The 144179-nt window shown below is 34.5% G+C and overlaps 1 protein-coding gene across 1 annotated transcript; it reads right to left on the bottom strand.

The window, feature by feature from the left end:
* Positions 1–32979: 32979 nt before the first annotated feature.
* Positions 32980–33519, bottom strand: LOC145676786 (protein GVQW3-like). The gene has a single exon (XM_081747578.1). The coding sequence runs from the start codon at positions 33517–33519 to the stop codon at positions 32980–32982; it is 540 nt and encodes a 179-aa protein (XP_081603704.1).
* Positions 33520–144179: the final 110660 nt, after the last annotated feature.

Genomic DNA, 144179 nt, shown 5'->3' with positions numbered 1-144179 from the left:
AATGAAGTAGGTTACTACATGGTAATATCGTGTTTTTGTACCAGGGTTGGCTGGTTTAAACCAAAAAACGAAAAATGTTCCTAAAAGTGTAAGTGTTTGTAAAATCTTGATGAACACACGTTTGTGGGTTATCACGTTTCACTCCCGTATATTATTCGTATTATATTCAGACCTAAATTCCCCATTCATTACTCAAAAAGATTATACTGCATAAGCAACTTTATATTTATATATATATATATATATAAGTTTATAAATGTTTGTTTTGTGATTTTTTTGTAGTTGTTATTATTGTTTTTATTTAATTGCAATCAAAGAAAAATTCTAAATATTGTTTCGTTTTAATGTTTACTATTGATAAAATACATCGAAATGCCATACTTTTTGTGTGGGGGGAGGGGGGTCAGACCCCACGAGAGACATTTAGTGAAATGAGAAGTCTCTTTGGTATTTATTTATGTATAAATGAGTCTGAGCCAAAGTGGACTCAAATAATTCGTATCTTTATTCACTTTTCTTACTAATATGCAAATTAAGTCGTTGTATTTCTTTAATTTGGACCAATAAAAGTTGTTGTTAACTAACTCGAACTAAATTAGTTCTTCTGTACTCCGTAGTACTTTGAAATTGTCCATATGTAATTCTGTATAATGCTTTCACTTGTGCAACTGTTTATCTTTTTGTCCTTCTGAAATGACTCTTGACAGTTATATTAAGAAGCATGTAAAGATCAGTACAACGTATTTTTATCAGGATTCCTTCGTGAGTGAGTCGGCTGACGTATCGCATTTGTGGCCAATTAGTCCTGGTTCCGAGTTCAAATGGAGGACAATTTCTCTCGGATGTAACTCGAGAAACGATTTTTATTCCGCTTTAAGCTTATGTGATCCCTTCCAGCATAACCCGGTAGTTGCATAATAACATCAAGGCGAAACAAACTTATTTCTGTCCATATATGATATGAATATATAGAGCAAATTATTTAAACCAAAAGAACCTGGTTTAAACCAAAAAAACGTTTTTTTTTGTTTTTTCAATAAAAACCATGGTTTTTGCCAACCCTGATTTGTACTTCTTGCTTATTATGGGGAGCAGGGAGGGGACAAAGTTAGCCTATTTTTGGAGTTTCAGTTTTTTGACGTAAATTACATTTATTTTTACAACAAACATCAATAGCTCAGTCCTTAATTAAGCTAGAAAGGTGATTTGGTACCAAAGTATTTTTGAGAGATAAAGCTTTCCGTCACTTGCATTTTATGTATATACGGGGTACGTATGTACGGCCGAGAGAGGGAGGATGATTTTTTTTTTTCATCAATTTTTTTTCATCAGGTTTTGGCGGGTATTCTTCCCCTCTGTGTGGTACATCCATAAAAATTGGTATGTGAAGCAATGAAGTAGTTCCCTACATGATAGTAACCTGTATGTGTACTTGTTGTTTATAGAGGAAGAGGGGGTCAAATTTGGTTAATTTACATTTATTTTCGGGACGGTCCCGTATAACACAAGATATATTTCACTGAAGTGGTCTAGAAGCATAATTCTTGTTCGTATACATGATGTGTGCAGCAAAAATGATTTGCATATGGACGTGGTACTATAGTGGGGGAGGGGAGAGAATGTCTAATTCAATGAATGTTTTTCTGCGCATATTTTTTTAAAAAATATTTCCTACATAAAACGAATTCATTACGCAATGGCAGCAATGGCTACCATTTCTTATATTATTGTCACAAGTATGTGGCCTACACATTAGCATCATTTTGTCAGCGCAGGTAACTGCAAGGGTTGCCAGGGCCCCGCAAAGTCAATATTTTCATATTTTTAATGATTTTTTATGTCTGTTCTTTTTCTACGAATACGGCGGGAATTTGACGCATATTATCTCGTTGGAAGTTGTGGTCTATAAGCTTTTCAATGGTGTATATCTCATGAAATGTTCAAATACTTCACTTGAACTTCTGTTGGTTTAGTTATAAGCACACTGATGTGCAGAATTTCGTTCAGTAATTGCTGTTATAATAAGAATATAACTCTGCTTGTAATTTACTCCATGCACAAACCCTGCGGAGGATGGGTTGTTTGTTAGAAAATTAAATTAGCTTCTTCAATCTGATATTTTAGTTGTTTTAAACATGTCCAACCAGCATCGAAAAAAAAACACGTTTAAAACAATTTGTTTAAAACGTTTAAAACAAACTGAATAAAACAACAGCCCTCGTTTTAAACATGTTTTAAACACTTGTTTTAAACATTTTGTTTTAAACATATCAACCCTGTATATTATACGGTAAACAATTACGGTCACATTTAATGACCAATTACCGTCAATTCTGGCTGCCAACCGATTACCCTAAAATTTATAGTATTACTGTAACATTTATGGTTATAGGCCACAAAAAGGCCGTATGTATGCCCTATTACCATAACTTTAATACTAATACCGTAAATTTTAGGGTACTCGGTTGGCAGCCAGAATTGATGGTGATCGATCAATAAATGTGATCGTAATTATTATAGTGCAGTACATTTTATTGTTCACAAAATTGTTAACGTGTTCCGTGAGTCTCAAACATAAATCAATATCCAAGAGGCCTACAATTATTTGAACTTCCGTGAACACAAAAAAATCTAATCAACGAAGTCCTATAATAAAATAATAATTGGTAAAATATTGACCTAATATTACAACACTATTTTTTTATGTTGTTCTTGCATCATCTGACAACGTTTTGCCACACTGTATTTACAAATTACTTGCTGAACATAAACTGTGACGCCTATGCAACGACTTTGCGAATATATCAATAATTTTATCTTCTTCAAGTGCGGCTAACGCTGATGTTCTATCCTAACCAGACTTACAACTAAGATATGATTTGAACCTTTTATGCACGCTCAAAGAACACTCATAAGAAGCTGATGACACCGGTAGCGTCAAGGCTATTTCCACCAAATTCGTAGTTGGAGGAAAATTAGCTTGGGCAGAGCAACATGCAGGTCCGAGATTTTTGTAATTTCTTTCTCCTTCATAAGAGATTCTATATATTTTTTTATAACAATGAATTCATGTTCAGGAAAATCTATTTCGAATTGTGTAGCAGACCCTTCCGTTGACTCCTTCATCAAGACAGTTCTGATTTAGGATGACACGCTTGAATGCCACGAATTACATATATATTTTCCTTACAGAATCGTCTGTTAAACTCGTTCGCAATGTTGTCAACCACTGGATATAGGAGTTATGTACGAAAATTCTCTTCAGTATAACCCTGTGTTCTTTCTTTTCTTCCGAATGCTACCCGAAACCAGAAAATCTTTTATACTACTATTATCTCGTTTTTCTCTGCTCTTTGGTTGATTAAAACATTCTACACAATTTTGTTTGACAAACTCCTATGCTTCAGTGTAGAGACGCAATGAATGTTCCTCTGTTCTAAGTTCTTTTATGGCTTCAACAACCGAACAAATAAGTAGCTGGGCGTTTGCTACGGTAATATCTTATCCTTGTAGAAAATTATTCAGGCCACTAGTAAAATCACACAATCAAGCATGAAACAGTTGCAAATGATTTCAGTTTGTTCGCAATACTCTCAGCTTCAGTAGTCTTCTTAGCGTCCTTTCCCTCTAATGCAAAGATTATAGCTCCATCATTCTTTTTCATAGCATTCACTGAATGAACATGTGAAGCGCAACGAATGTCTGAAAGACCAGGTATACTGGACTGCTCCAAACCTAACGCTGTCTGAGCCTGCTGTATTTTTCTATGAGGTTTTACGACGGAGAAATAATTATGTAAAGTCTACAATAAATCAAAAAAGGTATTTGCTTTTTCGAAGGAACACACTTCTACAATAAAATTAACTGATGTGCATTGCAATGGATATACAGTGCGATTGGATGAGACTACCGAAATTACTTTTGCACACCACCTATGTGGCCTCTCATAACGCTTCGCCCATCGTAAGCTTGCCCAATGCATTTTGAGTCCTTATTAACACCTACCGGTACAGAAGCCAAAGTTTCGATATGTATTCAGCATTTACCTCACGAAGTTTAACAAATTTCAAAAAGTGCTCTATCGGTTTAGGGTTTTTCACATATCTCACACAAACGCTAAGTTGTTCAGAAACATTAACATCTCATGTTTCACAGCCATAACACTGAATTTTCCAGCGGCACTTACAATGACATTGATGATTTCCTCACCGCAGCACAAGATAACTTCATTTTGAATTTCTGGGGATAAATCAGTGATATTCCCTGGCGCTGTATAATTCTTTAAAAAAAGTCAAAACGTCGTAACAACTCGAATGTTTGTAAGAAATTCCCTTTATTTAAACTGCTGTCATATTCATAGTTGCCTCGGAAAGCCAATCCCTATCGACCCAAATGTATCACAATCACCACTACACGCTTTAAGCACTCTCGATTGGTAGTTTTTCTTCTCTAGATGCGTGATTTTGCAGATTCAGGACATCTCCAGTTTCTTTGGACCTCTGAAAGCAGTCATTCACATAAATATTTTGCTGTGAGATGCTAGCAACTTCCTTATCAATACTGTCCGAATGAATATTTTCCTAAGCAACAACACGCACCTTATCAGTTTCGCTGCAGGTACTCACCAATTGCTTATCACTTTTTACGTGTGAAATAAAATATCCAAATTTTATAAATCTCTCTATATTTAACTTAATTTCAAGAATACATGTAGCCCTATAGCAAACTTAACACTGCGCATTCCACGTTCAGTAAGAAAATAGATTCCTTCCCGTTCAGCCACAGTTGCCAGCGCCAGCACAGGTAGGATATAAATAGTTTACATATTCTATCCTCCTCTGTTTTGCCAGAATAGCTGTTAAATATAATAAAAATAAGGAAGTAAATCTACACTCAATAACTTTTCGTAAAACAGTTGAGTTGAGTTGATTTTAGTTTAGCGTCCCTTTCAGCAGCGAGGTTATATGAGACGTGAAAATACTGATTAACATGTAATCCGAACCACATGAGCTCCCGCCGGGAATCGAACCCATGTCTCCCACGCCAAAGGCGCGTACGCTTATCGTAAAACAATTAAAATATAAGATACTATGTTGGAAAACTCAGCAATATGGGAGAGGTATTCTCCTAGCCTTTGAGTCGAATCGACTTATTTTTTTTTCTTAGTTGGTTATAGAAAGTGCATTCGTATAGCTTTTTAGCCTTAGTACTTCAAGGCGACTATAAGGCTGTAATCACTCTAAGGGCTGGAAGAATCTCGCGATCTTAACGAAGTGACGGTGTAGGGGTCATTCCGCTCACTTTTAACGTTTAAGAAATACCTATAAATGGATTTTTAAAAAATTCTTTTCTTAGAAGTATGAATAATTTTTTTTACTATGGATATTTTTTTCATTTATTGTCGGATAAAAACAATTTGTAACATATAATTTTAAATACATATTTGGGGAGCCAAGCCATGATTTGAGGAGGCCGATGCCCCCCCCCCCTTAGCTACGTCCCTGCAGCCGTGTAAAGGTTGATTTCCATTCAATCTTTCGTTGCGTGCTTTGCTTGAAAATTTATCTTGTCTTAAAAGTAAGTTGTTTTATTCTATTGCCACTTAAAAACAAGATTTTAAAATTAAAAAAAATCAAAATAACAAGATTTTTAATGATGTGTCGGAAGGAGTCAAGTGACCTTGACAAATCGAAGATATCGCAGTGCAAAGTGTTTCCTTATTTTGGCAACAGATGGGGTTGTTGCTGAAATGCCGTCAAAGCAAATGGCACCCCTCCTTTTCCTTCGTTTTCCCCTGCATGTGGTCAAAGTTGGACAGCGCAGGAGGGGGATGGTTACGGCTGTAAATGGGGCAGAAAAGTGAAATTCTTTTCTTTTGGCTAAGAGAAAAGAAGGAACAGAACTGAAGAAAAAAAAAAGAAATAAGAGGGACCAACATGATATCAGTAATCAGCTCCGTGTCTAGAGAGCCACTGAAATATCTACAACGGTCACAAACATACCATAGAGAACTAAAGCACTTGTCGCCTGTCTCTTTCTCAAAGGATTCTACCTATGGTAAATAACGCGGGAATAGTGCAGGAAGAGTCTGATATAAAATGAAGAACCATGCAAATATTAAAAAAAAAAAAAACGGGAGAGTCGATATTCTAATTTATTTTGGGCCTTCGTGGTTAAAAAAAAAAAAAACTTGGAATTGAAAGGCAGAAAACCCAGACAAAGATCTGAAATGTATTGGCAATGTGACTCTTTTTTAGTGGAATCCATTTCTTTATTTTCTTTTCAAAATATGATCACCAGATTTACCCTCTGTCTCGCCTTCACATTCGAATGGTCCTGGGATCGATACCAATAGCTGACCATCCTGAATTTTTCCTATTACAACAGGAAAGGGGCGCAATGTTACATTTAGCCTTGGGTACCGGCTTAGAAGGACAGGAGGGAGCATATGCTCTGCTTGGTATTGGTTTTTATTTGGGAAAATAGACCACTTCATTAACAATAGAATTAAAAGATGTGTCACATTCTTCAGGAAGGTACACTCATGTCCAAAATTATTGTCGCATGTCTATAAATATGTTGTTGTAGGAATATAATTTGATAACGAATTCACCCGGTATTTCTTATAATGTTAGTATGTGTACAATCGGCAGAGACATGTATGCAAGTTTCATGTCAAAAGAGGAGTAAATAAGAACAATAAAACGAAAATAAAACTTCCGTGACCATTTAGCAACATTATGATTTACTCATTCTAATTTTCGTATTTATAAATATTTTCCTGTGAAATTTACCATATATACATTTCCCGATTATACACATAGTATCAGTATTAAAAGTACCCAGCAAATTCAGTATTACATTATATTCTTACATGGAGACAGTTATAGATATGCGACAATCATTTTGGAGATGAGTGTACAAGGACGTAACAGGTGTTTGTTTCAAACATTGAATAAGTGTTCGTATACATTGAACTTATTTCCTGACGTCACAGAACTAAGAACTGTCACAGAGCGACGTAAGTCCGGCGACAATACAATATTTCATTTTTACTTTCATACTTTGCAATATATCTATTTATTTTAAAAGCAAATTTTAATATGTTTTTATTTTCAACTATTTTATCCTAAAATAAATACTAACCTTTAACCAGCCCTTATATCCCTGGTTGCATATCACTTTAGGATTTGGAAAATGTGTCCAACGAATAAAAAAAATGATAAAACACCTTTTAAAGACATTCTTTTGTTAATCAATTCGCACTAAAAAGTTAAAAATAATCTTATTTATGCAAGCCTAAATAAAAAGAATGGGGTGCGTCATTTTAAGAATTTATAAAGTAACTGTATGTAAGCCTATATTAGAGCGCATCCCATTTTTTTTTTTTTTTTAAGTCATGCATAACCAAAATTGTTTTCTACTTTTAAGTGCGACTTGATTAATGAAAGAATGTCTTTAAAATGTTTATTAGTATGTTTTTCTATTATTATTGTTAATGTTTGCATCCTTGGCATAGGATGTTTATTTTGTAAGGTACCGTATGGTGCGTTTCTATACTACTAGGGTATATAAAAATTTAGTTTCCTATGCGATACATTAAACAGCACTTTTTTTAAAAAAAATAAATAAATAAAAATTACTACCGAATATAGAGTATTTCTCCGCTAATAAGAGGGAGACAGATTGAGGATACCAAACACCCCTACCATTGATTGAGAAATATTTCGGTGTCGACACTGATGAACAACATCTACATTTGAATTTGAATGTTTTATGGGCTTTAGGCAATTGATTCAGACCAGGATACATGGGGGACAGAATGTTGGAAGCAAGTAGTCCAGTCCCTAGTTTGAATGCCTGGAATGAGTAAGGACTCTTCCCTCCTTGGTAAAACCTGCCGGAATCTGAAGCAATATCAAAGAAACTGCTTCGAAAAGAGAGGGAGCAAACATGCATAAATAGATAGTCAGAGTCGGATTTAGGTTTCGTGGGGCCCCAAGCTGTTTAAAGTAATGGGGTCCTTTATGTGTCCAGATGAACATAGGCACCCTACATACAGAAATGAACAAACTAGAGATAATTTAGGAAGCAGACTAGCAGAAGGAGCCCCATTAATTACATGAACGTAGGCTACACAGCAGGAAGCATTGTTGCTACGTATATATACATTTTATTTTATTTTTTAATTTTCTTATATTTTAGAAATGTATATCCAGTTTTTCTTTAGATTTTTGGGCCCCAAGAGAGCAGGGCCCTAAGCTATAGCTTGTTTAGCTTATACGTAAATCCGGCACTGTAAACAGTATACACATACAGGCGCAGATCCAAAGGTGGCTATAGAGGCTATAGCCCCCTCCCCCCTTGACGTTCAGGTATACACTGGATAAAATGGGCTTCAATCCTGTTTACTCTGGATAAAGAGACAAACTATGGTTTAGCTCCTCCCTTGATCATATCCTGGATCCGCCACTATATATATTTAGCAACATATATAATGTTTGTGTTTAGTATATTGTATGATGGAAGCTGATGAAAGAGCTTTATATTATTCTTGATTTTTGACAGGTAAACAAAGAATATTTCGGGGATTAATCTACTCGATTATTATAATAAGATTATAATAATGTATTTTATTTTTTCTCTTGTATGTATATTCTCAGTCCTGCAGGAAGCTTTCATTTCTTTCTTGGAATAGATAAACGAAGACTTTGGTTCGGCTTCTCCTTCACAAATCTCTGTCGAAAGGTTGACTTTATCGCTACCAACACAAATTACTTCTTCTCATAGAAACCATCTACAAATACACTGTACTGCTGAAACAGAAACCATCAACTAAAGAGGTCATAAATTTTGCCATTCCTCGTGTTTGAAGTTCCCGTTCTTCACAACGACTTCCTTCCTCCCGCCCCTGTTAAGAAGTTCAAAGTAGGTTTTCAAAAGGACTGGCTCCCGCTGAGAAGGAAAGTGGGATGAGGAATGACTATAGTGCCATCTAGCAGTTAGACGGCCAAGTACGTGAACACGAAAAAAATCTGATTTCTGATTTCTGTAGATTCAATAATGAAGGATATAATTTCTCATCGATTGTGTAATGAATGTCATTGGAAACAGCGAAAAAATAGTACAGTAGCGCACAAATACAAAGATAGTACTCCATTCTCAAAAAAGTCCGAAGTTTTTAGCTCTTTTCCTTACTGTAAAAAAACAGAAGACTTTTCCCTCTAATTTTGATCATTTTCTTATGGGAATTTGGATTATAATTATCTGTATTTATAAGAAGAAAATATCACGCACAGCGTTCAAATTGCACCTTTAAAATGAGATGCATCATATTGAGTGAGCTATTGAGACATTTTTGCGAAAGAACGAAATGAAACCATGATTTGCCTAAAAAATGGTTGAGATCCCATGTTAAATTGAACACCAATCTTCCGGCCGCTGTGGCGCACTCCTTCTCCCTCTTAAGGTCCTCCAGCAGTTTGTAGCAAATATCTTTTCTTTAGCCAGAACGGGAATTCGCGTTCTGCCTAATCTTTGGAGACGAGAAATTCTGTCCAGGGAGAGATTTCTTCAAGAGAATTTTTCTTTGGTAATTGTAACAGATTCTGTAAGAAGAATAACTATTTCTTTAAGTTTTATCATAAATTTTAGATGTTATTCTACTTGTTCTTCTCGGAAAAAATACTAAATACAGTTCTGTTATTAGCAGTGTTATTCACATCTATTTCAGTAAATATGAATGTGATTAAGGAAAGAAAAAAAAAAGCTATCTACAGAGAAATGGAAAATTGATTTACAGTTGCAAGAGAGCCGTTTGGCATTGTAGTTGAAGATAAAACAAACTTACTTCGGTTTAGTATCAAGTCATTTCACAACAAAATTTTATTCAGTTTTCCAGTAGTTCACCTCCAACATGCTAAGGCTCGCAGTCAGGGGCGGCTTTAGGATTTTAATTTTGGGTAGGCCGGCTCCCTCGCGTGTGGATACATATGCACATTTGATTGATTAATGACAATGGGAAATTACTTTTACAGTAGTGGTTGATGCTGTTTATTAAATAATTATTTACCATTAATATAAAAAATGGAAAGTAAGCCTATATTTACTCTTTATTGTATCTTTTAGTGTTTATATATATTTTTTTAATTTTTTGGATAGGCCCGTGCCTACCCGGCCTACCTGCTAAAACCGCCACTGCTCACAGTACGTAAAAGGCGCCACACTTCACATCCTCAAGACATGTTTGGCCATATATTAAGAAAAAAGTGCAAAAGGGCGCGTAAGATGGCCTTTTGATTTGATTAAAACTATAGCACAAAAATCATACAAGTATTTCAATATTCATATTGATATTTTGTATTGTTGCTATTTAAATTGACAATATAAATATGAAAATAGAAGTATCATCATCATCATAGATATTCTGTCTTTATTGGCAGGTCACTTGCCGCAGCTGAGAAGCTTCTATGCTCCACGGTCCTCCGCTAACCTTTTCGTCTTCGCGTATGATATTTCTGTTTTAATAAAAAAGAAGTATATATGATACTATTTCATATAGAATTATCTATATAAGACAAATCAGCTGATAAGGTGATACCGAAAAAGGAGTAGTGATTCAGAACACTAACATTCTTTCTTAAGAGTTGCCTTATGCATCCTCTTGCATTGTTTACTTAATATATGGCCAAACATATCTTGAAGATGTGAACTTTGGCACCTTTTACGTATTGCGACACTTAGCATAGAGATGAACTAACTGAAAAAGTGAATAAAATCTTGATGGAAATAATTTGATATTATACCGAATTAAGTTTATGTTCGTTTCAGTTACAATGTCAAACGGCTTTCTTGCAACTGAGTCAATCAATTTTCCATTTGGCCGCAGGTATTTTTCTTTTTTTAAAAAAATCACATTCATCTTTACCAAAGTAGATGTGAATAACACTGCTGTTAAAGAACTGTATCCTGGTCATTTTTCCGAGAAGAGCAACAAGGATAACGTCTAAAATTTATGATGAAACTTGAAACTTTATGAAACTTGTTATTATTCTTACAGCCTCTATTAGAATTATTAAACAGATTATTACGAATGCAGAACAAAATTCAAGAGGACAAATCCCAAGGAAAATTCAGACAAAACGGACTAAATTCAAGCGACAGAATCATACGAGCAGATTAATGAAAGAATGATTATTTTTTTCTTCAACTGTTATGCATCTAAAATGTTATCTGAAATTCTTTACTTTACAGAAATAACATTTAAAAAAATGCTGAAAATCTAATAAAAAGACATAAGACTTTTATAGTAAGTATATATTTCACATTTTGATCTTTGATAAAAAAAAAAAAAAAAGGATCAGTATTTCAGAATTAAAATAAATATTTATACAATACTCAAAATAAAATGCTAGCACACAAGAACGACATTTTTAAAACTAAGTAGCATCACAGTTACTTTTCGGAATTAAAATCAATGGTCTTACTGTAATATGCTAAACGTATTTTAAATGTATTAAAAGTATAATAAATAGGAATACTCAGAACTTCCAATATGGGTATGTGTGAAAGTACTAATTAAAGCTAATCTGTCCTTTTATTATAACATTTTTACGTTTTACTGTTTTCAGCATTTTAAAAGAAAGAAAAAGTTATTTCAGCTGAAAAAATACAGATAACATTTTCGAATATATGACAATTGAAGGGACCAAATAATCATATAGGGTGTGTCCTTGTACATCCAATATATACTCATGTAATTTTGTCCCTTGAATTTTGTCCTCGTCAGAATTTTTCATGGATTTTGAACGCTTGGCTTTAGTTCCCATTTTACCACAGCCATTTTATACATGAGTTACGATCTGCATTCAAACACGCAAGCTTTTCAGTGCTGCATTTCTCTAAAAATTTCCTCCTCGCATAGAATTCCCTGTCTCCAAAGATTAGGCGGAACGGGAATTTCCGTCTGCCTAAAGGTAAGACAATTTAAAATATTTTCTACAAAGTCCTAGAGGGCTTTAGGCAGAACGAGAATGAATCTTTTTAATATTGCACCCCCTAGTTGTGGGAGTGTAAGGAATTCATTTTCGGGGGGTGTCCGAAAATTTTAGGAGGGTACTGGGGGTGTTAGGGGGGTGTAGATAAATCACTGTACTAAACTATTAAAATGTGGTTCACCGGTACTAGAAAATACATAATTTTCTTTACAAATATCGCTAATTCAAACTACGTACTGATACCGGTACCATCATTATAATATCAATATTTGTAGACTGTGCAGTTTTGTGTAGGAAGTGAAATGTATAAATACTGAAGGGAAAACATTGCACAGAAACTTTTTTCGTATGTTAAATATACTTTTTTTGTATGTTGTGCAAATTGACCCCACCAATGGGGTTACTTTGCACAAAAGTTTATATTTCAATAACTATTGTCATAGTGAATGTTTACTAATGAACTTGCACTAATGTTTTCTTTATACAGTATATCTAGCTGTTGTATGTTTAAAATACGATGTTTTAAATCATTACGATTTTCTTTAAAATTGCTTAAATCTTGTGCAAAGTATATAGCTTAACATGGGATCCGAGTCACGCAAGTTCCTATCTGGAACCGAACTCAGTTCTCCCACATCAAAGGCGGTAACGCTATCCATTTAGCCACAAAAGAGAGAATGCGAACAAAGCGTGATTTTTATTACGGGAACACCGCAGTGTTTGCGAGCAACAGATTGCAGAGTCCTTTGTTACGCAGACAATTTTATACATTCTGACCTCTATCGGCAACTTGCGTTACTATATGGGAGTTGGTAGTTCCATGCTACTCTGCAAGATGGAGCTAATGTGAAAGACAATTCCAAGCAAGCGCTCGAGTTGAAAAACCTGTTTTGTGGAGGCTTTGAAAGCGAAGGTTGAAGCTAGGCTGGTCGCAGACTTGCCATTGCTTGCCTGAGGCTATCCACGTTCCGAGTGGTCGGCTGAGCTTCAAAACGTGGTTCGTCAAGGAGAGTTATGTAGTGGGAGGGGGGAGAAAGGAACATCAAGGTGCAAGACTTGCTGACTGAACGTCTTGCTTTTTAGTTCTATTGAGAGAAACAGTGCGGTCAGGTGGCGGGATTGTCTGTTTTTCGTTTTATTCGTACTAAAACATACTGTCCTCTTCCTAAAATATGATCCAGATTCTGTGTGTAATTGACAAAAGATCTGTGTTATCGTGATGTCATTTTTAAGTGTCCAGTGAAATAGTTTTTGTTGTCTGTTTTGTTGTGTTATTTATTTGTGTTGTCGTTGTGAACCACGTGAATTTATTATTTGATGCCTCCCACTGTTTTGTTGAAAAAGTGTAGTTTTTCATTTTATTTATTTATTTATTAATATACACGTTTAAAGCGAAAAATATATTACTTGTGAAACTGGTGATTTCGATGATAAATAACTTTTCGTCTCTGTAACTTTAGCCATTTCGGAAGTAGCCAACGTGCTTGGTGATGCGAGGACGTTCACCTTCGACATGATCGGAATGCTTGTCTCATACAGGTGAGTAGTCTTAACCTCTTTATATACATATATATACATAGTGGCGGATTCAGGATATGATCAAGGGAGGGGTTAAACCATAGTTTGCCGCTTTATCCAGTGTAAAACAGGATTGAAGTCCATTTTATCCAGTGTATACCTGAGGGTTAAGGGGGGGCTATAGCCCCCCTTGGATACGCCCTTGTATATATATATATATATATTAAAAAACAATACACCAAACCTGACGATAAGAAAGTGTTCCAACTCCTGTTATGTTCTCAAAAAATGTGAATAGCCGAAAAAAATATGACAGTGCCATGTAAGGTATAAAGTGTAAAGTTTCAGAAGTACGGATCAGATAAATAATATTAAACGGGATGCTTTTTAGACCAGCGACAAACTTCTGGAACCGGTAGCCCTCTTTTCCTAAGTAAATACTGCGATGGTACCGAATGAATTAAGATAATTCCCATTCTTCTCTATTTCTTAGTACACAGACAGAAAGATGATTATTTCCCCGAGGAGCATGCATTCTGTCATAGAAAGATTTTACCGAATCAGTTTTCATAGTTAAAATAGAAAATATTGGTAAATTGAGCAACAACATTAAAGATAAAATGAAAAATTTTGTTTAATATCCCACGATTATGATCTTTAGACTAAAGGAGACGGATGATTAATAAAAGTGAATGATTGTGATTTTTTGTGCTTTCTCATTGGGAATTGAACCCACGACCAAGTGTACCAAGGGCGCACGTGCTAATCTCTAAACTAACGGCCAGGGAAAACATTAACTCTTTCCAAGCGAAATTAGTTTCTTTTTCTGTTTTAAAAGAATGAAATTAATATTTTTATTTTTTAAAAACATGATATTTCTTGTTAGTTGGCCAATTTTAACAAAGAAGGTGAAGTTACTACATTTGAGAATGATATATTCGAGTTGACTTGAGTATACGTTCGTCATACGCTCTGGAAGGGTTGATTTTTGATTTAAAAGTTCTGCTGTGTATAGACCCGTGGTGGAACAGTGATAGTCGTCTCAATTCTTGACAGCGGTGGGAGCTCATGTGATTCGGATTCCACGTTAATCAGTAGGTCCACGTCTTATATAGCCTCGCTGCTGAAAGGGACGCTAAACTAAAATCAATCAATCAAATCAATTTTTGACAGTTTTTTTCTCTTGCTCTTTCGAGGAGGGAATACGAACCCCTCGGAAATATGCGGCTGTCCAACACAAAGCAATGTTTCAGCACATCATTATAGACATTACTTAAGACCGTATAGTTTACTGAATGGTAATAGTCTCCCCTATTTTTTTTTCTGAAGGAAAAACTAAAATAGGAGCTTCCAAATTTGAACCCTAGTCGAGTGGTCGAACCTATGGACTCTCCTCCAATATTTTTCCTATCCTTTACGCCTAAAATATTCAATTACAATATGCTCAACTTAGATTTCAGTTACATTCTGCTTGCAGGGCTAACGGACGATTGATTAAGGACGCAATTATTTAATACTTTGTCAAATAATGATGCGAGTGAAATTACGAATGTTCCGGAGGAAACTTACTTCGGAGGTATTTTAATTACCAATCTGGGGCTGAGGGGTGCCAACTACTGACAGTAAAAACTTAATTCGTAATTACAAATATTGCAATGTTTTCACAAAGAAGCGTAAATTTAATGCCGTACAACTACAAAGCAACTATTGAGAAAAACTGGTTCCATTAAGAGCAAAACTAGTAAATAATAATAATAATAATAATAATAATAATAATAATAATAATAATAATAGTAATAATAATAATAAAAATACAGCACTAAGGCATTAATGACACATCGCCTTGGTGTATTTTGTTTGTACATGATATTGTCTTATGTAATACCAACAAGAAAACTTACGAGAGAAATTGAAACTTTAGACAAAGAACTAAAAATCAGTGGAAAAAACGGAATAGGCCTATATCAACTTTGGAGGAGGTGAAGAGAAAACTGTGCAGGTAAAACGACAGAATATAAAGAAAATAAATACATGTAAATATCTAAGTTCCACTACGACTAAGAATAGTAATTTAAATGCGGAAATAGAGTACAGAATTAAGGTGGGATGGATGAACTGGAAGATCTCAGATATTTTTTGCAATAAAAGAATAACTGTGAGGATGAATATGAAAGAGAGAATCTACAAGATAGCAGTAAGACCCACAACGGTATACGGAGTAGAAATTTGGGGAATGAAGGCGCAAGGGAAGAAACTGGACGTGGCCAAAATGAAAATGTTGAGATGGGTGTGTGCTGTTATTTTGCTAAATAAGATCAAAAACAAAATAATAAAAGGCAGCATTAAAGGAACTGAGATACCGAAGAAAGTACAAGAGACACAGGGTTGCTATATCTCCCGGAATCTTCGGGTACGCATTGGAATCAACATCTGCGTGCCGAAAATAAATTTCGGGACACACAAATGTTCCAGTTTTCGTCGAACAAGATTTTTTTTTTTTAATTCTTAAAAGAATTCTTTTCATTTATGGATATAGCAGGTCAAAGCACAAAGGTGCTGAACACAAACTGATAAATCCATAACAAATATTCTAATCTCGTAGATATTTTTCTCTGAATCCAGAGATTGGAGCCGATATTTAAACTTTGTTAAAATACTTACGTCAATTATCCGCTCTTCTGGGTTAAAATAAGAATTTAAATCGATAGAAACAAAGAAATATAATGAAAAAGAAAATAAGTAATCTGTATAAATAAAAATTAAATATTACTATTGTGGACTGAATTTGGATTTAAACGGCATCGAAAGTGTCACTGTTCATCTCAGCGACACCTAAAACTATAGATTCAACACTAACATTGGTCATTTTCGATCGTTTACATATGTATACAGGGTGTTTCAAAACAACACCGACAACGTTTGGGAGGTGATTCCTGACGCCAAGATAAAACGAAAAGTATGGACCAACCTGGGTCCATAAATGCTTCCTTTCGGAGTTATAGGGCACCGAAAACACGAAAAAATGAAATTTAAAGGTCCATAGCTCAGAAATGGAGGAACTAGTATGTGCCCTATACAACTATCCATGTTTCAGAATCCTGCGGTGCTTCCGCAACAATTTTTATAGAGGTAGTTGTTGAATACTTCAAATTATGTGTCCGTAGTCAAACCCCATCCATAAAAATTGATGCTTGAGTACATTTGTGCACCCAGGTTGGTCTATACTTTTCGTCTTATCTTGGCGTCGGGAATCGCCTCCCAAACGTTGTCGGTGTTGTTTTGGAACACCCTATATTTATCTATCTATCTTTCTTTCTTCCCTCTCCCCCTCCCCTAACTTGTACTGTCAAAGTGAAATGATAAAATCCATCCTAGACCCGAATCTCATCTTTGTTGAGAATTTGATCGAGATCGGTCGGGTGGTTCAAGAGTTAAGTCACAAACATAGTCGCTTTCATTTTTATTTATATAGAATAGGTAGATTGTCTTCCATTAATTTTTCCTTTAGTGTTTCCGCATGAGTTATATGGAAAAGCGGGTGTCAAAAAATAGTGTTAAAGATTTTACATCGTTATTCTGACTTTATTTGACCTCAAAAGACATTGCGTGGAGATGACTTGTAGCTAAATCATCGCTGGCAGATGTTTTAAACCATTCGATTCGTATTAATGTATTAGAAGATGGCCAGTATGTTAAGCAGTGTAACTCATCGAAAGCGTAATAGAAGTCAAGAGGTTGATAGGTCCTGCGGAATTCCAGTTTAAATGATTTGTGAATGCAGGATAAATGGGAACAACTTTTAAAGACATTTCATGAAGGAATCGATATTTCAGTTCTTCCTTCTGTAGTAGAATTCGCCTTGCTCTTCCCGGAACCAACGCCTCCGTGGAGCGTATGTTTCCAATTATAAATTCGTTATGGTTAGACGAAAGGAAAAAAACGGACATCGACACCATTGAAGAATGTGTGACGGTGACGACCCATTTTATCGGTTGGTCATTTGTATAGTTTCATCAGAAAATACTTAAAGACAAGAAATTACTTCGAAATGTATAGATTGTTTTTCATAAGTGTTCTAAACCAATGAGATTGAATACTGGTTTATTTTTCTTTAACCCTTTCCGGATCCTGGCTTTTTGGGCTATTTTTTAGACTTACAGTCAAGCAGGTACTGTATCGTCACTATTTATCCTAGGATCATGGTTCATACCTCATTCTCTTCAGAATAGAACTGGCTTTCAAATGGTACCACTTGCATGCTCATACCATATACCAGAAGCGGGAAAAAATGTCAAAGTGAAAATTTCGGAGGGAAAATTTTTTTCTCGAACTTTGGCCCCCCCTGGACCCCCCCTGTGTTATCGTAGCCATCTAAAAAAATCTGAGAAATAGTACTTGGTATACTGAATGTGTGTGCCAAATTTCAAGTTTCTATCTTGAATAGTAAGGGCGGGAGAATTTTTATCAAAAATTCCCACAATGCCCCAAATTACCATAAAACACTATGATCTCAGGGGAAAAAAAATCCTGAGACATCCCTAATTACCCTAGGACTATAATTCGCCAATCATTCTCTTCAGAATAGAACTGTCTTTCAGGCGGTACCATTCACATGTCTCCATCATGTATCTAAGGCGGGAAATTCCTGAAAAAAGGGATTTTTTGGGGCTAAATTTCCCTTTTTTCAAATTTTAGCCCCTCTGGACCCCCCTTGTTTTAACGCAGAAATCTGAAAAAAAAAATCTGTTAAATACTGCTCGGTGGACTGAATGTTTGTGCATAATTTCAATCTTCTAGGTGCAAAAATAAGCCCGCCAAAAAAATCAGAAAATTCCCCCATGTTACCCTATACAGAAGTATATTTTGAAAAAAATCACTGAGACGTCCCTAATTTCCTAGAATAATAATTTGACCGTCATTCTCTTCAGAATAGAACTGCCTTTCACGTGTCTTCATCATGTATGTAAGGCGGGAAAATCGCGACAAACAGGATTTTTTTGTCTAAAAATCCCTTTTTTCAATTTTCCCCCCCTCTGGACCCCCCTGTTTTATTGCAGAGATCTGAAAAAAATCTGAGAAATACTACTAGGTGGGCTGAATGTTTGTGCACAATTTCAATCTTCTAGGTGCAAAAGTAAGCCCGCCAAAAAAAATATACCCACCATGTCCCATTTTTCCCTATATAGAAGTATATTTTTCAAAAAATCCCTGAGACGTCCCTAATTACCCTAGAATAATAATTCGACCGTCATTCTCTTCAGAATGGAACTGCCTTTCAGACGGTATGACTCACGTGTCCCCATCATGTATGTAAGGCGGGAAAATGACGAAAAACGGGATTTTGGGGGTTAAAAATCCCTTTTTTACCCCTTTGCCCCTCTGGTTCCCCCTGTTTTAGCGGATAGGTGCTGACTGCCACAGCCAATTATTGGTGCTGACTGCCACCACTATGGCTGATTGCAAATATGAAGGTGCTGACTGCCACGACGGCGTGCTGACTGCCACGAGCCTGGGAGAAACTGGATTTGGAAAGAGAGGAATTAATCCCTCATACTAAATTTATGATTATTAATTAATTTAGTAGAGAATAATTAGGGATTAATTTAGTAATCATCACAGCAAATCTATGTGGCATCCTATAAGTTACAAAGTTGCTCACTAAGTGGAACGACATACACTTGGATGTTTATAAAGGGATTGTCCTTTGTGTTATATGTACAATTTGCACATTTCATTGTTTATATTAATTGTTTTATTGTATTATTTAATGGATATGATGGTCTGAAGCCAGCTGACAAGGGAAGTTTGGGAGAAGCACTCGCATGCAGAAAAATAAGCATGTCATTTGAAGGACCAATTGAATCGGTGAGTTGAAAAAGGTACACATTCCAAAAGTATAAACTTTCGGAAAACTAAGAAAAACTGTTTTGTGAGAAAACTAATTGTTCTACCAAAACATTTACTATTGTCAATTTGTGTCATTTAGTGTAGCAAACCTATTGCACATGGTACCTGTACATAATTTTTTAATATGTACCATATAATTGTGTAAAAATGTTTAGGAATATGTTCCTTTTTCAACTCAATGTTTTTAAATGCACAATACTTTATCCCAATTAGTGGATTGTGTTAAACAGGTTTCAGAAATAAGTGAGTAATATTATTCAATCTTTATATAAAGGCAAACAAATGTATTTCATAACTGTTAGCTACATATATTGACAAAAATAACAATGTTTTCCTAAAAACAATGGTCATTGTTGAATTTTTCAGAGTAGACAATCGTCAATCATCTTGATCTAGCGGATAAGCAGCTGAAAAACAAAAGCCTTGATCGAAAACCATTATAAAAACATGTTCCCTTTCAGTTTGGCCATCATTAGTAATTTTTTTATGTGATTAAAACACACCGAGCTGCGAAAAAGTGCTGAGATAATAATATTAAAACGATTTATTTTACTTTGCCATTGCAAATCAGTCTCTTTTTTGTTACATACACGGTCCAATGTCATAACCTACCATAAAACATGTCTGTTATAAAGATAGTAATACTTAGGTTAGATTGTATTATTAAGTTTCGTGTTATATTCAGACTGTAGTTAGAATAGATAAGTTCAGGTAAAATTAAAATAGTCTAAACTAATTCACAAAATAGAAAATACTGAATATAAAATTTACATGTTTTTCATTGTCATTAAGCGTGTTTGATTTTATTTTGATCTTTAGGTCTTCACAGGTACTGTAGACACCGACCTGAGGTCTGCCAAATCGGTGACCAAAGTTTTTCTTGAAATATTCCAAATAAAACTCATACTTAATTACATTCTTCAAGTCAGGAAATTTTTCTATGAAAAGTTCATGCATTTTTGCCACATTATGCTGAGCATCGAGATATATGACTGATGTAGACGTATAATGTGCAATATATTTATGAAATTAACCAATATGTTCATGTATTTTAACTAGATGTGAGGCTGGAATAGCATTAGAACGGTATTCGTGTTTACCTCTCATGTCAATAGGAAATTTCCAAGAAGCCAAAATCTTTGTCAACCTAATAACAACTTTGTGTGACACCGCATGAAGGCTTATGTACGCATTACGACATATTTCAACTCTGCTTGTCCCTTTCATGGCAAATTATTTGAATGAGAACTCGTATTGCTTTGGGTTTTGATTTGATGGTCTGAGCCTTGCAATCTCATGCCTCTCAATTAGGCTCACTAATAATATGTCCTGCTTGTACTTAGGTCTGCCATTATATAGGGATTTAATCATGTTCTCCTTTTCCTCAATAGAGAAAATATCCATGCATTTTCTCACAGCTTGGGCCGGTTTTTTTTGGCTGGAACAAGAACGCCTGCTGAAGTTACAAACTCCTCACCTCGACGCCTTGCTAACTTTTCCATCTTCCGTACACGTTTTTCTCTGTTAAGTCTACCTTTTTAAGGCTTGGTTCACCACTGTCACTGTCTGTTTCGGACATTGTTACTAGGTTAAAGCAAAGAAACACTAATTAACTTCACTACACTACTTTTCGCTATGATCTTCACTTTCCACTCCAAACATAACCAACATGACCTTAAACAACAGCTCACCTGTTAAGTCATAACACATAACTGAGCACTAGAGCTGTGGCGAGTGCAGCCGACACTAGCACGGCTGTGAGTTGAAGAAGGGACATATTCCTGGAATATGTTCCTTTTTCAACTCAATCGCATCTACATATTTTTGGCAAGCTCATTTGCAATAGTGAAATATGTTTCTTTTCTTGCTCTATGGATGTAGATACGTCCAAAGAAAAAAATGGCTATCTCAGTTTAATTTGTGATATTTTTGGAATATGTACCTTTTTCAACTCACCCATTCAATTCATGCTGATTACAACAGGTAATAAAACTCTTGTACGTTGAGAACTGTTCGAGATATTCAGCTTAGAAGTTTATATGAGTAAATGAGTGATGATTGTTTCAGTTTGCGTTCTACAAGGCAGGTTACGAACAAATTATAGGCCTATAACTTTTGAATCACTTGTCGAATTTGCTTTTTGCTTTGGTTCTGCGAACTGTTCCCTTGACGGATGCAACGCAATTGCACATATAAAATGTTCATGGTGCAAGGCAGTCTTTTGCCCGCGTCATTTGTTCATAAAACAGAACAACAGTGATCAATTTTCATCTCTAACCTATGATTATTGTGAACAATATAATGGCTACTTGTATCTAACAAACCAATTAGTTATTGCGAAACACTTTTTTTTTTCTGTTACTTCCGATAGCTTTCAATTCGTATGTCAATATTCGTTACTAATTATGTTGTACTTAACGCGTATAAATGCGTATATCCTCATTTTCTCATATAAACTTGTATGAAGTTGAATATCTCGAACCGTTCTCAACCGTACAGGAATTTTATTAGCTTGTTGTAATCAGCATGAATTGGGACTTTAAATGGCATGCTTAGTATCTCTCCAGCCGAGTGCTTTATCCTGAACTTCCCTTGTGAGGGACAGCCAGCAGTGCTTTTTTGATGGAACTTTCAAGAGCTGCTAGTAACAATTTGCGCAGCTGTACACAGTTCATGCTGACATAGGGGGTTCAAGTGAGAATACATAAATCGTACCAATTTTGTACGCACTGCTCCCTGACAAATCTGAAGTACACTCATGTCCAAAATTATTGTCGCATATCTATAACTGTCTTCTTGTAAGAATATAATTTGATAATTTTGCAGAGTACTTTTAATACTGATATGTGTATAATCAGGAAATAATATATTTGTGGTAAATTTCATAGGGAAACAATTATAAATGCGAAAATCATAATGAGTAAAATAAAATGTAACTAATGGACAAGAATTTTTTTTTTTTTGTTTTATTGTTCTTATTTACTGCTCTTTTGGCATGAAATTTACCACATACTTGTCTTTGCCGATTATATACATACTAACATTATAAGAAATATCGGGCGAATTCGTTATCAAATTATATTACTAGAACATCATATTTATAGTCATGCGACAATAATTTTGGACATGAGTGTACATACAGAGACCTGTTTACCTTTGTTAGGTGTTGGTCTGAACAACACGATCCTAAGGTTCATCTAGTTTCTTTCATGCTTCTTGGCGTCCGGTAATGTTACTTCTAGCAACTTTCTCTCAGGCTCGTGGCAGTCAGCACGCCATCGTGGCAGTCAGCACCTTGATATTGGCAATCAGTGCCAATCGTGGCAATCAGCACCAATAATTGGCTGTGGCAGTCAGCACCCGTGGCAGTCAGCACCCCACCGTTTTAGCACTGACATCGGAACAAAAAATCTGGTAAATACTACTCGGTGGACTGAATGTTTGTGCAAAATTTCAATCTTCTACGTAGAAAAATAAGCCCGCCAAAAAATATTGAACATAGGCTTAGAAAATGAGAAAAGAAATTTTTGACTTATGACGTCATCACCTCCTATGTCTGGACTTGGAAAATAAAAAAAAACCGGACGAAAAAGCTCAAACAGAAGAGAAATAACGCAATGTACCATGAAAAACGCGTATGGTACAAAATTGTACCATAGGATCTCCAAATGGTAAGCCATGCAACTGCGAATATACAACGAAATGGTAATGAATGATTTTATTAACAATCACTGTATAATAATAGGAAATCCAGGACAAGGTTAGTAACTTTCTTGAAAGAAACGCTCCAAAACAAAAAGAGAATAATCTCAGAATTATACCCTTAAAATGAGCGAATCTGCAGAATCATTTACTTAGAATTAATTATGAAAGTGTATTGCCACGTAGAACACCAAAGTGGTGCGAAACTTGGAAACTTGAGTAGTTTGTACATTCCATGACGGTTTGTATCAACACAACGCAAAATTTTCGATTTAGTTTGCATACTCGCCATAGCACTTTTAATAACGTTTTTCTTTTCTTTTTTTGCGGTGCGTTGCTATACGCAGAATTTTGCGAAGGCTGATACGGAATGATCCCCTAGACAAGATTTTCGCACGTCTTAAGTTCTTGGAATTAGCTTCGTTCTGTTTTGCATAAGTCGATGCCTGGGTTCACTAGGGCAAACTTCTACTTTCCTGGAGCTAAACAAGTCATTAACATTACTTAGCTTCCACAGAATCGAAGCTAAAATCCTTCATAAAGGGTTGATAGAAGTAGTTTCTTGAGCTCCATTTGATTTATGTCTGTAGCATCTTTTAAATTTTCCAAGTAGGATCTACCTAGTAGTACAACAATCATCTTGCTAGCAACATTGATGCGATCAAACATATTTACATAATCTTCAATCAGAAAGTCATTGTATGAAATTTTACGAACTAAGGTAAGTATTAGAGATAAAGAAGGGAAGTAACTTTTAAACATGACTTATATGATATAAATTCTTAAAATTTCTTCGGTACTTTGGAAGTTTAAAACTTTTTATTTATTTTTTAAAAGTGTTATTTATTTTCTCGTAAAATACATGGAATGAAATCACAAACTTATTTCATACTTTCTGAAGCTATGTTGATTATCTTGTGATCTGCGAACAGTGTTTTACTTATCTTCATCTATTTGCACACTACAAACATAGTCTTTAAAATTCGAATAAAATAACAAAGCATTTGTGTGAGATTATTTATAATGTTAAGAGAGAGCGTTTATGGTCAAATTTGCAATCGAGTTATTTTAAGCTAAACCTCTTTTCTTCCTCTTCGTAATAATGTTAATTCGTTATCTCTCAGCACATAGTAGGGCAGACTCCCTATTATGTATTGTTAAAATTCCATGTTTTTTCTTTTTCTTTTTTAAAGAGTTTAGGAATTATTGGTACACCGAAGGCTCGACAAACCCTTGTAGTTCGAATCCTAACTTAAGCTATAGGTTCTTGTCTCAAATAGCCTCGGTGCTCAAAAGGGATTTTAAATTCAATATCAACTTAAAAATAAATAAATAAACGAAATAGTCGTACTCTTAATCTTCAAGCTACAGTATTTCTTGGATCTTAACATTAGCCAAATTTGTAATTTCCAATTGATGCTTTTATTATTTTAACGTATTAAAGTCTAATTACTGTGTTTTGGTTTACGCCAAATATTTTTATTACAATTGTACACACACACACACACACACACACACACATACATATATATATATATATATATATATATATATATATATATATATATATATATATATATATATATATATATATATATATATATATATGATATACGTATAGACGTACGGGAGTGATTCAAAAAGTAAGATAAAGTCTCTCATGGGCTGTTTTTTATTTCGAAGATAAAGTTAATAGGATTGGCTGTAGCAGGAGCTGATACACATTAATTTTCAACATAATCGCGATACTTGAATAAAAGTTTGTTTCAATGGTACACCAAGTCATCGAAGAAATCGGTATAAGATCTTTGGACACAATCATGGCACGGCTTGCTGAATTTCCGGATCGATTGTGAATTACTAACGGGTAACGTTCATAAGACCTTTCAAAAGACCTAAAAATATGAGCACTAGACCTAAATTTTAGGTGTAGGATTGCCAACTGGCCGGTTTTTCACCGGCCTGGCCGGAAATATTGCTGTTATTTTGATTAAAGCCGGTGACCGGTACAAACTTCTTACCAGTCCCTTTATGACCGGTTTTTCAAATTTATATCTAATTCGAAGAAATCTAATCTATTTTGAAGTATAGATTTTAAAAGTAACTTTCAGTCTGTAAATTCAAAACTGTCACCTTTGATAATCTATCAACGATTAATATCTTTTGTTCATATATACTTCTTACCAGTCCCTTTATGACCGGTTTTTCAAATTTATATCTAATTCGAAGAAATCTAATCTAGTTTGAAGTATAGATTTTAGAAGTAACTTTCAGTCTGTAAATCCAAAACTGTCACTTTTCATATCTATCAACGATTAATATACTTTGTTCATCAGTTCAAATAATTTTAGAGATATGACAGGGACGGTATCAGGGAAAATTTAAAATTTTCTCATAAGGAGTTTTATACTTTATTGAGAGTGAAAAAAGACTTCTCAAAGCAATTTCTTGTAGTTGAAGTATAAGTTTAAAGAATAAATGTCAGTTTCCAAATCCAAAATTGTCACGTAAATATTAATATACTTTTGTCCATTTGTTTTGATAATTTTAAAGAATTGGCAATTACTGGTAAATACAATAGAATGATCAATGCCGATTTCCGTTTCTCACTTCGCCACCACCACACGAAACTGCGATGATGCATTAGCTAGTTGACATTGTTTACGAACGTAGCTAATTCCAAAGGTAACAGCTATACTTGTAATACTAAAATTATTATTATCATCATCATCATCTGTTCTGCAGTTATAGCTTTGACTCACTTGCCTAACAAAGCTTTGCTTCACATCATTAGGGGCAGGGACGCCATCTTTGTTAGAACTGTCGTTAGCACTTGCAGTTATGCCATTCGGTACTACTCACTACATGAATCAAAACTTGGTCTATTTTGCTACAAAATAACGCCAAAACCAGCTTTGCAAACAGTCTGAATAAATGTATATGAATCTACAAATTTGTAAAGTCATTTTCGAAGGACCCTGTACACTTATTATCTATCTAGCACTTAGAGGAGAAACGTTCTGTAACGATACCAACGTTTATTGTACTTTATTTGTTAACTTGACGAGTGTTTTTCTTATTTTGTATCAGCGACAATACCAAATTGACACATTTGAAAATAATGTACGTATCTGTTTTCGTGTTGGTATCATAATTATAAAGTCTGACTAGGAACATCTTATATTCTTTCTTCCAATTTATTTCCTTGAGAAAGACTCATTTAAATTCGACAGTACCCTTAGTCGTTTTTGAGTGCATTAGGAAACAAAGAAAATAGTTCTGATAACATATTGTGATGAAACGTGAATGTTAAATAGCAGGGATTAAAAAAAAAAAATGCAAAGATGTTTAAGGCGCCGTCTTTTCCGTAATTTGTTACTGTCCACGTGAAGACTATCTTTAGTATTCTATTGAAACGTTAAATGTGACAGCACTTCCGCAATCCAGGGGTAATCTTAATTTTTATGACTGACTAAGAGCATTGACAGTAACATTTGAACTTTACCAACTTGAAGATACACGCTTCTGCCTTGCACAATTTAGTCCTAACGTTTACTGATGCATCTTTTTGTCTTATAAAATTCTTTTTTATATTTTTTTTTTCAAAATAAAATGTAATTAAATCTTTAACTTCGCACGATTATGTTATTGATTAATGAGAATGAATTATATATATATATATATATATATATATATATATATATATATATATATATATATATATATATATATATATATATATATATATATATATATATATGTGTGTGTGTGTGTGTGTGTGTGTAAAAACTTGTATAATCCATTATTTTTGTATCATTTTGTAGGCTCTTTTCACTTATTCAGTAGTCTTGCTGTTAGTACCATAAATATATTGTAAATATACTCTCCTATCCTCATTCGGGATAAGTCTCCACGCTTTCACGACAACATGTATAGGAGGTAATACAGTCAGTACCATGCTTCGACTATGTATCCTCAGGCACCCATTAGAACAAGAATAGAACGAGAAATCAAGCCCAGATCCTTAACCCTTCGGACTGTTCAGGTGTTAGATAAACGCCTTATTGACTACGCTACCGAGACACATTTATCATGTCATGGATATTAATTTATCAGACTCTGCTAGATCTCTGTGTTGTAAACATATCTTTGGAATAGGTACAGCGCATGATGTAATACTATATATAATTCACCGCTAGTGACTATGCGTAGACTTTTTCTTATTAATTTTAATACCTAGACAGTGTTTTTTGTTTTTGCAAGTCAATTTTTGGAAGAAATACTTTTCTTTAATATTTATACTTTTTTCGCGTAATCAACAAATTAGCAGCACAAATAACCTCATCAATTTGACAAAATAACATGTGAGCTCAAATAAACTTGCCTTTGCATTGCAGTGTTAGTGCATTGCTCTTGCTTTAAAGTTCACCTATTGTCTGTCTTTTGAAAATACACGATAACTACAGATATTGTCAACTTTTTGAAAAGTAGGCTTATTCAACATTAGAAACAAATCATGAATCTAAATGTATTTTGAAACCATCCTTTGCAAATATATACAGTATATAACTTTAAAGTTTGACAGATTGTTTAGTCATGTGTAGGATTGTGATTTGAAGTGTTCTTATTCTGAACTAAGTTCGATGGTACACACTTTCATTTTTATAATTTGGATGTTTATTTATCTGTTTACACTATTTGTATTCAACCAAACCTACATGCTAAGGAAGGGACAATTTTGAAATTGCCTATTGAAACTGAAGAAAATCTTAAGTTAATATAGCCTACCATAGAATTCGAATCCGGAATCTCATTAATGCTAGACGGAAATCCTAACAGTTCATTTCCACTGGGTTTTATATCTCTCCTCATACGTTTCAGATTATTATATTCTAATATATACAACCTATAATCTAATCAAGAAAATTGTTGTAGAAACACAGAACTTGTCACTTATCTATCTGCTTTAAACACTTCTTTGACCTTCCATGGAGATATCTAATCTCTTGTCTCCAACCTTGCGTAATTTTAATTATATTTGTAAAACAAGTGATACTGACAGAAGCAAAAATGCAAAGAGAAGGCTGGAGGGAATACTGAGTTTTTCATTCGTCGTTCCTTTTTTGTTCGTTTTTTCTTCTTTTTCTAGTCGTAGAAATTATTCAATCATACATATATGTAAGAGAGTACACTAGAACTGTTTGTCAGTTTCTTTTTTCACCTCAACTCCCTGTGATGATAATTTCATCGATGTTTATAATGGACATAAAGATATAGAAATGTTTCATATTGTGCAGTAGTAGTCTATGATTGTACAATTAGGAGGGGCGGTCAGCCTGCCCTGACCCTAACGTAGAAACTGTAGTACTAGGTTCTTTTATTTATATATTTATTTAATTTTTTAAAATAATTCTCTGCAACACCAATGAACTTCTCCATTGGCGCTCCAATGCCTGGATGCTTTGCAAATAATAATAATAATAAGGCAAAACATCTTTTGACTGGTCATTTAACCAGGAGCCTACAGCCACTATCCCTCGAAATCAGAAAAAAAAATCTGCGAACACAAATCGTTCTTCAAATGTTTTAACAAATGGAAGTCACTGGGGACTAGATCTGGGGAATATGGGTTGAAGAATCAATTCAAACGATTTCATCTGCGATAGATGCCTTCGCAGTGAGTCAGGTAAAGGCAAGTGCATTGTCCCAGTGCAAGAGCACACCGCAGGTCTATATCCCAACTTATTATTTTTTTTCTTTTTTGATGCCTAAATGTAATTTCTTGATTGGGTCATTGTAGTAGGTGCCAGTGATGCTATAACATTTTTGTAAATATCTACAAGAATATCCTTGCAGTCTCTGATAACAACTTACCAGACCTCTCCACTTCATGTTTTGTGTTTTAGTTACTCGCTCAAAGTGATGGACCTAAATTTCATCCATAGTTACAAACCTGGCAAGGAAATCGTCTGTGTCAGCATGAAACTTACCGTGGAGTTTGCGAAGAATTTCACATTCTTCAGAAGCGACTTCCTATAGTACATTCAGTTCAATAGTTTTCTACCACTGAACCCGGCAATGCACTATGGAATGTGGAATTGAGACAGTGTGGTATAACCAAGACCGAGCAATGTACTTGTAGAAAATACACTAAAACTTCAATGGGTCGTTCTCTCCAAGCAATATATATATATATATATATATATATACACTATGTGATCAAAAGTATCCGTACACCCCAAAAAACATACGTTTTTCATATTAGGTGCATTATGCTGCCACCTACTGCCAGGTATTCATTATCAGCGACCTCAGTAGTCACTAGACATCGAGAGAAAGCAGAATGTGGCGGTCTGCGGAACTCACTCACTTTGAACGTGGTCAGGTGGTTGGGTATCACTTATGTCAGAAGTCTGTACGCGAGATTTCCACACACCTAAACATCCCTAGATCCACTGTATCTGATGTGATAGTGTAGTGGAAACGTGAAGGGACACGTACAGCACAAGAGCGTACAGGCCGACCTCGTCTTTTGACTGACAGAGACCGCCGACAGTTGAAGAGGGTCGTAAAGTGTAATAGGCAGACATTTCCAGACCATCACACAGGAATTCCAAACTGCATCGTCCACTCCAAGTACTATGACAGTTAGGCGTGAGGTGAGAAAACTTGGATTTCATGGTCGAGCGACTGCTCATAAGCCACAGATCACGCAGGTAAATGCCAAGCGACGCCTCGCTTGGTGTAAGGAGCGTAAACATTGGACGATTGAACAGTGGAAAAACGTTGTATGGAGTGACGAATCACGGTACACAATGTGGCGATCCGATGGCAGGGTGTGGGTATGGCGAATGCCCAGTGAACTTAATCTGTCAGCGTGTGTAGTGCCAACAGTAAAATTCGGAGGTGGTGGTGTTATGGTGTGGTCGTGTTTTTCTTGGAGGGGGCTTGAACCCTTTGTTGTTTTGCGTGGCACTCTCACAGCGCAGCCCTTCATTGATGTTTTAAGCACCTTCTTGCTTCCCACTGTTGAAGAGCAATTCGAGGATAGCGATTTCATTTTTCAACAGATCAAGCACCTGTTCATACTGGACGGCCTGTGGCGGAGTGGTTACACGACCTTAACATTCCTGTAATGTACTGGCCTGCCCAGAGACCTGACTTGAATCCTATAGAACACCTTTGGGATGTTTCGGAACGCCGACTTCGTGCCAGGCCTCACCGACCTACATCGATACCTCTCCTCAGTTTAGCACTCCGTGAAGAATTGGCTACCATTCCCAAGAAACCTTCCAGCACCTGATTGAAAGTATGCCTGCGAGAGTGGAAGCTGCCATCAAGGCTAAGGGTGGGCCAACACCATATTGAATTCCAGCAGTACCGATGGAAAGCACCACGAACTTGTTATTTTCAGCCAGGTGTCCGGATACTTTTGATCACATAGTATATATATATATATATATATATATATATATATATATATATATAGTGTCCATAAAGTCCTTTCCCACCCCTAAAACTCGGAAACGGTGAAATATATGTCAAAACGAGAAAACACGTATTTCATCATTTCAAAAGTATCACGTATTGAGGAAACAAAGTTGCCCCAGGGTTCCTCGGAGGATCCCAGGCGGGATCCAACTCAAAATTTTCAAGTGGCATGGAGGTCATGTGTAGTATATTGTTTGAAATCTATTTTCAAAAGAAAGACGATGGAATAAGTTTCGATGTCCTGTAGTAAACGGCGGCAGCTCATAATGTTGATACAGTTTGCATTGAAAAGTCTTTGGTCACTCCTAGAAATCTGAAATGGATCAACAGATATCAAAACAAAAACACGTATTTCATCATTTCAAAAGTACCATGTATTGAGGGAAACAAAGTTGCTCCAGGGTCCCTCGGAGTGCTCCAGACGGGGTCCAGCTCAAAATTTTCAAATGTCAAGGGGGTCAAGTATCGTTTGAAAGCTATTGTTAAAAGAAGGAAGATGGAACAGGTCTTATGTTTCAATACCAACCCTGCGTGCAATGGCAGGGGGATTAAAATGTTAACACGGCCTTCATCGAAAAGTCCATGTCACTTCCAATGATCCGAAACGGTAAAACATAAGATGTCAAAACGCTAAAAGGAGTGTTTCCTTATTTGTAAAGTACAGCTTTTCGATGTACAAATATTTGTCCCAGAATCCCTGCAGGTTCCCAGGTGGGGCCAACTTAAAATTTGCGAATAGAAAAAGGGTCAAGTACAGGGCGCCGATTTTTCTGTAAATTTAGGGGGGCCCATTCAGATGCAGAAGGCATATATATGAGGATTTTAAGACAAATTACATTCACATTATGCCAAATATTGTATATTCATAAATACAATGCGGGGTCCACATGAGGTTTGGGGGGGGGTTGAGCCCCCTTGCCCCCCAGGATCGGCGCCCTTGGTCAAGCACCATATTGTTTGAAAGTTATTGGTAAAAGAATGAAGATGATAGAAGTTCGGAACGGCTATGCAAACCGTGTCCGAAAGAACAGGGATTGGGTGAAATGAGAGATATGTAAAAAGTCACATCTATTGAAAGTTTTGATTAACTGGATTCCATGTCTGCAATACTAATTGAGACAATACTATTTCAAGTAGAAGTGTGCCTCCTACTACTTCTGATGTTATTACTAATATTCCTATTATAATTAGTAGCACTATTATTGAGCTGAGCGAAGCGAAGCTCTTATACTCGGGTTAGCCGTTTGGTTGTCCGCAAACTCCTCCTAGACCGTTTGGCCGATCTCAACCAAACTTAGCACGTTGATAGAGTATGTCGTGCTGAGCGACAACATAGGTCGAAATAAAAAATCCGATGTACCATCGAGGAATAATCACCGAAAAACGCTTCCTCCTAGACCGTTTGGCCGATCTCAACCAAACTTAGCACGCTGATAGAGTATGTCGTGCTGAGTGACAACATAGGTCGAAATCAAAAATCCGATGTACCATCGAGGAATAATCACCGAAAAACGCTTCCTCCTAGACCGTTTGGCCGATCTCAACCAAACTTAGCACGCTGATAGAGTATGTCGTGCTGAGTGACAACATGGGTCGAAATCAAAAATCCGATGTACCATCGAGGAATAATCACCGAAAAACGCTTCCTGATTACGTAGTTTAAGCTCGCTCAGCTCATTTCATTGCAATCGGGTATATCCATTGCATTCGTAGTTGAGCTGAGCGAAGCGAAGCTCTTATACTTGGGTTAGCCGTTTGGTTGTCCGCGAACTCCTCCTAGACCGTTTGGCCGATCTCAACCAAACTTAGCACGCTGATAGAGTATGTCGTGCTGAGTGACAACATAGGTCGAAATTAAAAATCCGATGTACCATCGAGGAATAATCACCGAAAAACGCTTCCTCCTAGACCGTTTGGCCGATCTCAACCAAACTTAGCACGCTGATAGAGTATGTCGTGCTGAGTGAGAACATAGGTCGAAATCAAAAATCCGATGTACCATCGAGGAATAATCACCGAAAAACGCTTCCTCCTAGACCGTTTGGCCGATCTCAACCAAACTTAGCACGCTGATAGAGTATGTCGTGCTGAGTGACAACATAGGTCGAAATCAAAAATCCGATGTACCATCGAGGAATAATCACCGAAAAACGCTTCCTCCTAGACCGTTTGGCCGATCTCAACCAAACTTAGCACGCTGATAGAGTATGTCGTGCTGAGTGAGAACATACGAGGGGGGACCCAAAAAAAACGGGAAATTCGTCGTAACTTCTTTATTTCTCAATATTTTTACACCAAATTTTCATCACCTTCAAAGTATTGTCCATGGACCGAAACGCATTTCTGCAAACGATCCTTCCATTGTTCAAAACAGTTTTGAAAATGACTTATCGGGATCTTCTTTATGACCTCCAGCGATTTTTGTTTTACCTCCTCCACAGTGGCAAAACCTCCTCCACTGGCTTGATTGCTGCTTTGATTCGGGGTCATAGCTATAGCACCACGATTTATCATCAGTAATCACCTTGGCAAAAAAGTCAGGGTCCTCTTTGAGCTGATTTTGAAGTTCAACACATGCCTCAAGTCGACGCTTCTTTTGCTCGTCTGTGAGAAGGCGAGGGACAAATTTGGCTGCAACCCTTCTCATGTGCAAATCTTCTGATAAAATCCTCTGAATTGAACTCCACGATATTTCAGACATCTCACAGAGTTGATTAATGGTTCGGCGACGGTCTTCACGAACGAGGGCATTGATTTTTTCGACGTTTTCGTCAGTTTTTGCCGTTGAGGGGCGTTCTGAACGGGGTTGGTCTTCAATTGACAGTTCTCCATTTTTAAAACGAGCAAACCACTCGTATACTCTGGTTTTACTTAGGGCAGCATCTCCATAAGCAGTCTTCAGCATTACAGTAGTTTCCGCGGCCGATTTCCCCAACAGGAAACCAAATTTCACAGCCGCATCGATAATCTGCCATCACGTTTTCGCCGAGCTGGAAAAAGTTGGTTTACTAAACAAACTCTCAAGAGCGAACCGATGCACTCACAGCGACACAACTTCGCACACTGACGCAGGTGGCGTGATCGTAACGGACAATTGGTACAACAATGGGTTCCCCCACTCTCCCTCTCCACTGCAGCACAATTCCCGTTTTTTTTTGGGTCCCCCCTCGTAGGTCGAAATCAAAAATCTGATGTACCATCGAGGAATAATCACCGAAAAACGCTTCCTCCTAGACCGTTTGGACGATCTCAACCAAACTTAGCACGCTGATAGAGTATGTCGTGCTGAGTGACAACATAGGTCGAAATCAAAAATCCGATGTACCATCGAGGAATAATCACCGAAAAACGCTTCCTCCTAGACCGTTTGGCCGATCTCAACCAAACTTAGCACGCTGATAGAGTATGTCGTGCTGAGTGACAACATGGGTCGAAATCAAAAATCCGATGTACCATCGAGGAATAATCACCGAAAAACGCTTCCTGATTACGTAGTTTAAGCTCGCTCAGCTCATTTCATTGCAATCGGGTATATACATTGCATTCCTAGTTAGTATTACTATAATTTGCTTTACAAGGCTGTGTTAACATTTTCAGTCCCCCGCCATTTCACATAGGGTTAGTATACCCACAAGACTTGTTTCATCTACCTTCTTTTAACAATTGCTTTCAAACGGCCATTTACAACTTTTGCGTTGGTTCCCGTCTGGGACCCTATAAGGCACCGTGGGGCAATTTTGTTTTCCTCAATACGTGGTACTTTTGAAATAATGAAATACGTGTTTTCTCGTTTTGACATATATTTCACCATTTCCTGGGTTAGGGGTGGCAAAGAACTTTATGGACTATGTGTGTGTGTGTGTGTGTGTTTGTGTGTATTTCATTTGCATGACCTTAATAATTATGGCTTGTACGTACAATGCCATAGGAGAAGTCACAGATATCGGTGATGTAACGGGTAGTGGCTCGAAGATTCTGCAACAGAATGTATTACACTTTGTTGATGTTATCGGTCGCCGTGACAGTTCTTGGTGTTCTATATGCACGTTCATCTCCCTGCTATACTTGAACTCACGACACCATCTCTTCACCATACTATATAATGGAAAAACATCCTATAGTACCTCTATCAAGTCCTCGTGAATTTTCGATACCGGCCGCTCCTTCACAAAATATTATTTTGATGACTATTCTCGCCTTAATCTTTTCCATTCTGGAACGTTTTACAACTTCACTCAATTAAACCCTTCTAAAACAAACAAAACAAAACAAAAAAAAAAGAAAGAAAGAAAGAAAGAAAAGAAAAAAAGAAAAGAGATTATTTATACTTGAAATTACCCATGCAGGTATACAAAGATCACTAAATAATAATATTTAAAAAAAAATCATTCATAAAATACTAAATTCTACCTTAAGATCGGAGCAACCTGGTGGCCCGTTGTTGATTGAAGCTTAGCGTTCGTTTTCCGCACTGAGGTCATATGAGATATGGGACTGCAGTTTAAGGTGGAAATCAGGTCTGAAATGCATTGAATGCTTGCCTACCGTATATTAAACCTGGGACCCCCTTGCACTAAAGGCACACGAGCTAGGTATTAGACTAGGAGGGAGAACAATGAGACAATTATGATTCTAGTTCCAGCATTTTTTCGAACTTTCGGATGATCTTAAGATTAAAGAAAGCCTGGAATAAAAATAAATATACGATTGCGATTGTGAGGTTTTGACAGAGTTAGGAGTGGAACTACAGGAAATGTATGTGTGTGTTAGACAGAGAGAGGCTGGGGAGAAGAGAGGTCGTAAAACGGATGTTGCATTCTATTACTTTGTTTTTCAAATAGACGATTGCCTCTCTTTCTCAATATTGGAGTCTTTCGCATGTTACAGATAAATTTGATTATAAATCTTCCTTTTTCATTTATATTTTCTTTTGTACTTGTATTTGCTTCTATTGACCGATCATCTCCTACTTGTTTAAGACCAGTTAGCGGCAGTCCTTTATCGTTATCTTGATTTTCCTGATCGCTTATTGTAACACAGAGTCTAAATAAACACTGTTATCAAATCTGAGCATTTTTAATCCTTTTCATATAGAAAACTGCCAAAACAGTTATGAAATTTAAAAACAAAAGTTGTGTGCTCTGTGGGCATAATTAGTTAAAAAAAAAAAAAAAAAAAAAACAGTTTTGTTCTGAATTCCAAATTTTGTCCGATGCATTTTTATGCTCTATGTCAGCGTTTCCCAACCTTTTTCAACTTGCGGCACACTTCAGGGTAACTTGAATTCTCGCGGCACACATATTATTATTATTATTATTTGAAAATATAAAATACTGTAGTATTTTTTTCTGATTACTGACATCCTTCTCACAGAGAAGAAAGCTAGACCACTGTTTTTCCCCGTGGTAAATCATTATGCTTATTTTTCATTTTAATTTAAAAATAGAAAACAATTACAATCAGATATAGGGCTCAAGTTGTTAAAAATACACTTTTTTTTTTTTCGAAAACTGTATCCAACCTTTCATTAAGAAGGAGGATCACTAAATAACGAACGAACAAACGAATCTCTTTTACTTTTAAAACACAAATATAGGTAATTCGTATGCATGTTTACTTTGCCGGAAGGATTGAATAATATTTTAAAATTTCAAGTTACGAAATAGTCTGCAACAATAAAGAAGCAATAATGGTCATAACAATGATAACAAATACTTTTTTTCAAAATTAGAAATGTACAGAAAAATGTTCTACAGAAAAGTAACACAGTATGAAACTTTAAATTTTAGATTCATAGTAGTAATTTGAAATACAAACATACCTTTTTCTGTATGTCTTGCAATTTGATTGCTATAGAATTAATAATTTTGTTCCGATTTCCTCGCGGCACACCAGCGACCCATTCGCGGCACACCACTGTGCCGCGGCACACCGGTTGGGAAACGCTGCTCTATGTGAAGAATTACTTTTATTCTTTTTCTAGCTCGAAGTCCCACGATTGTGCATCGAAGCCAAGGGAGACAATGGCGATGAAATTGGTGATAATGGTGGAATGACAAAAGTGGGGAACCCCGAGAAAACTCACACACGCAGTGTTTGTCCATTACAAAGACTGGGTGGGAGCTGGGATAGAACCAGAGACCCTACGCGCTAGAGGTGAGCGCAGTGCCACTGATTCAGAGCGGCCTCAGCAGAATTACATAAGGATAAGGCGTTTGCGATTTTTTTTTTTTCCGGGAGGATTAGTCTCTGCTTCCATATTTTTGTTTCAGACTATTTCAATAGCGTAAGAAATACATGAGTGCCCAAGCGATAATGCACGCTAACTAATTTCAGTGTAGTTTAGTTTGTTCGCTTGCATTTCATTACACACTTACCTCATATCCAACAACATGTGAGTATATGTAACTTAAGCGGATATCGAAATAGTTACTACACGTATTTATCTGAGTCATATAATGTTTATCAATGAATGGAAGTTATATTCAAATATTTGAATATTTGTTTTATACAGGGTGGGCCATTTATCTCGAGACACCCTCGTAACTTTTAAACTAATGGACAAAAGATTGAAATTTTGTACCATGATATATCGGCAGAGGGATAGTGTTTAGCATACACTGCGATAGCTCAAGGTTAACAGTGTTCGTTATCCAATATAAAGTTGAATTTTTTAAATGGCACTACGTCAAATCAATACGTATTTCAAGTTCACGTATACCTGTATGTAAAACGAAAACATGTAATACTAGACTTCTTATGCAGTGCTGCAAACTAAGGACACTACAATATCACAAACATCAAAAAGCAACCAAATATTAGAGGGTTCTACAATAGTAATAACGTAAGTGAAAAGGACAGGGTAATGCACACCCAAAGTATCTTGATATTAAATATTACGGTCATCATATGACGTATTTCGAACAACTAGAAACAAAGTTACAAGGAATTGAAAATTTGATTTTTTTTCAAAGGACTCATTTTGATAGTGTTTAGATAATGCCTCATCGAATTATGTACATGGTTTTCAATATACATAAGATCATAACACCGTTTACAGCAATTTGATATCTCAAACCATTCGGAAGATAACGAAAGTATGGTAAAATTTGATATATTGCTTAAAATGGCGTATTTGTAGGAACTTTTAAAAAAATGATTTACTGTAATTTGCTTCCATAATATTATAACAATAGAGGTGTAATTACAATAAGTTCTCGAAATTACACAATTTTAAGCAGTGTTGCAAACTTTAACAGTATTTTACCATATCTCCAGGACAGTTTGAGCTATTAAATTGTAAACGACATTGAGATCTCTACATGTATCGAGAAGAACTATACAATTGAGTAAGGCACTTATTTAAACAGTTTCTCGAAATAAATACTTTTGAAAAAAGTCAAATTTTCAGTCTCTTCCAATTTAATTCGTATTCACTCGAGATCTGTTATATCATGATCATAGTATTAGCCGCTAAGGTACTTTGAATATTTATGATACTGTAGCGTCCTTAATTTGGAACACTCCATGTTTGGTGTTGTATGCTTTTATTTTACATGTATGTTTGAAATATTAATAACCTGACGCTGGTTGGCAACACTGTTCACCTTGTGATATCATCGAGTATGCCGAACAATGTCTCTGCTGATATTTGCATGGTGCAAAATTTCAGTGGTTTTTGTCCATTAGTTTAGAAGTTACAAAGGCGTATCAAGATAAATGTTCCACCCTTCTTTACAGTTCATTAGTATTTCACAAAAGAGAGCATTATTTTAGCTGCTTCTGCACATAATTTTTGCAACATCATATTACAATAGGGAGATAATGAGTTACCTATGTACAATCGTTTTCAAAACAATCTTGACCACCCGTCTTCCTTTAGAAGGCAATATTTTGTCAACCGTGCGTAAGAAATTATAATACTTTGGCTCTTGATAACTATACCAAAGAAAATTCAAATTTTGCTGATGTAATTCTAACTGTTGGTAAGCGTGTAACACATTTCAAAGAGAGGTGAGTGGACAGAATTTTTTAACAGGACTGTACATTTTCTATTGTGTAATAAATAATTTAATATTACTTATAAAATTAACATTTTACATTTAAAAGAATCTGACATTAGAAGTGATGTATTGTTACCATGGGTATGTTGCTCTGAAAGCAAACAGAAATGTCCTGGAATTTAGAAAATTCCATTTGATGGGAAAATAATGAAATGTAATAAATGAAATGTTATTTTTTATTAATAGTAGATTTTGTATCATGCGTAGGTTTTCTTTTGCGACTATCTTTTCATTTTAGAGCACTCTTTTCCTTCGTGGTTTCAGTCGTGATTTTTTAAAGGCAATTTTATCTTGAACAGTTTTTATTGGTGATATTGTTGCTTTTAATAACTTTACTGTTTGGTATTAGGTGCACAGATTTTTCGGTGTTCACGCAGCACCGTGAGGTCAATTAGGGAGCTACCTAAATAAGATGAACCGAAGTCTGATCAAGACAAGTAGGCTATTTAAAAACGAAGATAGAAGTTTCGATATACTTACCACACATATCCGCTTAAGCTTCCGGGGTTTCATGTCAGGATTAGAAATAGTTATGGTTGACGAAAGGCTTCGTGACTATACCACACTCGGCACTTTTCTGTGTTATTTCTTGTTCCATTAAGATTTGGAGAGGAACTTATCAGGTTGTCCAGAAAGTATTGAACCTTTGAAGGTCAAAATAGAGAATACTAAATACATAATTGAAAATAACATTATGAAACCATTTTGTTCGATGCTTTGGCGTTTGTCCGGCAACATTGTAATTTCGTTAGTGTAGATCTTTCTGGTTTCTAGTCAAAAAATTGTAACATGTAGTTTCCACAAGTCTTTCTTTTCTTTCTTTCTTCCTTTTTTTTTTTTTTTTTTTTTAACAAAATACAATTCAGGAAATTCTGAAGAGACCGAAACAAACGATAGTCTCACGGTGCTTGATCCGTGTTATACGGTGAAAACAAAATTTTCCAGCCACGTTTTCTCAATTTCTGACGGGTCGGTAGAGATATACGCGGCCTGGTGTTGTGAGCGTGATATATGATATCCTGTCTGTTGAACAGTTCGGGCCGTTTTCTTTTGAATTGGTAGTGCACTCGCGCTAATTGTCGACAATACAGGTCAAAGTCTTTTCTTTTACCCGGCGGTAGCAGTTCGTAATGCACAATGCCCTTTCAGTCTCACAAACATACTGCATAACCTTCCTAGGCATTAGTGCGAGCTTTGCCATAGACTGCGAAGCTTCTCCTCGCTTCGACCACCATCATTTTCCTACCTTGCTGGGGTAGGTTATCCATTTCCCATCACTCGCGCACAATCGCTTCAGAAATTGGCCGAGTTTGTTACGTTTCAGTAGAGATTCGTAGATAGAAATTCGATCGAGTAAACGTTTTTTCGGTAAGGCCATGTGACACTCGAACGCTGAGCATGTTTTGTAGACAGGTTTATTAAAATGGTTTCACACTGTTTGGTGATGGATGTTTAGGTCATTAGCCATGACTAGTTACATGCAGTGGCGTTATTCTAATTCTTTGACAACCGGTTATGTATATATATATATATATATATATATATATATATATATATATATATATATATATATATATATAGCTAGATAGCTAGAGGAAGAGAGAGTAGATGGACAGATATAACTCTCTTAGAAAACAAACCATGGAATATAAACAAAAGCAAAATTTTTACTAAATACCACACGTGACAAGTAGAGAAATACACAGCATCCCAATACAAGGATGTGACGAAATTAGGTAGCAGTGAGAATATCTTGGAAACGAACTATCCAAGACAGATGGCTGTCAACAATTGTTGACAATATTATGTATGCGTTTCAGATATAAATAACCCTCATCATTACACTCATAGGATCCCAGTTCTCATTCTTAATATCCGACCATCTGAGATTAAGAACTAAACGCTTATGCCTTGTTCTGAAAGATCATATGTTTAATCCTGTAGGTGTAAGAAATAGAATTAAAAAAAAAAAGAAAGAAAGAAAGAAAGAAAAAAAAGAAAGAAAAAGAAGAAGATAAACTAAACTTTACTGCTCCTGATAATAACTGGGTAAAATTTGCTGTTATGTCTGGGTATAACAAACGGTTCTGAAAACTCGAAATATTTTAACAACCACTTCTAGCGAACCGGTGCGAACCGGTTGAATAGCATCACTGGTTACATGCAAATCTTGATCGACTTTTGGGGGCGCGGTGGCTCAGTGGTAGAGCGTTCACCTCCGGTGCTTGGGGTCCCTGGTTCGATCCCAGCTCGCGCCGTGTGAACTTTGTGCTGGACAAACACCGTGCTCGTGGGCTTTCTCGGGGTTCTCCCGTTTCCTCCCACTTTCTTCATTCCACCATTTCACTCATCTCTCATCATCACCGTCTCCTTTAGCCTAACCGGCATAACCGTGGGACGTAAAACTTAAAGATTTCATTTCATTTCATTTTGATCGACTTTTGCCATCCATTTTTGCTTGATTGGTCGACCGCTGCGAGCATCTTGATCATCGAAATTTCCAGAACGAAACTCTGAACCTTCTTTTGACTATTGCTTTTGATAACATATTTTGCTCGTAAACAGCACAAAATTTTTCATAAGCCTGCTCAGCATTTCTGCCTTTATCGAAATAAAATTGTAAAATGTAGCGCAGTTTTCCTCGGCGCTACATTTTACTTACAATATCTTGACAGCGTAACACATTTTAGGTGATACTTTTTGCACATCCGTCACCTGTTGAATATAATTAGCCCTGGCCCCCTATGACTCATATGCCCTGAGATTTGGAACATTAACACCATTTTGCAGAAAAGGCTCACTGCTTTTTAGCCTAGCTGATATTTGGCTTTAACCAACATCTTGTATTCGACTTGACATTGCGTTAACATATCGTAAAATCCCGGACTTAAAGATTCTTTATACTGCATTACTTTTTTTTTTTTTTAATTGTACGATAAATAGAACAGAATACGAGTATCGTACCCTAAATATGTGATATACAGATTCGTTTACATATTTTGCTCTGCGATGAGATTGAATTTCTGAAGACAACAATTTTGTTAAATATAATACTTAACATAATATTTGGCCTTTTCAATTCATTAGCTTTCAGAATGATAGTAATTTCTTATGGATGGATATGTTAAACGAATTAGGAATTACGGTTTCATTTTTTAAAAACATGGATATAAGGGAAAAATATATCTAGAGATATCTAGGGATATGAATTTAAAAAAAAATACCTACAAAATTGTGGAAGAAGGAATTGATTCTCAGTTTGCTCATGTATTATATTTTTCTCTGGTCATTTGTGAAAATGGCATAATGCATCAATGTGCACGTGGGAAATGTCAATACCAAATTCTCCCAGAGACAAACTACGAAATATTCCTGTGATATGTAGCGGAAACATTGGCTCATGTTATAAGCTCCATTTGGTTCAGTGGTTTTTCCTTCATGCTACTCTTTAAAAAAAAATGAAAGTAAAAGACAAATGAACGAGAAAGAACGCCCATATTGATTTTTTAAAGATACGATTATATGATATGTTTATGATGTTCATTCAAATATGACCAGAACATTCGCGTGGTAGTCGTACTTGTATATAAAATGGTTAATGAGAAAAAAAACTAACAGAAGTTGTTTAAGCACGTTTTTTAAAAATATAGATGTAGAAATTCTAATTTTAGCTGAAATAAACTGCAAAATATTTCTTATTTTTCGTAAGTGAGTGGATTAATCAGAACGTTTGACTAAGTGCCTACTGAAAATTATTTCGCGTTTCTTTCTTTTTGTCGTCTGTTGATAAGTTGTTCCGCCTTTCAATCACAGTTGGGAAAAGTAGCCATTAACTATTTTACTAAATATGTTTGCACTTTTTACTAGTGAGTTATCTTGTACAGTTGTGTCGCCTGAAATTTAGTCGCGGAAAGAAGATTAAACTAAAAATGTGTCTGTATTTAGTGAAAACATCTTTCAGAATTTTATATGATTCAATTTTAAACTGCTACTACTAGTACAACTACCATAACTATTTACAATAATAATAATCATCATCGAATAATTTTAAAACGTTACAATCTCCTCTGCACTGAGAAAAATGATTGGGTTGAAACTTGACCATGCGGTGTGGTTAAAAAAATTTAAACCAAATTGGGTTTTTCTAGGAACGATGGCTGGTCACTTGCAACCCAACTGCATTAACCGTTGGGGGTCATTCCACGTCAGTTCATCCAGGCCATGTCACCCACCGACTCGGAATTTGATGATATTTGGTACACTTGGTCTACAACCACCAAAACTAACTTGTGCAAAATTTCAGAGTTCTCGCTCAACCCGTTCCTATGTTATGGTCCATCAAAATTTGGACATGGTAGACAAAACTTTCTACTTGCAACTGCCGGAAATGGTGCATCGAGGTTTAAAATTTTCCTAGTAACATGCTGATATGAATCCTTTGAGGCAACAGACCTATCCATTCCGATGCAGAATTGTCTGTAGATTTCAAATCTGTAGTCAGATTTGGCATAGCATCAACCTAAAGTGCACTTTGGTACAAAAAACTTGTAAAAGTATGCTTGAAAAACGAGTCTCAACTAGAAGTACAAAAATGGCTCTATTTCAAAAAGTACCAAATTCACAGATATAAATCCTTGATATTCTGAAAGAGGATGAAATTTCCTATAAAATGAAGTGAAAATCGTTTTGGGTATTTGACTTACTGCTAAAGAAGAAATAAAAATGCGGTTTTATACAATGTGCAGGTAATTGTAATATTTTCTAGCACTCAAACACTCACATAGGCCTATACATTTCATTTTTTGGCAACAGTTTTCCATTTCTGTTCAATTAATAATTTACATTTATTACTCAGTTGGTATTGCCTACCAGTACGAGTAAATGGAATCTTAATAACAGATAAAATGTGCTGTACTGGGACTCAACATGTGTCAGCTCTGCTAGGCCAATAAAAGGATGCTGCAGGCCCAGCCGGGTGCATGAATTTTATATTTAAACCCGCATTGTCAGCATCTACTACTACTAATCCGATATACCACTTATTATCATAGATGCATGCTACAAAGCAATTAACTTTGATGTCCTGGCAAGCCAACTTTTCCAACTGATCATATTCTGGTGCAAAGTTAAACTCTAAATCTGGTGTTTCATCTGTACTCAATCGTCTTGCTGTTATAACTATATTTGACAGTGGTACAAACTTCTGAAAACCTCTTGTGCCTGCTACAGTCTGAGCAATCTGGAAACTATTAGCTAACACACTTCTTACATTGTTAATCTCAGCTTCAGGTAGATAAAAAAATGTAATTTTCGACAACTGACGCTTGCAAAAGTCATACATTTGTTTTGGATTTGTTATCTGGTTTTGAAATGGCCTCTGCAGATTTGCCTTTGTAACACATCGTTTCACACTGCCACCAATCCCATCGCAAGGTGACTTGCCATGAATGGTGACAAAGAAAGACCAACAAGCAGATATGCCAAAGTCTTGGAGATGATGGCACAGATTTAAAAAGCTCTTACAGTTTTTATACTGTGCAGCACACCCGTCTGTTACATATTCGACCCTTTTAATATGTGGATATTTACTCTTTAAGAACGACATGGTTTCAGATTGGACTTTATACACAAAAGGCACGTCATGATGTAAGACATCAGATAAAAAACAGATTTCTCAGTTAAACGGTTAGTTTCAATAAAATAAAGTACAACAGGGTGTAAGGAACTTGACACATGACTCCAATGGTAAGTCTATATCTCATTTTGCAATATAAAGCCATAATTCTCTGCAAAGTCCATCAATATAATAGCTTCATCATGAGAGAGTTTTTTTTTTTTTTTATTTTTTTTTATTACCTTCCTTTAGGTAAGTTGCCTGCCTCTTAGCAATGAAAGAATGAGGTATTAATCCTTGGAGCTTCTGAACAAAATGATCAATGAGTTCTGGAATTGGTAGCGTTCTTTCTACTAACTGACTCCGATCGACATTGACCCACTCTGCAAAGCTCACCTGCTCGTCATCCCAGTACTCGATTTTGTTTTGGAGAAATTCTGTTATTTTACTGCTATCCTGGGGACATTTCACACACACTCCTAACATACAATTTCTATTACTTTTATCACACACCATCAGTGAAATTGCATGATCAAGATCTTCCTTTTTTAAACTAATGGCATGCAACAATAAATCTACATTTTGATGAGTAGTACACACACAGACACTGGGTGTACCTGTTGAACCTGCAACAACACACCATTTAGGCCTTAATAAGCAGAATTTGGAAAACCCAGTTTTAATGTCAGAATGTTTTTCTTTAAAAGCAACGTAAAGCTCACTTAGATTGCACAATATTAGTCGTTTTTGCGTGTGGAGATTTCTTTTAACACTCACAAAATCTTTTCTTCCAGGAAGTATCCGACTAAATTCATCTTGATAGAAATTTTGAACTAAAGTTACAGCTTCTTCAGGTAGTCTTTTCACTAATCTGTGTTCTGGTAAGGAGCATATACCCTTGGTTTTACATAATGCCCTAGCCTGCCTAACCATGTATTCACTAATATTAAAAACATCAGACACTTTTTTGCGGGACCATGACTCTGGAGCAATACTGAAAATTTGAAGTTTTTCACGTCTATTTGCTATTGCTATCTTCTGCTTCATTAACAAAACTAAGCGATCCAGGTCTGCTGCTTTTTCTTTTACTTCATTTGCACTGGTTCTTAAGTCCGAATCACTGATGTCTGACAACAAGTGTTCTGTGTCATCAAGCTGTAAACTGCGTTTCATTGTTAACTTCGTTGCTTCGTGCATCACTTTGATTTTTTTACGCCCAACTGCTACACGCTGATGTGCAGGAACAGCATGCAGTTTTAAAGGTGAAAGACCTAAATGTGTTAAACTTGCATCAAGCTTTGCTTTTTCTTCTTCCACTGCAGCTTCTCTTGTATCCGGATCAAATTTGAATTCGCTGTCTGAACTTTTGTGTGGAGATGCTGACTCTAGCGTGTCTGAAGACGATTTCCCTTGTTTGATAGTAGCGATTTCTTTCTCCACTCTTTTGCGGCAGTTGGAGCACATTTTCTGACCTGGGATAACGATAATGTCCAGATGTTTCCTGACGGTTTTAGCAAGTTCCAGCGTCACTGTTCGCAAATCACGTCGCACTATTTTCTTGTGCCTTGTAAAAGGATCACATTTCTTGTGAGCTAGTCCATAGTGATGGAAATACCACTGTTTATGATAAAAACAAATAGTCAGGTTCTCATTTGTACCTTGTAATTTAGACCACAAAATAAGTTCAATTTCACTCTCTGCGAAAGTTTGATTATTAACTGGCAGAATTTCCTTCGTAAAACCATACGTAGTCTGGTGGCATTTTGAGTCTGGATGTGCACAACCTATGCTGCAAGAAGGTAGATCAGTCTCATTAACTTCAGATGAACCTTCACCTTCCATTTCAATCCTAAAATGAAATCAGAAAATAAGTAATTAATTAGTTACTTTATACATTCATTAATTAATTTATAAATGTTAGTAATTACAAATCGCAATATTGCAGATTATGCAGCCATGGATACTATTCTGTAATTCAAAATGTGTCACAAACTATAAAACTTTTGCTTTTCAAATTCTCTCCTTTGTTGTTCCACACTCTTTGTTCACCCAGGGTATTTCTAATTGCTGCCACATAGTAACAGCCATGTCAACTAAAAGAGGCAGGGGGAAATTTCGACAATTCTTTTCATTCATTTTGACATTTTTGAATGTAGTGCATCACATGCTCAAATACCCAACACGATTTTCACACCGTTGTATAGGAAATTTCATCCTCTTTCAGAATATCAAGGATTTATATCTGTGAATATGGTACTTTTTGAAATAGAGCCATTTTTGTACTTCTAGTTGAGGTTCATTTTTCAAGTATACCTTTTACTAGTTTTTTTTGTACAAAAGTGCACTTTAGGTTGATGTTATGTCCAATCTGATCACAGATTTGAAATCTACAGACAATTCTGCATCAGAATGGATAGGTCTGTTGCCTCAAAGAATTCATATCAGCATGTTATGAGGGAAATTTTAAACCTCGATGCACCATTTTCGGCTGTCGCGAGTAGAATTTTGTGCCTACCACGTCCAAATTTTGATGGACCATAACATGGGAACGGGTTGAGCGAGAACTCTGAAATTTTGCACAAGTTAGTTTTGGTGGTTGTAGACCAAGTGTACCAAATATCATTAAAATCTGAGTCGGTGGGTGACATTTCGGTTTTTCGCTGGATGAACTGACGTGGAATGACCCTTGGGTCAACAGAATGACTATATGTCACCGTAGAGTATTTTAAACCAACACCTGAGTCATACCTGGTTAACGGAAAGTGTCATGATACCTGAAACATATAGTCTAATCGAAGCTGATTTAAGTGGACTATTAAGTACTACAAAAATTACAACACATGTTTGTTATTTACTGTCTATTCAGTCGAAATTATACAGAGTTATATCTTGACAGAGTACGATTACAATAGCAACGTTAGCTCCGGTCCAAACGGAAGGCTGCGGAGGAAGAAAGTAGCGCCAAAAAGAAAAAAAATCATTGCATCGAAACCACAATGCATGAATAGCAGTGCTGTAATCTTTTTCACTAATGTTATTCTTATGTCCTAGCATATAAGAATAACAGATGGCGCCACCGTTACTGTGTAACTATTGTCAGACTGTTCACAAGTTTAAAAAGCGATTATTTTGACCAATTACAAGAAACTTAGAACGCTATTTGTAGCTTTGCACAAATGTCAAATATACTGCGAAAAGCTTTGAAATGACTACTTACTGGCTATGAGAAATGAAAATATTCACAGCCAGTACGTAATTATTTCTGATATACTCGGAAGGCGATATCGTTGGTGTTGAATAAAATTCCAAGTAACACGATAAAGTGGTAATCATTTTATATTGTGTAGTGTTGGGTCACCTTTGTAACCAACGCATGGTTTGTTAAATCCCGTAACGGTTAATGTGATATTTACTCTTTTAACTCATTATTTCGTCATGTTTTAACTCAACCATGGTCAATTTTATCTCATCGGTGGGTTATTTACACTCCCCTTCTCCAAGCGACCCCACACTGTGGTCATTTCTTACCCCATGTTTATTTACTTTTAACTACACGTTTGGTCAAACGCATTATCGGGTTAATGGAATTTACACTTTGTTGGGTCATATTGTACACCAAGTTGGGTTAAATGTATTAACCGGTTAAGCGATTTTAAACCAATTGAGTCGTTGGGTTGGACTCCTATATTTAACTACACGTTGGGTTGAATTTATTTCAACCCAATTTAACTAAACGCTTTGACCCTATTTGGGTCGGAGCAGTTTTAGCCACGTGGTTGGGTTAAAATATGCACCAATAGGGTCAATTTCAACCCAATCATTTTTCTCAGTGTGCTATTCAGGCTAGTGGCTTGCGCATGAATCTTCTATGCACGGAGTTTCGGATTCGATCCTTATGAGATAGCCTTAAAATTTGAACGCATTACACTGGCTCGGATTCTACCTTAAAGTGTAGGTTCATGTATCCTATAGCCTCGTGCTGAAAAGAGACGCTGAACTCCAAGCTACCAACCGTCTTCTGCTATTCAGGTGATAAGTATAATGACTTGAATCCTTATAATTAATTGAGTCTCTGGTAGACAATTGGTATTCATAGATTTTCTTGACGTTCTCTCGTTTCTTCCTACACTTTTATTTTCGCAATTCTTCCACAGTCATTCCTATCTTGTTATTATCCGCCTTATTTAGCTTAAAGGGTGTGATTTCATTTCAACTAAATATTTCATTTCAACTCTTAAATAAACTACGCTTTTCTGAGGACAAAACATTTAGAAAGTATGTAGAAATAAATGTACCTTAATATTGTCAATTCAGAAGTTTTTGTTCTCTAAATCTGAATAGTTTTATTCACATAGCATCTATATTAGCACTTTCGAAAGGTCTTGTTTGAACGTACAGTATGTAGTTCGATAAACTATTTCGCAGCCTATGAAGAAGCTTCAAATCTGCATGGGGAGATGCCAAAATAAAGTCCAAATAGTGCCACTTTTTGTGGACTCTTTAATTATTATTTATTTATTTATTTATTTCAAAAGACTTTAACATGAAACCTCTTTAACTTAAAAGAAATCTTAACATGAAACACAAAATATCATACTCGTCGATTGGTTATTTTCTGTGTCAGTGCTTCGGTGTTCTGTTTCTTCTTCAGTCCAACGAACTAAGAAAAAAGAAGCAAAGACAATGAAACAAGTACCGGTATAGGAGAAACTTCAACTCGTTTCGACGCCCACTAAAGCATGACGCATAAGTATGAAGTTGGAGAAACATTTTATGGGAGTAAATAGCAAGGCAAGAGACTGCAAAATCATGGGCTATTATAAAGAGTTATGACGTAAGAAATGGCATAATTTTTTTGTAAGGAATTGACTAACCTGTCCTTCAGCAGGGAATTTTCCTTTTCATTGTAGCTGATTTTCGTTTTTGGTTTTTATTTGTTTCACTGCAAGCAGCCAGTAGTATTTAACCGTATTATTTTCTTTTTCAATTGAATTCTCTGTGAAGTTATGCATTCTTCTCTTTTCCTTATATTAAATCCCATATGTTCACTAATATTAAGATCAAATACATGTATCAGGTTAGAAGAATATATATACTTAAAAGTTCGATCATAATGTGTTTGAAAACTAAATCCCTTTCTATTACGTTATCTAAAAATCAACATGTTACCGTTATTGTCCTAGAACTGCTCATAGTTAAAGATTTAAACAGAAACTACTTTAATTTAGAAGTTTATTATGAGTTTAACTATGAACATTTATTCTATACAGAATAAATAAAAGCTGTAACCCTCAATAATAATAATAAATAATAATAATAATAATAATAATAATAATAATAATAATAATAATAATAATAATAATAATAATGATAATTCCACCAAAATGATATGTGAACGTATCTTAAAATGCCCTGGCACCAACACTTGAGATGCTGGTAGACTTCCCTCGCTAGAAAAGTTCCTTCCACCAATGTGTATAACTAGGAGATAGGCTTCGGTACATTTTTGTTGATCTAATAGGAAAAGAATGTCCTCTTCTAGATAGAGGAAGGTCAGTACTGTTACCTTTGAAGGTAATGCCAGTTTACTGAGTACAACGAAGTTAGAGATTCAGTTTAGACATACGACAAATGTAAAATAAAAAGAAGTGTTAAGATTTTTTTTACTAAATACGAAAATTTTGCCAAAATATTATGAGATGTGAACATTTAGAACATGCTATTTTGATTCGACACCTATAAAACGTTAAGACACCTGTTCCACTGCATACGAGACATATAATAAGAAATTTCATTTTTTTTTTTTTTTAACCAGTCTCTAATTATTAGAATTCAAAAATATTCTGCCGTAGATTTCCACGTTGTAGCATTGCAAATGTTCTCTATATCTTTCACTTCGAGGTAAAAAAAAAAAAAAAACCGAAACAGCGTTCAAGGGCTATACTGTATGCTTTATGATTTTAATTTGAGAACTAACACTAATGAAACAGAATAAAAAACATGTAAAGCAAACATGTAGAGAAGTGATAAATGAACAGACTGTACAAGTTACGTAACATATTTTAGGACCACAAGTCATTGAGATTGAGGCATTCAAATCGGCTAATGATATCGATAATGGCTGATGTGAGACATTGGGAGAAACGTTCAATTGTAGTGCACAGGATTCTTTTGGCTCTCTCTCTTTTCATACTAAATCTGGAAATTTCTTTTTCTCTTGTGTGTGAAAACATTGTGCTGAAAGATAACTACAAGTTTTTTAAAGTTTACATCACCGAGCACAATATGCACCGAGGCAGGCTAAGGAAAACAGTGATAATGAAATGATTGATAATAATGGAATGAACGAAGTGTGGGGAGACAAGAGTGCTTAGAGAAAGTCCACGCACATGTTATTTGCCCACCATAAAGCCCACTTGGCGGGAGCTGGAATCGAACTAGGGACTTCCCGAACCAGAAGTGAAGCGCCCTACCAGTGAGCCACCGTGGCTCAACTACTTCTGTACAGTCTATCAGAACATAAATTCGGGAGAATCCAGAAATGAAAAGGTACAGGGTTTTCTTATGAGGAATCGTCGAGCCTGTAAAACATGTGTAGAATATAAAAAGTACCGACTACAAGCAGTGCTACGTTACATCTTTCTTGTGTGGTCTGTATTCAAAATCACTGCATTACTTTTCAATATGGGAAAAATATAAAGTTATTTTTGAAATAGTCAAGACATGGTATTTTAAATAAGAAACCAAACACATGAATATTTGATCGCGAGTAGTGGACACTAATCCACTAGAAATTTTGCAGTAATGCTGTGTAGAGTTTTTTGCTGCTTTCGGGTCGTCAGGTCAGACAGAGTCTGAGAAGCATGATGCAGACTCAGATAAAAATCGTGACCCGTACCATTACTGTCGGAGGGCGGTGACACACTCAATATTACTTTGAATCTATTTCAAACAGATACTAGCATTTTTATTGACTGTAAACTTAGTTTAGATCCAATTTGCAAATCCTCACCGAACACAAAATGCGTAAAGTGATGTTTAACGTGTCTTTAGCGTATGAGCAGCAAAGAGAGAGACAGTTTGGTTTATTTCCGCTCTCATACATGAGATGTTTGTTTCAGAATATATGTTCAAAATATGTGAACTAAATATGCATCTTCTTAAGGAAAGAAATAAAACTAAAAGAAATGTAATTTTTTAAAATCTCATTGTTACCCACTCTCATACATTTTAAATAGATTATATCATGATGAAAGACAAGTTAATTCTCATAACCTTGTGAGGTTTGATAGCTTATTTTGAACATTTTGTACATTATACATTGTCGTAACTTAGATGGGTATTAAAAGTTCAATCCAGAGTGACAAGGAAAAGTTTTATATTAAGGCTACAGATCATCTTCCTGCTCTGATTGTTGTTGATTCTTATATTAGAACTTAGGACTAAATTTAGTATGGAACATCTGTAAAATTAGATTATGTGAAATTATAATACTGTTGAGTTTTATATTACAGTTGAATTTTTAATCTTTATCATCCTTAAAAAAAAAAAAAATACTGAAATAGTTTTGGCAGTTCGTAACAAGAAGATAATTTAAAAAATTAGAACATTTTTGGCTTTAGTAGTTAAATATGGATAATAATACGGGTGGCTGATTTGCTGGGTCACGCGTCCAATGTTTTCTTCGTTCTGTGTAGGTTTACAGGATTTTTGTTAACAATGTTTTTGTAGTTGTTTCCGAACCTGGCGTCACTGAACGCTCTCTGCACTGTTTCACAGTCTTTTTTTTTTTCTTAAGTGTTAGAAACATTTTAACTCTGGGTCTGTGTGTCTTGTTTTCCAGCAAATTACTTTGTTCTCAGTCTGTAAACCTGTTAAGGACGAAACATATTTGATATTTCAATGATTTTAGTTTTTCATAGATATACGCAACTTAAATATTGTCGCCATTTTTAATGGAAACCATTAGTGTTAAGTAAGTTAGAATTAACGAAAATATACGTACATTTTGAAGTAACGTAATTGAAGTTTCTCTTCGAGGTTAATAGGGAACAAGAGTAGATGCAGCTAGCATAGATATCTTCATGAACCCTTTCCTTTTTATTAATACTAGGTGAATGTGCGCTGTGTACACAGTATATCATTCTTGAACATGAACCTTTTTTCTAGTTCCCCACTATATCTGTACATATTCTTTTAGAAACCCAAATGAAGAGCGGGAGGACCCACAAAGGGAATAAATTGCTATAGATAAGCATACAAAAGTAGTAGCATTTTAAAATATAGATCTTAGAGTGCTATTGCGGCGAACTTGGAGAAGTAATTGGATGATGTCAAATGGATTTTCTTTTTTTCTTGTAAGTCCATCCAAGTACGCTTGATTGCGGCTCTACAGGCCTTTGAAGTTGCCAAAGTGCAACAAGTTTTGCCATTCAGTTTAAATTAATGCTCCATCGTTGTCCTCAACCTGCTATACTTAGCTCTTGTACTGGTTGCCTAATACAAGGCTGTCGACCCATAAAACATTGTACACGAAGCTTTTTCTATTTCCTTTCTTTCATTTACGTTTTCTTTTCTTTCTTTCTTTCTTTTTTTTTTTAAATCAATGAGATCTAGTAAATCTACCCAAAATTTTTAATCAGCCAGTGAAAACGGTACGTTTCTAGAGTGTATGATTTCCGAGATCTCGTTGCCGAAAAAAAAAAAAAAAAAATTGGCCACAAACATTATAAATTAGCATTTTCATATATAGGATAATATACAGTATTGCAGATTTAGTATGTTCAACAATCTTCCATCGATGCAGCTGCTTTAACGTATCTACCATTTACAGTGAACTATTGTGCTGTCTCTTCCAAAAAGTTTAATAGGCCCGAGATACAGGCCTATAATGAAAAATACTCATGCCCAAGATTAAATTCAAACTATTAATCATGCTATCTATATCCACTCCTGTCCACACGTGCAGTGGCTAATACCCACTCTTTCTGTATGCATAGTTGTAGGTTCTATCCAGATATCAATCCTCCTTGTTTTGAGTAAAATCTCAAGTAATAGTTCGAATCTCATTTTGTGGATAACCAAAATCCCGTCCCCGTGGGCCCAGCATATAGTACGATATAGGAACCATTAGTGTTAATTAGATTATAGTTAATGAAACGATTAATGTCATACAAGACAAGCGTAACTTTTTTGTTGAAGTCGCATCTCCTCTCGATTCTTGAAGAATTCTTTCTTGTCTCGTTTTGTAGATTTGTGTAAAAAAATTATGCCTTTTTTTTTCAAGTTTCATTTACAAGTTATCAGAATACTGCCACGTCACGCGAGGTCCACGAAGGGTGTGATATGATAACATTTAAATTAGGGATGACTAATTTCGGAATTTTTACACTCCGGAATCCTGAAAGTAAAATCGGAAATATTCCGGAATTTGGAAAATTTTTGGAATTCGAAAAAAATCCGGAATTGAGAGGATTCCGATTGAGGAAAATTTTGGCTCTTCCTAATTTAAATGATATTTATTTCTGGAGTATATTGTGTAGTGACTTGCGTATCTTTCAACGTTGGTAAATGCTCTTCATTGTGTTCATACAATCACTTTATAGCTTTTATACTATGAATTGTGTAAGATGTAACCCAAAAACAGTGTTTGAAATCTAAGAGACTTAGGTGAACTAGTGTCGCCCATGCGACTCCAGATTTCTCATTTCGTGTAGAATTTGAAAATGTACTTTTCATTTCGTTGTTGAGAGAAGCCAAGTTACATCATACTAAACACTGTACCTTTTCGGAAGGTAATAAAATTAGTTTCCATGAGGTAAGTGGTAGAGTCAAGGATAATTCACAACCTACGAAATTAAATTCTTTGTCTGATTTGAGGCGTGGCATTGTATACATATTAGATCTCATCTATAGAATCAAAATTCTTTGTGTGTGTGTGTGTATGTAAGTGTGTCTGTATGTGTATTAAATTTAGGAAGAAAATAAAGTCATCAGTGTAGATATGTAGATGTTTCCAAATCGTCAATTTGACGCCGTTTGCAGAAACTGTGTGTGAATTCAAAAAACACTGGTTCATTAGAAGCATCACAAACAATGATTTAATTTATTTGTTTTATAAAAAGTTGATAAGAAGTTTATAAAAAGTTACTTTTGTAAGTTTTATATAAAGAAAAAACGCCTTCGGCAATAATTAAATGGCATGTAGCGGTACCTCCAGGCTCATTTCTGCATTCCTTCTCGTGCAGTCAGTCGCCATGGCTGGTTCTTTTCATTCCCAGTATTTAGAAGTCATATCCGGAGGCATTTATGTTCTTCCTTAGGTGTTAGATGAGAGAAGTCCTTTTCTATGTGAGGTCATGGCCATACATCCTGTTAACTAATAACTGAGCCTTGCAGCAATTAAGGTAACTACAAATGCAAAGAGACAGAGAGAAGAAACGGAAATAATTGGTTTAAAAAATCTTTATACTAAAACAGGTTGTTGTAATGGAGTTTACGCTGTCTACATCATAAAAGTAGTTCAAGACCGCATGACGTGGCAACGATCTTACGTGTAAGTGATGGAGAATAGGAATGTATCTTATGTTTATGTACCAGTATGTATCAAACACGAACCACTTAGGTACTTCCGTCTACCTTTCCAGCTACGTACAGCTAGTTTTCACTTTTCTTCAGTTTCAACGCCGTAAGTTAACTAAGGAAAAAACCGGATTAAGAAAGTGTTTGGTATGTCTTCTTTGCATCCCTGAGGAGTATATGAAGAATGTTTCAATATTAGCTTCATCTATTATAACATAAATATCGCATGCTAAATAATTTTATTCGATTCGTGGCGATTGAAACTTAAGCTTGTGTACTAAGCTGAAAATAATTGCTTTGTTTCTTTGGAAACTTCATCAACGATTGAGATAACTTCACAAGGGGTTGTTTTCATTTTTATTCCGTATTTATGCCCAGTTTCCTGATATTAAGCCTTCAATATCTCGAGTAGGGGTTCGGATCTCACGGTCAGCTCTTACCGCTGATCTAATGGCTAGTATGCGCACTTTTGGTGCGCGGGGTTTCGGATTCGATTTCCATTGGGAGACCTTCGTTGAACACATGGCGCTTTAGACTCAGTTTAAACTGTAGGTCCACTCATATAACCTTGGTGCTCAAAAGAGACGCTAAACTACAATCAACCAATCATATTCCACTTTCAGCCGTGGTACCGGTGTGTATAAACTTTGTTCTAAAAACAGACCTTAAACTCTAGTCAAGCAATTAATTATTTAACAGTAGCCGAAACAACGCATTACACAGGTCTGGGGTAAGAGGAGTTATTTTGGATTAACCTGTATTCATGTGTTTAATTAAAGAATGAACATAAAATAATTATTGGCAATTGATGAATCTGCATTGTTTTGTTGCCCACAATTTAAAAAGAAAACATAATAAAAAATTATATGTGTATATAATTTTGTGAACTTGAATAGCTCATACCTCGAGGGCAAGTGCAAGAGAAAGTGCCAAGAAAAGCTTGTACCTTGTGTCCAAAATTTTTGTCGTATGTTTCTAGAAATACAAATAAAAATATGTCGCTTTTTTATGATAAAAATGTCACATGTCTCCTTGGAAATATGCAGAAAAAATACACATTCCCAATAGAATTCAGTAAAAATATAAGAAATAAGCGAGTTATAATTTAAAAAAAAGAAAGAAATCTTCCAAACTTTCATCGCTAAATTCAAGGTTCCAGTTTCGTAAACATGGCAAACGCGCAGCGAAATTTACAAAGAGAAAGGGAATTTTATGCTTCATTAGAAATGCAACGTAAATCTCGCATATAATGTTAGTTACTATACATATGGTACAGCTCTAACAATCATAAGTACACATAAACAAACGACTAAATAGAAATAAGTAACAAAATATGCGAAGCGAACAGGCATTTTGTGTTAGTGATTTCCTTGTACACGTCTATCAAGTTAGTGAATCGTATGCTTCGTACGTATTTTACTTTTTCCACGATCATCAGTTCAAATCCCATAGTATACAGTCTTTTTTTTTATTTTTTAAAGTTTTATTCTGTCAATTCGTTAAACAACAATGTTTTGTTTTAATGATGTTCCTTAGTATTACCCTTCGTTCTAGTTTATTTGAATATTTGTTAATTTTTTATTGATTTTTTTTTTTTTTTTTTTTTTTTTTTTTTGGAAATTTGTTGTCTTTTCCTGCATGTTTCTAAGAAGATGTGACATTTTCATCATAAGAAAGAGTGTTATTTCTATTTATGTAATTTCTAAAGACAAACGACAAAAATTTTGGACACAAGTGTATATATGTTTTCTTCTCCATTGAGCCAATATGGCCTAGGATCGAATTTGAGTTGTAATCATCAAAACTCTTCGTTTCACCTCTTAATGGGAGAAGGTGAACAGGAAGTGTCTGTTTCTAATTTAAGAGCTCTGTCGCGTCTCGTCTCGTGGTCTTGAAAATATAACAATATTGTAAGCAACATCAGTGTATTTTAAACTGATGATATATAATTTAACGAAAACAATGCAGTTCTGAGCTACTCCGTGACTTGTGTCACACTTTTTTTTTTTTTTAATTCGATACTAGTGGGGTAAGTTGTGCCTTGATACATTGCAAATGCCTGGTAACCTTCTAAATTTGCTGATTGAGTAGAAATCTTGTTTGCAGTTGAATTAATATATCGGTAAGAATTACCCAGGGATGAATTCAAGAACAAGTCCGGGAAAATATTTACTCTGCATTTATTAAGTGTGCTGAAGCAAAGATAATTACAGGAAAAAAATCCCCTGTCCCTATGTTGATATTTCCATCGAGTGAAAATGTCTAAATTTTTCACTGCTCGTGACAACCTTAAGTACCTCCTCATAGCAGAATGGCTACCGCACGATTTTTTATTGCTCATAATTACGGGTTCGATTTATGGGGGTGCTTTGCACGGATACAAACAAGTAGTTGCGGATACCACTTTAGACAGTAGGTCCCGTTTTATATGCTGAAAAGTTTTTTTTTTAATTCAAATCATTCGATCAACTGATGTATCAAGTGTAGTCAGTGTTTGTGTCTGATGAAGAGGACGTTAGGTCCTTGAAACTGTAACCCATTGTAAGTATAGTTTTTAATATATTTCATTCTGCTCTGGTCAGAACTGTGTTTTATTTGTTACTCTACTTATCCAGAGCCATGGAGTTTGTTCATTATGATGTATCAAGCTTAACAAGTACTTGTAATAGTTCATTACTAGTGCTTTAATAGGCCTCTTCGTTCACTGGCGGCTTTCTGAAGTACTTCCTTCAGTAAAATAGTACTTCTTACAAGGTACGTTCGCGAAGTGTCCCCTTGGGATTCGTGTAAAATTGATTCAAATGTGAAGTTCTCCGCGGCCCAATGTTTATTGTACTAATTTCAGCGGCCAATACGGGTAATTTCCATATTTATGGACCCTCATATATCCGGAATTCAATTATACGTACACTACTATAACGCTCGTGCACAAAATTGCTTTTAGTTTCTTTAGATGTAATTCGACACGAATTTGGGCATATGGAAAACAAACTGGATTAAGTACTGTTTCTTTGACACATGTTACCTACCCCGTCTGCCATCTTTTCAAATGGGAATAAGTGCAAGTGATACATCAAATTCATGTACAATTTTCTCGGAAATTCATTGGTGTAGTTAGTTTTGCTATAGCTTGTACCGTTTGTAAGGTATTGCGTGTAAAATGTACGGCGCTTCACGAATATTGAATATTGAATCAAATTGTGTAGGGCAAAGTGGGGGGGAATCGTGCACACCGCAATTTCTCATATTTGGAATATCATTAGCAATTTCAGTGAGGCGTTGGTTCTTAGGTGCTTCCAGACGAAACACTGCAGACACGACCCAGTGCGTTCACTGTTGATGAGGAGTGAGCTAGACGAGACGGAAAAAAGTTCCAACGTTTGTTGTTATTTACGGGCTGTGGAAAATAAGGAGGTAAGCCTACATTTTACAACTTATGACATTAAAGTAGGTATAGTGTGAAAGGAAGTTCTTTCCTGTAGAACATACTGTAATGAGGTTGCCCTGTCGCTCAATACCCCATTGTTGCGAATAAAGTTTATTTCGACAGCACGTTGGGGTAAAGGTGCGCGCAAATGCGCATTATCCCCGCACCCATTCAAATATTGCGGATCAACTTCTAAGTTCATTCTTCATCAGTTTTCATTACAGATGCCGCACAGGTAGATAGGAAAACAACAAAAGATGACTATTAGCAAGAAATTTTGTAAAATGCTGACGATGCAATACGGAACGATGACATAAAAAGATGAGAGAAGTAGGAAGTTGTTACAACATATCAGAATCAACATTGAGAAAATATTTGATACTAAACCGGTCATCAGTACCAAGATTAGGCAGACATTCAGTCCTTTCCAAAGAAGGAGAATTAACTAAGAGACTATGGGCCTTATGCAGAGTCGTTCTGGAGCGTGATTAGTGCCATGCTAAAGAGTTTGACTAACATATGTTTCCTGCAGTAGTCAGGCCTTTGGTATGACCATAATCGTACGTCGAAACGACTCTGCATAAGGCTATATGTGTTTACTCTAAGTAAAGTATTTTATTGCTTGACACCGAAAGAGCTTAGGCGTGTGGCATTTCCATATGCTGAAGAGATGAAAATGAAGAATAATTTTAACAAAGACATAGGGTTGGCAGCAAACGACTGGCTATATGGGTTCCTACAGTGATACCTTGATGTTAGACAGAAGCAGCCTGAGGGAACAAGTTTGAACAGGATTACCAGAAGTTAGTGAAAACGTTTATGTAAAAAAAAACATATCATCAACATATTTCTTAGTTTTCTCGATTACTATTTCACACTAATGTTAATAAAGTGTGAATTACAACTGCATTCGTGTTTTCATTAACCTTCGGAACTCCAGATTTGCAGCGCACCATTACCCAGCCTTCTGCGCCCAATTTCCCCTTAGCGTGGAACCTTGCGAGCACGCACATATCTTGCTGTATTGCAGTATAATTTACCTATGTTTAATTATGGACCTAAACTAATATTACTGTATGACAGTACAGTGAAGAAAGAACCTATTCAGGTGATTACTATTTCTTTGCCCTCATTGTCAACACCACACGAACGTATTTGGCTTAGGTGCGCACAATTCCCCCACTTTCCCTTATAGGTAATTTTTTACGTGATTATCGTTGACGAAATATTTTCTGAACGTACATACATGCAGACACACAGACGTCTGTACGGAAATGGTAGGTCTTCACCCAAATCTGGTTGTATCTGGATTTGCATTAAGCATGTTGACCGTAATATAATACTTCTATGTTATAGTATAACATGGAAGTAATTATAACCACTCACAGAAATGTAATAAGATTATGACACCAACGTTGTAAAGAGTTTGTTTATACCTACAGCATTTGTCCAGTTAGAAATTGTTTTGATTTGTCAACATCAAAAACGTAAGCGTAGTTGTTATTACTTCAATTGTCTATTCTCGAAGTGCCTGGAGGATTTAACATACAGTACCTTCCAAACGGTACAAGCTACGGTAAAATTCACAACACCAGTGAATTTCCGGAAGAATTATACATGAATTTGATGTATCACTTGTACCTATTTCCATTTAAAAATTTGAAAGTTGAATCCATATTGCGTGTCCAAGATGGCGGACGGGGTAGGTAACATGTGTCAAAGAAGCAGTACTTGATCTAATTTGTTTGGATATGCTCACATTCATGTCCACTTACATCTAAAGAAACTAAAAGCGATTTTGTGTCCGAGTGTTATAGTGGTGCACTTATGATTGAATTCCGGATATATGCAGGCCCATACATATGCAAATTATCCGTATGTGCCGCTAAAATTAGTACAATACACATTGGACTGCAGAGAACTTTACATTTGAATCAATTTTACACGAATCCCGAGGGGACACTTCGCGAATGTACCTTGTTAGGAAAATAATCACTGCATGTTGTTAGAATGGAACCTGATCCATTTGAAATTGTCAATGATCATATTCAAACAAATAGTGGTCTCTTACGTCTATTTATTGAAACTAAATTTGTACGGAACTCGAATTAGAATAACACAATTTTATATTATATATAATCAATAGACCTACAGATTGTTGAAAATAATACTATTGAAAACAATGTTTCACGTATTTTAAATGTATTACATGTATCTATATAACAAATAGAAGTACCCAGAAATATTATATGTATAGTGGCGGATCCAGGATATGATCAAAGGAGGGGCTAAACCATAGTTTGCGGCTTTATCCAGTGTAAAGCAGGATTGAAGCCCATTTTATCCAGTGTATACCTGATAGAGATTTGCTCGGGCTCGGGTCGTGAATTTTTAAATATATAACCGTATTTCTCGGGCCTTTTCGGGCCTAACTTTGTAAATACACTGTGCAACGATATATATTGCACCATTCTTTCTGGAGAACTTTTAAAGCACCACTGCAAAATTAAATCTCTAATTGCTGTAAATAAAAATACAATTTTGCGTTCTGTAATTCGGACTTATTTCGGGCTCATTTGATTATCACACGAGCTCGGTCCTAAATGCTAAAACACATTTCTTACTCGAGTCGGGCCTCACATTGTAAATCTACGGGCCCGGGCCGGGCTAAAAATTCAGGCCCGTGCAGACCTCTAATACCTGAGCATCAAGGGGGGGGGGGCTATAGCCCCCTTGGATCTGCCTCTCTCTTTCTCTCTCGAGGCCCTTCGATTTTATTGTTACAAACTAACCAAACGTAACCTTGTTAAGAATTAATAAGATAACATTATTATATATTCTCGATAACTTCTTTCACGAGGAAGCGCTAATACCATAGGAGGAAACATGTACAGTAACGGCAAGGCTGTGTATTGTCCGTCGTATCAAGAGAAAGCGAATGAGCAGCAGGAGGAGAGGGTGGAGAAAGGCTGCTTTCTTGAATTCTAAATAGCAAACAGAATACTCGAGTGAGGTGATTGGCCTTCTTTCCAGTCCTGTTCTGCGCCTCCGGCATTCAATCGTCCACGCTGGTAAACGCCTTGGCTTCACTCAAACTCAACTCAACTCATGATGGTTCTTCACACACACACACACACACACACACACTAAAGAATATTATACATTACATTATATACATCTGGCTGAATGTCTTCTCTCTTCTTCCCTCTGCTTCCTGGTCTCAACAAAACAATTATGAACTGTATACAAAAAGAATAGTCTTTTACTTGGTTTTAAGAGCTACTTCCTTCTCTTTTCTTGAAGCACCATTTCTGGCTCCTTTCGTTCTATTCAAAAGCATTTAATTAAATAAACTTGTGAAACCATATATACACAGTAGGTTGTGGTACACATGTCGATTTCTATTGATGAAGTCGAAATTCTTTCAAGATAGAAAACAGAAGTTTTTATACCTTGGTAAATACAGTGGACTCTCCTTGATTCGAACTTAGGTAATTTGAAATATTGAATAATTCGAACAAACGCTTATTCCCCTTTAAAATGTTAAAAAACAGTTGTAAAAATCATGTGTGAATCCAACTTTTTAGTTGAATAATTGGAAATACAATTATGTTTAGTATTGAACAGATGGCAAACAGAAGAATGCAATTTTAACTGGGTTTCAGTTATCCAAATACAGGCGTAGGAAAACTAGCACTAAAACACAATCTATCTGAATATGATAAAGAAGACGAGCAAGGCTGAAGTAAAGCATCTCATCTGAAGCTTCCGAAATGGTTTAACATTTAAGATTATTGAATGACAATGATTAGAGCAACCCACATTATGCTTTATTGTTAGCTTCAATCATTGTTTTACATTAATCGTGTATAACGTATAATATTTACTATACATTAAATATTCTAAATATTTTGATCTATTTATTAATATTTTATGCAACCAGTTTCTTTCATATTTAATGTGCTTTCTACTTAATGCACTCTAAAGAGATATGCTTTACTCGAGTCAGTTTTTTTTATTACTTGCGTGCGCCTTATATATATATATATATATCAGGAGTACTTATAACAATATAAGGAGTTCTTGTGTACTATTCATTGTTGGCGGGAAGTTTTCTTCTTTTCTCTTTTTCTTTTCTCCACATCAAAGGATTACACTGAAAAGTTTTCAGAAATAAAAATAAGCTTTTCATTGTTGCACTGTTATGTTCTCAATGATTTTGCATTATAAATATTGGTTTTAAAAATATCAATACAGTATGTTGAACTTGCAGTTAAACAGAATTTTCCAAGAATTGTGCTATGTATTTTAAATTATGCTTTATGCTTTATTTTCTAAAATCATGCTTTATTATGCTTTTAAAATTAGTTTCTTCTGGACCCTTAGACAACTACAATCACATTCAAAGTACCAACTATATATGTAAATTGCTGTTATGCTTTTTATGCTTTTGGGTTGCCCTATTAATAATATTTTGTTTCATGCAATAAATGGAATTGAAGATTTTGTTGAGCGTGTAAGAACAATCAAATCAAAGCAAACGCGGATCACAAACTTTTTTTTTTCTTAGTGAGTGATTAATTAAGGTTGTTACTCGTGTATTTGTTTGTGTGTTAATTCCGTGTATGTGATATTGTACTCAAATGTGTGTTCCATTGAACATGTAGCTTAATTAATGTGCTAGTAAATGTATTTTGTTTATTTGTGATATTGAATCACATACACTGTATATCATTATTTTTTCATGTAGATACAGTATTCGCAGATACAGTAGTTTGCTTGATTTTAGGTATATAAAGATGCATATATTTGGACATTTAGAGAATTCGAAAGTTTTTCATGTTCCATCGGACTTCGAATTAAAACGACTTCGCTGTAGCACTAGAAACTGATTAGGTAAAAATGTTCCAACGCACTCAGCAAAGTTTATTCGAACATACTCTTATATTCAGATCCATCTGTTTTTCATATTTCTAGTAGATATTCTTTCTGTAATAGATTGTAGAATTCCCTCCTTCCCAGATTCATGCTTCTTTACAAAGGCATCATTAGGAACTTTAGCGAATTATGCCAATTGCTTGTGAAAAATATTTACTTATTTTAGCATCTATCCTATTTTTGAGTGATAAGAGGAGTGCAGAATACTTTTTTTTTTTTTTTTGCAAAATAAAGTACAAACAATTTTCATGATTTTGACTCGTTTATAGTTTTTATAAATTTCTCATATCAAAAAGTAAGTTTAAGATAAATAAAACTGACTATTTCTTCGGTTAACCTTTAACTACAGGAACCTGCTAAACAGTAGGGCAAGGAAAATAATAAATAAATAATTGATAACAGTAAGGGCAAGAAGGGGAGGAGAATATGAATAAGGGCAATACAGAGAAGATCTACGTGGAAGTAAGAAATCTACTTAGTTAAAAGAATAAAATGGAAATTAATGGAGCTAGAATGAGAAAGTACTTGTAGAAGAGGATTAAAATACTCTCGGGGGGGATACGTTCTAAAAATACTACGAAAAAAATGACAAAATGGAGAAATCTGTTGAGAAAGACAATCAGACAGCAAGACTATTTAGATCCTCCAATTTCAAAGAGTGTATTTGACAAAGCATATTGTAATAGATTAATGGAAATAGAGCTTCGAAAATAGATCATATATCAATTGAACTAATAATAGGATTAGGCAGATTAGAGAAGAGCTGTATTAATCTTATATTAAATATATGATAGGAAAAGTACAGAGTTTCAGAAAAGGCTGATAAATTGAACTGCGAAGGAGGAAACAGATGTGAGATACAAGACGATATATTCGTTGTCTTCTGTATCAAATAGTTTTGAGCGTGGTAATCTATTGTTGCATAAGGTAAAATAGAGCTGACTGATAAGAGGACAAATTTAGAATCAAAAGAGAATAAACACCGCGAAAAGCAATATCGATTCTACGATTGATTATTATTGAACGATTTACTCGACTTAAGATAAATGCACTAGTAACTTTTATAAATATTGAAAAAAAATCTGATAATGTAGATTGAAACATTAATTCAGTAGGCCCATCGCCGAAACAGAAGAATGATATACAGAGTGTACACTAAACAAAGATCAGTTTTATGAAAAGAAAAAGATGAAAAAGAGACAAAGATGCTGGCTGGACTTTCATCATTATGGTTCAGTGTCTTTGAGGGACAAGTAATATCTTTGTTCACAATGAAAAAGCATCAAGTTCAACTGGAAGAATAGTAAGACTTGCAGATGACATCGCGTTGGAAGACTAGAAAAAAGGACCAGTAACTTTGAGTCTAGAACTGAAGACAATAGTATAAACAAAGAGGAGACTAACTCTTCAAGTGCACTAAGAAGCAACAGAGAAAGTAATGATTTTCTCTGCCTGTAAAGAAATTGAATAACCGAAGGCATTTAAATAGCAAGATATCTTCGGGGTGAAAGAAATGGAAAAGACTGGAATCAAGATATCACATGGAAAGCAAGCTTTCCGTAACAAGAAAGGGTTGGCTACGCAGAAGACTGAGTTTCAGGAAGGAAAAAAAATCTATTGAGGGCTTTGTGTGAAGTGTGACTCTATATGGAGCAGGAACGTGCGTACCTTGAAAGTAAAAGTTGCATTCGAGTTGTTGTGCTGAAAAACGATGCTGTGCCTTATCATATACCGGAAAGAGAAGTAAGAGAAAATCTTACGTATAAAGAGAAAGAAGCAAATAAAAACTAATGCATTTTGGTCACGATAAATAAGAGAATAAATAGTATGCCTGACGGTTTAACCTAGCACTCAAAATATACTTTTATACTACTAGAAGAAAAAACAGACTAAGAACAATATGTACTGTTGTATTAGAAAAGGACAAGCTTATAAAAAACATATAAAACAACTAGCAGAAAAACAGGGGATTTTTAACCTTTGATGTTGGCCACCAACTTCCCGAAGTGAATAAAAAATTGCATTGCTTGATTTGGAGTTTATCATTCCTTTTTATCACCGAAGCTCTACGAGACATGAACCTATGTCTTAACATGAGAACCGAACTACATATATGAACTCTTATATACAACAAAAGTTCCGAATCTCCAACAACAAAGACTCATTTGATAACCATATAGCCACGAGGGAGCTAAGAAAATAATAGTAAGGAAGAGGTGTGAGTAGAGTAGAGGCGAATGTAAGAGGTTTGATATTTCTTCGTAAGGGGAAATCCTGAAATTGAATCCCGATGCCTGCCAACTAGATTTACAAAAGATTTCTTCGTAAGGGGAAATCCTGAAATCGAATCCCGATGCCTGCCAACTAGATTTACAAAAGATGTTATCTTAGTCCCGATATGCACGGGTTGCATCTTACAAGTAAAGGGTCCAAATGGATGAATCGAGTTGCGAGATGAGACATAATGCGCCTGATAGAGGATGTGAAAATATGTGTATGTGCAAAGTTATAGCGGCTGCGCTCCATAAGAAACGGAGGGAGAGGGAATCAAAGTTGGTGGGAGAAGGACTATGCTATGTAATATAAATACATCAAATAAGCTGTTGAATCGTTAAAATTGTGAAAGATAGACAGCACAAACGGTAGTAGTTTCACATATTGGTAAAAGAAGAATGAGCAGAGTAGATCACGAACCTTCGCCGCCATCTTGAAATCCGTCGTTTTGAAATATATGATATGTGTTGAAAGGGAAAGGTAGTCATGTGATATATCAGTTAGGGCCAGCATGTTCTCAAAAAGTCAATTATTAACTTTAGTAATCGTTATCTGTACTTATTTGGAAGATTTAGAATCATCTTTATAGTTATTTACGAAACTCTAGGAGACTGATGCTCGTATGTTGAAAGTTTGGATTATCACAAAAAACACATGTAAGTTACACATATCTACTATTGAACTAACAATGAAATTTGATATCCAAATTGTGTATTATTACGCTATTATTATCAAATTTTACTGTTAATTTTCTTGGCTTGTAGATATGTTTAACTTACATGTGTTTTCGTGATAATCCAGACTTTCAACATGCGATTTTCAGTCTCCTAGATTTTCGTAAATAACTATAAAGATGATTCTAAATCTTCCAGATAAGTACAGATAACGGTCACTAAAGTTCATAATTGACTTTTTGAGAACATTCTGGCCCTAATTAATATATCATATGACTACCTTTCCATTTCAAAACATATCACATATTTCAAGATGGCGGAGGAGGTTCATGATCTACTCTGCCATTCTTCTTTTACCAATATGTGAAACTACCACCGTTTACGTTGTCTATCTTTCACTATTTTAACGAATCAACAGTTTATTTGATGTATTTCAAAAACCCATCATAGCTCTTCTCCCACTAACTTTGACCTCCTCTCCCTCTGTTTCTTATGGCGTTGAGTCGCTATAACTTTGCACATATACGTATTATCACATCCTCTATCAGGTGCACTATGTCTCATCTCACAACTCGATCCATTCATTTGGACCTTTTACTTGTCAGTATTTTCTTTAAAATGATTCTTTACCTTCACCTTAAACTTTCATGCTCAATTGCAGAGTATAACTTGGTAGTTGAAGGCGGTAGTTCTCAACCTTTTTTGTATGATGCCAGATTTTACTTAACGCCCACGACGTCGCAACACTCTTGTTTTATTATTATTATTATTATTATTATTATTATTATTATTATTATTATTATTATTATTATTATTATTATTATTATTATTATTATTAATAATAATAATAATAATAATAATAATAATAATAATAATAATGTATATTATAATAATGTAAGACTATAAGTTTCTATAAAGTAGTGACACTATGCAATACTAGCGTTGCAGTCACTAAGGGGTTGACTAGTACGCTTTGTCTCAAATTTAGTTCATTGCTAAATATTTCATTAAATTCCATAATTTCGCGACACACTCTATGGGATTGCGCGACACACCGGTTGAGAATCACGGATTTTTGGCATATTAACTTTATATTTTCCTACATTAAACGAACTATCAAGAGAAAGTTCTTAATCTTTCAGTCAATCAGAAATATTTTATTTTATTTGTCAATGTATGGTTCTGTCAGACATGGCATTCTGATATGTGTTCCCTTGAAATTGACGTATTCACTCTCCGACATAAGCTTAAAGAGATCTTTTCATAGAAGTAGTTATACCAGAATTCTTAATATTAGTGTGCACAAAGTTAATTAAATGGTACACACCCTTCCACTATATCACGCGCGCTCATTTGATTAGGTTTTAAATAGTATATAATACAAATTAGATAAAATGTTACTTCAATGAATTGAAGAATTACATATTAAAACATTTTAGAATGCATGACAACTGAAAAAGAAAAAAAGAAGTCAAGCCATTTAAGTGCATCCCATAGCTACGCCTATGCTCTCCGATCTATCCATTAGCTACTTGTGTTATGTATACAGAGGGAAGTTGTGTCCAAGATGATGGTTATATACAGTTATCGACAACACATCGACCGTACCGAAAGAACAGTTCTGTAGCGTTTTGCGTACACCATGCATAATTCATATCGTAAACATGGTATGTTGAGTGACCTTTGTGTTTGCGAGGCTATGTTAACACCCAACATTACGTGTTATAAGCTGATGTTTGTCAAGACAGAGACGACGTAGTGACATTCAAATGTTACTGATCAATTAAAAAAAAATAAGTTAGTAGAAAATAAAGATAAACAGAGCGAAAGGCAAATTGCCAAAACTAGAGGTAAAGTAGTATATTCCTTTCATATGTATTATCTGTTAAATTATGTGTATTTGCAGCCTAAACTCATTCGAAACGCAAGTAATATATTACGTTATTTTATTCGTATTACATTGGATTGAAATGTACTAAATTCCAACATTTTATACGGTTATATACGGAACAGAATTTCACGCAAAGAATAAGTGAAAATTTTGCCTACAATTGTAATGACATATACTGAAAAATGTGTTTACTTTGTTGTTGCAAGCTGTGTGCCTTTGAAGAAATTTTCTGAAAATTCTTCCTCGAATATTACTGAGAATTTTCTCCTCTCCTTTCGTTCATTTGCATATTGTCGTATGAAGCAGTTCCTATGGTCAAATGTCACAGTGACTAGTTGTTAGTGTGGTTGCGTGATATCTACAAGACAACTAATAAGTTAATTTCTCAAATTTTCTAGTAATCTAACTCTTTCATTGCGCCATTTATCTTGTGGGAATTTATCAATGACATGGATACTGTTTCTTAACAACCGCGCACGCATTACAGTAGCCGTTAAAGGAGTTGACGTGGAACAAGAAGTTTGTCAGGAACTTAACTACCTTCCAAGTTTTATTTATTTGTTTATTTATTATTCTTACCTATGAATCGCTCAGTGAAGATTTGATTGTCAAAATTCAATCGATCGGTGTTGCATCTAATGCTTGACTAATGCGCTATTAAAACTGGGAATATGATTTTCATTAATCCTATATTTTTGTTGTTTGCATAATTACTACCAGAAAGTAACATCAAAAGAATTCTTGTGCTAGGTAGTAAAAAATATATATAAATTTCTTATTAACAAACGAACGTCATTATTGTTGATTTTCATTGAGTATTTTCTGAGATCCAAATACTTTTAAACAAAACTTTTAAATAATAATAATAATAATATAGTTTAATGTCCCACGATTATAACCTGTAGGTTGAGGCAGGCGGATGATTTATGAAAGTGAATGATGATAAAAGAACTGGTAGAATGAGAATGTGGGAGAAAACAAACACCTCGTAAAAACCCATGGGTATGATGTTCATCACAAAGTCAAATGGCCTAGGATCGATCCAGGGATCCCCTCGCAGCAGGGTTAGTGCTCTATTACTAAGCATTCTTGCTCCTCTATAACTTTCAAGTTAAATTAGAATTGAAGCAATCATAGATAAACAAAAGAAGACAATATCACCGTTTTAATGGGTGGAGTTCAAACAGTGGTTCAGATGTTCAGCGATCAAAGGCTTCATTAATTTTGTCATAAATGTGATAAACGCTGAGATGTTATTGTGTATGTACAGCGGCAACTTGTAGCTGACAAATTGTTGACACAATGTCAGAATTATGACAAGCATTGATGTAACGCATCAATGTTTATATCTGTCTTTAAAATATAAATGCCAAGATGTGAATGTTTCATTTAGTATGCCAACAAAATATTTCAAATCCGTGGTTAACGGGTGTATTACCATCACATACATTGGTTAATATGAAACATATACCGTTATGAATTCTATCTTTAAATTTTTCTGTTTGTAAAAAGCTATTATAGCTATTTTTGCTTGGGTATGAATTAAGTATTTGTGTGCGACCTATAAGCTATTGTGTTAGTAGTTTCCTTGTTAAGATTAAGTAATTATTTAATTATTTGCAATAAATAAGCTATTCGCCTTCCATGAAAATTTCAAACTTTTAGTAAAGATGGAGCTAGGAATTTTGTGCCAATCTGGAACTCCGATTGTTACTTATCCCTCTTTTCCTTCTACCCTTGTCAGTTTACCTACTGTATAAAATATATATACCCATGAGCCACAGAAGGTTGTTTGTTTTATATCGGACCGAATTATGAATGCCAGTGCCATCTGGGAAATAACCCTAGAAAGACGCATCTGCTGTTGTGAGCAGTGGAGTGTCTGAAGTTGTGACCTTTCGGAGTATCTATCTATTAAAATAGTACAATAGCACAAAGGCCCCTAAGCTCCAATTTATAACTTTGGAATTCAAATTTTTGATTTACGGTTATTTGTGATTTCATTTTTAACAAAGACAAATATTTTAAAGTATGTGTACTTTTAAAAAAGTTATTAAAATAGATCTTTTTCATAAAGTTTATTTCTTTTTAAATTATTGTTCAAAGCCTTTGTATTTTAATAAACTTTCTCCAAAATCAATGCAAGCGAATTGTGCTGCCATCTTTGGAGTTCTTTTAAACTATATCTTTGTGGATGTTTATATGTTTGTGGCCAATCCTTTCGACAATGAGATCTCGGAAACTACAGGCTCTAGAAAGATAACGTTTTCACTGATCGATTGCAAATTTTGCGTAATTGTCCAGTTCTAATTGAATAAAAAAAACATTGCCATTATTTCTTTATTACATTTTTACGGGTACACTGGAAGTGTTGAAATTAAAAAAAACTAAAGCATCATATCCTACGCATTATACTTTCCAACAACATAATTGTATGTATGGGTTGCATACCTCTAAGAAGTTTGCTTCATGGCCAGATTATAATGAAAAACGAAGCATACCCATTTCCCCAGTCTAAGTTGAATCTTCATTGTTTAGAGTGTTTTGCCCAATGAACACCATATATCATTGACATTATAATTCATTGTAATTTATTTCCATACTACATACTGCATGCAAGAAGAATGAAAACACTGATCATACATGAATTAAAAACTTCAACCGGAAGTAGGCTCTAATCTTCTAAACGGTGCAAGATATTGAAAAATTAATTAAAAAATCTCCCCTTTACGGTATCTCTTGCCGATTTTTATCAAGACGTCTTTCACTTGTGTCTGTAAAGGGACATGTACAGATGTGAGGAATAGTAAGGAGATTCATGCTTATATGTAGAGATGCAAAAAAGCCGGCTTTTTTGAATCGATGGTTTTTTTCACATAAAAAGCCGGCTTTTTTGGAAAAAAACCGAGAATTTTGGAAATTTTGGCTTTTTTCATTTTCATGATTTTTCTATCCAAATAGCTTTCTTATAGTATATTCTATAGTTAGATAAGATTTCCACGACCTGAATGCCATATTTAGCTCTGTAATTCACCATCAAGATGGATGGAGCACATATTTTACGAATTAAAGCTAACATGAAGAATGTAGTATTTGAGGGCAATTTTACAGGTTATTTAACTTTATTTTAACTTTTGAGTTATCGACATTTTTTTCCTTCTCTAGATCATTTTAGTTTGTCATCCGTGTTTCATTTCTAAGAGCTTAGTACTCCAGCTTCTAGCACGAAAGTTAAACTTACGTTTTTCTATATATCCGTCAAAGCATACATTTTTCAATATGTCCGTCAAACCGTATTTGCACATTTCTGTTATACTGTAGTTGTGCAATGATTTAGCAATAATTTTCCAGATACAACCTTGAATACCAATTTATACAAATAATCAATAGCGGATTTAGAAAAGTACTTTGGGAGGGGTTTCTCTGATTGTTTCGTTTTCTAAAAAGTCCTAATTTTATTTGGGAGGTGCTTGAAGTTTATGAGTACAGGCATAACTAATATTTCGTTTCGTTTATATGTTTAGCAATAATCTTCCGGATACAACCTTAAGATCATTTTATACTGAGAATCAGTGGCGAATTTAAAAAAGTGTTTTGGGAGGGGTTTTCTTACTACTAATGTTTAGTTTTTCTAAACATTCGTAATTTTTATTTGATGGGAGCTTAAAGTTTATGAGTAAAGGCATAACTAATAGATATTTCGTTCGTTTTAGACATTCCACAACTTTGGAGAACAGGCTTCAGTCCGAAAGACCGATCCTCTAACCTTCGCAAAACCGTCACTGCTGGTAATTAGTAATAATAACGATTTAAAAACAATAAGAAAGGAAGTCGGCCAACTCCTACACTCCTAGTCGGCCAGTACACGCACTATTTCTACATTCTCAGATGGAATGAAGGAAGGCTTTGTCAGAATGGTCGAATGCTGGGTTGAATCCCGGACTTACCGATAGAAGCGCAAAAGCCAACCACTCAGTCACGTTTGTTGTGCAGTTGTATTTAGCTTAACTTAAATATATTCGGTAGTGTTTTTTTTTTTTTTTTTTGTTCCGTAATGATATGTTGAATCCCTCTTGTTAAAAATTCAGAAAACTTGAGAACTGGGTAAACCGTGATGGTGGTCAAGGGCGCCCATGTTGTGGTTTCCAAGGAGGGGAAGTATAAGCGACGTTTCAAAAATAGTTTCAAATTTTGCTGTAACTAATGTAAAAATCCTATTGGATTTTCAATATTCTGAAGTACATTTTCCTCTAGGGGGGGGCAAGCGCCCCCTTAACCCCCCTGATGGGCGCCCTTGATGGTGGTTATGAAAAAATTGACTGTAGAATTTCAAGAATATACAGAACCATGTGCAGCCTTTAATTGTATCATACAAATCTAAGTATTTCTCTTATGTTTTATTTTAATTTTATTTTGTTTCAAAAAGAGGGTATGGAATATTTTGAAGTAAAAATACTACATACAATTTTGCTAGTTATTTGTGTATTTTTTGAAAGAAGTTTTTACTCTTAGGGTTGGCTCGTTTACACCAGCTGTTTTTTTTTTTTTTTTAATAACTGGTTTAAACTAAAAAAGATTAAAAGAACAAAAATGCGAATCGTGTGAACTTCATAGTGACGTTTCACATGTCAAACCATCTGCATTAGTCTTATTTCCTTTTAATCAAGGTATCCCATGTTCAATTGTCGGCCGAACCACAACCCTTCCTTCATGTGTAAACCAAGTACTCTTTCGGATGTCACTTTAAGCGAAAGTCTTCTCCTTGATAACCTCGGTATTACGTAAGGATGTTAAGCATAAACATACAAAACGAAACCAAATTATATATTTCTGCATGCCTGTTGTTTTATAAAGAAGCGAAGGTTGCTTAAATATATTGATTAAAATTGGTAAAATTTATCGATTGCCTACTTAGCTTCCAACATTAGCTTGGATTGGACTTTCAATGATACCTACATACTAAATTTGTAATTTAATACCTCAGTTTTAGAAAAATAAACACACTGCTGAACAAGACTGCACTTATTTAATATAAAAACACATTTACACGTGACGTTGCGATCTTCTATCCAAGATCCTCATCAGACGTACACTCACGTCTGATGAGGATCTTGGATAGAAGATCGAAAAGTCATATGTAAATGTGTTTTTATATTAAATAAGTGCAGTCTTGTTCAGCAGTGTGTTTATTTTTCTGATTTTATTCGCAAGACGTTGACTATGATTGTGTGTCACTCAGTTTTAGCGTACTGATTATAATACGTTGACCTTTAAATTTCACATGCAAATTAAATTTTACAGGATTTTCCCGTTATTGTTTTACATTTAAAAGAATGACTGGATTTTCCCGATGGCTAGGGCGGGAGTTTCTCAATTTAAGAAATTTACTGACCGGACTTCTTTAAGCTTATGGGACCTCTTCCAGCATAACCCCGTTGTTGAATAATAACACCAAGGCGAAACAAACTTATTTCTGTGAATATGTAATACAAATACATAAAGCAAAATATCTAAATCAAAAAACCTGGTTTAAACCCAAAAAAAGCCTGGTTTAAACTGCCCCCCCCCCCAAAACGGGTTTTTGGCATTTTCAGAAACAACCATGGTTCTTGCCAACTCTGCTTACTTTTGTATATAGGAGGTTAAAATGTGTTTATTATATACATTGGTTAATCCTTTGGAATTCATAATGTAAAAATGTTGAAGTAAAATTGTTTAAAATATCTTTTCGAAATTCATGGTTTACTTTCGAGGTTTTATATTATTATCGGCATCAACCACTAATTAAATAACTTTCTGTGTTATAGAGAAACGAAACAAAGTCTGCTTTATCGATTTAAAGCAGAATTTTGAAAAAAGCCCAAAATTTCCCAAGCAAAAAAGCAAAGCAGAAAAAACCGAGTTTTTTTCCAAAAAAGCCGGTTTTTTTTCGAGCCCTTGCATCTCTACTTATATGTGAATGATGAGCTGTGTAGAGAGCGCAGGTTCAGCTAGTATATCTGAATTTGATAATTCCAATAATATTATTAGTGTTAAGAAAAAGTCTAAAGGTGAGACATATATCAACCGATACATTTCATTAAACTATATATATAAATGAGTGCAAGTCCTTGCGCGTAGTTTATAAGAAAAACGAATGTTTTGTAATCCTAAAAATTGATGCTGTACGATAACCAAGCTGTACGATATTAACGATACATATTAATATGAAAGTAATACTCAAGAACACCCTCATCAAGCTTTCATTATGAAACTAATAAAACGACAGTACACAATATGGTTAATGAAATAGACGAAAATTATGATTAACTCTTAGATTTAATTTTTCTTTACCTTAATTTTGTCTAAAATTAAGACGTATATTAAATTATAGATCACATCAAACTGAACGAAACTGCATCAGTCGGAAGGTATTGCCAAAAGAGACACGCCAAAACTCACACACTCTTTTATATACAAAGAAAATTTTGCATGTACACCCAATCACAAGAGTATCTCCCCCCTAAGTGCTCTAATTTTATTACTTGGGATCCAGGTAATTTGTAGTTGTGACAACGCCTAGACAAATGCAACCCAACTTACACGTACCTTTTCTCGGCACTGACAGCAGTTGGTAGCCCTGATCCAGGTGTTTATCCAGGTAAAATTGTAAAGTAGGTGACTAACGAAACAGTTCTCCAATCTAAGATGAATCTCTATGGTTCGGATCGGTTTTTACAAAGAACACCATATATTTGTCTTCATATTGCGTGTATGTAATGTATTATTTCTTTATATACTGTATGTTTAGAGAAATAAAAGTACTGAACACGCCTGAATCAGAAAATGCTTGAAAGTGGCTGAAAATATCAAATCTAGAACAACTGCTGGAAATAAGTTAGTAAATGATTGCCTTCATTGAAAGACCTCCAATTCTCCTTATTCCAACATCTTTTTCTTTCTGGAGGAGAGAAGATCTTGCTTGTCACACTGAGTATGTTTTGAAATTGAAACATTTGAAAAAGTTTCAACCTGGTCGGGATTCGAACCCGGGCCCCGTCAAACAGAAGTTCAATACGCTAACCACTTACCTACCGCGTCACTTCACCTTTTATCTAAACTTTTATGTAGTTAAAATCGTTGTATGTAAGACTATACAAACTACTAATGCTCGTATGAGAAGACGTTCCTTATGAGTGTCACAATGACTTACTCGAGATTTCCTTCTTTAACTCAAAAGCAAGTTATATAGACCTTCGTTAATGAGGAAAATATCACGAAATGTTCTTCGAGTTGAGGCTACCTCATCGTTTTTAACTGCTCCCGATTTACATTACTACTATTCTTCCTCAACGTAACTTCTAATTTCCAAAGAAGAGCCCGCAGCGTTTACGCCGATCCCAAGAGTTTCAGTATTCGCGCGCTACCCTAGCCAGCTCTTTGAAGTTGGTCATGTAAAATGTACAAAAAAATTTGAGCAAGAGAACAGATCCTAACCAACCCCTGCGGGGCTTCTAACCTGTTCCTACTACTACTACTACTACTACTACTACTACTGCTGCTGCTGCTGCTGCTGCTACAATTATTATTATTATTATTAATTTTACTATGGATCCGTATAGTAAAACTGCTTGCTTATTTTAATGAAAAAAGTGTTATGAAAATTTAAAAAATCCTGGGGCAAGGTTTGAACCCACGCCGAAAACTATTTCCATTACTAGAACGTTGCCCTGGAACACTCGGCCACGAGGGCCGACAGCAGTTGGCCTTAATTTCCGCTATATATAGGTCATGTCATGACTCTTGATGTCCTATCTGTATCGGCCAATAAGATCAAAGGATATCTAAAATTCTTGGAATCTCCCGCACACCAAGGTCTGCGGGGTCGTTAGTTACGCCTCTGGGCCCGTTCCATACACGACAAATTAATTAAGGGGACAATATTGATAAATCTGACAATGATATACGAATATATATTATTTTTAGTGCCCCTAATAGTAGACATTTTTTTTTTACTGAAATGGGTCCACGACTCATTATTGTTTTATTTTCCTTTAGTGTGCTGTTTTGTTTATGTAAGGTAGTGAACCTGTTTGATGCTTCACTTATAATTTCATTTTCGTATCGTATATCGAGTAAGACAATTTTGTCTTAAAATGGGAATCCCTCGAACGGCGGGTAGCTTCCGTGGGAGGGCAATGGCCCCCTGCCTCCACAAGGTACGTCCCTATGTCGTGGCAATATTTTTTTCTTAATTGGAAGGTATTGTTTACGTAATTGATTTTGGAATTCTGTAACTCCTTTATTATTATTATTATTATTATTATTATTATTATTGCAAAGTTGAGACTTGGCTACATATTTTATATTTTATGAATTTTCTGATTGGATTTCAAGTCTTTTTGTTCAATAATCAACACACTCCACTTTAGGGATTTTGAGGAGGGAAATATTATCCTATTGCTTTTCATTTGTTTACTTGCACGCTACACCAAGCCTGGATACTATATTTCAACTTTCTATATCTACGGGAAGTACAGTAGTATAGCACGTACTTCTCACGAACTTGTTCCGAAAATCTCACGAAAAACGCCCTAAAATCCGCCATTTTGTACCAAAATTTACCCATGTTCCCAAAATCTCACGAAAAACGCCCTAAAATCCGCCATTTTCTACCAAAATTTATCCATGTTCCCAAAATCTCACGAAAATGAGGTTAAAATCCGCCATTTTGTACCAAAAAATTTACCCATGTTCCCAAAATCTCACGAAAATGGATGCAAATTTCCTCTTGAATGTTTTATCATATATTTTAATACAATTTTATATTAATTTATACAATTTATGTTGATTACTTACCGTTTTTCCCCAAGCCTTTAAGAAATGTGTTTCTTCCTTGTTTATTCATCCCTCAAGTGCCCAGAAATAACTGAAGAAGCTTCAAAGCATGTCTACACAAGTCTTTTTTTGTTAATCTTGAACGCAGTTGGTCTTGCTATTCAAGAAACTAATTCTAAAGAAAGAATTCACCTATAATGAAATAATGGCATGTCCTAAGATGAGGTAACCAGTGGGGGAAGAGCACAGGAAGAGGGGGGAGGCAGTAGTCGTATTGCTAAATGTAACCTTCGTGTGAGGTCTTTCTTCATTGAATTGCCGACAATTAGCTTTTGTAATCGTAGCAGATGCTTCTTTTCAAGCTGTCTCGTAATTTCATCATTGTGTCAATTAAGGAAGTAACAAAGTGTCAATTTAATGTGACATATGGATGTTGCACAATACTTGAACCGTAGGAGGTGAGAAAGACACGTCAAATAAGTTAGTTTCATGTATTTAGAAACATGGGAAACTCTGGATAAAGAACAAATGTTAAAATATATTGACTGTCTAAGATGTAAGGCGTAGGAGGGAGGGAGCCCTTTGACGGAGTACTGAACGTAACATAGACACCTGCTTGTATGTGTGTGTTCCAGGGTTTTTGGAGGTGGAGGGCGAACTGTACTTTTCTCTGGACATTGCTTAATGGGGGGACTGTGACTTTTACTGCATGGAAACTGAAAAATATGTGAAAAAAGAAAGAAATAAGAATCATTATTCTAACGACAGAAAATTTAAGAATGAGATAGGTACGTGTCATTTTTTAAAAGTTAATGTATTGCCCCATATTGAGGAAACCGCATATAAGATGGAGGGGTGAAGTGTGTTTTTGTTTTGTGAGCAAAGGATCACTTTAAATCGGCGTTTGACTTCTTACGCATTTTGTTAAGACCTTGCCACATACGTAAAGGGGGAAAAAAAGAGTGAGCGTTCCTACCTGAGTTTCAAAGAGGAAAAAAAGAGTGAATGAATGTGTACGCAAGACAACTTTCCCTTTTGTGCTTTTGGAAGAAGTTTTGAAGGAAGATTTCTGTAGGTATTTTTTTGCATAAATGATTTTATCCTTTTAAAAAACTAGAGTAATGAATTAATTATTTATGAATATTAATGAGATGATAATGAATATTAATGAGATGCTAAAGAAAAGGATTACAAAGAATGGATTTTACTGTTTTTCGTATATTTAGAGGCATTTTGCGGATATATGTAATATACGGCACTGCGTATTGTACGTAAATGTATGAGATAATGTGGAAGGAAATGCGCGCAACTCTAAGAAACATATTTTATGTAATGATATTGTATTTTCAGTAGCTGATATAGGATTTTAGCATAGAATATCATCTTTTGGATACTGCATGGGTCTAAGGGTGTACGAAGCTTAGACGAATGACAAATTGCATGTATATATGATTACTTTGTAACTGGGTACATCTATGTGTAGCTGATATGTGATTTTAACATAAAATATCATCTTTTGGATACTATATGGGTCTAAGGGTGTACGAAGCTTAGACGAATGACAAATTGCATGTATATATGATTACTTTGTAAGTGGGTACATCTATGTGTAGTTGATATGTGATTTTAACATAGAATATCATCTTTTGGATATTGTATGGGTCTAAGGGTGTACGAAGCTTAGATGAATGACAAATTGCATGTATATGTGATTAGTTTGTAAGTGGGGTACATGTATGTGTAGCTGATATGTGATTTTAGCATAGAATATTGTCTTTTGGATATTGTATGGGTCTAATGGTGTACGAAGCTTAGAGGAATGACAAATTGCATGTATATGTGATTAGTTTGTAAGTGGGTACATGTATGTGTAGGTGATATGGGATTTTAGCATAGAATATCATGTTTTGGATACTGTATGGGTCTAATGGTGTACGAAGCTTAGACGAATGACAAATTGCATGTATATATGATTAGTTTGTAAGTAGGTAGATGTATGTATGTAAGTATATTGGTTTTTGATATCGGGACAGGAATATATGTATCATATTGTAGACATATTATCTTTCGTTTGCATGTAAGTGTTTTAAGCATGTGTTGTTGGTTGCGTAGCTTTAGGGGCTATACTAGGCTGGATGCAAACACCTGAAATGTTTCTATTGTAGGGTTATATATATTGTAGAGTTGTATATGTTGTTGTGATGATATGTTATGTGAATGCAAACACATGAACTGATTATATTGTAGCCTTATAATTTGATTGCTTATGTATATAGATTACCTTGAATACCATGTTAGAATGTATATATTGTGGTTTTTTACGTACGCAGATACTTGTTAGACATGTTCTAGTGGTATTTGAAGCACAAAGGATATCACTGTGTTATAACCCATTTACATATAGATATCTTTTCACTACAGTATTCTAATGTCTTATATTGATACCTTTACTTACTTCTAAGATGCTTGTTTACCTTATAGAAGACATTATGACATCAACATGGTTTCCAACTTAGTCATTTATTGTATGAACATAAAATTTGTATAAATAACCTTATATGAAGCATAGGTATTCTTCCTTTATCTTATATAGAATACAGATACTTCGTATGATATCAATATTTGTTTGGAGGAATAAAACATATTATTATAAATTGTAACGCTTTATTGTATTTATATAGTCTACAATAATGTATTTTGCAATATTGGCATATTGATATACATATATAGATATATTTAAATAAGATATTTACTATACTTAGAATATTTTTTAATAACTTATTGACATATTTACATTATATATACGTACAAGTACCAACAGATAGCAAAACTTATGGACATATTTGATGATATTATGACCATGTTATGACATTATAGTACCTTTAGACAGTTTACTATTTACATATATACAGAATACCATTCATTTCACGCACTTAATACTTTGATAACCATATGGCAATGTTCTATAGTCAGTAATACTGTTATGATTTAATCGTCGTCTTTTATTTTGAACTTTTTGATGTGTTTTAGTTTCAGACTTGGATACGATGACAAACCCAGGCTTACGAACAATTCTTCCTGGATTGTGTAACTGTTTTTTGTCAGCTTTATCTTGAACTAGTTGATAAAAATGATCAAAGTTAATTTCTTGTCGTGTACGATGATTTAAAGTAATTCCTCTAATTTTAAATACATAATCTACTTTCCCTGTTTGAACTTCTTTCATTCTATAGGCATAATTTTTTGGTCCTAAGCCTATAAAGGCATCAATTTCCCAGCCATCAGGAACTTCATTAGTTAACTGACCTAAATAGGGACCCAAAGAAAGTGGAGGCTTTTCATTACGTTGCTGCACAAACATAATACTATCAGTGTCGCAGTACAATACACGCTCAGGATCTATAGCTGTTAGTAACTCATAAAGTTTTAGACGCGCCCAAGAGGTGATGAAGGCTGCAAGGACAACATTGGAAAATTTCCATGGTTTGTTTTTGTTTTCAATGTTTTTATATGATACAATGAGATGTCGCTCTCCAATAGGCAATACAGTTTGTACCTCATATTGTGGTGCCCATAGATAACTTAAAAATTTTTCTGGAGTATCTACAATTACAGATTGAGATAAATCTGTTCTTTGTCCCCATTTCCCATACAAGGAATTGAGAAATATTTTGGAAATATATCTTAAACCAGGATTTGATTGAATGTTATTTTCCGTTAACTGAATGCATTCATGTTCATAATAGTCTACAATATATTTTTCTTGATCTTGTTTACTTTTGCACCAGCTAGGAAATCCTGAAGACTCCTGTTTCATTTTTAAGAAGGAATTGACATAATCTTTAAACAGATTATTTTCTGAATCGGATAATTTGAATTCCCAAATTTCGATAATTTGTAGAATTTTGTATCCGAGATCTAAAGCTACATGAAGTTCAGGAGTACAGTATGTACCAGTAAGGACACGCTCGGCATCATTATGGATGCAATTGTTCTCACTTTGTTCCATACACGTACGACATAACCCAAACAAAAGGCGATCATTACATGTATATGGTAAAATTGGAAAATATAAGTCTTTGGGAGGCAAGATACTACATTTCACTAATCCATGAATACTTTGCACTTGTGGAAAGTCAGGCCCCTTGTATATTATAGGTTTACCTATAGGCAATGGCTTACGTGCCATTACCCACGGATAAAGACTGGTAATATCATAATATGCCACAAACTCTTCGCTGGTACATTCGTACAAGGCATTAAAACATTCTGTACGTCCCCCATGAAAACTATCTTTAGGTACCAGATGGTTGACAAGATCATGACACTGTGTTTGAATAAACTGTTGTAATTTTTTATCATTTTTTACCATGAGGTCCCATTCACATTCCCACATTTCAATGACATTAAGATTTAATTTTTTAAGAAATGCTATTTTTGTGGTGGTGTTTTCATACCGAACTTGTACTGATGTACCTTGCTTAGAGGATGAATCTAGGGACACGTGTCGTAGTGTAGGATAACAGTTTAAACACCCGTGATAGTAACATCCATGAAATTCGTAAACTGTATTTGTTTCAGTTTCAAATCCATCAACCTTATACCTCCCAAATCGTTTTTCCAAACCATTTCCAGAATGAAGAATTTTATTACCAGTAGTACGTTCTAAGTATCGCAGCCAGTACATTGCCTTCAGACTTTGACGATCACGATGGTCAAACCCATAAGGTGGAATAATTGGAATAATTTCTTTGGGTAAATATAAGGTACGATATGTTAGTATTGCCAAACTAGCAATAGTTGGTGCAGCGATAAAACATTGGATACCATTTGTTTTGTCTTCAATTAAGTTTGAAAATTTAATGACAGCCTCTGCTAAAATTTTTAACATCATTCCGACAATATTCAATCATTTCCTTTTGGAGATTATACTCCTCATTACTTGCAACACGTTCTTTGTGCCATATGATAAGTTGCTCTCGATCTTCAGTGCTCCTTGAATCAGCATCAAAATATTTTAGATCAGGAATTTTGCCTATATAATTTTGGTTTACTAATGTATTAAACAAGTACGGAAAATCTCCCTTTCGTAAATTTGCAGAAAGACCTAACGTCTTAGGTAATTTAGATAATTTAACTCCCATATACAAATATGTGTCACGAAAGTAAATCTTTTGTCCTAAACGCATTTCAATAATTTTTTGCCCTGACATTATTACTTCAGGTGTAAAATGATGGTTTATGATCAAAGTTTTAGCACAGAATTGCATATCATAATTACTGCCATTATGGGAAAGCACAATGATTTTTTTAAACATTGGTCGAGTTATTAATACATGATTAACAAATTCTTCAATGTTGTGAAAATCAAACGAACGGAATCCATTTTTATCGCCGCATACAAAGCATGTATCATCAAGCTTCATGTCCTTACACTTGTAACAAGCATGAATACAATTTACAAAATTTACATGATGTTCTTGTTCTCCTTGTTCATTTTTAGGAAGCAACATTGTTTCTACATCAAATATAATGTACAAAAAGGTATCTATATGTTGCATCATAGCCGTTTGAACAAAACAAATATGATCATCGCTTACATATGAGTAACATGTTTTACAATAACGTTCACCACATTCATGTTCAGACTTGCGTGAACGCATGTCAATCATAGTACCACAATGGACACAAATTTTCTTTGTTTCGCATAAACTCTTTCCGGAAACATTTATTGTTTTATGATTAGCAAAACATTCTTCTGAAGAAAACAGTCTATGACAATTAATGCATTCGCGTTTAATATTATTATCATTATTACAAACATTGTGATACTTTTCACACATTGGGCATTTGAAGTTACACTTATGATTTTCTGTACGATGATAACCTTCCAAACAATACTGACAATAATTTTTCTTGTTTAATAGTGTTGTAATACTAGTAATTAATTCATAGTGTCCGTCCGTATACAAAATTAAAATTTTCTTTGATGCATATATTCCAGGATAAATTACATTGTAGTTTCGAGTTAAACGATTTTTTTCGTAAACAACAATTTGATAATGAGGTGCTAACTTATTTTGAAACTTTTTTACATCATCAATAGTACATCCATCATGGATTTCAATGTCAACTTTAGCACTGACACACAAATCCTTTGCTTGTTTCATCAATCGTTCAGAATGATTTTTTAATTCATATACGTAATTATAACGATGATCAGCCCTACCCATTCCAAGAATAATACTCTTGGGAAGACAATACACATTCTTTTGTACAGGAATAGTACATTGATGCATATGTGTTACAAGATCAACATATTTTGATGAACCCATAGTTCGTCCCCTACCTTTACGTGAATCAACAATATGAATTTTGAAATTTACTTTATCACCTAATAAATAATTTTCATTACTATTTAAAACATTTTCAATTTTACGAAATAAAATGTCGGAGCTTAAATTTGACTTTTGACGCCACGAAATGTATATTGGTTTATTAATTGTGGAAGCAGAACTTTCTATTGTTATACCAACATACATATCATCATCAGCATCATTTAAAACATGATCCTTTACAAATTCAAATAACAACTGAATATATTTTTCAGGATCATCTATTCCACTAGTGTGCATACGTTCAATTGTAACTTCCTTTCCCGTAAGTCCAAAATAAGTATAATGTTTGGTTCTATTATTAACAATACGAAAATATTCATTTGTTTTACCACTCCCATACATGGTAGGTTGTGATACATTATTAGTATTAGGACTTGGAAAGTTTATAAAATTTTCCATGAAAACGCTAAAATCATTTGTAGTTAAACTATTAGCTTTTCCTTCAGACACAAGTTCCATAAACTTCTCACGAGCTAAATTCTTTATATTATCTTGACGAAAGAAGCCTACATGATATAAATCAATAATATCTTTTGCAGACTTACATTTTTTCAAAACAACATGAGAATCACAACCAAAATGCATAAACAATGCCTGCAATAACTTGGAATAAGCTTCATTGCTTACCCTTGCACCCGTAGCATGACATTGTGTTATCACTTCCCATGTAAATAAAACTTCGTTTGGATTTTCATATCCACGTGCTTCTTGTGCCGACAACATGGTACAGATGACAGATTGTCCTTCCATTGTGTGATTGACACACTAAATATGTAATTGCAATATGAATTTTTTGTCTTATACAGTAAATATTTTACACAATAATGTACACAGAACTTTGATATTTCTTTTCACAGTTTTAAATGATAAGGTTTCGTAAGTAGACTTTTATGATATGATTCACAATGTGTTGACCAAAGATACACTTTTTAAAAATTTTACACTTACCAGCAAGTATAATAATAAAACTTTCCTGAACTTGTTTTAGTTCACAACAGATTTAGTTGTAAGTTTACCGACAGCACACTTGAAAGCTTGTCGGGAATTGCACTAGCACTGGCCGTTAACTACAATGATAAAACTTCCCGTAACTTTTTTCAGTTTAGTATCGATGCACTACCACTTGTCACTCACTAAGTATATTTTAGTTTACCGAAGATATACTTTTAAGTTTATCGGTTAATCCTTTAGCACTTTCCGATAATTGTAATTTACAAATTGCCGTAATGAGATTGTTTTACATTAATTACAGCACGCAAAGTACAAACAGGAAGTGTGTTTACTTTTTATTGATTGTTTATTATCAACACTAATAAATGGAAATTCCAAGAACTCCACACGAAGATTCCCGAAGATTGCCGAAGGTTCCCGAACTTTCCCGAAGTTTTCCGAACAATGCCGAACCTAACCGAAGATAAACATGAGATTTTATCCACAATTCATGTACATGTTGGTTAATGTACCACACGAATGGTTCCGAAAATTGCCGAACTTAACCGAAGATGGACATAAGAATGTATGAACAATTCCTGTACACGTTTAGTAAATGTAAATTGCAAAAGTCTTGTAACTTTAAGATATATTTCAAAGTTTATTAGATGTAACTTTGTAACAAAATTGGTATTTAAAATAAATGATTTAAGAACAAAGAGTATACCAATGATTGGCTTTACTTTAAGAGTAGTAATTCTATAGTGCGCGGCGCGGCTTGCTGCGCGGGATTTATAGTTTAAAATTTAATCTCGTACCCAAATGCATTTCGTTTTGTAGTCTTGTACCCAAAAGCATTTCGTTTTCTAATCTCGTACGCAGGTGCTTTAACATATTTTAAATTAGTAACAGTAATATTACACAATATGATGTAATTTGTAAATGCACTATTAAAGTTTGCAACACTTCAAATAATTATAACTACTTGTTTTGTATGCTTTTCCACTGTGTTATCGGTCTAAAAAATTCCTTTGTTAGTAGTGCTAGGAATTTGTTTTGTTTGCTTTGCTACAGGTGTTTAAACCGGTTTAAACTAGTTATTGTTTTTTGTTATACAATTATTCAGTTCTGCAAGAACTTCGGTGTTAAAATAGAATGTGATCGTATTTAAATTGCTAAGCAATCTCCTTATTTATTTAACCTCTCGTAATAAATTACTCGAACACTTCGTGTGAGCATACAAAATATGTTCCGAAAAATACTAAAATGCGTCAGCATACGAAAGATAATTTGAAAATATTAAAAAAAAATGAAGTAAACTTAGAATTAATTCCAATAGAAACACAAAGTAACATAATTACAAATATTTTATTCGTTCGCTTCATTAGCAGCTCAGAGGAATTACATTCCGAAAATATTAAAATTAACAAAACATAAATATAAGAAAGTTATTTTAGCATAACACAAGATGATTAAACTTAAAATTTAATACATGAAGCTCTTTGATTGTTAAATGGAGAAGTAAAATTTAAGTCAGTGTTGCAATTGAATACAGAAACTATCAGTAAAAGTACAAGTTTTCAAAGTAAAGTGTAGAAACAAAACTTAAAACACAATGTTGCAATCTAAATTGCAAAAGAAAATTAAAAATACAACTTACAAACAAAATATAGAAACCGAAAATAAAAAGTGCAGAAACAAAATTTAAAAAAAAACAATGTTGCAATCTAACATACAAAACGGAAAATAAAAATATAAAAGCAAAACTTAAAACACAATGTTGCAATTAAAAATGCAAAGCTAAAAAATACAGAACCAAAACTTAAAACAGTGTTGCAATCAAAAATACAAGAGCAAAAGTTTAAAATACAATGTTGCAATCCAAATTGCAAAAAAAAATTAAAAGTACAAGTTTAAAAATTGAAACATTCAAAACTAAAAATACAAAATCAAAACATAATGTTGCAATCCAAATTGCAAAAGAAAATTAAAAGTACAACTTTAAAACACAATGGTACATTACAAATTCCAAAACAAAATAAAAATTACAAGTGAAGAATTAAAAAATGCAGGAATAAAAAATTTTAAAGTACACAATGTTGCAATCGAAAATACAGAAAGAAAATAAAAATACAAACATAAAACATATACGAAACATTATGTAGTAGTATAGCACGTCATTATTTTAATAACATGAGTTTGCACCAGCTTTGGTGAGATTTGCGGACAAAGTTGGTGAGATCTACGTGCTATACTACTACATAATGTTTCGTATATGTTTTATGTTTGTATTTTTATTTTCTTTCTGTATTTTCGATTGCAACATTGTGTACTTTAAAATTTTTTATTCCTGCATTTTTTAATTCTTCACTTGTAATTTTTATTTTGTTTTGGAATTTGTAATGTACCATTGTGTTTTAAAGTTGTACTTTTAATTTTCTTTTGCAATTTGGATTGCAACATTATGTTTTGATTTTGTATTTTTAGTTTTGAATGTTTCAATTTTTAAACTTGTACTTTTAATTTTTTTTTGCAATTTGGATTGCAACATTGTATTTTAAACTTTTGCTCTTGTATTTTTGATTGCAACACTGTTTTAAGTTTTGGTTCTGTATTTTTTAGCTTTGCATTTTTAATTGCAACATTGTGTTTTAAGTTTTGCTTTTATATTTTTATTTTCCGTTTTGTATGTTAGATTGCAACATTGTTTTTTTTTAAATTTTGTTTCTGCACTTTTTATTTTCGGTTTCTATATTTTGTTTGTAAGTTGTATTTTTAATTTTCTTTTGCAATTTAGATTGCAACATTGTGTTTTAAGTTTTGTTTCTACACTTTACTTTGAAAACTTGTACTTTTACTGATAGTTTCTGTATTCAATTGCAACACTGACTTAAATTTTACTTCTCCATTTAACAATCAAAGAGCTTCATGTATTAAATTTTAAGTTTAATCATCTTGTGTTATGCTAAAATAACTTTCTTATATTTATGTTTTGTTAATTTTAATATTTTCGGAATGTAATTCCTCTGAGCTGCTAATGAAGCGAACGAACAAAATATTTGTAATTATGTTACTTTGTGTTTCTATTGGAATTAATTCTAAGTTTACTTCATTTTTTTTAATATTTTCAAATTATCTTTCGTATGCTGACGCATTTTAGTATTTTTCGGAACATATTTTGTATGCTCACACGAAGTGTTCGAGTAATTTATTACGAGAGGTTAAATAAATAAGGAGATTGCTTAGCAATTTAAATATGATCACATTCTATTTTAACACCGAAGTTCTTGCAGAACTGAATAATTGTATAACAAAAAAACAATAACTAGTTTAAACCGGTTTAAACACCTGTAGCAAAGCAAACAAAACAAATTCCTAGCACTACTAACAAAGGAATTTTTTAGACCGATAACACAGTGGAAAAGCATACAAAACAAGTAGTTATAATTATTTGAAGTGTTGCAAACTTTAATAGTGCATTTACAAATTACATCATATTGTGTAATATTACTGTTACTAATTTAAAATATGTTAAAGCACCTGCGTACGAGATTAGAAAACGAAATGCTTTTGGGTACAAGACTACAAAACGAAATGCATTTGGGTACGAGATTAAATTTTAAACTATAAATCCCGCGCAGCAAGCCGCGCCGCGCACTATAGAATTACTACTCTTAAAGTAAAGCCAATCATTGGTATACTCTTTGTTCTTAAATCATTTATTTTAAATACCAATTTTGTTACAAAGTTACATCTAATAATAAACTTTGAAATATATCTTAAAGTTACAAGACTTTTGCAATTTACATTTACTAAACGTGTACAGGAATTGTTCATACATTCTTATGTCCATCTTCGGTTAAGTTCGGCAATTTTCGGAACCATTCGTGTGGTACATTAACCAACATGTACATGAATTGTGGATAAAATCTCATGTTTATCTTCGGTTAGGTTCGGCATTGTTCGGAAAACTTCGGGAAAGTTCGGGAACCTTCGGCAATCTTCGGGAATCTTCGTGTGGAGTTCTTGGAATTTCCATTTATTAGTGTTGATAATAAACAATCAATAAAAAGTAAACACACTTCCTGTTTGTACTTTGCGTGCTGTAATTAATGTAAAACAATCTCATTACGGCAATTTGTAAATTACAATTATCGGAAAGTGCTAAAGGATTAACCGATAAACTTAAAAGTATATCTTCGGTAAACTAAAATATACTTAGTGAGTGACAAGTGGTAGTGCATCGATACTAAACTGAAAAAAGTTACGGGAAGTTTTATCATTGTAGTTAACGGCCAGTGCTAGTGCAATTCCCGACAAGCTTTCAAGTGTGCTGTCGGTAAACTTACAACTAAATCTGTTGTGAACTAAAACAAGTTCAGGAAAGTTTTATTATTATACTTGCTGGTAAGTGTAAAATTTTTAAAAAGTGTATCTTTGGTCAACACATTGTGAATCATATCATAAAAGTCTACTTACGAAACCTTATCATTTAAAACTGTGAAAAGAAATATCAAAGTTCTGTGTACATTATTGTGTAAAATATTTACTGTATAAGACAAAAAATTCATATTGCAATTACATATTTAGTGTGTCAATCACACAATGGAAGGACAATCTGTCATCTGTACCATGTTGTCGGCACAAGAAGCACGTGGATATGAAAATCCAAACGAAGTTTTATTTACATGGGAAGTGATAACACAATGTCATGCTACGGGTGCAAGGGTAAGCAATGAAGCTTATTCCAAGTTATTGCAGGCATTGTTTATGCATTTTGGTTGTGATTCTCATGTTGTTTTGAAAAAATGTAAGTCTGCAAAAGATATTATTGATTTATATCATGTAGGCTTCTTTCGTCAAGATAATATAAAGAATTTAGCTCGTGAGAAGTTTATGGAACTTGTGTCTGAAGGAAAAGCTAATAGTTTAACTACAAATGATTTTAGCGTTTTCATGGAAAATTTTATAAACTTTCCAAGTCCTAATACTAATAATGTATCACAACCTACCATGTATGGGAGTGGTAAAACAAATGAATATTTTCGTATTGTTAATAATAGAACCAAACATTATACTTATTTTGGACTTACGGGAAAGGAAGTTACAATTGAACGTATGCACACTAGTGGAATAGATGATCCTGAAAAATATATTCAGTTGTTATTTGAATTTGTAAAGGATCATGTTTTAAATGATGCTGATGATGATATGTATGTTGGTATAACAATAGAAAGTTCTGCTTCCACAATTAATAAACCAATATACATTTCGTGGCGTCAAAAGTCAAATTTAAGCTCCGACATTTTATTTCGTAAAATTGAAAATGTTTTAAATAGTAATGAAAATTATTTATTAGGTGATAAAGTAAATTTCAAAATTCATATTGTTGATTCACGTAAAGGTAGGGGACGAACTATGGGTTCATCAAAATATGTTGATCTTGTAACACATATGCATCAATGTACTATTCCTGTACAAAAGAATGTGTATTGTCTTCCCAAGAGTATTATTCTTGGAATGGGTAGGGCTGATCATCGTTATAATTACGTATATGAATTAAAAAATCATTCTGAACGATTGATGAAACAAGCAAAGGATTTGTGTGTCAGTGCTAAAGTTGACATTGAAATCCATGATGGATGTACTATTGATGATGTAAAAAAGTTTCAAAATAAGTTAGCACCTCATTATCAAATTGTTGTTTACGAAAAAAATCGTTTAACTCGAAACTACAATGTAATTTATCCTGGAATATATGCATCAAAGAAAATTTTAATTTTGTATACGGACGGACACTATGAATTAATTACTAGTATTACAACACTATTAAACAAGAAAAATTATTGTCAGTATTGTTTGGAAGGTTATCATCGTACAGAAAATCATAAGTGTAACTTCAAATGCCCAATGTGTGAAAAGTATCACAATGTTTGTAATAATGATAATAATATTAAACGCGAATGCATTAATTGTCATAGACTGTTTTCTTCAGAAGAATGTTTTGCTAATCATAAAACAATAAATGTTTCCGGAAAGAGTTTATGCGAAACAAAGAAAATTTGTGTCCATTGTGGTACTATGATTGACATGCGTTCACGCAAGTCTGAACATGAATGTGGTGAACGTTATTGTAAAACATGTTACTCATATGTAAGCGATGATCATATTTGTTTTGTTCAAACGGCTATGATGCAACATATAGATACCTTTTTGTACATTATATTTGATGTAGAAACAATGTTGCTTCCTAAAAATGAACAAGGAGAACAAGAACATCATGTAAATTTTGTAAATTGTATTCATGCTTGTTACAAGTGTAAGGACATGAAGCTTGATGATACATGCTTTGTATGCGGCGATAAAAATGGATTCCGTTCGTTTGATTTTCACAACATTGAAGAATTTGTTAATCATGTATTAATAACTCGACCAATGTTTAAAAAAATCATTGTGCTTTCCCATAATGGCAGTAATTATGATATGCAATTCTGTGCTAAAACTTTGATCATAAACCATCATTTTACACCTGAAGTAATAATGTCAGGGCAAAAAATTATTGAAATGCGTTTAGGACAAAAGATTTACTTTCGTGACACATATTTGTATATGGGAGTTAAATTATCTAAATTACCTAAGACGTTAGGTCTTTCTGCAAATTTACGAAAGGGAGATTTTCCGTACTTGTTTAATACATTAGTAAACCAAAATTATATAGGCAAAATTCCTGATCTAAAATATTTTGATGCTGATTCAAGGAGCACTGAAGATCGAGAGCAACTTATCATATGGCACAAAGAACGTGTTGCAAGTAATGAGGAGTATAATCTCCAAAAGGAAATGATTGAATATTGTCGGAATGATGTTAAAAATTTTAGCAGAGGCTGTCATTAAATTTTCAAACTTAATTGAAGACAAAACAAATGGTATCCAATGTTTTATCGCTGCACCAACTATTGCTAGTTTGGCAATACTAACATATCGTACCTTATATTTACCCAAAGAAATTATTCCAATTATTCCACCTTATGGGTTTGACCATCGTGATCGTCAAAGTCTGAAGGCAATGTACTGGCTGCGATACTTAGAACGTACTACTGGTAATAAAATTCTTCATTCTGGAAATGGTTTGGAAAAACGATTTGGGAGGTATAAGGTTGATGGATTTGAAACTGAAACAAATACAGTTTACGAATTTCATGGATGTTACTATCACGGGTGTTTAAACTGTTATCCTACACTACGACACGTGTCCCTAGATTCATCCTCTAAGCAAGGTACATCAGTACAAGTTCGGTATGAAAACACCACCACAAAAATAGCATTTCTTAAAAAATTAAATCTTAATGTCATTGAAATGTGGGAATGTGAATGGGACCTCATGGTAAAAAATGATAAAAAATTACAACAGTTTATTCAAACACAGTGTCATGATCTTGTCAACCATCTGGTACCTAAAGATAGTTTTCATGGGGGACGTACAGAATGTTTTAATGCCTTGTACGAATGTACCAGCGAAGAGTTTGTGGCATATTATGATATTACCAGTCTTTATCCGTGGGTAATGGCACGTAAGCCATTGCCTATAGGTAAACCTATAATATACAAGGGGCCTGACTTTCCACAAGTGCAAAGTATTCATGGATTAGTGAAATGTAGTATCTTGCCTCCCAAAGACTTATATTTTCCAATTTTACCATATACATGTAATGATCGCCTTTTGTTTGGGTTATGTCGTACGTGTATGGAACAAAGTGAGAACAATTGCATCCATAATGATGCCGAGCGTGTCCTTACTGGTACATACTGTACTCCTGAACTTCATGTAGCTTTAGATCTCGGATACAAAATTCTACAAATTATCGAAATTTGGGAATTCAAATTATCCGATTCAGAAAATAATCTGTTTAAAGATTATGTCAATTCCTTCTTAAAAATGAAACAGGAGTCTTCAGGATTTCCTAGCTGGTGCAAAAGTAAACAAGATCAAGAAAAATATATTGTAGACTATTATGAACATGAATGCATTCAGTTAACGGAAAATAACATTCAATCAAATCCTGGTTTAAGATATATTTCCAAAATATTTCTCAATTCCTTGTATGGGAAATGGGGACAAAGAACAGATTTATCTCAATCTGTAATTGTAGATACTCCAGAAAAATTTTTAAGTTATCTATGGGCACCACAATATGAGGTACAAACTGTATTGCCTATTGGAGAGCGACATCTCATTGTATCATATAAAAACATTGAAAACAAAAACAAACCATGGAAATTTTCCAATGTTGTCCTTGCAGCCTTCATCACCTCTTGGGCGCGTCTAAAACTTTATGAGTTACTAACAGCTATAGATCCTGAGCGTGTATTGTACTGCGACACTGATAGTATTATGTTTGTGCAGCAACGTAATGAAAAGCCTCCACTTTCTTTGGGTCCCTATTTAGGTCAGTTAACTAATGAAGTTCCTGATGGCTGGGAAATTGATGCCTTTATAGGCTTAGGACCAAAAAATTATGCCTATAGAATGAAAGAAGTTCAAACAGGGAAAGTAGATTATGTATTTAAAATTAGAGGAATTACTTTAAATCATCGTACACGACAAGAAATTAACTTTGATCATTTTTATCAACTAGTTCAAGATAAAGCTGACAAAAAACAGTTACACAATCCAGGAAGAATTGTTCGTAAGCCTGGGTTTGTCATCGTATCCAAGTCTGAAACTAAAACACATCAAAAAGTTCAAAATAAAAGACGACGATTAAATCATAACAGTATTACTGACTATAGAACATTGCCATATGGTTATCAAAGTATTAAGTGCGTGAAATGAATGGTATTCTGTATATATGTAAATAGTAAACTGTCTAAAGGTACTATAATGTCATAACATGGTCATAATATCATCAAATATGTCCATAAGTTTTGCTATCTGTTGGTACTTGTACGTATATATAATGTAAATATGTCAATAAGTTATTAAAAAATATTCTAAGTATAGTAAATATCTTATTTAAATATATCTATATATGTATATCAATATGCCAATATTGCAAAATACATTATTGTAGACTATATAAATACAATAAAGCGTTACAATTTATAATAATATGTTTTATTCCTCCAAACAAATATTGATATCATACGAAGTATCTGTATTCTATATAAGATAAAGGAAGAATACCTATGCTTCATATAAGGTTATTTATACAAATTTTATGTTCATACAATAAATGACTAAGTTGGAAACCATGTTGATGTCATAATGTCTTCTATAAGGTAAACAAGCATCTTAGAAGTAAGTAAAGGTATCAATATAAGACATTAGAATACTGTAGTGAAAAGATATCTATATGTAAATGGGTTATAACACAGTGATATCCTTTGTGCTTCAAATACCACTAGAACATGTCTAACAAGTATCTGCGTACGTAAAAAACCACAATATATACATTCTAACATGGTATTCAAGGTAATCTATATACATAAGCAATCAAATTATAAGGCTACAATATAATCAGTTCATGTGTTTGCATTCACATAACATATCATCACAACAACATATACAACTCTACAATATATATAACCCTACAATAGAAACATTTCAGGTGTTTGCATCCAGCCTAGTATAGCCCCTAAAGCTACGCAACCAACAACACATGCTTAAAACACTTACATGCAAACGAAAGATAATATGTCTACAATATGATACATATATTCCTGTCCCGATATCAAAAACCAATATACTTACATACATACATCTACCTACTTACAAACTAATCATATATACATGCAATTTGTCATTCGTCTAAGCTTCGTACACCATTAGACCCATACAGTATCCAAAACATGATATTCTATGCTAAAATCCCATATCACCTACACATACATGTACCCACTTACAAACTAATCACATATACATGCAATTTGTCATTCCTCTAAGCTTCGTACACCATTAGACCCATACAATATCCAAAAGACAATATTCTATGCTAAAATCACATATCAGCTACACATACATGTACCCCACTTACAAACTAATCACATATACATGCAATTTGTCATTCATCTAAGCTTCGTACACCCTTAGACCCATACAATATCCAAAAGATGATATTCTATGTTAAAATCACATATCAACTACACATAGATGTACCCACTTACAAAGTAATCATATATACATGCAATTTGTCATTCGTCTAAGCTTCGTACACCCTTAGACCCATATAGTATCCAAAAGATGATATTTTATGTTAAAATCACATATCAGCTACACATAGATGTACCCAGTTACAAAGTAATCATATATACATGCAATTTGTCATTCGTCTAAGCTTCGTACACCCTTAGACCCATGCAGTATCCAAAAGATGATATTCTATGCTAAAATCCTATATCAGCTACTGAAAATACAATATCATTACATAAAATATGTTTCTTAGAGTTGCGCGCATTTCCTTCCACATTATCTCATACATTTACGTACAATACGCAGTGCCGTATATTACATATATCCGCAAAATGCCTCTAAATATACGAAAAACAGTAAAATCCATTCTTTGTAATCCTTTTCTTTAGCATCTCATTAATATTCATTATCATCTCATTAATATTCATAAATAATTAATTCATTACTCTAGTTTTTTAAAAGGATAAAATCATTTATGCAAAAAAATACCTACAGAAATCTTCCTTCAAAACTTCTTCCAAAAGCACAAAAGGGAAAGTTGTCTTGCGTACACATTCATTCACTCTTTTTTTCCTCTTTGAAACTCAGGTAGGAACGCTCACTCTTTTTTTCCCCCTTTACGTATGTGGCAAGGTCTTAACAAAATGCGTAAGAAGTCAAACGCCGATTTAAAGTGATCCTTTGCTCACAAAACAAAAACACACTTCACCCCTCCATCTTATATGCGGTTTCCTCAATATGGGGCAATACATTAACTTTTAAAAAATGACACGTACCTATCTCATTCTTAAATTTTCTGTCGTTAGAATAATGATTCTTATTTCTTTCTTTTTTCACATATTTTTCAGTTTCCATGCAGTAAAAGTCACAGTCCCCCCATTAAGCAATGTCCAGAGAAAAGTACAGTTCGCCCTCCACCTCCAAAAACCCTGGAACACACACATACAAGCAGGTGTCTATGTTACGTTCAGTACTCCGTCAAAGGGCTCCCTCCCTCCTACGCCTTACATCTTAGACAGTCAATATATTTTAACATTTGTTCTTTATCCAGAGTTTCCCATGTTTCTAAATACATGAAACTAACTTATTTGACGTGTCTTTCTCACCTCCTACGGTTCAAGTATTGTGCAACATCCATATGTCACATTAAATTGACACTTTGTTACTTCCTTAATTGACACAATGATGAAATTACGAGACAGCTTGAAAAGAAGCATCTGCTACGATTACAAAAGCTAATTGTCGGCAATTCAATGAAGAAAGACCTCACACGAAGGTTACATTTAGCAATACGACTACTGCCTCCCCCCTCTTCCTGTGCTCTTCCCCCACTGGTTACCTCATCTTAGGACATGCCATTATTTCATTATAGGTGAATTCTTTCTTTAGAATTAGTTTCTTGAATAGCAAGACCAACTGCGTTCAAGATTAACAAAAAAAGACTTGTGTAGACATGCTTTGAAGCTTCTTCAGTTATTTCTGGGCACTTGAGGGATGAATAAACAAGGAAGAAACACATTTCTTAAAGGCTTGGGGAAAAACGGTAAGTAATCAACATAAATTGTATAAATTAATATAAAATTGTATTAAAATATATGATAAAACATTCAAGAGGAAATTTGCATCCATTTTCGTGAGATTTTGGGAACATGGGTAAATTTTTTGGTACAAAATGGCGGATTTTAACCTCATTTTCGTGAGATTTTGGGAACATGGATAAATTTTGGTAGAAAATGGCGGATTTTAGGGCGTTTTTCGTGAGATTTTGGGAACATGGGTAAATTTTGGTACAAAATGGCGGATTTTAGGGCGTTTTTCGTGAGATTTTCGGAACAAGTTCGTGAGAAGTACGTGCTATACTACTAAGTACCCTAAAGGTTGTGATGATCATAAGAGAATAAGTGAATAAGTGATGAGATCAATGGACTTTGCGTATTAACAACATTTAAAGTATCAGGTTGTCGGAAAAGTCATGACGTATTTCGGTAAAACATGACAAATGAAGGTTTGTGGATATACTAGAGTAATTCGGATCATGCAATAGTTTGTCATGAATAGCTAAGATGTTGAGCGTTTTGTGTAGTAATATTGCTCTTTGTTTGGTTTGGTTTTACAGATTTGATCAGAGATGGCGTGGGTCAATGAAAACTTGACCCACCACCCACCGCGACCCACTCTAACCCATGATCCACCACCCACCTTGGCCTACTCTGACTCACTACTCACCATGTCCCACTCCAACCCACAACCCACCATGAACCACTAACCCACCAAAGTACATCATCATCAACTCTGACACATGATCCACGTCCTCTTTTCTACCGACTAAAGACTTTATACTTGTAATAAAACCAGATTGTCAATTTCTAACTAATCGGAGTTTCAATTCCTACGGTAAATCCCTCAAGCTCCGCTCTGTTACAATAATGATGGATCTGACCTTTACGATATACGAGTAAAAGATCATTTGGTCATGACAGTATACCATCTGATATTTTTAAGGGTTGCAAAGAAATCTTCATCAAACCATTGACCCATTTGTTTAATTTGTCTTTGCATCAAGGAAAATTTCCAGCAAAATTTAAAATCTCAGCTGTATGCCCAGTTCCTAAAGTTAATCCAGTAAGAGTGATAGATCATAGACTAATTAATCTGATACCTTCTCCTGCTAAAATATTTGAAGCAGTTATTTATAAACATCTATTCAATCATGTTTCTACATATTTGTCTAACTCTCAATATGGTTTTAGGTGTAATCGATCAACTACTTCAAATTTACTGATTATGAATCAAGTAATTAATGTCTCTTTCAATAGAGGGACACAAGTAGATGTAATATATACAGACTTTAAACGAGCTTTTGACTTGATTGACCATGATGTACTTGCATATTACATTCTTTCTAAGCTGAGAATGTTTGGTATATCGAGGGATTTAATTAAATCGTTTTATTCATATTTAACTGAAAGAATGCAATATGTTATGTTTAATAATATCAAATCTAAGCAATATCCGGTATATTCAGGAGTACCTCAAGGATCAAATTTAGGTCCTTTACTTTTCCTGATAATGATTAATAATCTACCACAAGCTTTTAAACATACATCATGTCTGATATTTGCAGACGACACCAAATTATATAATGAAATCCAAACAGAGAGGGATTGTAATACATTACAGTTTGATATAAATAGGCTAAATGAGTGGTGTATGAAAAACAAATTCCAACTAAATATTTCTAAATGTTATGTAATGACTTATACACTCAACAAAAGACAAATATTGTTTGAATATACTATAAGAAGTCAGAGGTTAAAAAAAGAGAGGAAATTTTAAGAGATCTAGGGGTTTGGTTTGATATGAATTTGAAATTCAAACACCATATAAATATAATAACTAATGAAGCTTTTAAAATGCTCGGTTTTATAAAGAGGTCAAGTCATTATTTTAAAAATACTAGAATTATATTATCGTTATATAATGCATTTTACGATCAAAATTAGAATATGCATCTATAATTTGGGATCCTTTTTATCAGAGTCAAAAGCAACAAATTGAGAAAGTTCAAAACAAATTATTGAAATATACTGCCTATAAAATGTTTGGTATGCAAACACAATATATTTCTTACGAAGTACTAAGAAAATTTAAATTGTTTTCACTAGAAAATAGGAGGTTTATGTACATAGTGTTATATCTTAAAAAAATTGATTGACAATAGGGAAGATAATATGTTTTTATTAGGCAGATTACCTTTTTATTTTCCTCGACAAAATCTAAGAGGAAGACATACTTTTTACATGCCTCATAATAGAATAAATACTAATAAAAATTCTCCACTGTATAAATTATGGGTTGTGGGTAATAGAATTGGGACTGAGAGTTGAGATATATTTCAGTATAAATTTAAGGCTTTCAAGCGAAAGTGTTTTGAGATGTTAATTGATAAATTGTAGATCTTTTTGTGTTATAACCTGAAGAAGAAAAAAGGGTATACCTTTTGTAATTTCATGTTTAAATACTAACTATATGTATGTTTGGTGTTGCACATCCTTTGATGATTGCATATAAAATTTTGTACTTTGTAATAGCCTTTGGGTATTAAGTACAGTAAAATATATTATTATTATATTATTATTATCATTATTGTGACTGGACAGCTATAATAATCTTTGTACTGTGTATATTATGAAGTGGAACATAGATTCGATTGTCTAAAGAGCATAAACTATATTATCTTCTCTAAATGTTCTGGTTGGCTCTCTTTGCTTTGACAACCAATAAATGTTTCTTAAGGGGATAATTTAGATATTTTAGGTTACATATAGAGACAGATACTTAAAGTGTTCCGTTTGAAGCTAGCTGTCTATTTCATATCATAGCACCATACTAAATTTCTCTTACTTATTCAGAATGTGGTATGAGTGAGATGCAAGAAAGACAAAATTTCGAAGCAAGAATTGATCTTGGGAAATAGTGTGACATGAAAGCCATAGGATTATAAGAGGGACAAAGTAGGAAAGGAGGAGGTAAAGAAGACTTATGTGTAAGTGAGAGTGTTGAACTTCATTTGAAGAGTAAATCCACTGCTTGCGGCTTTTGTGTCTATATGTGTGTGTGATTCTGACAGTTTTGTGGGAAATATACAGCCGAGCATTGCTCTGTTGTAATAACGCATGAGAAATTTTCAGTTGCCGTTGTATAAGTGTATTTCCTTTTTCGTATTGTTACATTACTTGCTATATAGCTATATAATAGTAGTGTTAGTATTACTTCTGTTGTAAGAGGTAGAAAGAGACAGCAGTAGGAATGCACTTTCCTTTATTTGTTAGTTATTTCATGTTAAGTTCGTGAGAAGGCGGAAGTCAACTCTGCTAAGTGTCAATTAATATTTGACGTAAATTCAGAAAACGATAGGATGCTTCAAAAGTATTGCTTCTTTTTCTTCTTGTATCCTTTTCCTCACTTTGATAAAAAAAAAAGGAAACATTCTTAAAATTTCCAGTTATCATTTATGCAACTTTTTTTTTTGGGGGGGGGTAGATGTATTGTTTATTATTTATATTTAAGGGCATACATACCGATTTGAATGCAATTGTGAATTTAGATATTTTCACCCAGGAAAGTATGAAAGGAGCAGTGTCTTTTTTTTTTTTAAGTATTCTTGGTTCTCGTTTATCTACTGCAATTGTTTAAAATTAATTTGAAAGATCTCTTTTCTTTTGGAATTAGTCCTCTAAATTCATCTCTGAATTCACGCCATTTTTGATAGGATAAATTTAGAGAACTATCTACAAATTTAAATCAATACTTAAGCTGTATCTTGTATATTTGAAAGGTTCAGGCATCACACTTAATCCTGATCTGCTATGGAATATAAAATGAATAAATAAAATAAAGTACACATATTTTAGAGATTAGCAAAGCTCTTCAATACGTTTTAGGAACTCTGGAGCGCTGAGTACCACGAGGTGTAAGTCCTTAAGTAAGCCTGCACTTCAAAACTCGTTCATAAGTTTAAATTAAAGTTGTTAATATTTTTTTCGAATGATTATTAAAAAAACTCATTACTCGAATAATAATCATTTATTCGAATAACTAGTTTGTTCGAATGCTAATTTAAACTCTAAGTTAAGTGGTCATGTAGTGCGGATGTTAATATTAACCTAAATACAAAATTAATTTAGAGCTCCTTCGTGGCTAAGCGGTTAGCTTACGCGCCTTTAGCGTGGGAGACCCGGGTTCGATTCCCGGCGGGAGCTTATGTGGTTCGGATTCCACGTTAATTAGTAGGCCCCGCCTCATATACCTAGCCTCTCCGCTGAAAGGGACGTTAAACTCAAAATCGACTCAACAAAACCAGTTTACCTTGCATCTCTAGATATAATAGCAGCTAATAATTCTAAACGTTAGACTTTTGAAATGAATTCTTTTTCTCGAGAAGTAGCGTAGTTACAGAGAAACCAATCAAACCTTCCTTTTCCAGAACAAGTTCATTCTAGTATCTAATGCTATATTAAAATAACAGTTACAGTGATTTTTTCATTAATGATATGAATTTTGTTTACTACTTGGTATATGGTATTTCAGCCTTGTTTACTATAATTTTGTTAACTGCAATTTACTTCCGGAATAATGCAAGTCCATTTATTGGTCTTTCATCGAGAATAAGGAAAATGACTTTTATACAATATATGTATAGATTAAATCTCCTACCGGATTCCCAAAGGCAATAGAAATTTCTTTCAGATCCTTTAGTAATATTAGAAGAAAAAACACCACATAAGACAAGAATTAATTATATGAATTCGCAAAAACACACATTTTATGTATTTTTCAAGGGTATATTGTTGCATAACTGGAACACAATAAAGCATTGTATTCTGTTCTATCTTGACGTGAATTTGTATTAATTATTTCTACATAAATTGCAGTTAAAGAATTACGTAGCCATTGTCTTAAAGTCGTATAGTGGTGTTGCTTGCTTTCATGTTGTGTTGGTGACTTGTTCTAAAGAAGTGATCACAAAGGACATGCTGATATGTATGATTTTGAAGACGACTGAATCTTATTGGCTTTGTGTATTAAACACGACTGTCACAAACGTGTATCTTCATTTAATCATGTTACACGTTTTTTTTAATGTTTTAAATTTAAGTTTTCAACTCTGCTTATGATCACGTCAGTCTGGTAAGGCTGTACTTCAAGCAGTGGCGTATGCAGAATTTCATCAAGAAGGAAGTTCAGCACTTGATTACATACTTCAGGACACATGGGACGTTTATATATATTCCTTCCCCCCAATTTTAATAACCTCTTCATAAAGACAGGAATTATTTTCAGTTCTCACTTATTTAATATAGAAAATTATAATATTTTCTGTAATTTGAGTGTAAATTTGCGATTCAGCACGGTATACAGAAAATCTATCCTCCACAAATTTCTTTGTCGAAAGTCAATGATCTGGTGAGCCACCATACAAAAACAGAACTGTTGCAATCTGTATTAAATATTATTATTTGTCTATTCACAACAAATTGTTTTCTGGTGGGTATTCAAGAGAATCTTAAATGAGTTACTTTAATTTTTAGTACAGTACGAATTTAGATACTTATATAAGGGTGGTAGATACTTTAGAAGAAAATTACCATATATGCAATATGTTTTACTGTACTGTGAAGTAGCTGTGTATTAGATGTGAAGTGACCATGTGATAATTGTATAAACTCTTAACTTAATTCGCAAAAATCAATTACTTTATTAAATTACATTTATCAACGACAGAATTATGAACATTTAAAATCCAACGAAACAAAACTTTTATTCATGATTGTACATTGCCAGACAGCTTGAATAACCATGTATTTGTTAATTGTCACTTTTGAAATTGTCAATAAACGCGACTAGTTTCCTTCTTGCTTTTCCGCGTTCTTTTCCGCCTAGTCTGATACTTCGTAATTCATTGAATGTCAGACTCGTCGTTTTTCGATTAAGCAAAACCACGGAGAACACATCGACAGGGGGTATTCGCCACAAGGTTTGGCAAGGTGCAGGATCGTCGTGAGAGGCACGTCGCTCCATTGGAGAACAACCAACTCCATGTCTTGGAAGTACCATTTTGTTTGTTCATCGCCGCAGATTCAATAGAGTCCAATATCTGACTAATGGAATGAAGGTGTAGGGGAACATCATCGGAGACGTATCGTGACGAGAGAACTCGCCGCCTCTGGCAGAAAATCCAGTTGTTGGCTGACTAGTATATCCAGGCTCCTGCAGGGTAAACCATTCATATCCAGATGACCAGGACGACACCAGTCTCATCGGAATGTCAGGCTAGTGCTAATCCTTTATCTTTTAGTCATATCCTATTTCTCTCTCTCACCTTTTCCCCAACTGGTCATTCTCAAAGTTAAAACATTTGAATTTTATTTAAATTCAACCATAATTTCGCAGTTAAGTACCGTGTTGTGCATCAGTTTCATCCCCAATTGTCACATTTATTCAATGAGTATTTTAGAGATTATTCTGAGCTATTAACTAATGGTACAGCACCGGCACAGTACACACCCTTATAAATATGTTCCCCAGCGATACATTCTTTCCAGAGGGATATTTTTCCTCTGGTCCGCAATAATTCGAACACTGAGTACAGTAGTGTATTTCAATGTTAACTTTATATTTAAATTTGACTGTAACTAATGTACTTACTGCTTACTGCATCCAACTACCACATGAGCTGTGAGTAGACCTAATCTATAGTTATATAATCTCTCTGTAAAGGACACCTCTGATTTACTGTCAAATAATCGTGTCCCATTAATGTGCGTTATTCGGATTTTTCACTGTACCTTAATATAGTAAATGTTAATTTTCCCATAATATCTTGCTCAAAGGGGTGGCTAAACCCCAAACCGTCCTTGCGTACGTCACTGGTTTCAAGACTTTCATACAAGGAAACTCGGATATAAAGGACAGCGAAACACGTACTTTGTTACCCGTTGTTTACAGCCTAGAAGTGTCCTTTGTTTATTTTTGGTTTTTGAAACTATTGTTAGTTATATGTAATTTTAAGATTCTAAAGAGGATGTAATTAGTACATGTGGCAAAGTAATTGATATGTACACTTGTCTTTGGTAGTCATATCGAGTTTGATTTCCATTGGGAACATCATTTTGTGAAGCAATTGTAGAAAATACAAGATACAGCAAACTTGCTTCTAAAAATTTAGAATTAAATGCTTCGGGAGCCAAATATAGTCAAATAAGACTTTTGTCACATGGTTTGGTCATTTTGTACCGCCAGGAAGATTATATCGCTATATTGAGCAGAATACAGAGGATGAAGGACTGCTTCAGTCACTGGTTGTACGTTCTAATTGTTTTCACCACAATACTAATAACTGGTCCGTTTATATTAGTAAGCGCTAATCAGTATACTTACATAGAGAAGAAAAAACTGCTCACTACGTCGGTAGGTGTGGTTATGTTTACAATGAATTCATTGTATTGAAGAAGACCTTGGGCTAAATAAAAATGTGATGTGAAAGAAGTGCAAATTTTCTTATTCTTACAAACTAACTTGCAAGTGGAGTAGCGACCTTCTATTTCTTTCTCTACTCCTCAGAATAAGCTGCAATATATTCGAAGGAAAGATGATCGTCATAAAATGATATCCACGATGCCATCGTTTTTCATAATATTCTTAAATAGAATATATAATAGGAACATAACATATAATAATTTACTGAATTTCGAAAGGAAGGGCGTAATATTTTAATTAGGCCTGTAGGCGCAGAAGTTGGAAATCCGGCCGTAGTGATATGAATTTCAGACATAGTATTTTTATTTGAGAAATATGGAATGATAACGCTATGATGTTATCTCTCTACCATGTTTCTCTTCTAAAAATAACATATCACAAACTCTTAATATACTGCTCCTTAGTGGTTACTATGTTCTAGACCGCTGTGTTCTATAAATGTGAATAATGCATTTTGTGTACTTGACAGTTATTCTGAAAACTGTAGAATGTCCACTTTTAAGTCGAATGGTTCCTAAAAGGAAATTGTTGATTTCATGGAAATTATCTATCATGTGTTTAAAAAATGAAAGTAAATTTAAATAAACAATTATTATGGTACTTATTTTAGGAGATGAGACAGCTGTAAGTTCCCCACCCTTTTATACCTATATATGGAAATGATAATAATTGTACAAAAAGAGGTTTTAAGCATTCACGCAAGCTTATTTCTTTATTTTCAAAGTTTCAAATGCAGCAGAAATCATTACTTCATTATGAAAGCTTAACAAGTTTACTGAAATTTGTTAGAAAGGGAACCAAGAAATTAGCATCTAGAAACTATATATATTGAAAGTACCCCTGTCATTCACCTATTAAACCCCTGCTATTCGCCTGCTACCACTAACCACTGAAAAAAAAAACTGTACTGGATTCAGGGGCGGATAGAGGACGGAGTCATGGAAGGGGCGATATATTCCAAGGGGGGAGGTGGTCAGAATTGATGGAGTGAAATGTTCGTCTAATGATCTAAAGCAGGGGCGGATCCAGGACGGACTTCTGGAGAGGGGCGGTGGGTTGTAATACTACTACTTAGAGCTACTTTTAAGAGCTCCAAACTCTGGGATTGGTTATATTTATATATAAAATAAGAAATTTTCCTCTTCTTGGGGGGGGGTAATCGCCCCTCCTGAATCCGCTCCTGCCTGGATGGCCTAACCAGGATGTACGAGCTCGGGACTTGAACTCGGACTCTTACGATTAGTAAGTGCAGCACAAACTGTGTAGCAAATACTACGTATTTTAATATTGTCTTTTCTTAATTAAGATTGAAGGGAATTTCGATAGAACTACTAGTAAGAATTATGTCTAGTACGCAGGTTAATAACAAAAAGTTTAGCCAACGAACCTAACTTTAAATTAAAATTGAACATTTCTTTCGAAATAATAATAATAATAATAATAATAATAATAATAATAATAATAATAATAATAAATATGTCAGTTGTCTGTTTGATGGTTGTTCGTAAAGAACATAATTTAGATGGGGTTCTAGAAGACTCCATGGTAATTCCTTTGTAACAATGTTCTTGGTAGTACACAAGGGTTTAATTTGGTAAGTTTTGAAGACCGTATTGTACACTAAAATAGCATTTTGTACTCATCTGTCATAATTTTGTAAAGAATATAAATTTGCATAATCATTGAGTTGTAATCTTGACGTCATCAATAACGTAGAAAGCTTGAATAGGAATAGAGGAGAAAAATGTGAAACAAGTAGCGACTGTGAAATTTTGTAAACCTAAATTGTAAATGGTCATCATAAGTTGTACTTCATTCATAATTTCACAGTTTATTTCTGTCAATAGCTTGCGCCTCCTTTGCTCGCTCTTCACGCCTCACCAGATTGGGAACCGCTGCTCTAGATGTTGCAAATTCGACAACATTCGAATTCTTTTGAGGTCTTCAATTTTTTTTGTCAAAACAATTTACCTAATGCCTCACGAAGTCTATTCTTTTCCCTAAGCGTTGTTGTTCCAAGTTATTAATACTAATTGTCACATATTTGTAACCATGTCTTTAAATCACGAAACTTCTCTGGCTGAAGATTGATGTGTATTGGAAATTGCTCGTGTGTCGTTTGGATGCAAAGAAAGCACAAACTGGTTCATCTTGTCGAAATTTTTGCATAAGAAACAGCACGCTCAATCCACAATGACTGGAAAATAAAATTTCAGAAAATAGCAGCAAAAACAGAGAAAAGGTAAGAAAATGAGATTAGGGACAGAATAAGGCAATAAAGGGCCCAACTTTCGAAAAGTTCGCTTTTTTTCTATAAGGAAAACATGGGCATTTAAAAATCCTAACCTTATATATTATATTCCAGTCTTAGCGTTAGTTTTTGCATGTTATGGCCGACTTTTTTGTATCCCAGAAATTTGAACGTTTGTGGTCAAATTTAGAGGTTTTTCAATATCCGTTATATTTCATTTACTTTTCATCAGATTTCAGTGAAATGGAATTTGTGTGTGATACTTACATTGATCGATCTTTACATCCAATTATTAACCTTATTGTGTTTGTCTTGGCATAATCATGCAAGAAACTAAATAAATAAAAAAGAAATAATGGTGGGTAGCTTGTCCAGTTTTTGTAGTTCTAGTTGTCTCTATATGAGAAAACTCAATGTAAAAAGCCACACATGTTGCTCAACATTGTGTAAGCCTATCGGTAGTAAAGAAATTTTGTATTTGGTGCATAGTTCAGAAAATTCTTCTCTTTACTAATAGAACGTAATGTTAGTGTCGGCTGGAATTACTTATTAAGTCGTTATTACTAAGTGCAAGGATTCGGAGTAAAGGAGTTTAATATAACAAAACTGCACATTGTCAAGGTGGAAAATCTTGAATTTGATCCGGACATCCGGAAAAAAGTAATTTTTGCTGCTATGATTTGTAAATTAATTTAATTCATAAATTCAACGGACAATTTTGCTTCTCTACAGTAAGGAAAGTAAACTATATTTGAATATCAAGTGTAAGCTAATTGTTATTAATTCGGGTGGCCTTGATGCATGAAGTCATGTTTCAATTCCGGTTAAGGGTTTCTAAATTGTCGTAGATCATTTGTGAGGCACTGAAGAATACTTTTAATCGACAAATAACTATTGGACGCTGATATGGGAAAATACAAGTTATGATAGGATTCAGTTCACTGCAATATGTGTTAGTACATGCTACCGTGTAAGTTTAATGCTGTTAGTTTGTTGCCTGCTACCATTAAAATATAATTGAGGCAATAATGGAGTTTCCGAAAATGGTTTCACTTTAAAAAAATGAAAAGAATATCATTTGAATGGAAAGAAATAGATACTAACGTCATGTACGGTACGTGAAGGCAGAACTCATAAGACAATACTACCTTTTTTTAAAAAAATGCTTTACTCTTCAATAATTACATCAAATACAGAATGAAATTCAGGTATAAATTGTAAATGCCATAATGAATATGATTTCTCCAGCTTTCCTTCAAGTCTAACTCCTTCTTCGTTCATAGCCTCTCAGATAGAGTAAGGACTAAATTATTGATTGGCATGAGCATGATTGAAATAAAACGCGATGCATAAAAGAACGCCATATTTTTTTAGAATGGAATAAGTAGGAAATAACGTAGACTTTTCGTAATATCCTCTAATGTTGCTTACAATAAACCAACAACACGTAGATTGTCTTTTTATGCATGTATCCACTGGCACAAATCCCGGGGGGATGAGAGGGACATGTCCCCTCCAATCTTGGAACTGGGGGGACTGTCCCCCAATAATCCGATTTGATGTTTTTTTTGGGGGGGGGAGAAAATGTGATGATTTGTGTTCGATTGCCACAAAGGAAAGTGAGATGAAATTGATGTCCCCCTAGAATAGGTCTGAGCCTCAAATCTGCCCGTCTCCCAATGTTGAAGGCAACTCTGCTCCTTGATCCTCCACAGGATTGTTTTTCAACTTCACAAATATTTTGAGCATCGCTGAACAAAAAAAAAAAAAAAAAAGTCTTACTTGTCTCCCCCCCTCCCCCCAGTGTTGAAGACAGATTTGCGCCGCAGATTCATGTATCAATCTGAATTTTGAGGCCTTGCATCTAGGATTCATTATTGTTCTGAATAACTTCAATGTGACTCATATCACTGAAGAGCAATATGCTCCAATTAGATGATTAAACAATTCTCTAAAGCCACGATTTCCTCTTTTGCTTTCAAACGAAACATAATTTAAAGGATATACAGTTTATACGAGCTAAGATGAATGTTAGAAAGAGCTTCTAACCTGTCATTACAATGGGTCGATAAAGACGATATTGTGTATACACGCAAAGTATTGAATTGACCTTCTGACAAAGTGTTATCGTGTATGGTCTTTGAATGGATGTCAAAGAATTCCAGTAGTGCTCTTGTATTCCTCTTTTGAGAGATCAAAGCCAAATGGCCTAAGTGCCGAAGATAACTTTCCAGGTATTTCGGTTCGATACAGTCTGCTCATAATGCTTGAGGTTACAGTAATTTTTGTAGAAATCCAGCTCTGTTATTGAGCACGATGTGTGAGAATAGTACTACGAACACTTTACCATTTCATATAATTTGGGTGTGTGTAGCGGAATTGCATACATGTGTAGCTTCAGGGAACTATGAATAGGCTACATATCCCTTTGTTCTCTTTGACATAATAGGTAGTGCATTATCTCTATCAACTGTGCAGAATTCAGCCCGGACATAGCTGATTTTTCATATTTACGTATATTGTCTTTACTTCACATTAATATGACACACACAAAAGTTCCATTCTTTGTTATCCTGTCTTTGTCTTCAGTAAATAATACTGCAGCATTATTTCAAACGTTATTCTCTGGATTTACATTTTTATGTATTTTTTATATTATTTACATTTAGTGGCGGCTCTATAGTACTACAAGGGGTAAGTCACATCAGCAGTGGCGTCGAACTATGTCCTTCTTTCCCCGCTTTGGGGCGTCCAGTGATTTTTCATTTTGAACGCATTATTTAAATTCTCATGTGAGGCACGGGTATTACAGGAAAAATAAAGAAAATGTCATTGCATAATCATATATATAATGCATGTCTTACATACAAAATTACTGAACTTAAGTTTAAATACTTTACTCAGCACAAACAATTCAGGTTCTTGGAAGGGGAAAACTATTGATGTTGCCAACTCTCCCACACGTATTTTTTTTTTAATCTTAATTTCTCTATCGGTTCTGCAAAAACCCTTTTGCTTACACACCCGTTAATATTCATATTTATTAACAGTGTAATTTGAAAAGGATACAAAAAACTAAATAATAGGAGAAACTTCGTTTCTCATATATTTGTCATATTTATTATTCTCTAAAATAGGTATGTAATAATATTTTCGTGGTGTGTTGAAATTCAACTAAATATTCGAGTTGGATCGTTTCTAAAGCAAGTGGTCATTTGACCATTCATTTTCAGCACTAAGACAAAGACTGCTATTAAACTTAAGTCTTTGTCTTGACCCACATGCTTTTATTAGAATCGAACCGTGAACTCTCATGCCAAAGACACATTTCCTAATCATATAATCACGAGAAAACTGGGAAATATCCATTAAGTTCCTCAAATCTAACCGGGATCGAATTCATCTCTGGTGCATGAGGTCATGGTTCGATCCCAGATAACGCCAAGTGAGCTCTGTGGTGTGCAAACACTATGTGCGATGGTTTTCTCGGAGTTCTCCCGATTCCTTCCGGTTTCTTCATTGCACTACTCGTAATTCATCATCACCGTTTCCATTAGCCATAATGGTGGGATGTTAGACTAAAAAATATTATTATTCTGTACCTGTTGGTATTTCAAACTGTTTATTTGTATTACAAGTGTAACACAAACATTTGATTGTGGCTTCGCATGCTTGCTTTCACAATAAACTTTCAGAGGTAAATACACTTTTTAAATGCTTGCATTATTATTATTATTATTATTATTATTATTATTATTATTATTATTATTATTATTATTATTATTATTATTATTATTATTATCGTATTGTAAAAGCAGGACGCTCAATTTCTTCATTCTACCATTTAATTCATTCTCATCAGCACGGTCTCCTTTAGCCTACAGGGAGCGCGGTGGCTCAGTGGTAGAGCGTTCACCTCTGGTGCTTGGGGTCCCGGGTTCGATCCTAGCTCCGCCAAGTGTACCTTGCGGTGGACAAATACCGTGTGCGTGGGTTTTCTCGGGGTTCTCCCGTTTCCTCCCACTTTCATCATTTCATTTATTTTCATCTTCACCGTCTCCTTTAGCCTAACCGGCATAATTGTGGGACGTAAAACTCAAAAATTTCATTTCCTTTAGCCTACACGGCATAAACGTGAATCGTAAAACTGAAACATTTAATTTTTCCCATTTTCCTAATAGTTCACAGTTAGGCTAATGGTTGTCGCTAGCTGTTCCCTCGTACATGACGCCAAGAGGTGTCGTTAGCGTGTAGGCAATTATGCTGACGAGCCGAAAACGTGTGGAGAACAACTAGCAATGATGATAATAATAAACATACAGTACATCAGGTGTTATTCAATTCTAACATTGTAAACTGCGTTAAGAAAATATTTTTCCTTAATAATGCATTATTTATGAACGTAAATAAAAAATAGTTTCGAAAATTTACTGCGGTGTCCTCTCGTCTTTGAAACAATTTAAGTATTTTTTCTGCAAGAAGCAGAACATATTCTTCTCTGGTTGGTCGTGTGGTGCGTGCGTCAGCACGGAACTAAGGGGATTCTATCCTATTTTCACCTCTTCCGCATGTAAGTAGGAATCGAAAGATTTATTCAATTATGTTAAAAGGCTGATTACATTTTACTTAAGGGCAGGCATTTAAAGGTCCGTTCTGTGAGGAAGGCGAATGCTAGAAAGAGCTGATCTAGAACAGAGGGTGAATCAGCATTGTAATTTACACTATGTTACCAAATCTCTCATGCACATCAAACAGATTGCAGACTCCATATTAAAATAATTAAAACTTTTATTCGGTTGTTCCCCATTCGTATACTACAATAAATTTCCATATTTTGTTAAAAAAATATTTTTCTTCGTATTGAATGGGAAGGCACGTAACTTTGTGATTAAAATATAGAACCGTTCCTGTTTACTTTGAACTTACGCTATTATAATAATGCCATTCTTTTTCTTCTTTTTAAGCTTACAGAATGAAAAATGAAATATTTTGATTAATACATGACGATTGTGCCCCCTAAGGTAAAAGGGAGTGATGATTTTGGAACGAACTATTGAGAATGAGAATGTGAGTAAAAACGGCAAAATATCAAGTAAAATACACGAATACGGTTATGTCCACCACAGCTCACAAGGCCTGGGAATGAGCCATGGACTCTTCGCACCTGAGATAAGAATTCTACCATTGAACCACCTTGCTTCCTTTTATAAAATTAAATAAATAAATAGACGCGTTCTCTGAACCTATTACTTTGCAGATATGCAGATAAATGTCTTAATGCTGTAATTCCAGAAATGTATGGATATAATTATGATTGACAACTCAATTGTATAACGCAAACAAATGTTTAGTAAACTTGAACATCAACTTTTCTTTCAGAAACTGAATACTGTTACTGTTAACACAGAGAGATCAGTAACCAAAGGCCAGCCGGAATAACAAGCCAATCCTTTATACTGATCGTCGTCTGCTTGTCAATTTCAAAGCTAGTCCTTCAAGATGTTCAGGTGATAAATAATATATGTACACTTATGTCCAAAATGATTGTCGCATATTTATAACTGTCTTCTTGTAAGAATATAATTTGATAATGATTTTGCAGGGTTCTTTTAATACTGATGCTATGTATATAATCGGGAAATGTATATCTATGGTCAATTTCATAGGAAAGGAATTATAAATGCGAAAATTAGAATGATTAAAACAAAATGTTGCTAAATGGACAAGAAAGTTTTATTTTCGTTTTATTGTTCTTATGTACTGCTCTTTTGACATGAAATTTGCCACTTACATGTCTTTGCCGATTATACACATACTAACATTATAAGAAATAACGGGCGAATTCGTTATCAAAACAACATATTTATAGACGTGTGGCAATAATTTTGGACATGATTGTACATCAAGATGAAGATTAAACTCAGTGGGCTATTCTCTGTTTCCCCTTCTCTGATGTGAACTAATAAATACCAATATACTCGAATTTTGTCCACGATGTGTAAGTACTTACTTGTATAGACATCTATCATTGTTTCCGACTTAGCATTACGTCATACTAGAAATTGGAAAGTCCCATATTCGATTCTGGTTATCTTGACTCGCGTCTGTCTCGCAAGGTAAATGGCAGAACAGTACTTTTAGTAGAGATCTGGACAACTATCTTGTAAACTTCTGTTATTTTCTAGAATGCGTACTTTTTATCAACGATTGCACCAATCATTGTTAATGTAAATGTAAACGCGAAATTCAAATAAATCATATAATTCTGCAATGTTACATTATTCGAAGATGCTTTTGAACAGGATCTCGAATCCTTTACATGTTTTAATAGGAGTAAAGCCATATAGATGGCAGCGGGTTTTTAAGATTTGAAGGAATTTTACACCTCACTCTTGAGTATTTTTACCCCAGCCAATAGGATTATTGCTTAATATGAATTTCTAAAGAAAAATCATGCCATGTTTTATGAAAATCAGATTTTTGTTTAACGAAAATTACTCTGATATATTTTCTTAAGGGATGATTTCACTCCAATTTTATCTTGACCGGTTTCAACCTTTAGTAACAGGTCCCACATAGACTTCTAAGAGGAAGCACGCTCCATGTTTTCATGAAATTGTTGTTTTAGAGGAAAGTTATTGCTAAACATATATAAAAGATGGATGAATTCACTCCTTATTGATTTTAACTTCAAGCAATAAACCCCAATTGGAATACAAACAAAGCACACGCTATGTTTGATGGAAGTTAGAGAATTTTATTTAAATTTAACATGGAACATATTTTTAAAAGATCAATATAAATTCACCACATTATTTATTGCTTTCAACTCTTGTCGATGGAGGTGATAGGGAAGAATATGCGGAAATTAAAGTTGGGGATGAATTTAACCTATTTACCATTTATTCTTGACCAATTTCAACTCCAAGCAATGAGATCAATGGACGCCATATTCTTTCAATATGGAATAATTTTAACGAAGCTTATTCTGGTAAATTATTTTGTTATTGCATTACGTATACGACCATTGTTTCAATTTGCAGTTGATTCTATCTTCTTATTCTAAACGAATTTCAGCCTAAAGTAACAGGAGTACATTATAAACATGAGAAACCGTGTAACCAAGTTTCATTAGAATCAGTTAATGTTGGTGGAAATTATATTGGAACATTGACAAAAAAAGACACGTAAATGCATATTGAGTCAAATGTAGAAGCTCGCCTAAGCTTACTTCGATACTCTTGTTCTCTGCCTTTTTTAAAACGGTTAACTTTGGAAGTTTACATATCTACTTTCTCAAATTAAACGTGTAGAAATTCAACACTATACCATTTTATTATAAATTTTAGGGGTTGCGAAGTTTTAGGACACCATGTAGCACCTTGGTTTCAGTGCATATAGCGGATGAGTATTTTTTCTCTCTGTTTAAACATTGCAAACAATAGCGTGGCAGTTTGTTCAGAGGTAATGGTATTGCGGTTGAGCTCGTACCCTCAGGATTACAAATAAAATGAGCCAATAAAAGTTTTTTTCCCTTTAAAACAAAAAAGCAATGAGTAGAGGAGGTAATCAATTGTGATGAGTTCTATGCAAATAAAGCAAAATACCGCTATGCTTCAAGGGAGATGAAGTGTTCCATTTTATTATTTTTTAAAAGACCATCTGATTTTCATGTACCTCTGTACATTGTACGTAGAAATACTAAATACAGAGACCGATCATTTTGATCTGAACAACTTGCAGACAGCGACACCTATCAAATTGGGTTTTACAGAGCAACAAAACTTGTGAAGGGGGAAGGAGAAGACTGACAGAGAGGCAAAGAAGCTGCATTTGAACAGCTGAAGGCCGACACAATCTGCAGAAGAAAACATATGCAAACAAAAACTATTTTGAATATAATGCAATTGTAATTAATTATTTAAATAAATGCTGTAGAGCAAAAAGGATAAATTGATTAAATGAACAAAATGAATTTACTTCAGGTTATTCATACCAATAATACCATTCACACACAACCAATACATATGTCAACCGTTATCATGCCGTGATGGCATTCAGCAACTCCAGACAGCTGGAAAGAAAACACATTACTGAAAATTTTGTCACATACCTTAGAGGACCTCCTGGTAAAGAACTTAACACGATATCCATATGAATAGGTGTATTTAATTCGCGCACACGAAAAATATCTATACATTTTCACTATACAGACGAAAGAGAAAAAATATTTAAAATTTTAGATTTTTACTATTTTTAAGGCCTTTTAAATTGCTAATGTTCGTGCACTCTTCTGTATTAAGATTTCACCGATGTAATTTCCGGTTCTTTGCTGGATCCTGAGCATTCACTGGGGTTGTTCCATGTTATGGTGCTCCCTCAGAGGTCTCATCTCTTCCCATTGATGAGACGACTGCCTGGTTGCTTGTAGTTTGTTGTCTCGAAGATCTCGAAGAAACACTGCTACTCAGTCATCTTACCGCAACTAGCAAGTCCTTCTAGCAGTAAGAGACTGTCTATTGGGAATATGGTAGCGATCCCAAAAATCTCAAAATTTCAACACTGGCTTCCCACAAATTTAAGCTTTTAAACGATATATATCATAATGTATGAGCTTTCGATTAAAGCACTGAAATTACTATCAAACACTAATCAACCACCTACAATATTGGCCACCTGCACGCTACTTCCTTGTTTAAGAAGGTGCTGCCATCTGATAGGGTATAACAAAGGTTTCCCACCTTGCATGGTCGTCTGTTTTTAAGTATTATTATTGAAAGTCTTGCTGTTTAAGTACAAACTAAGCAGCAGATTAATTACAACACAATATTAAAATTAAATATATACATATTTACAAACATGGTTATGCGCTGAAGAGCTGTCATCATATATTTTAATTAATTTCAAAGATTTTAGTTTTGTTTGTGTTTGTTTTTCACCAAGACACCCTCTGCTAGCGACGGGCACCTTTCCGCTGTTACTAGCAATATGCTTCCTCGCCAAGGAGGCTGCTGGAGATACTACCACTATTTGAAATAAGCCTTATTCTATCAGAATGTAAATACGGATACGGACTAGGCTAAGCTACATATTACGATTACGCCAGGTTCAAGAAAATGTGTACATATAAAGAATTATTTGTAGAAGTGTATTTACATTAGAGGGGTGAAGATATCTGAGAGTACTGTCTCTCTCTCTCTCACGTTTTCAAAGCAAGTATTAGAGTTGTTCAAAATCCTAGGCTCGCTTTACTTGACGGTTAAGATAGCTGCTGAGAGACGCTAACCCCTTTCGAGATATGAAAACTGGCCAACTCTCAGAAAGTTAACACCTCATTGTTTTCTGTGTTTGCGCATGTAGCCCTGAACTTTACTTGTATGTTTTTAATAATAGCTATATGCCACTTAAAGACTCCTTCTTTCATCGTGGCCTCCTATTGTGCTATTATCGACTATATTCTTTAGCTATCTCTGTACGGCGGATGCAGAAGCAAACACCCATAAGTTACTTATTCCAGTTAGCAACGTTGTTCTAGATTCTCCAGTAAAATTGTACAGCTAACGTAGGAAACAAAGACTCTGTCTTTAAAACGCCCTTTTTTTCAGTGTTCAAAGACATCTCCTACGCTGTGACTTTCTGAGCAATGTTGAGGCCTCATACGATTCAATATAATAATTAATGAGCAATGTAACTCTTCATTGTTCTAGCTATTCTGCAGCTATGATATCTAATTAATCAAACAATAAAAAGTCTAATTCCTTCCTCCATTCAATATATAAATAAAATTACACACAATATAAATTACTAAAATATATAATTATGCTTCCACAACTAACTCTTTATCAATATATATATAATTAATATAATTAAAATATTGATACGCAAATCATAATCATTACCATATATGCTAGTGAACAAAAAAGTTGATATGCAAATACATATGTAAATAAATATTGTATGTTCTATACAAACTGTACGCAGACGCACACGTGTAATAGCTCTCAGCTATTGTATAGCACAGCAAATGTGTCGTAGTGGGCAATACGCCACCGAAAAAATATTGTTTGGGTAGAGTACGCCATATTAACTTTTTATCCAAACTTGAGCGTTTCATGCATAGTAGAACAGTGTCGGAACAATGACTTTATGATAGAATAGGTATTAGTATTATAAAAATAGTTAAACATTATGTACAGGAGCAGACTTCACAACCCACATGACAAACGAAATCTCATACAAAGAGGGTGTCAGCGAAACTCACGAGACCTGTATTAAAAAAGATGTGGAATATGGTGGGTGAGAATCCATTACCACAGTGTGTTATGGCCAAACAATTATATGCGCTCCAATCAACAATAAATCGTGCAGTTCATCACAAATTGAGGCTTCAAACTGTTTGCAAGGCCAGCATACATGTGAACACCACATTATTACTGACTATTACTACAGAGGGAAGCTCAAGATTCGTGAGGTCTGAAAATGTTAAAATCAATTTTAGTTATTACAAAAAACATGTCCTATCCCCTGTGTACACAGACAAAACAGAACAAAGCTTCAGGTCACACGACTGAAAGGTCACTGACCTTTGTCTCACGCATAGTAGCTGCAACTGGTATTAGTGCTGTTTCGTTGAAGAATATTCTCTGAAAGGTCCAGATGTCAATTGAGTTGAGTTGAGTTTAGTTTAGCGTCCTGTTCAGCAGCGAGACTATATGAGACGTGGACCTACTGATTAACGTTGAATCCGAACCACATGAGCTCCCGCCGGGAATCGAACCCGGATCTCCCACACCTTGCTTTCGAACTTTTCAAATACCATGGTAGTACTTTTCATGCCGTCGGATTCGCATGTAAATGGCCTCTGGAAAGCCTGCAAGCGAAACCAGGACAATGATGCAGCTAAAAGCATGTCTGCTGCAGTGGAAACTGAGATGTGTAATTGTCCATACCGCCGACCTAGCATGATCAAGGTGGCGGGATAGAATATGTTAGGTAAGCAAGAACTTGGATTTGTTCTAGTGGAAATGGTTCAGCCCCTGTGCTTTGGAGTTGTCAGTGATGGCCATGATGGCTAATACGAGGCTATCCAGCTTATATGAATGACGTATTACAGCAAATAAGAAACAAGAAAATATCTTGTAAATAACTACATTATTGAGTGAATACTAATAATTTATTTTGCGTATTTAAGAAGCAATTGTCTCATCAAATGGCAGAAGCTTTACTTGCAGCACATGAGAGTTTATCTGCATATTATCTTGTTCAGTTCGATGTGTTCTATTGACTGACATATTTCTTATATTTGAACCATTGGCGTCAGTAGCACATAAACTTTGGGTGGATCAGACAACCAGGGGGACCAGGAGTGCGGGAGGTCCGGGAGTCCTCTCCTGGAAAGTTTAGGAAAAAAAAATAGTCTTCGTACATTGCGTTTTAAAGCATTTATGACGTAAAAAGCAAACAAAATCTTTAAAATTTTATTTTCACCTTTGATAGTTTTTTTTTTTTTTTTAATGTGGTATTAAAAATATATACACACATTTTGGAGTAGTGATGAGCGCAAGAGTCTTGGTCTTGCAGTTTTTGCAAGAGTCTTGCATGCAAGACCAAGACCAAGACCAAGACCAAGACCAGGAATCCCGATGCAAGACCAAGACCAAGACCAAGGGGTGCAAGACCAAGACCAAGACCAAGACCATACCTGCAAGACCAAGACCAAGACCAAGACTCTTGCGCAAGAGTCTTGCACAAGTATGGTACTACTTGATTTTTTATAGAATGTAAAAAGGAAGGGGGGAAATCATCACATCTTTCACGTGAACTTCTTGGCTCCAGTAAAAATACCGCCGGAGTGAATAAGTTCCCAGAAGTTTGTGCATTCCATGTGAGTCGATCTGCTCCTGTAACATATAGCTACAATATGTCGTTTTTTCAATCGGTTGCTCACGAGACGACCGACAGCATAATTCTATGAATTGTTACAAGCTATAACTTCCGTGTCTGATTTACTTTGGTCATCATTTGATCATTCACGACGGCCCATGATTGGATTTTGGGAAATCGTACGAATAGTTGTGTCCATAAGAAGTGGATAAGCAAAAATAAACTAGAGCTAGAGCATGTTATGGACACGGTAGCTCAGTGGCAGAGCGTTCACCTCTTTCACATGGGGCCCTGGTTCGATCGCAGCTTGTGCTATGTGAGCTTCTTTGGTGAACAAACACCCTGTGCGTTGGTTTTCCCGTTTCCTCGTACTTTCTTCATTCCACAATTTCTCATCATCACTGTTTCCCTTAGCCTCAGTGTAATAATCGTGAGACGTTAAAGTAGATATTTCATTTCATTTTAAAGCATACTAGTGGTGTTCTTCTTCCAAAACTGAAGAGAAATGTAGTATTGAACATCGGCAATTCCGTACACCATTGGTGCCGACTACATAGGTATGGCCTTGGCTCTGAGGTTCAAGCATCCATTGGAAATTTTTAATGTGTACTTATAAAATTAATATTGAAATAACATTTTCATGACATTGACAAAAACTTAGCGCATGTGACCGCAAGTTTGATTTCATAGGTGAATGCTTATACGTTAAATAATTGTTTATCAATATAACTTATAGCCCACTTAGGTATACGGCATATCTAGGATTCAACGATATAACATTATACTGTACAAAAATAAATAATCTATATTCACAACTAAGAGTGATTTCGTACTTATTTCAAATAACTTGAAGTTTAATGCCGTTATTATGTATTTCTAATGTAGGTCAAAAGTATTTATATAAATTGAATTTACACAAAAGACATAGACAGTTGAGTCATTTTCAGTTTTCACTCAAATTATTCTAAAATATTGGGGCCGCAGTGGCTCAGTAGTAGAGCGTTCAGCTCTGGTGTTTGGGGTCCCGCATTCGATCCCAGCCCTCGCCAAGTGAACTTTGTGGTGGACAAACACCGTGTGCGTGGGTTTCCTCGGGGTTCTCCAGTTTTCTCCCACTTTCTTCTTTTCACCATTTTCATTCATTTTTCATCATCACTGTCTCCTTTAGCCTAGCCGGCATAATCGTGGGACATAAAACTCAAAGATTTCATTTCATTTCATATTCTAAAATATTAAGAGGTTTAATTATTATTATTTTATTTTCTCTCTTTTTTGGTCAATATTGCAAAACATATCATCATCGACATAATAATAGCTATTCTGCCATTATTGGCAGGTCACTTGCTGCAGCTGAGAAGCTTCGATGACTGTGGTCCTCAGCTAGTCTCTTCGTCTTAACGTAGCAATTTTCTGTCTTAATATATTTCTTCAAGTACAATCTCCTTCGCCCCCTCCCTTTAGCACGTCCCTCATTATACAGTTACTCCTCAGCCAATTTCTCCCCTACTGCTAATATTTCTAAAACCTTCGCATTCGTTTTTCGTTCAACCCAGCCGATTCTCTCCTTTTTTCTCCATGCCACAGTTCGAAAGTCTAATTGTTTCATCGTTTTTGCGTAATGTCCTTGTTTCTGCCCCATACAGTACAGATTAGAATCAGTAAAACAAAATTTCAATATTTAATTGGGAGTTTCTTCAATACAAAGATGAGCTAATCGTGGTTGGAAAGAAAAAAATCTGATGCCTTTAGAGTGTAAAAATAATCTTGCAATTATGGTATTTGTGCCGTCTTGGTTTTGTTTCATTCGTCTCACTGACAGGGGTACCCTCCCAAGTTTGGGAACCAGTGGAGTATTGGATCTGTTAAAACATATAAAAATATTACGAAATGTTGTGATTTATCTTATAAGTAGTGAAGCGTGATCACCCGTTGAAAAAAAAAAAGTAAAGGTCATCGCGTATGTTTACAATATCATCACACTTACACGAAGGTAAAATATATTACATTTAGAAACATACATTGTATTTTCCTCACTATTGACGCAATGTAGGATTTATTATCTCTTATATCCAGAGTAAAATTTGCTTATGAAAATCATAGATTTCTCAAAAGCTAAACTTGCAAGACTCTTGCAAGCAAGACCAAGACTGGGTGTGCAAGACCAAGACCAAGACCAAGACTAGGTATGCAAGACCAAGACCAAGACCGAGACCGAGGATTCCAATGCAAGACCAAGACCAAGACCGCATGTGCAAGACCAAGACCAAGACCAAGACCACCCGGGTCTTGGTCTTGGTCTTGCATTTGCTCATCACTATTTTGGAGTTTGTTCGTTTATTCAAACAATAAAATTCAACCTTGTTTTACAATTTTTGTTACATGATACCAAGTATATGTCAAAAACAAAATAATGATAAAAATATTCTGAAGTGAATACTCAGAAACAGGTTTTATTCCTAGAAGCCTACAACTAATGTAAATGAGGCTCAACAATGTATAGTTAAAAATTAGTTGATTTTTTAAAAAGCTAAACTCGCTTAACTGCTCACTATCTAAACAAAACAGTTCGTACTTTACAGTTTACTCCACCTTCACCTTCATAGAGTTAAAACTGACAATTGGAAACAAGCTTTTGTACTACTTTTTTCATATTCTCTTTGTCTAACATTGTTTTGTGAAAGTAATAAAATGCTACATGTTGAGCCTCTTTTGGGTCACAGTTAACAAAAGTTACTTGAAATATTGGAGGGGGGTAAAAACCGTTTTACAAATCTTGGAGAGGACACGTCCCTGGTGTCTCCCGTGGGATTGACGCCCGTAATTTGAACAATGTTTTAATTAAACAGAAATTAAAATATGAGCTATTGATGATTGTAGGCTATATCTCATTAATCATATTATGTACTGTCTTCTTGCTAGTGTCACAGTGAAGAGCTTAATGAGAATACACTGTATTTCAGTATCAGTTTCACCCCAATAAGTAGCATGATTCTCAAAACTCGAATTTTAAGTTTTCTAATTAATTATTTTTTCTCCATTTTCTCCCATTTTTTCTCCAAAACTACACATTAACTTTTACACTCATTATATAATATAATATTTGAGCTTAGTAAAATCTATCGATTTTGCATATCACATTTTTTAATTTTCCCCCGTTAAACTAAAAATATTATAGAATTTAGTAAAAACAAAATGCTGCAGACAGGATTTTATTCTGGAGAAAACTTGCATTATCTGTAATGGAATCAAAGAAGTGTTGTAATTTGGGGCAATATGCGCAGAAGGGAAAAATGCGCAATGGTACGTTTTTCTTAAAATTCGTCAATATGGTGAATGTTGAATGAGGAAGTGCTTTGTAGAAAACCTGGTTGCAAAGGAGAAATCAAGTTGTAATCGTAAGTAGGACAAAAATATATCATTTTTGTATTTCAGTAGAGTTTGATATAACTTCAAGATATTGTACAAATGATTACTAGAAAATAAATATCTATGCATAATTAGACAAACCGAGAAGCATGCATATCAAGCACGAAGATTGTGTAGTGTGCTGCAGTTCACATGGTACTGTTAGAGTGCTGCCAGTGTTTCCATGTTTATCTGTTTTGGGATAAAGTGCACATATCTATGTACGGGAAAATGCATATGCGCGAATTACACCAAAAATACGATAAATTCCAAGATGGCGTTCTTGAACAGCTGTGCTTAACTGATTCAAAAAAAAAAAAACTATTGTAATGCTTATCATGTGTATTAGTTTGATTAAAATTCTTCTCGTTTAGGTGACTAAGTTACATGTTTGAAATAATTCCATTAATGCCACAAAGAATATGTTACAAGACTTGCAGAAAAAAAAAGAAATGTTTTGTTTGCGGCATATGTTCAATATACCATAGACGTACGATCTAAGAATAATGCGTTGACATCTATCATGACGTTGACATGTGCTTTAATAACGCCTGAGTTGCTAACATATATAAGTATTTTCATAACACATATGAAATAACGTGTATTAGATTTCCATTGGATTATATGATCATTTACCATTGTTTCAATACAAAAATATTTGTTTCTAGATGATAGTCACATTAAATTTTGTTATTATCAATATTAATGTGTATAGGTAAGTTTTTATTTTATTTTACATGTACTTACCCTATATCTCCCACACATTGTTTTCTATCTTACACATACTGCATGTTTGTAATTTGAATTAAATATTATAATTGTAAATCAGTTGATATATTAACATTCTCAGTCGTACAGATGTACTTACTTCCCGTATGTATACTATTGCCCCAATATTAGGGTAAAATGCGCACTTTAAGTATTTCACTCAAAATCACAATTATTTACATTAATCGTTATAGAGACTTTGGAACTGGTACAAATTCTGATAAAGAAAGAACCAAACTATAATAAGGATAAATTTTCTGTAGATAACTCCTCATCCTCTTCATGCTAATGGATTTCTTAAGTGCAAATATTGCCCCAAATTACAGTAAATATAATAGGAATAATAGTAAAATATCAGTGTCTCTAAAAGGTATTGATCCTTTTGCGCACGAGATGGCGTTAGTGTCGTAAACAGCAGGTTCTTTGAGTCGCAGTGGGTCAGACCTAACATCATTTGACAGTTGACAATTGAAGATAGTATATGTGAGTTGGAATACCTATTATCAGGCGTAACACATAACGCGGTGAAGATTAGTGATTTTTCCTCAAAACTGTGCTATATTTAACAATTTTATTTCCATAAAGGCGCGCGCAGGCCTGTTCTGTTTATGGGCAAAATTATCAAAAGCAAAGGTGGTTCACTCACTTTCGTTCTGGAAATTTCGATCCAAAATGATCTTGGCAGTTAGAAACTAATCACAACAAAAGTGGATGATAATTTGGCAAAAGTCGATCAAGATAGGAATGTAAGCAATCAAAATCAACGGTTAATCACAAGAAACTGAAAGTGGATAATCAACGACAAGAATTACGAAAAACATGTGGTTGAAGCGAGGAGAAGCTCCACAGTGTATATCAAAGCCCACAATGATGCCCAGGAAGATTCTGCTATGCTTTTGTTGGGATTGGGAGGGCGTAATATACCATGAGCTGCTATCACTGAGCAGAACGATAAACATGGACATGTACTCTCGATCATTAGCGCGAGTGCACCTGGCATTTCGAAGGAAACGGCTGGAAATGATGAACAGAAAGGGCATTTTATACCATGCTGACAACGCTGGACCACATTCATCTCTAACTCCCCGTCAGAAATTATGCGAACTTGAATAATATGTTTTGTATCCACTGTATAGCCCGGACATGGCACCGTCCGATTATCGTTTATTTTGATCTCTGCAGACTGCATGAATGGTGTTAAGTTAGTTCCAAAAGAGGCCTTTGTAAATCACGTATTACATTTTTCCCTTTGGATAAGTTCTATAGTGAAGGGATTATGATGTTGCCAGAAAAATGGCAGATGGTGATTGACTAAAACGGTGTATGTGGTGTCATAATGTTTATTTTCAATTATTATTATTATTATTATTATTATTATTATTAATAATAATAATAATAATAATAATAATAATAATAATAATAATAATAATAATAATAAATGTATTCTGAATTTTGGCCTCCAAAGGCTTAATACTTTTTAGACAATCTGACATAAAATGATCTTAAAATGGAATTGGTTTATAACTAGGTGTAGGGTCCAAATTTCCTGGTACGGTTTTGTCGCTTCAACACTGTTTTACATTTGCTTTGAAATACAATCTAAGACTCTATAGTAGTAATGAAGCCAATATAAACTCTTTATTCTTAATTTTTATTCGATTTGCAAATCCGGTAACTCTTTTGCGTATCAGTAAAGGAAAGGTGAAATGCTATAGCCCAACAGGTACAGATTCTTTGCAATGCTCGTATGTTGCAAAATATAGAATTTCTTTTACTTTCAACCAAAGATTGGAGATAACATAGAACGATTAAATTCTTTATCTGTGTTGTGCTAGTTGTTTATTTGCAAGTCTACTCGTTCCTTTTTTATGTTCCTTTCATCTTTTAATTAGATGAAAGATGTGCCATGAGTACGTATGCACTAAAAGAGAAAGAAGAACTACATCCTATTCCTATCTTGCGTTAGCTGTTTCCTTGAGTTGGTACGGATTCTATTACATCTCACGTATCGATTGTTCGCTCAGGTAAACAATCCCTATATTCGAAAGATCCGAGAAAGAAATTCACGCGGAGAAGTGGAACGAGAGAAGGAAAATAGTAATTGTGGAGGAAGATAGAACAAAATGAAAGTTATAAAACATTCAGGAATGCAAAGAGAAGGGAAGAGCTGTGTGTTGTATATATTATGATAGTGATGGTGATAATATTGTTTCTACAAGAAATGTTTTTGAAACTATGTACAAAATTAATTTGTTTCTGTGAAAGTTAAAATTGTTAATATTGTGAATGAGAAAGTTCGGTTGTTACATTTAAGACAGTAACTTACTATTTATGTCATAGTGTCTTCGGAGTTTTATGTTGTTTTCAGCAGAGATTATGAAACGTGGAGCTGCAATATAACCTGAGACTCTCACCAGAAACGGGTAATCGAAGCCTGGTCTCTTGCACCACATGCTAGAGCGCTATTTCATCCATAAGAGAGCTACAAGTTTCACGAAGTTTTTACAATATCATACGAGGGTGGTCTAAAAAGTTTTGACCAATTACTGAAAAAGAGAAGTTAGAAAAAGCGAAAACATTTATTTAACCCTTTTGGGATCTTGTGTTTTTGGGCTATTTTTTAGACTTTCAGTCAAACAGTTACTGCATCGTCACTATTTACGCTAGGATCATGGTTCATACCTCATTCTTTTCAGAATAGAGCTGGCTTTCAAATGGTACCACTTGCATGCTCATACCATATACCAGAAGCGGGAAAAAATGTCAAAGTGAAAATTTCGGAGGGATTTTTTCTCGAACTTTGGCCCCCCTGGACCCCCCCCCCTGTGTGAACGTAGCCATCTAAAAAAAATCTGAGAAATAGTACTTGGTATACTGAATGTGTGTGCCAAATTCGAAGTTTCTATCTTGAACACCAAGGACGAGAGAAATTTTATCAGGAATTCCCACCATGCCCCAAATTACCGTAAAACACCATGATCTCAGGTAAAAAATTTCCTGAGTCATCCCTAATTAACCTAGGGTCATGTTTCGCCCATAATTCTCTTCAGAATAGAACTGCCTTTCAGGCGGTATGACTCACGTGTCTCCATCATGTATCTAAGGCTGGAAAATGAGGAAAAACGGGATTTTTTGGGTCTAAATATCCTTTTTTCAACTTTTAGCCCCCTCTGGCCCCCCTGTTTTAACGCAGAGATCTAAAAAAAAAATCTGGTAAATACTACTCGGTGGGCTGAATGTTTATGCACAATTCCAATTTTCCAGGTGCAAAAGTAAGCCCGCAAAAAAAAATAAAAAATATAAATATATATATATACCGACAATGTCCCATATTCCCGTATACAGAGGGAAATTTTTAAGCATTCTCTGAGACATTCCTAATTACCCTAGGGTCATGTTTCGCCCATCATTCTCTTCAGAATAGAACTGCCTTTAAGGCGGTACCATCCACTTGTCCCCATTATGTATCTAAGGCGGGAAAATCCCGTGAAAGGGATTTTTGATAAAAATTTCCCTTTTTCAAGGTTTAGCCCCTCTGTACCCCCCTGTTTTAACGTAGAAATCTGATAAAAAAATCTGGTAGATACTACTCGGTGGACTGAATGTTTGTGCACAATTTCAATCTTCTACGTGCAAAAATAAGCCCGCAAAAAAATAATACCGAAAATGTCCAAAATTTCCCTATACAGAAGTATATTTTGGTAAAAATTCCCTGACACTTCCCTGATTACCCTAGGGCCATGTGTCGCACATCATTCTCTTCAGAATAGAACTGCCTTTCAGGCGGTACCATTCACTTGTCTCCATCATGTATCTAAGGCGGGAAAATGAGGAAAAACGGGATTTTTGGGTAAAAATATCCCTTTTTTCAACTTTTTGTCCCTCTGGATCCCCCCCTGTTTTAACGCAGAAATCTGAAAGGAAAAAATCTGGTAAATACTACTCGGTGGACTGCATGTTTGTGCAAAATTTCAATCTTCTACGTGCAAAAATAAGCCCGCCAAAAATACTTTACATAACCCCCCCCCAAAAAAAAAGTATTACACGAAAATATAAATTTTAGACTTATGAGGTCATCACTTCCTATGTCTCGACGCAGGAAGGTGTGAAACCATACGTAATGTCTTCTACAATGCCTCTGGACTTGAAAAACAAAACAAACAAACAAAAAAAAAAAAAAAACGGACGAAAAAGCTCAAATAGGAGAGTTATAACGCAATGTACATGAAACACCCCGTATGGTACAAAATGTACCATAAGATCCCCAAGGGGTTAAGTATTATTCCAGTGCTATTATTCCGTCCCCGTCCCTGTTGTTCTGAATAAGCCTTGCAAAATACCATTCTACAGTTTTAATCGCCTCCTGTTTCATAGGGAAAAAAAAAAAAAGGTTGACACCTTTGAAAATAAACGGAAGTCAAAGGGAGCTAATCTGGGGAATACAGACGATGTTCAAACGATTCATAGTACAGATCCTTTAGTTTCGTCATTTACAAGATATTCTTGTGGACAGATGAAAAATTCTTGATGGAAATGGAAGTGTTATTGTTTTGCGCTTTTTAAGATAACCAATGAATAAAAATGTCATTCGCATCCAAATCAACGATGCTATTTCTTTTCCTGCTGAAGGAACTTATCTTGCTCCCTTTGAACAGCTGGTTTCTGACTACTTTCTGAATTCTGGTGAATCCACGTCTCGTACATAATGATAAGACGAGCGAAATCAATTTTGTTCTGCTTAAAAGAGTTCGAACACTGTCATGAAATTTTCATACAAATTTTCCTTTTAAACTACCGCAAGCTAACTCGGGACCAATCTTACGAAGAACTTTTTCATGTGCATTTCTTAGTACAAAATATATACCTGACCCGTTCTTTTGGGGTGCCTACAATCTTGGCAATTTTCTGTACTTTTACACTCCTGTTATCCATTACCACATCGTGCATTTACGGTAATTTACCGAAGACTGAAAATAAAAATAATGTCATTTTCTCGAAAACTGCTCTAATGGCTTTGTTACTCTTGAATTAAGTTTTTATCGGACAATTTTCTGAAGAAAAAAAAAAAAAAACAGGCAACATTGTTAATATTTTATAAATGTTCCATTAACGAATCTACATTATGATGTAAATCCTTTTTCACTTAAAATAAAATCACAAGAGGTAACTTACAATTGGAGGTGAGTTTTTCGGCCGATTTTCTCAAAACCAACTCAGGCAATTTTATTCATATTTCATAAACGTTTCATTAACAATTCTATAATATGGCATTATTCGTTAGCCATGGAAACTTCAGAAGAGGTAATTTACCCTTGGGGTTTTTTTTTTTTTTTTTTTTACAATTTTCTCAAAAATTTTTCATTTGATTTTGTTCAGGTATGTTATTAATAATCCACAATACAGTATAAATCTTTTTACTTGAAAAAACCCACAAGGGGTAGTTTGCTTTAGGGGCTAATTTTCTTCGGTACGAAGTTTTCCGAAAACACCTATTATTATTATTATTATTATTATTATTATTATTATTATTATTATTATTATTATTATTATTATTATTATTATTATTATTAATTTGTTCTTGTTTCATAAGAAAGAAAAATGTAATAACTACAGCATTATATGATTCAATTTAAGAAGTGTGTGTGTGTGTGAGAGAGAGAGAGAGAATTAATGTGGTTACCTATATCTCTTAATCCTTTTCTACTACTTATGGGCCTATATAAATAAAGATTACCTCTATTTCTTTTACTTAATTTAACATTTTTTAAATACAACATCTATAGAATGTATCACTCATTAATTTTACACACTATATTCTTCCTGATTATCGTGGATCCGATTATTGCAGTATTTTCCTTGGTAACAAGAAACGCTATAATCGAGATTTTGCTATGTGTTACTCAGTAACGTAGCTAGAGTTTTTTTCAGGGGGGGGGGGCAATGAAGGGCCCAAGAGGATTTTGAGGGGACCATCTCCAATATATATATATATATATATATATATATATATATATATATATATATATATATATATATATATATATATTAATATATATGTGTGTATTCAAGGTGAATGTTTCCATCTTTGTGGTTCATGATTTTACTCTTTGGAAAACTGAAAATATAAGAATTTAGTACCTCAAACAACTACGATTCATTAATGCAATTGATTTCTAATATAAGTAAATAGTTATTTAACCATGGCGTTTAAAATATGTGTAGCTGGTTGACTTAAGTGGAAGCAAACATACTTTTACAGGAAAAGAAAATAACTTATAGGTTCATGCCTCTACTTGAAGAGGATCTTTCTATTCGTGTAGGCAACAGCAAACATATCCACAAATTGTTAAAGATCTAACGATTTAGCAATTTTCTTCTCAATATAAAGTAACACTAAGTTTTTCAACCTATCATGAGTCATTGAATTGCGTATACATGTCTTTAATCTTTTCAAAGAAGAGAATGACCTTTCATATATAGCACTAGAAACTGATATAACCACAGAGATGATACCTAGCTTGTAGGTTTCTAGGAATGCGTTTTTGTAGACACAAAGATCAACGAAATTCGTTAAGGAACCAGCTTTGGTTTTCTTCTCGTCTTCATACAACTTAATTGTTAGAGCAACCCCCATTATGCTTTATTTCTTGTTTAATTATGCTTTTTTTTAAAAAAATTATGCTTTATTGTTAATTTCAATGATTATTTTACATTAATCATGTATAATGTATAATATTTATTATATATTAAATATTCTAAATATCTTGATCTATTTATTGATATTTTTTTGCAACTAGTTTCTCTCATATTTAATGAACTTTCTACTTAATTCATTGTAAAGAGATGTGCTTTGGTCGATTAAATTTTTTCTATCATTTGTGTGCGCCTTACAGATGCATATATACAGAAAGGGAAAGTAAAAGATGCCACCAAAAAGTACAGAAAGTGCTTAAGTTCAAAAAGTAAACATAACAATATAGTATGGAGTTCTTGCATACTATTCATTGTTGGCGGAAACATTTCTTCTTTTACTTTTTTTCTTTTCTCCACATCAAAGGATTACACCGAAAAGTTTACAAAAATGAAAATAAGCTTTTCATTGTTGCATTGTTATGTTCTCGATGATTTTGCATTGTAAATATTCGTTTTAAAAAATATTAACAGTATGTTAAACTTTCAGTTAAAGAGAATTTTCCAAGAATTGTGCTATATATTTTAAATTATGCTTTATGCTTTATTTTCTAAAATTATGCTTTTAAAACTAGTTTCTTCTGGACCCTTAGACAATCACAATCATGTTCAAGGTACCAACCATATGTGTAAATAGACTGAAATAGTGTGACGTCACATCCTTCTCGTTGCCATGGTGATCGCCATTTTATTTTCTAAACAACAAGAAGCCTAAATACCTAAAGAATCTATGTGCCAAACTAAAACAATGATGAAATATTTCGGAACTGCAAACATTAGAGTGGAACAAATACTTAGGTTTCTTTTTAAATATTTCTAATGTTTGAAACTGAAAAAAAAGGATAGAAAAGATAATTAGAAAAGAAATATGTTAAATAATGTTACGTGCATGACAAGCATTGAAATCTTGGAAATCAGCGAGTTCACATGTCTTGTGAAATTTCCACTCTGATATCGTATATTTTGAGAATTTCTATATTTTCAGGTTAAATGAAACCTTAAAGTGTACTCACCCTGTTCATAATCAGATGTTAAATTTAAATAATTCCGGAAAATTTTTGATTCAATAATATGAGTATGATATAGTATTGCAAATTTGAACAGGATTATTGCTTGATAGTTGTTTAAAATATATACTGAACCATTGATAATTGGATGTGTAATTGTTGCATCTTTTCTAAATGCTTTTAAAAAAAAGTTGATAGAGAATATAAGAAAAATGTTACCTATATCCACTGATGGTCTGGATTGAATATTTCTAAAGGCTAGCCTTTTCTTTCTTTTGTAATGTATACTTAGAAATACTATTGTGCACTCCCATTATAAACAGTAGACATTAGAAGTGTAAATGTCCCAATAGAATTAACACTATTCTAAAAGATTTTTTTCTTTTTAAAAAATCATATATTTTTTACAGCTTTCTCCGTGCCGACAGTTTGTCAGTCTACACGTTAGGGAGTTTATATTGCGTATAATTGCTTCTTATGGTGGATTACATGATAATTGTGCTTACATTAACTATTCGATTTCTACCTTATTACTTAAGGATGTGGAGCTTTTAGAAATAAGCTCTTTAGCTTCACGAGCTTGACTTCACGAGTTTGTATTAAAAAAAAACATGGCGATCACCATGGTAACGGAAAGGAAATGACATCATCACTATTCCAGTCTATTGCTGTTATGCTTTATATGCTTTTGGGTTGCTCTATCAATTGTGTTTGGGAGGATTTTGAGTTCTCACTTTAATGTTTGCATATCACTGCATAATGCTGGGTTATAGACTCAACAATATTGTAATTTAAAAAAGTTTTTACTTTTTGGATGTAGAGTGGTGATTGATCTGATGATTTTGCAACATGATACAAAGCGGTTTTCCATATCAGTGATTGTCTATCAATTGTAGAGAGAAAAATGTCTCTTGATAGATATATATTATCTTTAGAAAATTCGTTTTCTGCATCCAATGAAGGAAAAGATTCATCCAAAATGAATTTGTGATATTTCGATGGCGGATGTCTAGTTCGTTTCCACGAGGAACCACTATATTCTATTTGTTTCCGGCTCTGGAATTCGAGACCATTTTCTTTGCACATCTCCAAACATTCTTGATAAATTTGTTCGAATATTGTTCGTTGAGAGTCATATTTACCAGACCTCATCTTGGACAGCGTTTGAACTAGTGTATTTTCAAGGATCAAACCTTCTGACATGTCTGCATCTCCTTGAGGTAAGGCGAAACTCAAAGTTATAGCATGGCACCAGTAATCTTAATTTTAGCAGCCCGAAAACATTCCCTCGTGTACAGATCACACTAATTTTCCGGATGGAATGATGGAGGTAAACAAATATCAGAAGTTCCAGATTTGTTTTAATACCGAATGATAATATAATGTGTTGAAAACAAATTTTATGAAAAAAAAGGAATAAATGGATATGATAATTTGTGAAAAAAGTGATAGTGCTTAAGTGAATTATAAGAAAAAGCCTTGAAAAGTAATCAAGAGGAACCATTAATATGTTTTTCCTTTGTTATAATAACTTGTCCTAAGGGACAACGGTGATAGAAACTAATGAGACTTTATAATTGCAAAAAAATCATAAAGTACTTAATTTGAAATTAAAGATTGATAACATTTGGTAATATAATGGGGATTCAGGCTGGCAGAGGGGAGAGTGAAAACGGAAGCAACAAAGACGTTCTTTTTTTTTTTTTAGCCATGTGCAAAGAGATTAACCTTGGACTTCGGGTGAGAGGTTACCACATACTCATGTGAGTTTCAATTGCTAGCACTTGTAAAAGTTAGCTAAGAAAGACAGTTTGAGCATAGTTTTAGTTTCGTAGCGTAATTAGTTTTTGTGTCAAGTAATTCGTATATGCAAATAGCATCGTTAATATCATCTTGTATGTTAGAATTGTCTTTGTGTAAATAAAATTGTAACTAAGCATTTCGAGGTAAAACAGGTACTTTTACTCAACTTCTACAAAGAAAAGATTAGAACTTACCTCTTATGCACAGATACGACAGCGTGGGATACTGTCGGTCAGTAAATAATATAATCTGAAGTCATCTACCATACGTAACTAAATATAATTGATTAATCATTTTTATTAATCAATAAATTGTTGTTTGGTAGATAAGCTCATAATAATAATAATAATAATAATAATAATAATAATAAATTCTTTAATGGATGCTATGCATTTTTTCTATGTAGCCATAATCAATGGAAATCAATTACTTAGTGTACGAAGACTTTTTTCGTCCAACACAAGTGTAATGTTTTATTGCAGTGCATGTTATTTGTAAGTATGCATATCATATTTTAGTATGACTTTCAACATTGAAGCGAATGAGAATGCGGACTGATTTTCTATTTTTCTGGTTGTTTGTCAAAAACAAAGGAGATAACTAGATAATGGACATAGGTTAAAATGAATGTCCAGGTGGCGAGGTCAATGCAAGGATCCCACAGATTTCCGTGAATTAGATCTTCCCGTACTACAAACTAAAACGAGTGGAGCTATTTTATTCGGAACGCAACGGTATTCTGCAGTTCGTAACTTTGTTGTCGAGAGATGTTTTGGAAGTAGTTTCACTTGTAGCCACTGGCAACTCACCGTTTGTCGACCTATAATAGCATCATATGTGTGGGGGGCACTAGGGGGGCCAAGAATTTGAGCAAGGGGGCCTGGCCCCCCTTGGCCCTCCCTTGGCTCCGCCACTGGTGTTACTTGACCCTTTTTGAAATTAAACTTTTTCCAATTATCCCTTGCCTTCTCCTCTTACGGCGTCATTGGCCGTGTTTTGTTGGTTCAGAACATCGCTCACTTAAAATGTGGTTCAAAATATCTTGTGTGTTCATGCATCAAATCGAGTTTTATTGGGTGTTTGTGAGCTCCTATAAATAAACTATTAATTGATCACAGTCACAGAGAAGGTGGGACAATTTTAAATTTCTTTGGAACTATTTAGATGTATGTAATATAAGAAGGAAATGAAATAGAAGGTGCAGTTATGAGGGAAGTGCAATTTTGAATCTCCAGCGGAGGATATTTCTCGGAACCACCCCTTGAATTCACTGGTCTGGCCTAATAAACAAAATGTCAGGTCACGCAGAGTTTACTTTCTGTCTCTCTTAAACATATATAGGCCTCTATTATGCTTGTCTCTCTGTGTGTCCATTAAATTAAAATACTGATTATCACCCATTGTAATTTTGAATCTGTATTTAGCATGTTAATTTATGCAAATTGTGAACTGTATGGAAAACTAATGTCCCTTGTGCCTAAATTTGTGAGTGTGTGTGTGTGTGTGGCAAGATTGTTATCTTTTCTCTATGAAATGTATTGGAAACTGTATTTGGCCGATAACGAGGAACCCATACATAATATTTGATTTGGTTCCATCATCATGTCTTGTATGGCATTTATGGATTGTTTGTTTACGAAATGGCGCTAAGAGTTTTTGATGAAAATGCCATTCCCAACAACTTTACAATTCACAACGAAACCATGATTCACATTCATATTTGTTATATTATGGTTTTACAAATACTGTAGATTGAAATGTAATTTATATATTGCGGCTGTCATATATCTGCCAATGGAAGCTAACTTAAGCATGTCGTATTTTCGCTGAGATGAATATACTGTATTTAGTTCTCCCTTAGTTCAACTTGGCATTAGAGAGAAGATTGGAAACTTAAGTATTTAGAGTGATAGTGAGATTATTATAGTAGTTGCAATAACTATTGGTTTGTTGTTTAGATTTCATTTATTATAAACTTTACATCCCTTTTCAGCGTTTATACTAGTAAGCGATGGTGTCATTCAAATAATTTACCAACTTGTTCTCTGCTTAGTATAGTAAGTTGACTTAATATTATTATTATATGATTATGTTATTATGCATTTATGTATTGTTATTATTATTTATTCCATTAATACTAGGAATAATGACTAGGATTAAGTCACGCAACATGCTTATATTGACACAGGAGTTAAAACAAATCACAATCTTTACAAAATGATTACGAATACTGTTCGTAAACTATATAACAGAAGTGTAACGAATTGTTGAAAATTTCGTAACAGAAAAATTTCCTTCCGAAGCCATGCATTTCCCCAATTAAATACAACATTCCCCGCCAACTAAAATATTTATTTCTACTGGCCACCAGAAGAGGAAACTTTATTTTATATTTATAAATAAAACCCATCCCAGAGTTTGGAGCTCTTAAAAGTAGCTCCAGGTAGCAGTGTTACAACCCCACCCCCACCCCCAGAAGTCCGTCCTGAATCCGTCCCTGCTGGCCACAGAAACATAAGCGGCGCCAGTGTGAGTGATAAAACCTAAAAACACCAGGATCCTCGTTTCGTTACGATTTGCACCCGCGCAATGTAAAATGTGCGTTTCTGACAGGAAACTAAACACTTGTTACAGAAACGAACCGCATCTGTATATAAGAAAAACTATATTTACATTAATTAAAAGGTGTGCTGTAGAAAATTAAAGTGTAATGTTTGAAGTGCAGCATGTCGTAATTATCTCTTTAAAAGCGAGAGAGGCAAAATTGTAGTGTTAGATCCTCAAAAATACTACTAGAGAATTGCTTTCTGACGTAAATACTAAATCTAGAGATGGAGAGAGAATTTTAGCCACTGGTCCGAGAACGTAGGGAATTTTAAGAACTGGTTCGGACGAACCAGCTGAATGACACCACTGTTAGTAGACTTTTGAGAGGTGGATGTACACCTCAACTTAATGTGACTCCGAATTATATATACTCTTATCGGGAATGGTATATTGTTCTCCTTCTTTAAAGGCGAATCATTTAAATATGAGGAAACTACCTTAAAATTGTCACACCCTCTACAGGAGAAACGTTTGTTAAGTTATATCTGCATCAGCCAGAAAGAAGCTTTCCAGTTTTAAGTACTTTGAGTTTATGGTCAAATGTATGTGTAGAAAGAACTACCTAGCCAGGAGTCATTAGTTGGATAAATTCAACCTAATTATACTACAAATTGTTAAAAAGTAGAAGACATTGAGACCAATGGTACGCTTTCTGGACAAGCACTGTTACCCTTGATTATACAGAGGCTGATAGTTTCTAAATAGACGAAATGCAAAAGGCAGTTACGGCGCAGCAGCAGCACAGAAACATGAAAGTTGCACCACTGGAGCAGTAGTGTGTGATGTGTCGTAGTAAAGTGATCGTGTTGTGCAAATTCTAATGGCTCCGAAAGTGAATCTACTTTGAGAAGGCTGAATTGTAGCACTTTACGATGAACATTTACGATGAGCATTGTTAAACAGTGCCACGAACATGGATATGTTGGACGCTCCACTGTGAATGGCATAGTGCGACGATATGCAACGCGACCGCTCTTGCACTGCTTATTACTGACTAAGCCACATCCGCAACTCACCCACCCTATTGAAACTGATACCAGCAGTGTTGCGCAGAATTAAGGCATTGATGGCGTCGGATAATCCAGTGACAGAGCTGCTGTAACCATCTGGTTTCATGTGTCCCGAGCATTCATCCATCATTCCATTCACAAAAATTACGTCTCAAATGCTCCACAAGGTGCTAGTTGTCCGTGTTCATGTACTGAAAACCAGTTGTGGAAAGCTGTACGGCCTCCACCTATCGGGAGATTGGTGAAAGTTTGTAGTCACCATAGACGAGGTATGGATGTATCTGACCAACTGTGGAAAGGTTCGAATAATTCTGTACCAAAGTGTTTGATGCAAAGGGATGAGACAATTTTGTTAATCAGAAACACAATTCCACTCATCAGAGCGAAAAATTAAAGCTACGTCACGTTGTCAACAATGTGAAAATCAGTACTGTGTATTATCTGGAGAAAATGTTTCGGTGAATATTTACAACAGCGAAATCCCACACTGTAAGGAGTACATACCAACCGGGTCTAACTCATCAGGACAAGGCATCCAGTTACACAACCAAATCATCCCTGGCAGTCTACAGACGGAGTGGAAACTAGGAGCCGGATTCCTGCTATGCCCTCACCGACGTCAAATTACTTAATTGTTCTCTGTGGTTTAAAAAACAAATTAATACAGTGGTTGTACAAAAATGCTTCCATGTGCGTATCAAGAAAGGAACTCCATGAAGTAGAAGTTTGTACAACTTGAATGAAATATTCAGTTCCAAATGAAATGCAGTACTCAATTTTAATTTCCTTAAAGCAGAATTGAAACCAATGTATAATAAAACTTTGGTCCCTGAAAACTTCATCTTGAATAAGTTTCCTGTTTATTATAATATATTTTATTGCTGAGAGCGCATTGTGGTTAATATCAGCAAATGCAATTGCAGTTGACCAAGCGAGCGGTCTTGACTTGGTACAGCAATTAGCAGATATTAAGACCATAGCTTACCTTAATATTTTATGTTGATGCAATTTCGTTTGTATTTTCTGTAGGGGTGAAGAATCATGCGTATTGCTTGCGATTTTACTCGATCGAGTATTACAGAAGAATGCACCTACAGGCTCACACTAACTTCCATTTGGAAATTTGCATTTGCTGAGATATTTTGTGCAAATTTATTAAAACTTTCTGAATGCTTTCTTTGGGATTAAATAATTATGTATATTGCATGATGTTGGAGTCAGTTAAAAATAAGAGGGAACGCATTCTCGTTGGGAGATTTTGATAATATTGAGGTAACTTGCATAAACATTGTTTAATGTTGAATGTTGGTGTGTTTTCTTTGTGAGTGAAGAATTATGCGTATTAATTGAGGTTGAAATTAGACACAATAAGATAGGAATGCGACTCTAGTGGAAAGCATGCATGAGACTTAGCAGTGACTTTGTTGCAGCTTAGCTGTAGAGCTCTGGGTTCGATCCGGCGAGGAATCCTATTACAATGCGTTTTGTTATTAATGCTTACCTGGAGAGCGGTCCGGTTAGTATTGGCTGATTAAAGACAGTCTAAAGACATTTCCGATTTCTGGCTAGCAGCTCACACTACAGAAATCATTGTTTCTTTGAGCATCATTGTTACGGAAACATTTAATGATAGAATCCTTTAAAGAGCGTTATAGTTTCCACATTTCCCAGACAGCACTATGCGTAACTTATTTATGAAAATCTTAAAAATTGAGTCTGTATGAATAACTACACCACAGATGGTATGATTGTCAGAACCGAAATTTTAAGAATTGTAGAAGCTGGAATTATAGAATATTTTTCCCTCTGTTCTTGTCCGATTTCAACTCAAGCAGTATGTAAACTTCGTCAGTCTCGAAGGAAACAAAATTTCCATCTACCACTATAACACTGCTCTACAATGATTTTGCTGTTTGGAAACTATTATGGTTTTCTTAATGTTTTGACCTGGGAAATCCAAAAATGTAGTAAGTTTTGCCCTATCACTTACAGTTTTCTTAAAATAGAGGGGAGGGGAGAGGAAAATAGCCGTATATATGTATATTTCGGAAGAAGTACTGATTATAATTACAAATATAAAAAGATACTTTCTATGCCATATCTTTTGATTATATTTGAATTTGTAATAAAAGACGTGCAGTTACTTATTCTGCTAACATTGAAAAAATATGTCCTGTATCTGGTAGCAATGAATGATATCACAACGCGTTACACGTTGGGAACACAATAACAGCGCTATGTAAGCTGTGATTGCGAGAACTAAAATGCTGAGGAATGGAGGCTTTTCATTGATTCCAACAAGAGAAGTTTGAACGGTCTGCTTCTTCACAACGGCAACCAACAACCCTCTGTATACCCATTATTCATTCTGTGCATTTAAAGGAGACTTACGAAAATATGGAAACGTTTAAAAATAAAAGTAAAATACGAGGATCATCAGTGGTTATTGTGCGACGATCTGAAGGTGATATGTATGCTTCTTGGACCGCAGTAAGGATACACCAAATATTCATGTCCATTTTGCATGGACAGCAGAATGGAACAGCAGAGAGCGCGATAAACACTGGACTCAAATTGATTGGCCTCTCAGGAAAAGCCGCAATATAGGAAGTAAAAATGTGAAAAACATCTGCCTCGTAGTCCCTCCAAAAGTCATATTACCACCTTGCTTATTAAACTGCGCCTAATGAAACAATTTATCAAAGGTCTGAATAAAGATGGGCAGTGCTTCCAGTGTATAGTGACAAAATTCCCAGAACTTTTAAGTGCTAAGGTAAAAGAAGGAATATTCATTGGTCGTCAGATCAGAAAGTCTCAGATCAGTCAGTTTTTTAACATTGTATGCCAAGTGTTGAAAAGGAAGGCAGAGTAAATGAGGTAAGTTGTTTACCTTCAGCGACGTAAATACGCTAGTTGTCGCCTGGGGGCAAGAACGCGCCTTAGCGCCCCTTGATCAACTAAATCAAAACGCTCCCCCAAATATTTGCCCAATTTGGGCCCTCCCAATCCGGCGCCCGAAGCACAAGCCCCGTTTGCCCCCTAGTTACGTCACTGATGACCTTAATTATTTAGAATATCGCTGTTCAAATTAGTTCTGACGCAAAATAATGTTCATTTGTCAGAAATATATAGTCATAATGTTACACTATATTAGCAACGTCGCTGTGTAAATAGCACAATTTACGCAATTATCTTTTCCGATTCGTGAAAAAACCTGACGTGATGGGGGGGAAACTAATTTCATTTTCGTAATTAGCCACCTCAAATTATATAAAATCAGGTGTCAAATGAAAAATAGCTTTCAAAAAGTTTCATTTTGTCGAGCAGTGTAATCTGCGCAAAAAGTGTTTCAATAAGAGCATAATTTCAAATGAGGTATAGTTTATTTCTGTCCTTAATTGGCTTTAACCTCAAACAATACTATTGCTTTTTTCTCTGCCTTGAAGAAAACACACAGCAAGCAAGCATAGAATAATATTTGGACCAGTTATCTTAATTTAATAATTATCTTGTATTACTGTGTTCCATGCCGATACTATTACTGATGTGCTCTCAATTAACATCGAAAAAATGTAAGGGAGGTAGTTTTGGTTTGATTCTCGATTAGGGAAAAGGATTTTTTGGTTTGACATAACCAAATGAAGCAAATGCATATGGGAAACCATTCAAATTGAATGGTCTGTAAGTTTGGTTTAGGAACCAAGAAATAACATCGATGGAAGTCAATGTACTAACCAAACCTCACCTAACTAAAAGCCGTTGGCCTGACTATGCAGATGGAGTGGTAATTTGATGAATAATGGATGGTGTAGTGGTTAGTAGCGTATGTTCTTTTGCCAGTTGAGAAATTTGAAACAAAGTCTTCTCAGGTATATGAGTTTCCTAAATTCATTTGCTCTATTCCGAATGTGGACATTTACGGTAAACGATAAGCAAATCAATACTTTCTGTTATAAATTTATATGCCTCAGACTAATTACTGTAATTGATATTACTGTATACTTTATCAAACGGTATTTAATTTATTTGTGTTTGAATTGGGATTAACTTTTAATACTGCCTCAACCGAAGTTTCCTTTAAGATTGTAAAGTATGCGAATTTCAAGTTAAATAAATCCAAACCGTCAGTGCACATCTTTCGTTTAGTTTTGTGTTTTCTAGCTCGATTCGTGGTGGGACGTCGTGATGTAATCGGAAAAGTATTTGAACTAGGAGGTAATGAATTTTTGTCTAGAAATCCAAAAATAATGTCGCGTAGAGCCGATTTGCTGACTACACATTACCCAAAATGGATATTTAAAAATAAGTACTGGAAATCGACATGCAAAAGCGCAGGTACTTATACAACATACATCTTTTTTTTTAATTATTATTATTTTTTTTACATATTGATCAAGAGCGACACCTGCTTACATCATGTATTATTATTGTAAATTGTATGTATAAAATTAGCTAAGACACTTAAAACATAAATAGAAATATAGGCCTAGTGGACATTTTATAGATGTTTGTTACTCTTTAAGATTAAAATAAAATTTACGTATGATGTTCCTGAGATGGTAGCACGCTTGTCTTTTGTGGTCATGACTGACAGTTTTTTTTTTTTTTTTTTATCTCCGATGTGCCTCATCCATGAAGCTAAAATAAATGTATTAATATGGACCTTACAAATAAACAAATTAATTTTTATTCTTTACCATAGAACATTTTTAATTAGTGAATTGGATTTTCGTGTATTGCATAACACTGCTGCTATTGAGCATCGACTTTTCTCTTCGGTTCTTGTTATTTCTTCATCATCATTTGAGTTTAATGTACAATTTTCCAATGGAAAGCAATTACAAATTCTCTGTTCACTTCTGTTTTGTCTACGTTCAACAAATATATTCGCAATAACCTTTTTTGTCTATCATGTCCACTTTAATTCAGTCATCCATTTGATACTAATCCTTAGCGCTCTACATTTCATGGTTATCTTTCAGCCTCCTATTTGTCTGTAGGAGGGGGAAGGCATATATACGCTTCTACTATATGTATTGAGGATGGAGAATGGGTCTTTGTAGTCTTTCTGGCACTAGTGACGTTGAAATGGGAACTGGTTAACAGCTCACTCACACAAGTGAGAAATTGCAAAATGCCAATTGGTTCTTTTGTGTTGCAGCGAAATTACGCTGGTGGTAATTGGATGAATAATGGAAGGTGTAGTGGTTAGAAGCGAGTGTTCTTTCGCCAATTGAACAGTTGGAAACAAAGCATTTTTGGGTATCTGAGTTTCTAGAATTTATTTGCTGCGTTTCAAATCTGGGCATTTAATAAGCAAATGAATACTTTATATTATCAATTTAAATATCAGAGACTAATTATTGCAATTGATATTGTTGTGCAGTTAAGATACTAACACAATATACTAACGGCTGGATAGGAAAACAGTAGGCCTAACGCTAAACTACTACTTGATAGTCCCAATAACACTTCCATATTTAACCAACTGAAACAATAATACATTTCTCCACTAAAATAAACTATCAAACTGTAAATAATGTTGCGTCACAGACAGATACCTTCCAAAATATATCAATTCACACACTCTAATATCGAAAAACGATCAGAAAAGTAAACTTTATTTTCACTAGAAATATAGTAACAGCGTATTGAACAAAATAAAAAAAATATGTCTGGTTAGGGACGCCCGCAGAATTTTATGCTAGAGGAGGTAACAAAGGACCAATTGCAGGGGGGATGGAAAGACTGATACACAAGTGCGAATGCACATATACTTTGGTGCATGCGTGCACATAATGCATTATATAAAACAAAAGTTATTTACACACACACATACGTTAGCTACAGTAAACAAACTGTAGTATTTAATATAAACATATTAAGTACTATAACATGTGAGTAAGCAAATTAATATATGTATCTTGACGTGTACTTCCAAGAACTGAATACCATTCAAAAATCCAGAGGGGTAAGTGCCTCCCATTGCGGGCGTCCATGTGTCCGATAATTCAATCGTAACTATCTCAAAGGTATTACTGTATATTGTATTATTTTATCAATTGGTACTTAATTAATTTATGTTTGAATTTGGATTAACTTTTAATATTGCCTCAACCAAAGTTTCTTTCAGGATTGCAAAATATGCGTAAAATAAATAAAATATGTCCAACCTGTCAGTGAACATATCTTTGGTTGCCCCTGATTTGGAGTTCGATTCTCGGTGGGACACCGTGATACAATTGGAAAAGTACTTGAATTAAGAGGTATAAATTCTGGTCGAGAAAACCAAAAATAAAGGCGCACGAAGTCGATTGTTCACAACACATTACCCACTTGAACGCCCACTACTTGGCTCTTCATAGTCCTTCGTGAGCTGCAGCGCCAAGAAGATTAGTTTACGATTAATAATTTTTATCTCACAAGATCAACTAGCATTCAGTTTCTAAATTCTTTCGGATAAGTTAGGAAACGTTATGAAACGATGTGGGCATGTTTTCCCAACTTAACAGGGCTTCTGCACCTATAATCTCACTTAGCCTGAACTTATCTTACAATTAGCCTAAAATTATGAAATTATTTCCACAATTTGAAAATAAATCTATGATGGGTGTACAGTATGGTAGACAGAAAAATCCCTTCTTCACAATATGTCTGTCATAAATGAAGATCTGGTGCGCCACCACACACAACAATTGCAAGCTGAACTTGAAATTCTTCTCTCTCCGTAATAAATTTTCAATATTTAACAACAACAACAATAATAATAATAATAATAATAATAATAATAATAATAATAATGTTGCATGTTCTTGATGTGTTACTTTTACTTTTAATGGAGTCAGTATACAAATTAACAGATTTACAGGAAAGTGGGATGCATTAAAGAAGTAATTTACCAAACATGCAGTATATTTTGCACAGCTTCCAGCGAAACTTTTCTTTTTTTTTCTTTCTTTCTTTTTTTTCTTTTTTTTTTTTTTAATAGAGGTGGATATTCCCTTCATCTCCACCTCCTCAGTAAACCGATCACTTAGTACAGTATTTCGATATTAACCTATATTTAGATTTATACAGCATACAATTCATTAGCTATGATTAATCTAAATTTATGTAACCTCTCTGTAACAGACATCTCTCAGTTATGGATAAATCATTATGTCCCATTGATCTCCATTATTCAGAGATTTCACTGTATTGACGGTTAACTAGTTAGTTTAAAGAAGAAGAAGAAAAAAAAAACAGCTATTTGGCAGTCTACTATACCTGAGTGTTCTCTTAACCGTAATCACATCTTTTACGATTTATTATAAAGCAGACATTCTGTATCTGACCCCCAACACAATTTATTTGATTTATTATAGTTGGTCTTTCATTTATAGGTGAATAGATACAACCAACCTTTGAACTATTGATCTAACGATAGACAGCGTAACCGAATGGGATTTGTAGATTAGTTGATAATGTGAAGATGGTTGCTCAGTAAAACCGTGGTCAACAGCGTTGGAAATATTCCTGTGACTCTAGAGATCTCTTATCCTCCTGGGATAAAGTGCAGTTCAATTAAGCGAGCAGAATATTGAATTAAGAACATCATTATACTATCAAACTAATATTTATTTTGTTTCATACATTTTAGCAGGAGACGCAAATTAACATCTAGTTGGCATTCTGACTGTTTAAGCTGTCAGGATTGGCCGTGATATCAATAACATGATCACTATTTTCTTTATTATTTTGTTTCAAATTCGAAACTTACTAATCCGACTGGTTATTGGTCGGTTTACTAACACCATTCAAGTTATCTGACTCAGTATAAAATGAAAGCATTTCAACAACTTTTATTAACATTGATCATGAGTTGTTTATTTATTCGAACTAGTCTATTATACATACTTTAAAAAATGAATCCTTCATTTGAGTTTTACTTTAAGTATGACTTTGGAACTAATAGTGTATAGCAAGTCAAGGTTCCCACGATTCCAAGTTTGATTTAAATCGGATGAGTTCGATTAAACTAATGCGATTTATAGTATTCTGTCACATTCCCTGAAAAATCAAATCAAGAACGAAAATCATAGAATCTTTAATTAACCTTCATTACATTTAACAAATATTGGTGAAATCGGTAATATGACGTATATTTTTCGTAAACATGTAGATTATTAATCATTTTAAGTGGCTAAACATCGTGTACATGGGTATCCTTGAGATAATCCTGTTAATCACTTCATCAATTGTTTTCATTCAGATTCTGTTTTAAATTGAAATGCTGAGCTAAATAGTTTTATTTAGACTGTTATTCTTATTCTGAAAAATATTCTTTGAGTATGGCCTTCCCTGATTATTTAAACACACTGCCTATGTTGGTGGAATAAAATAGTTATACACATTAAGAATAAGAATCGTGAGGTAAATCTAGCGTATTTCCTGCAAAATGAAGTTTTTTGTAGCATCGATGCATATAGGAGTGTATGTAGACCCTATAGTCTACAGAACTAAGAAGCTACTTAAAATTCAAGGTATTTACGTCGAACTGTTCAAAGAATTTTTACAGCTTTCCTGAAACGAAAATAAAACATTAGAAATCGGCTAAGAAGCATTGAAGATACATGTTGTATATGTTTAGAGATAACGATATTTTGAGCACTTTAGACCTTGTTCCGATACCGATACTCTTATATTATTGAGGAAAATACAGCATTACTTTCCTATAAAAGTAAATGATCTAAATGAATATTTTGTGACGGTATGTGACTTAATTGTTCGTAGAAACTCGTACTCCCAAAAGTGTAGAGAAAATAAGGAAGGAAAGATTTTCACTCATGTGCGAAATTTGAGGACGAAATAGATAAAGTAACATAAAATATACCGTAGACGTTAGCTTAGAAATAAATGAATGCTTTGTAGCGTGATGCCATCGTGAGCGTAGCGCCGAGTATGTAATCTTCCCCAACACGAAGCACTTGAATGAGAGGGACAAGGTAGTATGTGTCAGTCAGAGAGCCGTTAAGATGCATTATGGTGGTGTTACTGACAACATCACCTAGAGATATGTGTGTTACTTCACACGAGGAAGAATCGTCAGGAAACTGGAAGACGATCGGTACATTGTGAAACAGGCAAGAAGGAACCAACATCAAACAGCGGGTGCAGCTGCAGACACATCTAAGAGGACTGCAAGTCGCCCAATCTCACGCTTCACAGTGGCACGTCGGCTGCATCGTGGTGGATTTTTTGCCCGACGGCTATTACGTTGGACTCTTTTTTAACACCTGCACATCGGCAGCGCCGTCTCCAGTAATG

The sequence above is a fragment of the Thermobia domestica genome, unplaced genomic scaffold (genome assembly GCF_964235325.1).
Source record: "Thermobia domestica unplaced genomic scaffold, izTheDome1.hap1.1 HAP1_SCAFFOLD_368, whole genome shotgun sequence".
In the NCBI taxonomy this organism is placed as follows: domain Eukaryota; kingdom Metazoa; phylum Arthropoda; class Insecta; order Zygentoma; family Lepismatidae; genus Thermobia; species Thermobia domestica.
Note: the sequence above shows the minus strand (reverse complement) of the source record. Positions and strands in the feature narration are given on the sequence as shown.

Excerpts from the sequence above, each read along its gene's own strand:
- LOC145676786 (XM_081747578.1), bottom strand. The coding sequence starts at position 33,519 with ATGCTGAAGACTGCTTATGGAGATGCTGCCCTAAGTAAAACCAGAGTA.